Source organism: Urocitellus parryii, chromosome 2 (genome assembly GCF_045843805.1).
Source record: "Urocitellus parryii isolate mUroPar1 chromosome 2, mUroPar1.hap1, whole genome shotgun sequence".
In the NCBI taxonomy this organism is placed as follows: domain Eukaryota; kingdom Metazoa; phylum Chordata; class Mammalia; order Rodentia; family Sciuridae; genus Urocitellus; species Urocitellus parryii.
Genome location: NC_135532.1, coordinates 77,944,489 through 78,088,667, shown reverse-complemented (window position 1 = coordinate 78,088,667; position 144,179 = coordinate 77,944,489). Strand labels below are relative to the sequence as shown.

Below are 144,179 nucleotides of genomic sequence, written 5' to 3'. Positions count from 1 at the left end.
GCCAATGCTGTGCAAATAGCCAAATGAGAACATATTTGACTCCAGATTCCCTCTTGGAGGTTCTCAGGGTGCACAGACAATGCTCTGAGAACCACTGTGTTACTCTATAATATAAAAAATATGAATGGACACTCAGCTTCAGAACATCAGACCTTGAAGCAAGGAGAGAACAAAGGAGGATGTACTGTTTCAAATACAAAATTTCATCCTAGAACTTAAAAATCACACACACCTTGTATTTCCCCCACAACTTTATTTATAAAATAAATAAATGTGCTAACTAGTAAAAGCACATTGCTGTATGTATTAAGGAAAACTATAACAAATAACCACTTCTGTGGCTTACAAAAGAAATTTATTCTTTCACAGTTCTAGATGCTGGAAGTCCAAAAATCAGCAGGGCCAAGGAGCCTCTGAAGGTTCTCAGGAAGAATCCTCCCTTCCTTCTTCCTTGATGCTGGTGGCTCCCAGCAACTCTTGGTGTTCTTTGACTTGAGCAGCTTCTCTCTATCCTCTGCCTCCTTCCACATACAGCATTTTTCTCTGTGTTTGTCTGTGCACCGTCTCCTCTTCTTCTAAGACACGAGTCATTGAATTTGGGACCTCCCAATCCAAAAGATTGCAAAGTCCTTATTTCTCAAAAATACCACAGTCATAGGTTTCTGTATTAGGACTTGAACATATCTTTTTGGGGTACACAAAATGAGAGGCAGGAATTGCTGTCATCATAATTATGTAGTTCAATAAGTTTAATTGTGTTCCTTAAAGCCACTGTATTACATAATAGTAATGGATTAAGGTCATTTCTATTCCTTATTTTCTTTTGCTCTTCAAAAAGTTAGAAATATTGAGTAAGAAATTTTATTTTAAAACAACTTGAAGTATAATCAGTACGCAATAAACTACACATATTCACAGTATACAATATGGTAAGTTGTGATATATGTATATACCTATAAAATCATCACCACAATCAAGAATATAAACATAACCATCAATCCCAAAGGTTTCCATGTGCTTCTTGGTAACCCTTCCTTCTGGTTTTTCTGTACCTGCACCCCATGTGCCTGGCAACCACTGAGCTGCTTTCTGTCATTGAGATTCATTTGCATTTTATAAAGTTTCATATAATGAAATCATACAGTATGCACCCTTTTTTCTCTGTTATCTTTCACTCAGTATAATTATTTCACAATTTATCCATGTGGTCATATGTGTATCAATAATTCCTTCTAAATGCTACATAATATTCCATTTTATGGATATATAATGATTTGTTTATCTATTTACCTGCTGGTAGAAATTGGGGTTGTTTCATGATTTGTCTATTACAAATAAAACTGAGCAATAAATCTTTCAAATGCCAGGAATTTGCTTCTGCAATCTGCCATGTATTTTAGTTTTTTATGAACCTATTAAAGTATTTGTTGCTGTAAGTCCTTATGGTTTCTAAGAAGGTCAAGTTCCTCTGGTACAACTTGTGGAAAGCTTTTTGGAAAGAAAGATGAATGATAAATCAAGAGCCAAAAAAATTGACAATTTTCTACTCAGTAATCCCACTGTTAGGAATTTTGCCTAAAGGATTAATTTTTTAAAAATAGAAAAGAAAAAGTAAGCTGGTAAAGATATTTTCTACAGAGCTTTGTAGAACAATAAAACATTAGAAGTAACCTAGATATAAAATGTTGAAATATTTAAATGGCATGAGAGTGTTTGACATATAATATTTAATTCAAAAAAGCACACTATAAAATTATGTCTATACTATGATTGCAGCCATATACAATTCAGATACGTTTGCAGATGAGGAGTCTAAAAATTATTAGTGCATTACAGTAATAGAATTGGGAATGACATTTTTGCTTTATTTTGTCATAAATTTATGCAATAATAAGCATCAACAGGAAATATTTGACTACTCTGAAGACACTAAACCCCTAGTTTTCTCCTTAATGTTCATTTGATTTATTTCCTATCATTGGTTGAATAAATTAGGATGTTATCAGAGGTCCAACTTAGTTTACCCCTATGTATTATTACACTTCAGACAGACCTTAAAGGCTGATATTAGCAAGTATTCTATATTCTGGAAGTCCTTTTCAACTCAAAAGTATATAAATTTACCTGAAAAAAAAGGAAAAATCTCAATAGTTACTGAGGATGTGTTTCATCCAAATACACACACTGCTGGTGGGAATTTGATTTGGTACAATCACTTTAGAAAACTATTGGTGTTATCTAATAAATCAGGATATGTTACATTCACTATAACCATAAATTCCCCTGTTTGGTGTATGCCCAATAGAAATGCATATACATGTTCAGCAAAGACAAGCACTAGAATATCAATAGCAGCATTATTTGTAATAGACACAAGCTGGAAAATATTCAACAGAATGTTGGAAATATTCAATGAAGAATGGATAAATACATCATGGTGGGGAAACATGATAGAATATTATACAACAATTAGAATGAATAATCCATATATAAACACATATTCATGTGGCTGAACATCACAAATATTGAGTGAATCCACATTCAAAAGAATACATAGTATATACTTCCATTTATGTCAGTACAAAACCAGACAAAATTAATCTGTACTTTTAAGGATCAGAAGGACAGATACTTACATAAAGGAGCATAAAGAGACTTTGGGGTGGGCTGGAGTTATAGCTTGGGGGTAGAGCACTTGCTTACCACGTGTGAGGCACTGGGTTTGATCCTCAGCACCATATAAAAATAAATAAATAAAATAAAGGTAGATAAAGGTATTGTGCCCAACTACAACTAATATATATATATATATATATATATATATATATATATATATATATTAAAGAAAAGAGAGATTAAAATAGGGCATGTATTTTGGAATATATCTTAAAATTCATTTTTTATTTCTTTTATGTTATAATTAAAAATGAAGTTTAGAAGTTAATAAAAGAAATCACCATGCCTGTCAATTTAGAAGCTCTTTCACCTCTCTACCAAAATGCTGTGTTTTCAGATATTAAAAATGGCTAAAATTAAAAAAAAATAAGAAAAAGAAAAAAGGCTTTTGGGGTATTTATAATGTGCTATTTATTGACATAAGTACAAGTCATATGAATGTGTTCAGTTTGTGGAAATTCATCAAGATGTATATTTATGTGTACTTTTCTGTAATGTATATTATACTCCAACAAAAGTTTTTTTTTTCTTCAAGTCTACAAGCATTATTAAAAGTGTTAGCAGGAGCTTTCTTTTTTATGTGGAAACCAAAAAGAGGGACAGTTGGCAGAGTTAGTATAGTGCTGTGAATTTACAATGAACTAGAAAAATCAGGGTTATATAGCAGGATGCATCTGGGGAACTTTGTAACCAGCCAGGAATTGTTATTGCTATTTACAGAACTGAAAGCTCTCAATAAATTTTGTTTCTTCCATTGCACACTGTCCGATGATTGGCAAAGAAATAAAATATAGAATCAAGAAGGCCAGAATGCCCTCTGTGAGAATAAAATGTACTGCCAACATGGCACACAGCTGCACTTCCATCCAGAGTTGTATGGAGCTTATGAGAGGTCCAAGCTGCTGTATGACTTGGAGAGCTAGCATGCTTCCTGTGCCAGAAGCACAGTTAGAAACAGGAAACAGAAAATATGTTTCTACTATAATTCCCAAGGAAAAGAAAGAAAACTCTTCTCCAACCAAGACAGGAAAGGAGGGGAGGGCATCAGCTCTCATCTTATTAAAGCTAAGCTCCAAGAAGCAAAGGAGAAATTCTCTACCCAGCTGAAGAATTATTTTCCTGAAATCTTCATGTGTTGCTCAAAAACTGTTTGGTTATCAGAATCTTTATTAAGAATTTCAAACATCCACATGTTAAGAGCCACAGCAAGTTTCTTGGACAATGTATTTGAACCTTCTATGTGACTTTGCAATTGAAAGACAGGATCTAAAAAGAACTGGAGGCAAACTGGATACAAGCAATGGGGATGGTTCAATAGCTCATGGTATACTGGGGTACAATAAAGTCATTAAAATATAATGAGTTCTAGAACCAAGATTATTATGACTCAAAATGGGGTGGGGAGAGAGAGCAAGGGAAGCAGATTACTTCTAGATAGGGAATAGGGGTGGGAGGGAAAGAGAGGGAGAAGGGGAATAGCATGGATGGTGAAAGGAGACCCTCATCACTATACAAAATACATGTATAAAGATGTGAATTTGGTGTCAACATACCTTATATATAATCAGAGATATGATAAATTATGATATAATGGTGTATTAAAAATTGTAATGCAAAAATAAATAAATAAATATTACCAAAAAAAAGATTATGTTCTCTAAATACCATTTTCCACTAAATGGAACCAGTTCTCCTTGGAGAAGTAACTCAATCCATGTCTAGAGTAGAAAGTGCACTGTGTATTCTAGGGTACCTTATTGTGCCAGAAAGTAGGGAAACCATAAAAACTATCAGAGTCTTGACAAATAAGATGGAAGAAACAATTCTAAGAGGTTTCTACTGGCTGAGGATAGGACTACTTGAGCATCAAATAGAATAATAGTTTCAATAAACTAAAAGACATCAAAAATATATTTAAAAAATTTAACAGTGCAAAAAAAAATGTTATTGATCACCACTGGAGTTTGCCAAAGCACTCACTCACTATTCAAAAAAAATTGACAAATAAAAGGAACCAATCCTTTATTCTGCCTTTCCTATACAAACTTCTCTTTTGATTACTGGCAATTGAACAGGGAGAATTCGTCATAGAAGCATATCATCTAAGAAATGTAGAAAGATTAATAGGTTTAGAAAAATCATTTTTCAATTCTGAGTGAAATAACATTAGTAGGTAATGTTCATGACTGAATAGTACAACCAGCAGGTCAAGGTGGATGGGGAGCTTATACTGGTGAGATGAAGCTAACCACACCTGACTCAGAGGCCAATATCAGCATTACTGAAAGTGGGCTGGCCAACACTTTAACATCCTAGTGTGATACAGCAGGAAGTGCCCAACATCAGATGTTAAGTGTGATACAGCAGGAAGTGCCCAGCATCCGCTGTTAAGTATTCAAGTTAAAAGAACTGTACCTGAATCTAGTCAATCCTCTATAGTCAACAAATCATTTAAAAGAAGCACAGAATAGAAGAATGTATTAAATGACACCATGAGGATATTATAAGCCAAATCTTGAAGATGGGGGAATTCTAGAAGAAAAATAATTTGACTTCTTCAACAAATAAAAGTATTAAACAAGGAGAGGGAGTAAAAACTTTTATAAATTTCAAAGATAATTAGAACTTATATTAGGTAAATGAAAAGTTTGGCATTTGAATCTTTAAACAAACCAACTATAAAAAGATATTTCTGGGGCAGGGGTTATAGCTCAGTGGAAGAGTGCTTGCCTGGCATGTGTGAGACACTGGGTTTGATTCTCAACACCACATATAAATAAATACAGTCCATCACAACTAAAAAAATATTTTTTTTTAAAAAAAGACAAATATTATTTTGTCCACAGCCAGAGGATCTTTTTTTGTTCTTCTAAAAATCCAGGGAACTCCTTTTCCATGAGTACTCTCAGGTCCTCGTTGGTTTAAGGAGCCTTTATCCCTGACAAATTTGTGAAATGTAAACATCATAGTTTCCATGGCAGGTTCCATTTGAGATGGCATTTTGATGAAGTCTGTTGAAAACTTGCAAGGGAGGTGCAACACTGACTTTGGGCTAGCTGGGATGGCAGGGCGGCTAGCAGAACACAGCAGGCCGTGGGACTGTGACTGTGTGCCTTTGTGACTGAATAAAATACTATTGATAAAATGTCAACCATTGTTGAGACTTGGTGATAGCCAATGTGGATTCACATACTGTTTTCTTCATCTTTGTGTGTATCTTAAATTTTCCCTTTTATAAGCAAAAATAAATAAATAGAGTTCTATCGATTGACCTGGGAAAACATCTATAATGTCTTGGTGAGTGAATAAAGCAAGCAAGATGAAATATAAATAACTATAATATGAACTCATCTTAAGAATAATACCCTGACTTTGTAAAATACACCACAAATATATTTTAATTTTATACACACACACACACACACATAAACATGTATATTTGCATTGATTTTATGATCACTGAGAATTATTTGGAAGGGCACACTGTACATAGTAAACGTGGACTAGCTGGAGAGAGAAGAGAGAGGCTGATATTGATGGAGAAAGAATAGGTAAAAGAAAATGAAAACAAGACACAATGTATGGATTTATAAGAAATTATACAACTACATACATATTTCTATATACAAAAAGAAAATTGCTTTTAATTTAAAAAATAAGTGAAATCAGTCCATATTTCTGAACTTGTCTGGTTTCTAAGCCCTGACATCTGGTAGCTGCCAGTCTGCAGCAGAGCAAGAACAAACCAGGAGCTCTCCAGGAGCTGCATTCTCTGAGCTGAAGTGAGGCAAATAGAATCAGGTGCAGCTAGGGTATTTGCGATGAAGGAGACAGAAAATCAATACCTCAAAATGCACCAAAACTCTCACCACTGTGGTATGGAGTGCAATCAGCAAGGAAACAAAATGAAATGTCAGATGAGCATACCACAGAGAATGAATATCTCTTTCAGAGCTCAAGTATCCAAAGAAGGCTCGCCAGCATCAGGCAACCATGGGGCTAAGGACAAACACAGACCAAGGATTCAGAGGTCTGAACATGTGCCTCAGCTCAGCCCAGCCACATACTAAATGTATGACCTGGAAAAGAAGCTTGACCTTAATTTCTATACAAGCAAAATGGGAATGCAAACACCTGACTTGTGATGATCAAGTAAGATAACATATATCTACTTTACAAAGAAGTTAACTAAAAACTAAAGTTAAATAACTAACATATATGGGGTATGAAATATTACTGCCCTGTCTCACATGCATGCAACTCACACCACTCACCATGCACATGCATGCTCACAAATGGAAATATACACCATTCACATATAAAATAGTTTATACTTGATATCAGCAGTCAACCAACAATAGATTGAAATATTTGAAAAAATGTTTGTCTTTACTGAAGATACATAGTTTTTTACTTCCTATTATTATTCACTAAACAAAATAGTATGATGCATATTTACATAGCATTTACATTGCATTAGGTATTATAAGTAATCTAGAGATGATTTAAAGTATTTGAGAGGATATACATCATTTTTATATAGGGACTTGAGCATCCATGGATTTTGGTATCTGATAGGGGTCCTAGACCCAATGCCCCTGGTGAATACCAAGGGACATCTGTATATGCCTACGTACAGCAACAATATAAGTGTTCCCCCAAATTTCAGATGAGGAAACCAAAGCCTAAAGACCTTAAAAAACCCAAAGGTCACATAGAAATCTAGGTATAATAATGTTGGAATTTGGCAGAGGTGTAAGCTTTGAAAATACTTTCATTTGTAGCTATTAAATACTATTTCTGAACTTAGTTGAGTCTGTAATACTTGGCCAAAAAACATACAAAGTCAGTTGTTATGGATTGGATTATGTCCATCAAACTCATAAGTTATAGTCCTAGCCTTAAGTGATGGTCTTTGGTGGTGGGGTCTTTGGACAGAGTTAGATAAATTCATGAAGTGGGATTCTTATGATGGCATTAGTGCTTTTTTGAGAAGAGACACCAGGAGTATCTCTCTTGATTCTGTGTGTGTGTGTGTGTGTGTGTGTGTGTGTGTGTGCGTTCACTCTCCTTCACCCCACCTTGACACACAGTGTCAGCATATAGTAAAAAGGCAGCTGTCAATAAGCCAGAAACCCAACCTGGATGAACATTGTTTTTGGATTTTCCAACCTCCAGAACTGTTAGAAAATGAATGTTTGTTCTTGAAGCCACCTGGTCTATGGTGTTTTGTTATGGCAGCTGAGGTTCTTTGAATCAGATAAAGAGTCTCTCATATTTACTCAATATCCTGAACTTTCCATTTCTCATAGAGTATTTATTACCTTGTGTTGTTAGGACCATTTCCTAGCAGTATGACCTTGGGTAAACCATTTAAAATTTTCTTCTGCATCTGCTTCCCTCTCCCTAAAAGGGGGGAAATAGTGGAAACTATCTCATAAGATCTTCTCATATCTTAATGTAATGATTAAGTGTATATAAATGTATGTATATATATATATATATATATATATATATATATATATATATATCATTATAATGAAGTGAGCTCACCTAGAACAGTAACTGATAAAAAGTAAAGACATAATAAGGAGGAGAAGCTCGGGTCACTGTTATTTTGTTGTTATCTACATACATGGCTAAAATATAAACTCTATAGGGATCAAGAGACTTGGATCATCTTTCTTACAGTTGTACCCTGAGAATAAACAGAGTAACAAGGCACATACATTTTTGGTAAGTGAATAACTACGTGAAAAGAAAGAAAAGAATGATTCAGTGAGAGGGAAAACATTTTCAGGAAGCACATACTGTACCTATAAATAAAAATGAAAACTATTTTCTGAGAGATTTTGGGCAGAAATTTATAAGTTGCAATTTAATTGATTTAACACAGCCAGAAAAATGAGGAAAGAATAGTAGAGCATAATATTCTTTGAACAGCTGTCCCATGAATAGTAAACTATCCATTTAAGAATTGTCAGGGGTGTACTCTATCCTAAAGCCCATTAAAGCTGCTTGAACAACCATTGCACAGGTTTTGGTTTTTCATTTAATTTTAATAAAATATTTTACTGGAGGAAAGTTTGGGGTGTAATAGCAATGAAGTGTGTCTACTGCTTTAGATGACATTTCATTTCATTTCTGGGCACCTGTGGAGATGAATATACTAATCCTAATGCCTGGGAATTTTGGTGGCTGGTTATCCAAAAATGAAATGTCATGTACCAAAACTTATTCTTTATTTCCAACTGTCTATTCAGAGAATCAGAATGACAAAAACAACAGCTATTTCAGGATGGGGGACCACATGTATTATAGAAAATGCATCTCATTTGGAACTTCAATCCTGTTCATGAGGAAAGATCAATGAAAATGTGAATTTTAAAAGATTCCTCATTGCTTCCTGAACAAGGGTGATTATCATTATTATTATTATTTTGTTTTGACTGAAATCATAAAGGAATGGCCTGGCTATTGTCCCAGTTGCAGCCACACAGTCTGCATAAACAATCTACAGTTCTAGACAAACATTTATAGCCTGAATAAGTCTGTCAGACAATGAAAGCAGTAAGTAAGTTAGATTTATTTATTTATTTATTTATTTATTTATTTATTTTAGAAAATAACTGATTTTATTTTTATTGGTTGTTCACAATATTACAAAGCTCTTGACATATCATATTTCATACATTAGATTGAAGTGGGTTATGAACTCCCAATTTTACCCCAAATGCAGATTGCAGAATCACATCGGTTATACATCCACAATTTTACATAATGCCCAATTAGTAATTGTTGTATTCTGCTACCTTTCCTATCCCCTACTATCCCCCCCCCCCCATGATCTGTGGCTCACGGAAGCTGGCGCAGACAGAGAGCCTGTTCATTCTATTACTCAGAACACATGACTATTCTTCAACCTTATCACATATCTCAAAATATCACAGCATAATTTCCACATTGGCCTAAATCATTCCAGAAAATTTAGCAATGTTGCTCTGCTCCTTCGAACTGTAAATGAGTAGTCTGATTCTATCCCCAAAACAAAGAAGGAAGAAAATTCTCTTTTGGTCCATTCTCAGGAGCCCCAAAGGCTACTTCTCAGAGATTTAAGTCATAGCTGTTTTTACTGGGAGATACCCTTGTGTTACCTATGTCAGGTCCCACCACACCCACTCCTGTAGAATAGGAGGAAAGAATCAATATTTAAGAAAGTATGTTGTACATTTGTTTGGAGAGGACAAGTCACGTTAGAGGAAAAGCCAAGCAAGTTTATTTATCCTCCTCTGACAACCCAGGGCAGCCATCCATCACTAAAGTCACCATGTCCCAAACCTCTGAATGGCAGGAACAAGAGTTAATTAAATTATTTTTTGATAATGCTGCTTAGTTTCTTCATGAAAAGCCCTTCCCTCATTGTGCATGAATTCATTCAGGGGCATTAACTTGTACCTCTAATTGTTGTAGGGACAGACAAGACAAGGCATTAAAGACAGCAGGAAACAGTTTTATTTAGCTGTGGCCAGGTTCAGAGGGCACAGCTTTTGCTGTAATCAATCAATCCCCTGAACCCCGAGTTCAGGTAGTTTCAGAGTTTTATACCCAGCATGTAAGGGGAGTGGCTCAGAAGTTCACAGTCTACAGAAGTTTACATAAAAGCAGCTTTTTCCTTCACTGTTTTGGGCAAGTTAACCCTTCAAGGACAACACCTGAGAAGGGGAGAGCTTCTTCTCCCCTTTCTTTCCTCCCCCTGCCAGCTGTTACCATGGAGCCCAATTGGTAACTTATCTTAAAAATGTAGACATCTCTGTGAAGCCCATCTCAAGGCCAGAGGCTTTGTTTGCACATTTCTACAAACTACTATACTGGATAAATGTTGTGAAAAAGTAGTAAGGGGGTGTCCAGCAACTAGAGTGCCAATTTCTTCCTGGCCAGTGGCCAAGTTAAGATAGGGCAACACGAAAATAGGAAGTATATCTACATTGAACTCTTTTGTAGAGATCTTTTGCTGACAGTCCTAAAATCAGCCATGGGAAAGATTTCTGGAGAAGCCTAGTTAAGACTTTTCTGTGGAGAATGAAGGTGCTACTTCATGATCACACCACATTGGTAATTTTTTCACGAGTTGTATTACCTTCTCTTTTCTAACAGCACTTTGTTCCTCCTTTGGGTGCTACCATCTGGTTGTATGACTTTAAATATTATCCATATGCAGATGACACTCAGGCTTATATCTTCATCCCTGGCAACTACTTGATTTCCAAACTTTTTATCCAACTTCCCACTTGACCTATCCATTGGGGTGAAGAATAGAAATCTCAAACATAAAGATTTGAAACAGGAATTCCTGATTAAGCCCCACAACTTGGGTTCATCCTTGATTATTTCTTTCCTTTCCACCAGTAATCCCCATCAGCTTGACCTCCACAATAAACAAGTAAAAACATAAATTAGCAGTATTAATTAACATAATGATGAATGTCATGTAGACTATGAAACAGGATGTTATGGAAAAAAGGACTCAGGTCCTGCTCTGGACAGAATGATAAGGACAGTCTTTTTAGAAAGTTGACAATTTCATCATCTGGATTAGGATGGAGGTCACCATGAAAAGCTGAAGGGACCTGTCACTTCAGGCAAAAGAGTAACCCTAAGGCAAGAAAGGCTGGTTTGAATAAAGGGGAAATAGCATGAGTTTTGCTTGACAGGAAAATAGGAGTCAATTCTTAGGACAATTTAAACCAAAATAAGGAATTTGAAGTTTATTTCTCTAAGCACAATAGTATATCAATACCAGTCTTAACTGGGGGAGTGACATGATCCATTTCATTTTTCAAAGATCACTCAGGGTCCTTGGACAAAGTAAACAAGTTTGATTTGCACCCCATGTCCCACAATTACCACAATACCCAAACACTGGGGGTCCAATTGGACACACACAAGAGTACCAAGTAAAACTGTGGAGCAATAATGTGGATTCAGATTCTACACTCAAAAGAAGGAATGGAGAGAAGGGAACACACACACACAGAGAGAGAGAGAGAGAGAGAGAGAGAGAGAGAGAGAGAGAGAGACAGAAACAGAGAAAGCAAGGAAAGGAGCAACCAGAATTTAAAAAAATAATAATAACTCAAAACCAGACTGGTACCCAACAACCAATAAGAGAAGAGCCCAAAAAGCATAGATAAGATATCAACCTTGGATGCCAAGGGCAAGGGCTTTATCTTGCCCATTGGAAAAAAGACACAGCCCTCAGGCAGTGTAAAGGCAGGAAGCCAGAAACAAGACTCCCTTATCCCACACAGGCATTCCAAAGGCCCTGTCTGGATCAAGGGAACTAGAAGAACTCCACCTACCAACTCTAGAGTGGGGGGAAAAAGGAGGCTTGGAATTGTGGGAAATCTGAGTACAAAACAGACAAAAAAAATGTTATGAGAGAGAAACCCCACACCGGATATAGTAGTGGAAGTTACAATGTCCAGACAGTACCACTAGCTCAAACTAAAAGACTATTAGAAAACTGTTGTAGCACAGTGAAGCCTGGAAGTCCAACCAAAAGTAAATGCAAAATGGAGCCAAGGAGGAATTCGTGAGCTGCACAGGAAAAAAAAAAATCAACCCCAGTGCAGCAGGAGTTTATAGTAGAACATTACAACCCACACCAGAAATGAAGCCACCTGATAGGAGTTAGCAGACATAATGATCAGGAGATGTCACAGCACCAATTCTAGAGTGGCTGGTAAAACAATCTGAAAGAGATCATAAAATAAGATAGAAATGAAAATGAAAGCCCCAGGCATCATGAAAACAGGAGAGTCAAATTGAAGACAAAACCAAAGTACCTATTTATTTTAAATATTAAAACTTAATCATTAAAACTTGAAAACCCAATGAGTAGGTTAAGTAGCAAATGAGAACCGGCTCAAGAGAAAATGAGTGAAATCTAATATATATTTGAGGACGTGAAAAAATGAAGCACAATGATATATAAAGAAATAGGAAATACACAGAGTGTTTAAGAAACATGAAGAACAGCTGGGCACCATGATATATATCTATAACAGCAGCAACTTGGGAGATTGGGGCATGAGGATCGCAAGTTCGAGATCAGCATCAGCAACTTATTAAGATTCTTTCACACAATAAAATTCTCTTATAGAGGGCTCCGTGATAGAGGACCCTGAGTTAAATCCCCAGTACTACCACCAAAAGAAAAAAAAAAGACATATGGGAGAGAGCATTCAATGTTTATCTAGTAGAATAGCAAGATACAGAGAACAACAGAAAAGTAATGCTTAAGTCTAAGTAATCATAGTACTTTAGTCTCCTAGACATAATTTTTGGTTTAAGGGCAAACGCATGTCCAAATAAGTCCAAATAGAATCCTCCCTTAAGGTAGATATGTGATATGAAAGGCTCAAGATCTTCTCAAGAGGTTGATAGAGTGGCCTGCAAGGTATGAAGTCAGGAAAAAGGCCTGTGCACTGGGTTTGGGTTAGTGGTGGAGCATACACAGCTCGGAATAAACTTGCATAGCTCCTTTGCTCTTTCCCATGCCCATTCTCTTGGTTCCTTATACAAGCTATATCCAGAAAGGAAAAACAAATCCTTTTCTGCATGCCTCTCTCAACTGTCCTCTCCCAGGAAGTGAGCATGAGATAATGATTTGATTTGATCCCCAGAGAACCAGAGTATCAGTGGCTGAGAGGGGCCGGAGCCCAGGGCTCCTGATGTCTAGTTCCTGGATCCTCCTGCTGTGTCTTCCTCCTTCCCAATTGTCCAGCACTGTGTTCCAGGCATGAGGATGATTGAAAGCTAAATAAAGGTATTTGAACCTTCTCTCAACCCCGGTTGGAGTTCATAATGAAACACACTCACATCCCTCCTGTAGCCAGAATCTTTCACCGTGTGGTTTTGGCAGTAGCATCTCATTTGGAACAGCTTGGACTCCCCGGGCTCTTTGTGAAGATTGGTGGGGATGAGTTTTTTTATGTTTTACAATTGCTGTGAAAAATCCTCTGCTCACAGCCTAAGGGAGAGTGAGCCCAGATAATCACACACAGGGCATGCCAGGACTTGTAGTCAGACAGCCCTGGGTGGCATGGGGTCTTTTGAGTGTCCAGGACAGGGCAGCAGACATACTTCTGGAGGGGCTACTGGAAATGAAAGAAAACACTGAAAAATACAAAAGCGCTGTATTCTACACTAAAGACAAAATGGATTAAATAATCTCCTTAAATCCTTTTGCATTTGAGTGAACCCCAAGTGAACCAAGTAAATCAGCTCAAAAGATTCTGGAACAGCATCTTACCTTCAAGGCTGTTAAAAGCAAGTTATTCTTTCTCCCTAGAAATCATGCCTTCACGTTCGTTATAGATAGGGTGACATCTTCCTGATTTACTCAGGGACTGTCCAGATTTCTACACAGTCAGTAAATATCTTCTCTTTCAATATTTGTCCAGGATGACAATAAACAAAGTATCATCAATGAAGAAAGTAATATTAATAGTTGCATTGAAGTTAGGAAGGGCCAAGCATGGTGGCACACTTCTGTAATCCCAGTGATTCAGAAGACTGAGGGCTGGGGAATAACAAGTTCAAAGTCAGACTCAGCAATTTAGTGAGGCCCTCAGCAACCCTGTCTCAAACTAAAAAATACAAAGGAATGTGCCTATGGCTCAGTGGTTAAGTGGTCCTGGGTTCAATCCCTAGGAAAGAAAGGAAGGGAGGGAGGGAGGGAAGGAAGAGGGAGAAAATAAATTAATTAGGATGGGTTTAAAAGACTTCAGGAGTGGATTCTGTGATGTGCCTCCCAGGGCCCTCTTCAGGACTGAAGCTCCCTGAATGCCAAGTGGGCTGGCAGAAATCCACAGCTGTTAGCCCCCATCAGAATTGCTTTGGATGACGATGTCATCTCAACTATAGCTACAGCGTTTCCCCATGGCATTCACATCCAAAGCCTAGTTAACATGCGGTATGAAGGTTGCCCAACTTCCTGGCTCACCAGGGGCTTGACCTTTACAGATGCTGAATCACAGGCCAGCTTCTCCTTCTTGCACCTTTCTTTCCAGGGGTGGTGATCCCAAGAGTGCTCCTTAATGAACCTCCTGCATACCAATCTCCATCTCAGAATTAACTTCCTGAGTGGGCCACAGCCTGTAACAATCACCACTCAAGGCTTTCGCTTTCTACTATGAGCTTGTCTAGTAATATATGAGACATGTACAGTTGCAAATCATCACTCTGGTTAGATCAGAGGATGTCCAGAGATAACCTATCCCATCTTTCCCAATCCCATCTGAATACAAATTGTGGGAGATAAAGATGTGATGTGCAGATGACTCTCCAAAAAAGGTCTTGTGCCCATCTGTGAGAGATTCAGTAAACAGCCAGTCCCTAGCTGCCAGCCTCTTTAGGGTCTTCCTCAGCTGCAGAGTGGTCCCACTGAAGGACTTGGCCCTTCCAGAATAGTCTGCAGCTGGTCACTAGGTGCCACAGGTGTAAAGGTCGGCTACTTCAACCCAATGTGAGCACTTCTGATGAGCCATGCTGCTCCAGAGATTCCTGCCAGCTTAGCCAAGATTTTGTCTAACTTGTATCCCAGAGGCACATCTTCCTCTTCCTAATTCTAATTTTGCCTTTTCTTTCTTCCAAAGTTGTTGGTTCCAAATAAACATCTTGGACTCCAAACTTCCTCAGCATCCACATCTGGATAATGCAATCTGTAATACTATATAACTAACACCTCCCTTTTCCAAAACAGCTTGAATGCCAAAAATATAAATAAACAGAAGAAGTGTACTAGGGCATTGGTTGGTAGGAACAACTAGCTCTTTGTATCTACACTAATGGTAAGAAAAGATTTGGTGCCGCTGCCCCTGCTGCCTCTTGACATAGTAGCCAATGTGCCGTGACCCTGGCCTTGGTTTGAGAACTGTCTGAAGTCAGCAAGCCAGGATACAATGGAGTCAGTGGAAAACTTGGGACATTTTAGTCAAGGTGTATGTGAAATATTTATGGAAAGTAGGAGCTGAGCCCTATCTAATTGCTCTTGCTAGAGACTTAACTATGAATGTGGCTTTAACATTGATAACATACTACATGAATCTACAACTGCTAAAGTATGTTATTATCTGATAACACTTTTTAAATTTGTAATAAATACTTTGGCATTAATGTTCTTCAAAAAAATTAAAATAAATATTTAATGAAAAATCTAATAGTTTGTCCATGAGAAAGTTTGTGACAAATCTACAAATTCCAAAATGTTGTATTAACACATACCATGTTCCAAGGGGATTAGACAACATTACTGACTCCATGAAAATCAGAAGACAAAAATCTGCTAAAGTTCTCTTACCTATTTCCAAAGATTGTGCACGAATGCAGACAACTGTGGAAAGTACAAAGCATGGCTTTTCATTTCAGTCAAATAACTGCCCCCTCTAAATTAATTTTATTTCTATCTGTTGTGTACATACAAAAAATGAAATTAATGGGGCTTAAGATACACTACTCCAGAATATGGCACTTTGACATATTGAGCATTTTAAGCCGAAGCAATTTGAGAAAAACAGCAGAAGCAGGAAGGTCATTCTAGTTTTTTCCCACCTTCTCAACTAAAGCAGGCTATAAAGCCTAGCAAGGTTTTCTGATCTCCTCTTAAAGCAGGTCCTAAAACTTTCCTGAGAGGTACTCTCATTAAACCTGGTAGAAGGAACGTCCTTTGAAGATGAAGAGTCACAGAGGAGAATCTGAACAAACAGACCTTGCCAAATTCCCTGTAGTTTATTACATTAGATTGCACTGTTATATTTCACAACTGTCCACTCTTCATCAAACTGAGCATAAAAATACATAGATTAACTATTTATGCAGGTCTTCATTTCCTTATGAAGGCTCTCATGTCACATAAAACTTACATTAAATAAATATGTATGTTTTTCTCTTCTTCACCTGTCTTTTGTTAGAAGGGCCCCAACCATGAACCTGAGATGGAGAAAGGAAAAGTCAGTCTCCCTACAAAATGATGTGCTGGATTCATTGGCAGAAATACCTTATAAACATTAAATGAGGCCACTTTAAAAAAAGTATTCAAATGCTTCAAATTGGAAATAATTATTTTCAATAACAATTCAATTGTTTGTCATCCAATTCATGGTATCAAAGAAAGCACTTGAAATTTCATTTGGTTGAAGGTAAAATATCTGATATTACTACAGCAAAATGTCATTATAAAATTCAATTGAATGAATCTGTGCAAATGTAAATATCATTGTTAAAAATTTTAAACTAAAGATAAATTTATCTTTGAGTAATAATTCAATACAAGTTTGGATAGCATAGTATCATGGTAAAATCATATTCTTTCTGAAAAAAAACATATGGAGTGGAAATGTACTTGGAATTTGGTGTGGATAAACATAACTCACAGTTGTAATCAAACAAGTTGTGATGGTCTACCAATCAAAATAGTAGCAATCACTATTAAGAATTTGTAAATATCATGTTATATACACAGTTTAACTGAACTACATATTTTTTGTGACAATCTGATTTCAATACATGGTAGTAGCATGTGTTTTCTCTGCTGTCTGCCATAAGTAAGATTTTTGGAACTATTTGAGCTTTTGAACAAATAACTTTCAAATCAGCCTAAGTGTCCTCTAATGGTACTAAATTCCTTTTATTAATCAGCCATCTAAGATTGGGTCATATTTATCTAAACTAGAAATGTTTCATCAATGTTTTCAATGAATGAAAGTCCCCAAAATTTCAACTTTCTAAATGTTTAGATGATTAGGATTATTAGTAACAAGATTTAAAAACCACAGGACACTAAAATGTATCCCTACTGACAAAGACAAAATTACAACAAATTTAAGTAATAGATCTAATAGGCTCTTGTTTGTAACCCATAAATCAGGGCTGCCTCCATTCTGCAAAACTGAATGAGATCTCTGACCAGGCAATAGCAGAATGGAGGGGGTTTTTAAAGTGTGCACAAGGAAACAGAACAATAGATAAAAAAATTACTGTTTAATATCAGGTTAATTTTCTTACAGGGTTAAAGCAGAGCCCAATTATGTTGACTTAGGATGAGTCTGTTTTGAGGTCTGGTGGGTCTTGGAGTCTGTTTCCTTAAAATTTCAGTCTGATTATGATGCACTTGGCCTCATAATGAGTGACCTCATTTTAGTTTGGTCTCTAGTTTTCTGGGACTAGCATAAGCAGCTTAGTCCAAAACAATGGCCTCCCACAATTTTAACAATACAAAAGCAAGAAAGGAACTTAACATATTAAATGTTGACACTGCGAATGATGTAGAAGGCTTACTTTTAAAATTCTATAATTGAACTTTGGAGTATCTCAATTTGTAGACAGAATTTTTGTATGAAGTTATGTTAAATTATATGAGATTGGGGTGAAATAAAGAATAACTAAATTTTGTAAAACATAACTTAGGCAAAAGAATAATAAATAGACTAAATTAATTTAGCTAGCCTTGCATTGTAAAACACTTTTTGAAGAAAGATATTTAAAGTGGAGGCCAAAAGACAGAACCCTTGAAAATTAGAATTTTAACACCCAATGTCAAGTAATATAATTGACACAGCTATTAAGAGCCATCCAAAAAAGAAAGCCCAGATGGAATCACTGTCGAGTTCTACCAGAACTTTAAAGAATAATTATTGCTAATCCCTCCTCAAATTATTCTGTGAAACAGAAAATGAGGAAACAATTCCAAATTTTTTCTATGAGGCTTGTACCCCTGATGCCAAAGACACATCAAAGGAAAGAAATTCAGACCAATATCCTTGATGAAATAGATGAAAAAATAAAATATTGGCAAACCACATCCAAAAACACAAATTAAGAAGATAGTGTACCATGATCAAGTGGTTTTCACCCCAAAGATGCAAGGTTGGTTCAATATACAAAAATCAATAAATGTAATTCATTACATGAATAGAGTTTAGGACAAGAATCATAGGATTGCATCAATAGACGGAGAAAATGCATTTGACAAAACCCAGCACCCATTCATTTTTATAACACTAGAGAAACTAGGGGCAGAAGGAACTTACCTCAACCTCATAGAGGGTATAGATAATAAAACAAAGGCCAACATCATATTGAATGGAGAGAACCTGAAAGCATTTCCTCTAAAAGCAGGAGCAAGAGAAGCATGTCCACTCTCACCACTCCTATTCAACACTGACCTTTAAACTCTAGAAAAGCAATCAGGAAAGAGAAGGGAATTAAAGAGTACAAAGAGGAAAAAGAGAAGTCAAATTATCTGTTTGCTGGTGATACAATCCTCTATTTAGAAGACCCCCAAAACTTCATCAGACGACGTCTAGAGCTGATTTAAAAAATAGCAAAATAGAAGGATACAAGATCAATACATATAAGTCAATCAGTTTCCGTTACTCCAATAATTAATCTGTTGAACACTCAAAAACCCTAGGGAAATATACAAGGAGGTAAAAGACCTCTACAGTGAAAGCTATAAAACACTGACCTACATTTTTTACAAAGGTATCCATTTCTGACCACCAAAGGAGAAGAACAGGAAGTTGCTGTCAGAGCAGCTCCAGGTGCTAGCCCTGGGGAAATATCAGAGATGGAAGGTGCCCAAAGCCAGCCCCTTTGACTAACCTGACCATTTCTTACTTTTCATTTGGGTGCACTTTGCTATACAAACTGTGTTAATAGAACCCAAAGATAAGAGCAATTCCACATTGGTGCACTTTAATGTAAAATGCATCCATAAGATGGATTGACATCTCCACACCTGCACACAGTACCTTCCCTGCACACAGTACCATAAAGAGAATGTCATAGAACATGATGGTCTCCCATGCTTTCTCAGTTGTGATTTCTCCAACAGTTGCCACCCCCACCTCCATCCACACACCATAGAAAGAGATTCCTGCCAAAGGTCACCAGTTAAAGATAAGTCATGTCTACACTGGCTCTAGGACAGTCTCCATCCACACCAGGTCAAGGGTAATGAGTCTGTCTGCACTAGGCCAAATCAAGTGAATGCTCTACACCGGCTCAAGGCAATTTAGTCACCATCTATTCTGGCTAATGTACTGGAAAGGAAGGAACAGTGGTCCAGTACGTGGAGAGGATGGCTGGTGGGCTCCTGCCTTCAACCTGAGGCCCCCCTCCTATTTTTAATCAGCCTATTTTTAATCTTTGGAACAATAATTTTCTTAATATATAAGAAAAATCTCAGAAGAATGGGAAAAAGGGCAAAGAAACAGGACAAGGGGGCAGTGTCCCAGGGAAAACAGTCTCTGAGGTCTTTCACAGGTGGGGGCAGAGGAGATCCAGAAGGGCTCTCAGCTGGAACCCATGCAGAGAAACCTGAGGTAGTTTGAACATCTTCGGAGTCTCCATCACAATGTCTGCACCAAGATGTCAGGATCCACAGCACACAGGGTTCTCAGAAATCTGGCAGATTTCTTCCCTCTCACATTGGAGCCACTTTATTGCTGTCATGTGGCAAGCAACGGCACAGTTGTCTACACAGGCAGCAATCCTAGTAACCCCTTTCCGGAGCATTCTTCTGTCATGGGGTTGCCCAGAGTTAGGCTGGGAGGCTATATCAGTGCAGGGGTCCCCACAGGCAGGAAGTAGAGGGGAATGGCAGGTAGGCTGGGCCTTCTGAGGCCCTTCTTCCCTGACTCTGGTTTCTTCAAGCAGCTAAGGCTTACAGGGTGAGGGGAAGGTGCAAAGGGCAGACTCCCTTGCATTTCTCTTTGGGAGGACAGGGAAATGGGAAAGATCCCTGGGCGTGGGTAAGGCACAACCCCTGGAGGCAAAGGCTTCCCCTGGAACACATGGCCTGCACCCTGGCTTTTCTGGTGCTGGATTATTAGGTATGTAGCCGTGGCCATATTGAATTCTCTCTTGGCCAGAGACTCCCAGGTCTTGTATGGATCACAACCCATATCCCACAGGAATGTCATTATTTGAGGGTCTGGGTGTTTGGGGAGTGCCTCAATATAATGATGGGGTAAACACTGCTCACCCTGCCTCAGCCATTGGTGCTGAAGGATTTGCTTGGCTGTAGGCTGCTTCCTGGGATTCACAGTATTTTGTATTCAGTATTTTGCAGATCAGCCTTTGTGCTTTAACAGGAACATGGTGAGGGATGTGGTACCTTACTCCCACGATGTGCTTTTGTATATCCTGAGCAGTGCACTCCATAAATGGGCAGCTTCCTGTCAACATAAAATAAAGGAAAATACCCAGGCTCCAGATGTCCACTGGGGGGCCCTCAGATGCTTGCCTCAGGATAATTTCTGGGGCAAGGTATGGGAGAGTACCCCTGAACCTGTCAGTTTCTATCCAGCCGTGAACTTAGTGCTGAGGCCAAAGTCCATCAGTTTGATGCTGCCTGTGTCATTTATCATGATGTTCTCTGCCTTCAGGTCTCCATGCATGATGCCCTTGTCATGGCAACAGCCCACGGCATTCACTATGTCTGAAAAGTCTCAGGGCCTCTTCCTCCTCTATGCTATTCAGCAGGATGTGGTGATATAGCTGTCCCCCACCTGTGTGCTCCATCATGATGTAGGTATTTCTGGGGGTTTCAATAATCTGAAATAACTGAATCACATTGGGATGCTCCAGGCTCCTCATGATATCTGGTTCCAATAGGTTCTGCTCTGTCTTCCGCAGAACTTTCACTGCCACCTCTGCCCCACTGAGGTGATGACAGGCCAGTATCACTTGGCTGAACATGCTTTGCCCAATGTCCCTCAGGATTTCATAATGGTCCCTGAAGACCAGTTCATTGCAGGAGCTGGGCTCCTGCAACACTACACTAGTCTCACTACTCTGGCTATGCATCCTAAGCCAGAACACCAACGAAGGATGCTAGCTAAATAAATAAATAAATAACAGACTAAAACAAAAATCAAAATCAAAAACCAAAACAAGACAAAACAAAAACCCCCAATCAAAGAACCAATATCCAAAGACCACCCCCACCAACAGCCAACCACCAACCACCAAACACGATAACTATCTGGGAGTTCAATAGGTCACTACCAAGAGCTTCCTGTACTAATGGACAAAAATTCAGGCGCAGCCACTCTCTTATATACCCACACCTTGAAACTTGTGACATCAGAGCAGGTAATTGCCCTGTCATGCTTGGATGTGATCCCCAGTGGTCACCTCCCTTTTGGGTCTCCAGAATTTTTTCCATTTTCATAATAGTAGTAAGAAAGGACTACAGTGCTTCAGTGGTTATGAAGACTAGTACTTATTTACTTTTTTAAAAATTAAAATTTGTACAGTAATTGAATGGTCTTGTCATTTCAAGTCTAAAAACTTCTTAATAACTTTGGGCTTTGGAAGACTTCATCACATCTACACTCAGGTATTTAATTCCTTTTTCTTCCAAATAATTACTGTCAAAGGTATGGTAGCATGTCATTCACATCACTATATACCAAAATGTTCTGTTCCGTAAGACACTGTAGAGCACAGCCATAATACCTATGGCACTGTGAAGAAAGAAGTGTTCATCATAATTTCTTCATAAGGTTCTCATCAGATTTCTCATTAGAACCCCTGAAATGCTAAAGACAGCAAGCTGATATACTCAAAGTGACAAAAGACAAAATGTGGAAGCCAAGAATCCTAAAACCAGCCAAAGTGTCCTTCTTAAAGTGGGGAGAAATGGAGGCATTCCCAGATGATTGGGTCCCTTCATGCTTCTTTAACAAAAAGCTTAGACTGGATTATTTATTAGCAGGACTTAACTTCTCCAAGATCTGTAGACTGGCATTTTGTTGCTGCATTCTCACATGATTGTGGAACTCATTCTCTTGAGAGCCCTTCCTCCCTACCCTCCAAGATACTACTGATTGAACCCAGGTCCTTGCCCAATTTAGGCAAATGTTCTACCACTGAGGTACTTCCCCGGCCTTTTTAAGATGAGGTCTTTCTAAGTTGCTCAGGCTAGGCATGAATGTGTGATCCTGTGCCTCAGTGTTCTGAGTAGACAGGCTTGCAGCCTGTTATGGTTTGGATATAAGGTGACCCCCAAAAGCTCCTGTATTAATACAGGAATAATCAAAGTTAAATGATCAGACTGTGAGAGCTATAACCTAATCAGACCCTCCTAGCTGCAATGGGATAAGTGGGTGGTAAGTGGATGTAGGTTGAAGATGTGGATTGGAAGACGTGGGTCACTTGGGTCACCCACTGGAAGTGGCAGGGTGCTTCTTCCCCTCTCTCTGCTTCTCAGCTGCCATGGAGGGAGCATCTTTCCTCTGCTGGGCCCTTGTTACATGATATGCTGCCTCACTTTGGGCCCAGAAAAATGGAGTTGGTCATTTATGCACTGAGACCTCTGAAATCATGAACCCTGGATAAACGTCTCATCCTCTAAGTTGTTCTTGTGTGGGGGAGGATGTTAATTACAGCACCCAAAAAGGTAATAGAAACAGAAATTGGTACCAAGAACTTGATTATATTTTGCCTATGTCCAAAGACTCTGTGTGAGGCTGAATTTAAAAGCAATGGACTACTTAATCTAGTGGAGGAAAATTTCAAGATGGCACAGCAGTCACTGGCATAGATATTGGTGAAAACCTTTAGCTTGGTTTACTATAGGAATGGGGGGGGGCAGAATTCAGAGCAAATGCATTTCAAAAACCTGAAGTTGGGCCGGAAGAGTGGATGTAAGGCTGAGGCTAAGGAAGATGTACTTGTTAGACAGATTACAGCCTCTAAAGAGATGCTAAGTAGTTTGCACAAACATAAGAAAGAAGCCTTGAATGTATCTCAAGAATTTGCAAGAACATACCCACTAAGGGCTCCAGGGCACAGAAGAGAAAATTAGTTTAAAAAGAGATCATAGGACATTCTGCTGGCACAGGTATGCTTCAAAAATTGTTTCACCATGTTGAGGTACACAGGCCTTCAGAGGCTACTTCAGTCTTGATTCCACACACAAGGCATACACACGTTACCTTATGACATCAGTAATGAGGGGACTTGGGGTCGAGTTGGACAGGAGCAGCATTTTGGTATGTTACTGAAGTGTCACTGCTAGGTATATATCAGAGTGGTTTCTCTTTCTCCTGTTAAATAGAACACCCATGGGAACCTGTAACACACACTCAAAGTTAAAGGGATGGGAATTCTTGTATTGCCTTTGAAAAATCAACAAGATAGAAGAAAATCATATAAGGAAGTAAAGCACATTGAATCAAGAGCTTACCTTGCTCTCCTTATAAGAAAGCAAGTCCCACTGAACCAGCAGCCCCTCCCAGCTCCTTGCTCTCCCTATAAGGAGAAAAGTCCCTCTGAACCAGAAGCTCCTCCCCCCAATCCCTAGCTCTCCTTATAAGTAAAAAAAAAAAAAAAAAAAAATCCCACTGAACAGCGGCCCCTCCCCTAAACCCCTTGTTCTCCTTATTAAGAAGCAAGTCACACAGAACTAACAGTACCCTACTCCCTTATGAGCCCATCTGAGGTAATTTTATTCTCATGAAACTATTTCTTACAAAAAGGCCGAAGTGTGTAGTTAGAACCTAAATATATGCTTTAGGGGATACAAACTTAACCTGTAACACTGTGTATTCCTATTTTTTTCAATTTGGTTTTGTTATCCACAGGCCTTGAATTTTGTCCTAAGAAATTTTACATCAAGCCATACAATCATATGATTTCTTGGGATTGTAAATAATGTATATTATTTCAGAACTTTCACTTTTATTTAGGAATACATGTCTGAGTTCATGATAGACTTTGGCCTGTCGATTTTGGGATTCCTTCATTGTTTTATTTTGACACCATCTTTTCCATGTTAATGATCTGTTAATATCTGCTTGATAAAATAAACTGCAAATTGTTACCTGTTCTACTTCCTGGAAATAACTGTATTGAGGTAGTATTAATTCTTCTTTAAATGTGTGGTAGAATTCTCCATGATATTTAAGACAATTTTGGTGATTTTCAAATTAGGAACTTAATTTCCTTAATGGTCATTCTATCATCCAATATTCTTCTTGTTGTGGTGTTTATGCTTTTCCACAAATTGAACTATTTCATCTCAATTTAGTTTGTGTTTTCAATTATTTGGATGTACTAATGCATTTTCTGTTATTTTCATGAATTATCTAAGAATAGACGCTGTGTAAAGAAAAGTTTATTTATCGCTCAGTGGTAGACACTGAAAGTCCTAGACCCAGCATTCCCATTTGTTTGCTCTCTGGTGAGGACCAAATAGCCGGTGGCGTTGCAATGGAGGAAGAATTTCCAACACACACAAGGGAGAGATTACACAGTAAGATAGAAAGACAGACAGAAAGCAGGAGCAAGGCTCATTCTTTTATATCAATTAACTATTCAGGAATTAGCTTGTCCCACCCACCCACCCCAAAATCCTAATCTCCTTCCAAAGATGATGCCCATGACCCAGTAATTTGTCCCCACTATCTACCAACATCACCACACTGAGGACCAAGCTTCTTACACATGAACCCAAAGCATACCAATGCAAAACAGTATTACCTTGTTACACTTGATGTCTTCAGGATCTACAATAATTAACATCCCACTTAATACTTGATATTGAAAATTTGTCTATGCTTTCCTTTATCAGTGTTATTACAAATTTGTGAATTCTATTAACTATTTCAAACAACTAGGTCTCTGTCTCATTGATTTCTTCCATTTTAAAATTTATTTTATTAAGCTCTGGTCTTATCTTTATTAGATCCTTTCTTCTGCTTCCTTTTCATTTATTTTGCTCTCTAAGCCCCCATCCCCAACACACACACATACACACTGCCCAAGATTCCTCAGGCAGTAACAACATTTATTGATTTGAGCTTCTTCCTCATTTTAATGTATTTTTAATGCTATCAATTTACCTCTATGCACTGCTTTAGCTGTACCTCACAAAGTTTTTGAAGGTTTTATTTTCACTGTTTAGTGTCTCTTTTATTTTTCTTCAGACTTTCTTGACCCGTAGATTAATAAGAAGTGTGATTATTTTCCAAGTTTTTATAGATTTTCTTTTATCTTACTATCTTCTTGAGTTGAGTCTGTGGTGAAAGAATACAGCTAGTATGATTTCAATTGTTTTAAACTTGATAAGTTTTCTTTCTGGCATGGGAGATTAGTTTATACTGATTTATGTAGTTTGGGCATATTATAAGAATCAGTATTCTGTAACTGGATTCAGAGTTCTATAAGTATCTATTTCATTTTCTTAGAAGGTGTTGAGTACTTTTATGTCTCTACTGATTTTCTGCCTATTTGTACTATCAATTGTTGACAGACTTGTTGATTCTCAAAATCTAATGCTTTAATCCCTCTCTTCCTCCCTCTCATCTAATCCAACAAAAATAAATAAATAAATACACAACAATGACAAAGTTATACATACCCAAGAGAAGTATTGAGATGTAATATTAGCCTCTTCTACAATGTTCTGTTGCACCTCTTTGGATTGTCAGACTCTTGGAAGAACTGGATATCTGTGTTGCTTTTTGCTTTAAATGATTTACTAGGATAGATTCTGGCTTCTTACTAGAACTTCTAGTATTCACTTGTTCCTCAGTCTGGCCTAATATTAGAGGATGTCATTTATACATATATACACACACATACACATACACACACACACACACACACACACACACACACTATATGCCTCCTGCCCTGCTCTTACATTATAGTGTCTAAGTAGGTATTGTACATTCTTCTTCAATTTGTTTGGATTATTGTATTTAGCTTCTTATGATAAACTTACAGTTCCTAACAAAAATATTTTTAATTTCACAAAAGAATAAGCTCACATGAATGCATAGGGAAACACAAACCCTAAAAAACAGCATAAGGAGCTTCCTAAAAGGAAGGAAAAAATCACTGAACATATGTGACTAACAAAATTTCATATTTTAAACTTAACTTTAACATGACATAGTATCCAGATCTAATCAACATTCTTCTGTCAGAGTAATATATCATCCATGCTGAATGTAATTATTAGTTATTTTAAGTTTTCATTTTTACCTACCCTTCACAAGGTGACTACAACCTTAAAATTAAGTTTTAAGGGGAAATACAAAGCAATTAGCATGCCCTGTAGGACAAAACCAACATATACCCACATCACATTCATGGGTCCATCCACAAAAATTACCCTAAATTACAGAGCCAGTCTTGAGAAATCAGAAACTAAATAATGATCTGGTTGTAAAAAACCTACCAAATATTTAAATAAGATCTTTAATGTTTATTTTCTGGGAACTGACTTTTTGAAGAAATTAGATATTTAAAAGTAGCCATTTTTCTGTAGTCTAACACTAGATGAGATGAATCATGCTGATCCCACACAGAGCCATCCAGACCACCAGAAACCCACAATGCATGGGCCACATAGCAGACTGCATGTTGCTGAATGGAGCATCAGTGAACTGGAAGATAATCCTGAGGAAATTGTTCAGGAAGCACAACGGAGAATCAAGAAGATAAAAAAGTGTAAGACGGGCTCTGAAATTCAAGAATGACCCAGAAACCAATCCGAATCCTGGGTGGAGAGAAGGAAGCAATTCCTGCTCTAGACAACATGGCTTCTTCAAGCTTGGCATCCAGGGAGCTGAGTGTTCAGAGACTTGTGGGAAAGAAAAAAGGAAAACTGAAGGAAGTGGATGTTAAATGAATGCAACTGCCCATCACATACCATCCCATCCTCTGCCTCACTTCATTGGTCCATTAAACTCAAGGCTGAAATCTTTGATCCCAATTTGTCAAGGAGGAAAAAAATTGACTTGAGAATATCATTCACTTAACAAAATTGGTTCTGATCCTATTAAGTATGCTAGTGAGAACTGGTCTACAGAGGTCAACTGAAGGTTCCCTCAGATTTATTAGCCATAAAATGCAACTTTGAAGAAAATTCAGATAATTTGGTTTAAAGATTTGACATAGCAAGACCACATCCAGGGGAAAACACATTCTTTAGAAAAATACAGTGACATGGTATTTTTGAGACAATTTTTTTTAAATTAACTGATTTAAGGTGGTAATTGTTTTGATCTTATGTTCTAATTTCTACTTTTCAATATGCAGACATTTTTAAAAGTTTATTTTGATGTACACAGATATGTTATCCCACTTTTTTAGAAAAATAATTTAAATTTTGAATTAGTGCTTGAATATAACCCTTCTATGAGTCCATTAATGTAAGGAAACTAATCTGTCCGTTAATAAATAAATATTTCAAAAACTAGTTATTTTTAGTACCTCCTTTCACTCTCAAAAGTGTCCTGGTTTGAAAGATAAATTCTTTTGTCATTCTAATTATAGGGGCATCAGATGCCCATACATGAAAGAAAATGACTGCTTCTAGTTCTTCTTTCTAGGATGTTATAGGATCAGGGGCTTCCAGCCTTGGTAAGGCTCTCAAAGAAAATGTGCATTAATCCTCCCTAAAGTTTTTAAATTTCAATGTATATGATGTTTTCTTGGGAGTTTATTATAATATAAATTCCTGGTCCTTGTAGGAGAGAAAAAAGGAAAACAGAAGGAAGTGGATGTTAAATGTCCATCACATACCATCCCATCCTCTGCCTCACTTCATTGGTCCATTGGGCTCAAGGCTGAAATCTTTGAATTTGTGGTACAAATTTGATTTTGATATAAATTTGATTTTAGATTTGTGATATAAATCCAGGGTGGGGTCCAGAGGTATGTATATTTATCAAGACCTCCCCCTCTCTCCAAGAGATTCATTTGAGAAATATACCTGGTCAGTACTCAAATAACTTCTAAAAGCTTTTCCTGGAACAGAAGTCTCCTGAAGTACCATATACCAGTATTAAGAGTCACATACACAATAGATTTCTTTTCCCCTGTGATGAACTTCTAAATAGGGGGAGACAACTATCATCTGATTCCAAAGTTTCTTCTTTCAATTCTTCTTCAAAACACAATACAACACACACATGCACAGACTCATATAATGATGAGATTTAACAGTATTATGGCTTAAATGTGAGGTGCCTCCCCAACACTCATGTAAGAAACAATGCAAAAAAGTTTAAGAGGTAAAATGATGGGGTTATGAGAGCCTTCGATGCATTAATTCCCTGATAGGAATTAACTGGGTGAAAATTGTAGGTAGGTGGGGTGTGGCTGGAGGAAGGTGGGTCCCTGAGGGCATGCCTTTGAGGTTTATATTTTGTCTGTGGTGAGGAAAGCTCCCTCTCTGATTCCTAGTGGCCTTGTCCTGAGCTGCTTTCTTCCACCAACTCTTCTGCCATGATGTTCTGCCTCACCTTGAGCCCAGAACAATGGAGCCTAGGTCTATGGACAGTCTCACTCCATAGTTCAGTCTATGGATTGAGACCTCTGAAACCATGAGCTCCGAATAAACTTTTCTTCCTCTAAAATTTTTCTTGTCAGCTCTTTTGGTTACAGCAGCAAACAAACAAACAAACAAACAAAAAACTGACTAAAACAGTATTCCAACAAATAAGGTGCATTATCTCTCTGTTGCCATGACAAAATATCAGAGATAAATTAACTTAAAGGAGGAAAGGTATATTTCGGCTCACAGTTTCAGAGATTTCAATCTATGGTCAGATGACTCCATATGCATCTGTGGAGAGGCATAAAGACAAGGTGAGATGCACAAAGTAGTACAAAGCTGCTCACCTCACATCAGCCAGGAAGGGAGGGAGAGAGTGGGATAAAGAGATATATCCTTCAAGGGCATGCCCCCAGTGACCTACTTCCTCCAGTTAGGCCCCACCTTGTAAGCTGTACCATGTCCCAGTAGCCCATGAATCCATAAATCTATAAATGGATTAATTCATTGAAGAGGTCGGAGCCCTTAGGCCCCACATCTGAACACTGTTGCATCAAAGACCAAGTCCTCAACATATGAGTTGGGCAGGGGGAAGATATTTCAGATCCAAACCATAACATAAAAAAAAATAGAGTGAAAAAGTTCGAGAGCATTGTGTGTAGGAAAGCTTCAAGATTTTAGCTGATGGTAAGCTCAATGAACCAACAGTATCACTCACGAAGAGTAGAGAAAAGGATAAGAGGAAAGAAAGGAGAGGAAAAGAAAGGACAAGAAAACATAAAAATCCCTATCGCTATCTATTGGCAGTTATCAAATGACATGATGTCAAATACACAGATTTCCCCTAATGTACCCTGCTGCCATTTCCACTCCTTTGATCAAATATCTTGTGTATCCCAGTTTACCAGCCCCATTCCTCCCCAAAGCAACCATTCTCAAGACCATTTATCTTTTAGGATTTATCTCAAGCATCCAGTCCTCAAGTGCCCTGGAAGATTTACCCCTCTCTCCTTTGGGCATCCAAAAAGCTTACATATTTTATACATAATTGTTTATACATGCATTTCTCATTCTAACTTGCTGTGTTATTTTCTTAGGTTGTATTATTGTTAGGTGTCTATGTTCCTAGAACATAAACTTCATAAGGACAGGATTTCAGTTTTATGTAATGCCTATCCCCAGGGTATGGAAGAGTACCTAGCACATAACAGTTATTGTTGGAGAAATATTGTTTAAAACAAAATCTTCCAACTCAGAAAACCTTTCCACAAAGGAAGAAGAGAAAGAAAACAATTTGATTATTGAATAATAATTAAACCATAAAGTGATACACATCACCGACAATCTGCTGAAGAGATTGTAAAAATAGACTGCTTGCTTTCTTTATTTCTTTTTTTAAATAGATACAGCCTGTTATGTTGGGTAAATTTAATGATCTGGATGCTGGTGACAGCTGAAGTCAGTTCTCTCCTCTCTTAGGAATTAGGAAATGGGAGTTAGAGCCTTATCTTCCATAATAGCCACATTTCAAGAGATGATTCTCAGGCCTAGGAGCAAACACTCCAGGCCAGAAACTTATTTCACCACTAAAAAGATTTACATACACAGAGAAGGACAGAGAAAAGAATTCTGAAGAGAGAAGGTGAAGTGTCTTCCTTTATTTTCAATAGGGAGAATTAAGACTTTCAATTCTATTTTAAGTTTGTATTTGCCCTTTCTTCACTTAATATTTGTTGAGTAAACAACTAAATTCCGATGTTTTCCCTGTAATTGTAAGCACCCAAGGGCAAGAAATATGTCGTATTTATTTTCCTACACAACACTGGCATAGTATGCACTCAACAAATATTTGGGAAAAGAAAAGAGGAAAAAAGGAATGAATAATTTTGTCAGTTATAAAACAATCTCCACGTTAAAGACTCAGCATTAAGGAAGAGAATAAAATACTAACAGAGAATGCTGAGCCTGTCATATGAGTATTCTTGAATATCCATAAAAAACACCTTTACATGTATATTTAATTATGCACCAGGTAAGGGTTGAACTAGATACCCAGGATCTTTTCCAAATATGGCACCTACAATTTCAGGGTCAGGGCATTTGCTTATCTCCCCTCCTCCATCATCAGGTCTCTCCGCTTAGATGAGTAAACCCATTCATACCTCTTTTAAAGAGCCCTTCTCTGTAATTCATTCTGAGCCAGAAACTTCGGCTCATTTACAGGGGATGCATGCTCTCGCATAATCTCTTCACCCATCTTGGGCTTCAATTTTCTCTTAACAATGTTCACTGTACCCTATTCAGCCCAGAGATCACTCTCCTTGACAGAGAAGACAGGAGCAAATGGGAGGAAAGGAGTTCTGCTTTCTTCTTGCTATCCATCAACATCACACAGTTGGCCTCAAGCAGCAGGCCTCTTCCTTGTTCCTGCTCTACACTTAAAAGCCCTCTTATCTTAGCCTTTTCTTCCTCATAAGCCTTGGTTCACTCTGCCCTTGGGTCCTCCTGATCTGTTCCTGGTCCTTGCTCTCACATACCTTGCCAACAGCCTCTCTTTCTACTTTTTGGCAGGTGTCCCTTCTGAGTGCCTTGGTGGGGATGCACGGCTATATGGACTCTTGATGTTGTCTTCTTGTCTTCGGCATGAACAACATCAGTGATGGCAAAGACAGAACTGTAGTTTTGAAAGCTCAACAGATTCCTCTGAGTCTCCTGATCAGGAGTAGAACTGAATCTTGAATTACTTAATATTGCTTTTCCAAGGGTGGAGCACCTATCTTAGCCTTCCAAGCCTTCTCTCTGCCGGGGCTGGCACAAATCCTAAAGTTAGTTACCTCCATCATACCATAGAAGTGAGGTCCAAGAGGCAGGAACACCAGGGAGTTTTTTCTGTCTTTAAAATATCCCAAGGCATGACATAAGGGTATAGCTGCTATAAATATTGTAGAAGAGGAATGCCTGCTAATCAACAAAGCAAGGATGAGAAAGAAAGAAGACTGATGGCTAGGTGATCTCAGAACCAGTGGCAGGGGAAGGGGGAAGAATTTTTAAATAGTAAAGAGCATCGGTAGAGAAAGCATACTTTCATTTATTGTTAATTTAGCATTTCCCTGGCTGTTTTTCTACTTCTGATTTGTCTTTTAAGATCATTTACATCATTCAGTTTGTCACAAAAACCTCTTCTGTGAAGTATATATAGAAGTATGAGAGATTTGTTCAAGGTTTCAACACTAATGGACGACAGGGCAAGACCCTCAGACCTCCCAGCACCCCAGTGGTTCCTCTTTCTCTTCCAGGCTGTTACTAAGTATGGCTTTGCTAACCATCCACAGGAATTAGAGGATAGGCATTGCCAACACTATTTTTATATCACAAGTGGGCAAAGCTAGTCTTTGTTCTATGCTAGCTATACTATGTGTCTTGCATCTTAAACTGTAGGGTATATTTCTTGGGGTAGTCATTGGTGCTATTTACAAATTTTCTAGATTTCTTTCTGAGAACATTGTAGAATTTTATTTCCAAATCCCTTGAAAGTTAGAGATGGCCACATGATTTGTTCTGGTCAATGAAATTGCCTGTGTCACTCCCTGGAGCAAGCACTTAATTCCCCTTTGTGAGATGCTCCTGTTATCTCCTCTTCTTTTTATAGGGGAAGTTCGAGAGGAGGAAAGAGTCTTCATCCTTGAGAGACTAAGGTAAGCAGAGCTTCTGGCTGTGCCTCAAGTGTCTCATGGGCAAGAAACAAATTACTAAAGCATGGAGATGTGGGCATCATTAATTGTGCTCACATGAGGTAGCCAGTGGCTGCCTTCCCTGAGCACATGCTGTATTCCCTTATCCTTCTGTCTCTGTAGTGCTATATTCAAAATGGACTGGAATAGAAATAATGTATTTTAGTGTTGATTTCTGATTTTTTTCTTAATTCACAACGTCCAATTTCAAATGTCCCTGGCCTAGCTGCTTTTGCTCTCAGTACTAGAACACAATTTCTGCTTGTTTTAGTCCAACTATGGTATCTAAAATATAAAAATTAAAATTTTTTACCAAATCATAATGTGGTGTTGATTACACGAGTGACAATTTGTGCAGAATGAAATGTCATCTTCTGATGACTGACTTAACAATCCCTACAGCTCAGCTGTTGCTGGTGCTCTTTGGGGACGGAGGAAAGGGGGGCACTGGCACATGCCCTGCAGCTGAGCTGCAAAGCTAAGGGGCTGTAATAAATTAGCTGACTAGGGGATGTGCGTGCTGCAGTATAAGTCTCTCTGTCTCCTCTGTCCCAGCAGATGGCACAATAACATGTCAATAAATGTAATGAAAGTGTCTCTCCATTTGTCTTTATATGCCTTGAAATATCCCTCACTTTGGAGCATATAATTCTATGAGCAAAAAAAAAAAAAAAATCCTCTGTGATCCTTTTTAAACTCCATTGTAAAACAATGGAGTATTCAAAAAAGAAAAGAATCTCAAAAGCAGTGACTGTTTCTTAAAGATACACTATTTATTCTCTGCCATCCTTACGGTTACTCAAAAGGCCTGATTTTAATTTTCATACAAATTTATCATACATCTCTCCAATCTTACTTCATGCACATCAACACAGAGCTAGTTACTTTATGCACTAGTTCATTAGCCTTCTGTTTTCTTCCACCTATTAACAGTTCTAATAATTCCTGTCACCTCCTCTGGCAGCTGCATTTCCAGACATGCCTTTTCACAGTAATAGGTCCAGCTAATTATGACCCATCTGCTTAATATCTGGAAACTGAAAATTAAGCAGGCAGGTATTGTTTCTATGATTATATGTTTTCCAAAATCGATTATAATGTTTAGCCCAAGTTATCACCAAACTTTGAATTTTGACTTGAAGTTTTCATATTTATAAAGGTCAAGTGTTTTGTTTTTGGGGAAAATGCATCTATTTACTATAACTACAATGTAATTTCCTAAACTAACTTTCTGAAAGACAACAAACTCCCCAACGTAAATATAAGCTTGTAGGCTTCTTACAATGTTTAACAAAAGCAATCTGAAGGAAAAAATCCAATGCTTTCTTTTAACCTACACAGAGTATTTAGGGACCACAGGAGTAAAAACATAAGAGTGTTCTGGCCTCTGCTATGAAAGGAATGAGCTCTCCTATTCTTTGTTGCCCATAACTAAGCCCAAAGGTAGGGGAAGTTCTTTGTTTTGTGACTACGGGTCACCAGCCAGATTCATGTGTTGTACATTTTAAGATCTTACAACATAATATTAAGAAAAAACCACAAAGGAAAAGAGATTTATAAATCCAATACACAAATATTTATGACTTCAATTCAAATTAACACTTAAAGATATATAAAAATTAGAATACCTTTATACATAGAGAGCTCTTTCATAAATTTGCCACACACACACACACACACACACACACACACACACACACACACACAGCCTTTCCCTTGCAAAAGAGATGAAAGATAATAATGACCAGTGAACATATGGAAAAAAGAAGGGTTGACCTCTCCAATGACATGTGTAAGTCAGCATATGGGCAAAGATTTAAAAATCAGAAACAGTCACATGTAATCCTTTAATGTTAATTTTAAGAATGCTTTAAAGGAGAATTCTCTTGTTTGCTAGTTGCTGCCCCCCACTCATGTTAATTTATTAAATTTCGATGTGAAAACACTTTGATTTTCCAAGAGGAAGCTACCTTGTTCTTAAGCTCCACAATGGAGACAGAGCTGCACTATGTCAAACTGAGAGCAGCTTTTCTTCCTCTCTGCTCATTTTGGGTTAACATGTTTAAGTAACTAGTGATGGCCCTTTGAGGTGTTTCAGGCTCTGTTTCATACCTGCTCTTGAAGGTCACAGGACTGAATTACTCCAAATTCAGTTATGACCACATCATCATATCCTAGTTGTATTTACAGAATCAAAAAATAATGACTGTCATACAACCATTTTTAATCTTGGTGAAGGAGATTGAACCTGCACAGGTACTATTTTATGGGATAAAGTCATCTTGATGAGAAAGAATTTAAACAATAGTTTATTTTGTTACCTACTAGAACAACTCTTATCTTGAATTTGTTTCTTTTGACAGTTCTACACAAAATTGTTTAATGTGTAATAAATGTCTGCTTTGCTAAAAAAAATCAGGAATAATATTAGGTAGGGCATAGATAGGGACAAAAGCACTATTGTATTCTTTTGGTGGTCATAAATATTGGTGCTGTCCTTTGAGAATGTAATCTAACCAGATCTATCAAAACTCTATGCTATAGTCTGCATGTTTTTGTCCCCCTCCCCCAAATTCATCTGCTGAAATCCTCACTCCAAGATGAGGGCATTAGGAGATGGGGGACTTTGAGAGGTGATTAGATCATAAGGGTGGACCCTCAGCAAGGGATTACTGCCCTCATAAAAGAGACGCAAGAGAAACCCTTTGCTTCTTCCACCATGTGAGGACACAGTAAAAAGGTACTATCAGCCTGAAAGTGGGCTCTCGCCAGATAATGGAATCTGTAGACATCTTGATCTTGGGCTTCCAGCCTCCATAACTGTAGAAATAAGTTTATTGTTTACAGGCTACCCAGTCTGAGGCATTTTGTTACAGCAGCCTGAATGGACTAAGATACCCAATTGGTTTGTGTCCCCTCTAACCACCAATTCTAATTCTAGGTGTTTGTCCTCATCCAATCATTAGACAAGTGTCTATAAAGATTTTGACACACATGAATAGAAAAGAATCTGGAAGGATATGCACAAAAATATGATTATCTATGAATTAAACTTGAAAGATTTCTAGTTTGTTCATTACTTATCTGTATAGTCTAATGTTTCTATAACACATTAGTTTAAAAATTATTCTTCTTGTTTTTATTTTCTTTTTCAGAAAAAGAAAGCACTGTAAAAGCATAGAAATGGTGCCTGGAACTTTGGGATTTCCTATCCAGAGTTACCTTCATGTCAAATTTTATTCTAGTTGCTTCAAGAGGGCTGATTAAATGTGAAAAACATAGTAGTAAGCTCCTAAGGGTAACAACTCTTTGTTTCTTTCCTCTTTACTCCCGCCCACATAGAAATGGCTTAAGAAAGACATACAGCCTATAGCATATTCAGCTAGGAAGTCACAATTTTCCATAGCTACACAATGTTTTTTCAGTGGAACTAGATTCCTGAGCAAAATCTTTTTGTGGGAGCACAAGATACACCAAGCGGTAGAAGAGAAATTGATGATGACTTCCCTGAGAAGCCTCCAAAGTGAAAAAGCATCCCTTTCTCCTACTCCTGGTTACACAGTGGGAAATGCAGCAAGAGAGGAACACCAATCCTTGACACAAAAAACGAAACGTGACTTTAAGGTAGCCAGGCGGGCAGGTGTGGGGTTGAAATGGCTGCTTGCCACAGCAGTAAAAGGCCTGCGACAGCTGCACATTTACAATCCGTTTGGCGGTGTTTCCAACATAGGCTGAGGGATTTCATTTTTCCCATATAAGGCAACAACAAGGATTTCAAATGGACCAAACATTTTATATTAGTGTCAACAGCCCTAACACAGCTTCAGCTGGCAGAGAACAGGGAAACCAAGAATATCTGCATTTTTTATTCCAGAGAAACTGCCTGAACACCATCTGTTCTCAGCCACCCTTATTCCACCCAACGTGACCCTTTCTGCAGGATACCCTTGCCCCAGTCATGTGTCCTGACCCAAGAATTTTAAATCACAATGCTCCCCTGAATACAGAGATTTGGAAAGTTAATTTCAACACAACAATTACTGCAATAAATTTAAAAATAAATAAAAATAAAGACTTGCTCCTCCAACCTTTATTCTGAGAATACATGCCATGCTTTGCTTATAAATCATGGGGGTGGTGGCAGGATGGGGCTCAGGTTACATAGCATGGAAAAATCAATACTCTTTTACTCTAGGATCTATGAACAGGCTCAAGGTCACAGAAATTGAATAGGAAAGCCCACTGAATTAGCAACAGGAAATACATTGCATAGAACAAAGACAAAACAAGTTTCTAACATTCCTTCAAAACACTATGATGTCTATATTTGTTGTTAGTTGACTTTAATGAAAAATGGCCATTTACAAAATTAACTGTCTCACTCTGAAAATAAGGGGGAACCATTATTTAAATAAATATGGAACAAAGTAAGGCACAAATAGTGATTTCATTAATATATTTGATCTTATGAACTCTAAAAAGGAATAAGATGATACCCTCTCAGAAGAGAAAAAGCCAAGAGCTTGTCATTAAAAATAAAAACAATCTACTGATATAGAAATAGAGCTTTATTTATAAATTTGTTAAAAGAATACAAAAAAATTGTTTCCTTCGTTCATATTGGTATTCTAGATTAAGAAACTGAATTGATTAAGATCTTAAAAGACCCCAAAGCTTCCCCAAACCTGTAATTTAGTTAAGAATTAGTCAGTTACAGAGACACAAGCCTGAAGCACCCATAGCTCTTGCTAACATGAAAAAAGTGATTCCCTCTTTTTCTGTCTTACTAACATTGCTCTAATTATTCTTCTAATAAGAGGCAAAACCAATTAGAAAAATAAAGTAACATTTTGCTGGCAGTAGAGATAAAATATGAGTTCAGTAATCAGCTCCTGCAAACATGCATAACTAATGACTGGAGAAATCGGCCATCCCTAACCACTCTGTTGAGTACATCGGCAGTTGAAGTTAAGGTAAAAAATAGTGAGGCTGAGCAAAACTACATGAAGAAGTAGTGGGGTTTTTTCAAGGTCAGTTGATGAGAGCCAGATGGAAATAAGTATTTCTCATATATCCTGGAAGGAAAAGAAAACAAAAATTACCAAAAGGAGCAAAATACAATTCAAAACCTTTGTAGTCCAAAATAAAATTCCTTCAAAGAATACTTTTACTGCATCAGGTAAGAAAGACCAGATTTTAATGATGAAAAGTACCAGTGAAATGGTTTAATTTTCAAGTCACACTGTATTTAGCTTACAACAGTCTCTGTCAAGAATGGAACAGCTTATCCAAGGACAGCTTGTTGGTTGTGTTCTTAGAGAGAGGCTAACACAGGCCCCAAATAATAGAGTTCACAAATGTTGTCACCCTCCTCCAAGGTTACAGCAAGGACAGAAGGAACCCAATATGGAGCAATTTAAATGAAAATGTATCAAGAGGAGGTATACTGCTCTATGCAGCAGGAAGATGACTTCCAAAGGGACTGGGAGGTAGGGAGATAAACTAATAAGTCCCCACCCCCACTGTGTGCAAGGAGTCAAGGAAATCTCCATCAAGACTTCCACAGTGCTAGGCCCCTTAGAATATTGACAATTGCTGTTTTTTCTAACACTTTGGGAAACTAATCTCAGGTGACTCATAGGTCATGGTAAGTGTTTAATTGTCCTTGGAGACATAGGATTTAGAGTTTCCACAGCATCCCTGAAGGTACTCCCTACTATTAACCAGAGAAAATATTTAAAGTGATAAAGTGCCCCACCCTAAATAAACCTAATGGGGACTCTTGAAAAACCAAAATGCATTTATTAAAATATAAAGTCAATTTTAAAATTATTGAAAACTAAATGTATATATTAAGCAATATGAGAAGACTGGAATTTAATTTTTAAACAACTTAAAAAATGAAGACCAATCCAGTTTGTCTACACAACATATTCTTATTGGGGTCCTGCTGCTTAAGTGTCTACAAGACACTATTAAAAACAACTTCCGGGATTTTCATCGTAGTTGTATGTTTTATGTCTTTCTCCTTCCCATCTCTATCTTTGGCTTTCTACTGGTTTCAGTGTTTTCTCCAAGCCCCATCTGTGGTTTGGAACATAGCTCTCCTCCCACATTCCTTGGGTAAGAGAGAAGCCCAGTCTTCATCGATCAACTTCTAGATAAATGACACACAAGCAATATACTCTAAATACCAGTCTATCCATTTGCTCTGTATAAAATAGATCCTGAATAAAAATATACTCTGTGGCTTCTCTTCTGACTTTTGCATGGTGTCCTTTGATGAGCAGATGTTTTAAATTTAAATGTAGATATTTTTATCATTTCTTTTTGGTTTATACTTTGAGTTTATACTGACCCAAGAATTTTAAATCACAATGCATCCCTGAATACAGAGATTTGGAAAGTTAATTTCAACACAAAAATTGCTGTGTTGAAATCCTTCCCTAGCTCCAATTTATTAGTTTGAATACTTATTTATTTATTTTTTGTATCGGGCCCTTAATTACTGAGCTACATCTCCAGAGGCCCTTTCTTATTTTTTTATTTTGAGACAGGGTCATGTTTAATTACTTAGGGCCTTGATAAGTTGCTGAGGCTAGCCTTGAACTTGTAATTCTCCTGCCTTAGCCTCTGGAGCCACTGGGATTACAGGTATGCACCACCTTGCCTGACTTCTAGCTCCATTTCTAAAATTTAAACAAGTCTTCCTCTCTATTTGTAAGTTTTAATCTACCTGGAGCTTTCATGAATGGTTATTAGAAAGCACCTAATTTAAGGTGTGTTCAACAGCACATGTTGAAAAATCTATTTTTTCCCAGGGATGTGTTTTGCCTCTCTATTATAGATCAAAATCCCAGAAATAGTCTGTTGGTGACAAATGCATACATATTAACTATGTAATTAATATCTCATATATATTTCTTTATCTTTAGAAGTGAGTTAGCTATTCCTGATTCTTTGCTTTGATTACAATTTAATTAAATCAATATATTACTTAGGAGCTCAGTCCTATCTATTAACAAGGTATAGTTCTCCATGTATTTACTCCCCAGTATCTTCAAAACTTGTATATACTTTTTAAAAAGTTTCTGATATCTTTGGTTGGACCTTTTTATTAGGTTTCTTATTTATTCCCAATGTACATAAATGAAGTTAGTTTTTATATATTGATCCTATATCCATCAACATTGCCAAGTCCCTACTTATTCTAATAATCTAATTATAACTTTTCTTGGATTTTTTATGAAGATAATTGTATCATCTGTGATAATAATAAATACTTTTTTTCTTTTCAATCTTTAAATCTGATTTAAATGTTTTTGATGTATTTTTATTATAGAGTTATGATCCCATTTTAGATAAATTTCCTTTCTATTCATAGCTTGTTAGAATTTTTTATTTTTTAGTACACATGAGTTTTAAAATTTATCAAGTTAATTCCCTGTATCTATTGAGATGGTCATATGGAGGTTCTCCTATAATGTACTAGGCAACTTAGTAGTATTTTATGTTTTGTTCATGATAAGCCAAGTTTGTGTTTCTGGGATTAATCCAATTTTATCAGGATATATTATGCCTTTCCAAATATTTGCTATTGACTTCATCAAAATTTCATGTTTTTTTTAAATCTATGTTTATGGGTGAATCTTTTTTTTAATTTTCTGTATAGTGGTTGATTTTATTTCAAAGTTACATTCATGTAATCATTTTAGAAAATATGCCCTTCTTTTTCATTTTTCAGAAAAGCTTTTTTTTTTCAGAGTAGAAATTAGAAGTTTATTAAAGGACAGCAGAAAAGACTTCTCCCGGAGGAAGAAGGGGACCCAAGAGGTGGAATCCCTTTCAGAAAAGCTTTACAGACACTTGAAGTAGTCATCCCTTGAAAAGTTTAATAAAATGTGAATAAAATGTGAAAGTTTAATAAAACTGTAACATGTCTAAGTCTGGTTTATATTTTATGGGAATATATTAACAAATGGATCTTGAAAATGTATACATCACTTTTCATTTCTAGCAATAATGTATAAAGTACCTGTTGCCTTATGGCTTTGCAAACAGAGTAAATTATTTATCATTTGAGGGTTTTTTTTAAAAACAAGTAATAAATAAAAAACAGTATTTCTTAATTTCTTTTATTATGGTAAATTCATTGAGTTTCTTAATTTCAAATATTATGTAATTTATTTCCAGAAGCTCTATTTTATTCTTTTAAAAGTTTTAGTTGTGTCTTTTTTTTTTTTTTTACTTAATGGTGACTTTGCATTTATTAAGTGGAATTATTCTATTAGAAGAAACTGTCTTTTCCCTTTACCTCATTTATTTATTTAAATTAGCATGAACTAATGGATATTTATTTTAATTTGCAGGTTATTATACAATACTATCATCATTTTTTTGTGTGGCTTCAAATGTTCCTTATCTGGCCACCGGGAGCTCCTGCAGGTTGGATCCTATGTCCTTTCACTTGGGCCCATCCTATTTTGAGTACTTCTTTTTTTTTTAATTTTATTTTTTTTATTGGTTGTTCACAACATTACAAAGCTATTGACATATCATATTTCATACATTAGATTGAAGTGGGTTATGAACTCCCAATTTTACCCCAAATGCAGATTGCAGAATCACTTCGGTTACACATCCACAATTTTACATAATGCCCAATTAGTAATTGTTGTATTCTGCTACCTTTCCTATCCCCTACTATCCCCCCTCCTCTCCCCTCCCATCTTCTCTCTCTACCCCATCTTCTGTAATTCATTTCTCTCCTTGTTTATTTTCCCATTCCCCTCACAACCTCTTATATGTAATTTTGTATAGCAATGAGGGTCTCCCTTCATTTCCATGCAATTTCCCTTTTCTCTCCCTTTCCCTCCCATCTCATGTCTCTGTTTAATGTTAATCTTTTCTTCCTGCTCTTCCTCCCTGCTCTGTTCATAGTTGCTCTCATTATATCAAAGAAGACATTTGGTATTTGTTTTTTAGGGATTGACTAGCTTCACTAAGCATAATCTGCTCTAGTGCCATCCATTTCCCTGCAAATTCTATGATTTTGTCATTTTTTATTGCTGCATAGTACTCCATTGTGTATAGATGCCACATTTTTTTTATCCATTCATCTATTGAAGGGCATCTGGGTTGGTTCCACAGTCTAGCTATTGTGAATTGTGCTGCTATGAACATCTATGTGGCAGCATCCCTGTAGCATGCTCTTTTAAGGTCTTCAGGGAATAGTCCGAGAAAGGCAATAGCAGGGTCAAATGGTGGTTCCATTCCCAGCTTTCCCAGGAATCTCCAAACTGCTTTCCAAATTGGCCGCACCAATTTGCAGTCCTACCAGCAATGTATAAGGGTACCCTTTTCTCCACATCCTCACCAGCACTTGTTGTTGTTTGACTTCATAGTGGCTGCCAATCTTACTGGAGTGAGATGGTATCTTAGGGTGGTTTTGATTTGCATTTCTCTGACTGCTAGAGATGGTGAGCATTTTTTCATGTACTTGTTGATTGATTGTATGTCCTCCTCTGAGAAGTGTCTGTTCAGGTCTTTGGCCCATTTGTTGATTGGGTTATTTGTTATCTTATTGTCTAATTTTTTGAGTTCTTTGTATACTCTGGATATTAGGGCTCTATCTGAAGTGTGAGGAGTAAAAATTTGTTCCCAGGATGTAGGCTCCCTATTTACCTCTCTTATCGTTTCTCTTGCTGAGAAAAAACTTTTTAGTTTAAGTAAGTCCCATTTGTTGATTCTTGTTATTAACTCTTGTGCTATGGGTGTCCTATTAAGGAATTTGGAGCCCGACCCCACAATATGTAGATCAGAGCCAACTTTTTCTTCTATCAGACGCAGAGTCTCTGATTTGATATCAAGCTCCTTGATCCATTTTGTGTTAACTTTTGTGCATGGCAAGAGAAAGGGATTCAGTTTCATTTTGTTGCATATGGATTTCCAGTTTTCCCAGCACCATTTGTTGAAGATGCTATCCTTCCTCCATTGCATGCTTTTAGCCCCTTTATCAAATATAAGATAGTTGTAACTTTGTGGATTAGTCTCTGTGTCCTCTATTCTATACCATTGGTCCACCCGCCTGTTTTGGTACCAGTACCGTGCTGTTTTTGTTACTATTGCTCTGTAATATAGTTTGAAATCTGGTATCGCTATACCGCCTGATTCACACTTCCTGCTTAGAATTGCTTTTGCTATTCTGGGTCTTTTATTTTTCCATATGAATTTCATGATTGCTTTATCTATTTCTACAAGAAATGCCATTGGGATTTTGATTGGCATTGCATTAAACCTATAGAGAACTTTTGGTAATATCGCCATTTTGATAATGTTAGTTCTGCCTATCCATGAACAGGGTATATTTTTCCATCTTCTAAGATCTTCTTCTACTTCTCTCTTTAGGGTTCTGTAGTTTTCATTGTATAAATCTTTCACCTCTTTTGTTAGGTTGATTCCCAAGTATTTTATTTTTTTTGAGGATATTGTGAATGGAGTGTTTTTCCTCATTTCCGTTTCAGAAGTTTTGTAGCTGATATACAGAAATGCCTTTGATTTATGCGTGTTGATTTTATATCCTGCCACTTTGCTGAATTCATTTATTAGTTCTAGTAGTTTCTTTGTAGACCCTTTTGGGTCTTCTAGGTATAGAATCATGTCATCTGCAAATAGTGATAATTTAAGTTCTCCTTTTCCTATTTTTATGCCTTTAATTTCTTTTGTCTGTCTAATTGCTCTGGCCAGTGTTTAGAGAACTATATTGAATAGAAGTGGTGATAGAGGGCATCCCTGTCTTGTTCCAGATTTTAGAGGGAATGCCTTTAACTTTTGTCCATTCAGAATGATGCTAGCCAGAGGGTTAGCATAGATAGCTTTTACAATGTCAAGGTAAGTTCCTGTTATCCCTAGTTTTTCTAATGTTTTGAACATAAAGGGATGCTGTACTTTGTCGAATGCTTTCTCTGCATCTATCGAGATGATCATATGGTTCTTATCTTTAAGTCTATTGATGTGGTGAATAACATTTATTGATTTCCGTATATTGAACCATCCTTGCATCCCAGGGATGAATCCTACCTGATCATGGTGCACAATTTTTTTGATGTGTTTTTGTATTCGATTCACCAGAATTTTATTGAGGATTTTTGCATCTAGGTTCATTAGAGATATTGGTCTGTAGTTTTCTTTCTTTGATGTGTCTTTGTCTGGTTTCGGAATCAGGGTGATGTTGGCCTCATAGAATGAATTTGGAAGAGCTCCCTCTTTTTCTATTTCCTGAAATAACTTGAAAAGTATTGGTATTAATTCTTCTTTAAAGGTTTTGTAAAACTCTGCTGTATACCCATCCGGTCCTGGGCTTTTCTTGGTTGGTAGTCTTTTGATGGCTTCTTCAATTTCATCCATTGATATTGGTCTGTTTAAGTTGTGGGTATCCTCCTGACTCAGTCTGGGAAAATCATATGATTTAAGAAATTTATCGATGTCTTCAGTATCTTCTATTTTATTGGAATATAGGTTTTCAAAATAATTTCTAATTGTCTTCTGTATTTCTGTAGCATCTGTTGTGATATTGCCTTTTTCATCCCGTATGTTAGTAATTTGAGTTCTCTCTCTTCTTCTCTTCGTTAGCATGGCTAAAGGTCTGTCGATCTTATTTATTTTTTTGAAGAACCAACTTTTAGTTTTGTTAATTTTTTCAATAGTTTCTTTTGTTTCAATTTCATTGATTTCTGCTCTGATTTTAATTATTTCTTGCCTTCTGCTACATTTGCTGTTGTTTTGCTCTTCCTTTTCTAGGGCTTTGAGATGAAGTGTGAGTTCATTTATTTGTTGGTTTTTTCTTTTTTTGAGGAATGACCACCAGGTGATGAATTTTCTTCTTAAAACTGCTTTCATTGTGTCCCATAGATTCCAATATGTTGTGTCTGTATTTTCTTTTTTTTTATTTTATTATTGGTCATTCAAAACATTACATAGTTCTTAATACATCATATTACACGGTTTGATTCAAGTGGGTTATGAACTCCCACTTTTACCCCGTATACAGATTGCTGTATTTTCATTTATCTCTAAGAATTTTTTGATTTCCTCCTTTATGTCTTCTGTAACCCATTGATCATTCAGTAACATATTGTTCATTTTCCATGTGATGAAGGATTTTTCCTTCCTTCTTTTATCATTGATTTCCAGTTTCATTCCATTATGATCAGATAAAATGCATGGTATTATATCCACCCCTTTATATTTACTGAGGGTTGTCCTATGGCATAATATATGGTCTATTTTTGAGAAGGATCCATGTGCTTCTGAGAAAAAAGTATATCCATTTGATGATGGTTGATATATTCTATATATGTCAGTTAAGTCTAGGTTATTGACTGTGGTATTGAGTTCTATAGTTTCTTTATTCAACTTTTGTTTGGAGGATCTGTCCAATGGTGAGAGAGGTGTGTTGAAGTCACCCATAATTATTGTGTTGTGATCTATTTGATTCTTGAACTTGAGGAGAATTTGTTTTATGAATGTCACAGCACCATTATTTGGTGCATAAATATTGATAATTGTTATGTCTTGTTGGTGAATGGTTCCTTTTAACAGTATATAATGTCCTTCTTTATCCCTTTTGATTAACTTAGTCTTGAAGTCGATTTTATTCGATATGAGGATGGCCACCCCTGCTTGCTTACGAGGACCGTGTACGTGGTATATTTTTTCCCATCCTTTCACCTTCAGCCTGTGTATGTCTTTTCCAATCAGATGTGTCTCCTGGAGGCAGCATATTGTTGGATTTGTTTTTTTAATCCATGATACCAGCCTATGTCGCTTTATTGGAGAGTTTAAGCCATTAACATTCAGAGTTACTATTGATATATGGTTTGTACTTCCATCCGTGTTTGATTATTTATCCTTTTTTTTAGTTGTGTCTTTAACTGTCTGTTGGTTTTTTCCTCATTATTCCAAATCAAATTTTTATTTCTTCAAATGTTTTATGCATAATTGTTTTAAATTCAAGTATCAAATCATTTTAGTTTATCAAATAATTTGACTAAATCTCTTTGTTCTGTTTGTGATGTTCAATCACAAGTTTCCTTGTGTATACATGAATTTCCAATTATTGCTTTATGCTTGGGATACACTGTTAAACAAAACGATTAAAGGAACCCATCCTTAAGAATATACATTTCCACATGGAAAAACTAAGAATTAGTAGCCAATAAAACATACAAATAAGTTGTGCTAGAAAATATATTAGACGTTGAAGAGCACTATGGGAAAAGAAAGTGGAGTCATGGAAAGGGGGATTGCAGGAGCCAGGAGAAGGCACAGGTGGCAGTCTTAAAATAGGATAGCCAAGATATCCCCACTGAGATGATGGGATTAAGAAAGTACTTAAAAGGGAACAAACCATTTGGATATTCTGAAGAAGAGTACAAAAGGAGCAGCAGATACAAGGGCCCTGCTTGTAGGTGAGGACAACCAGTGTCGAAACCATTCCAAGAAGTGCAAGAATGCTAGCTAAGATGAAAAGGGAAAGCAGAAGTAGGAGACAGCCAGAGGGGAGTTGAGGTCCACATCGTGCAGCACCTTGGGAAGCCACCCTCAGGACTTTGGCTTTTACTCCAAGTGACTTGGAAATTATAAGACTCATGTAGGGTTTTAAACAGAGAAGTGACAGGAGTCAGATTCTCTCCTACTAAGAACAGATTCCAGATGGGTAAGTGTGGAAGCAAGAAAGTGACCTAGGAGACTACTACCAAGACCTGGATGAGCAGTGATAGAGGGCAGAAGCAAGGTGATGGTAGTGAAGGAGGTGAGATGCTGTTGGATTGGATCTGTTTGGAAGGAAGACTTGAGAGTATTTGCTGATGGATCTGCTGTAATTGATGCAAGAAACAGGTTGTACCATGATGGAATCAGGGAAAACTGCGGTAGAGCACTAGGATGGGAGAAATCAAAAGTTAAATTTTAGGTATGTTAAGGTTGGAAAGTCCGTTACACATCTAATTAGAGATGCTAAGTGAACAACTAGATGTGCTTGGGCTCTCTCTTCTCCAGCGAGGAGGTCCAGAGCAGGATAGAGGAAGTGTGGCTACAGAGTCACTAATCTGGACCTCCTGAGACTAAGCAGGAAGCAGGTCTGATTTTATTGTGCAGTTACCATGTATATATACTCATGCAGTAGCTAAGCAGATTACAGATGGCCATCAATACAATGTCTTGCTAACTATCCTTGCAGCGACCAACCAAGTTATGATGGGGTCATGGACAAGCACAGTGACCACAACATGTGGCCTTGCTTCCAAGGCTGTGCCTATGGGGTAAGCAGTTTGCTGCTCGTGTACCTAGCACGAGGGGAGTGGCCTGCCACTCAGACGCCCTTAAGTATGCCTTGTATGCAGTACTCCATGCACTTGTCCCCACATAGATGGGCAAATATGGAGTCTGTAGGAAGAACACAAACAGAAATTTGGGAATAATAAACATGAAGAAAGTATTTAATTTCATTAGAATGCATGAAAACACCAAGGTATTAGTAAAACAAAGCTTAAAACATGGATCCCTGGGGGCAGTTCAGTGTCAAAGAGGACAGGCAGGTGCAGAGGATTCAGCAAAGCAGGATGGAAAGAAATGACCACTGAGACATGTGGAGATGTCCCAGAAGTCAAATAAAGGAAGAGAATGATTCACCATGACAAATGATGCTGATAGTCAAAGGCAAAGACTGAAAAATAACCATTGGATTTTGCAAAGTGATGTTGCCAGTGACCATTAAAAAAAGAGCATTTATTTATTTATTTATACTTTTAAGACTGGTAGAGTCTAAACCCTGATTTGAGTAAGTATAAGAAAAAAAAGGGATAAAAGAAACTAGAGGTGAAAGGATGGTCACACTTCTTGCAGTTGTGCTCTAAAGAGGAACAAAGAAACAGGGGTGAAGTGAGAGGAAAGTGGGGTATCAACAGAATTTATATTCATTTATATTTTATGTTGATGGAATTTTCTATTTGAGATGAAGCATCTGGTGATTCAGGAGAGGAGAGAGAGCATGATTAGAACAAAGTGTCTCCACAGGCTGAAGTGATAGAACCTGGCCCATAAGGAAAAGCAAGCATGGAAGTCCAGCCATCTGTGGGTAAGAGGAGGTAGAGGTAGGAGCATGAGGAAGTTCTTATCTTTCTGTCACTGCTTCTTACAAGTATGGGAAGAGCCAACAACCACTTTGGACTTGGATATGCCTGTCATACTTAAAAAAAAATAAATAAACCCAACCAATAATCCTCACCATTACATCATAAGAAAATGGCAATACTCTGTCATCCGTTATGGAGTCTAGTAGAGATTTGTAACTCACTCTCTAAGGCCTACTAATAGTCACCATTGAGCCAGGTAGCCAAATCCTCATTTCCTTAGCTGACTCCCATAGTGTATGCATTTATAATCTTCATCATCATCTTCTCAAACCCAGGTATAACTCCATGTTGTTAAATAGTGAAGAAGTGACAAATCAAGTTCTGACCAAAATCTGAATTTCCATCACATTTCACAACCAAGTTATATGAACTAGGATAAAGCCTTCAATTCACAATGCCCCACTTTCCATAAGACTCCTACTCACATATTCTCATGAATAAGTCAATATTGTGTATATCATATTAAACAGCACAAAGACACTATGTTTTGATTATTTTCTCTCTCTCTTCCATGTTGTCCTTATTCTGAATGCCACAGCAAAGCAAATAAACATACATTATGGATAAAACAGACACATCCAAAATGCATTCTCTGCAAATTTTCCTTATGTTCAATTATCTTAGTATGTACCCTTATAAAATTCATCTATCAGTTTTAACGTCTTGATGCCTTCCCAGGAAACATGCATAGAAGATTTCTAATAGACTGATTTCTCAAAAATGATACAAAAACTTATTAAAGAGTAATATGTAGCTTCCATTAACGCTTGATTATTTTGTTGAATTTTAATAGTTTAAAAATGCCTATCTGATATCTCTCTTGTGCGTGTGCATCTCTTTATAAATACATGCATATTTATATGCATATATCTATATGTATTTTTAGTACGTACCTGTGCATTTTGGCTTTAATCAATCTGTAAAACTTACTGTAGTTAGTTCTGATTCTATCCACAATACAATCTTCACAATCAGATACATGTCAGAGTTTGATGCTAGTTCAATAATATATTGTGCACAAAAAATACATTAAACACATATTACAATACAATTGCAAGGTTTCCGTCACAGAAATATGTAAGGGCATTTCATTTTCAAAGAGTGCCTTTTGCTGTAGGGTTTTTTTAAAAACCATTTTGTGGTGAAAAATTAAATACTAGTTTCTTTGATGTGCTAGTTTCACTGAAAAGAATATATTGCTAGAGAAAAGTGCTTACTATTTTTATAACCATATTTCACTTAGGATTTTCTCAGGGAAAAAAATGTTCATTTGTTTTTGTAGTGGGTCTGAGAAAGGGGTGATAAAAAGCCTTATAGTCCAGGCAATCAAGCTGAGAACAAAGGGCAGGTGTCATTTTTTATTGTGATTGGTCAGAGCAAAAATCAGGACACTCTCTCCATCTCCCTCTTCCTCTCACCAGAAGCTACTGTGGAATTTACAGTAATAACCCTGGCTGACTACCCAACACACAGCTGAACAGCACACCAAAAAAATAATATCTGTGGAGAGGGCCACAACATATTTTTAAAATTTTCATTGTTTTTATCCTTCAACTTGGAAAGATGATTTTTTTAAGAGGAAAGAAAATACTCACCCAGCTGTTGCTGCAATTCGTATTCCAATAGCCTCCAGACTGCCCGAGGCCACCTGGTTGGCTTTTGCCTTGGAGTCGGTCCAGAAAACATTATTTACCCTTTAAAACAATGAAAAATTTGTGTAAGTAGAAAGCTTGCTTCAGGGCTAAGAGATTTCTGAGAACCTAATGTGCTGTATGAACTGACTGTGGGGATTGCTTGCTCCCTTCAGCTTAGCAGAAATCTACAGAAACCACTTTTCACAGTCACCACATAGCATGCTGGTCACAGTCCTTTTCTGGAGCTGGTGCCAGTCTCGGCTCAAGCCAAAGGGGGCACGGATACTTAAACTTGAGAATTTTATTCACCCATCTTGCACTAGTTCATCAAGAGTCTTGGCTATTCAAGCAACTGCAGTCCTCAGGGTTAAAAAACCCAGAGGCTAAGGGAAAATGGAAATTTCATCAGGAGGCAAAGCAAAGAATTAAAAAAAATGGCTCTCCAGAGTACTCATGTTGCTCCACAGATGTGTACCCCATTGCCAGTCTTGCTAAATAACGAGTGAAAAGTAGGAAAAAAATGGGAAGAAAGTAGAGGAAAAGGGAAATATCAGAGGAGAGAGAAGCTCAAGCTTTAGAAAAAAGGAATGGGTCTATCTTTTTCTGATATTCTGTCATACTTGAAATGGCCCTTTCAGAAATTAAATCCTGAATAAGAAAATTATTATCATCAAGGCCAAGATAAAGGCGACCTGTACAGAGATGTTCATAGAGTCATCCCTCAAAATCCACAGGAGACTAGGTCCAGGATTCCCAGGGATACCCAAATCCACTCCGGCCCAAGTCCCTTATGTAAAATGACATAGTTATTTGCATATATCTGATGTACATCCTTCCATACACTTTATCATCTCTGATTTTATACAATACTTAATATAAGATCTATATCAAGGGTTGTTTTAGAGAATGACAAGAAAAAAGGGTCTGTAGATATTTCAGTAAAGGCACAATGCTTTTTCTAAATATTTTCAACACATATCTGGTTGAATCCATGGATATGAAACCTATAGATATGGAGAGCTGACTGTATTCTATTTCTGAAACTGGATATGTGGGGGTTCACTTTACAATCATCATTGTGTATTTTTATAGACTGTTCTGTTTCATATTATAATTTTTAAAATTAAAAAATACATCATCATCAGCCTATGCATGGCTGAGTACGGTTAGGGTCTTGGAAGCTAGAGAAATAGCAATGGATGACTTAGGAACTGTGCAAATAAGACTAGAAGCTTCTAGGGAGCAGAAAAAGAACCTAGTGCACTACAACCACATGTATATGTAAAGAAGACAGGAAGCAGATATGGTAGACTCCTTTCCAGTCATAAGGACTGGTCATAGTGAGTGTCTGCAAGTCCTTTACTGTGGGAGGTTTGGGCATTTTGAGGAAAATAATGGTTGAGTAGCAAAGTCAAAAGCTGGAGATTGTTTGTCTCCATGCTTGCTCAGTGCTAGCCAAGATGCCAATGGTGTTTTGACTCATTTTGACCTCTGAGTTATTGAGTTGCTGTTTCTGCACAACTCTGTCACATGGAGGTTCCATCTCAGCTGTGCTACAGCTTTTTCCCCTCCTGCCATGAAATCTACCCAAGTGCCAAACCCTGGTCAGCCTGGCTCACTGCAGGACTCAATGTGTAAGTCACCTTTTCTCAATCTCTCAGCAGACAGGTTGAACAGTATCTTACTGAGCTGAAGACTTGAAATATGAAGGAAGAGGAAACTGACCCAGACTCCCCTTAAGCAACACAACGAATGGAATTCTGGACTGCCTATAAGTCTGGGGCAGTTTAGATCTAGTTCTTTTGTTAGACAAAGGGATTTGCTCTCATTATCCCCCACCCATCTCACCCTACATCCAAACCAATAGAGGTCTTGTGTGCTCTCCCTACTGAATACACCCTGAATTCACTTGCTTCTTTCCATGGACTCCATTCTGGTTCTAATCTACATCACCTCTCCTGGATACTGCCCCACTCACATCCTTTGGAATGCACTCTCCACACAACCACCTCCCTAAGTTATAAGGCTTGCTTCTACTTTAACCCTCCCATGACTTCCCACTGGCCCCTTAGGCCATCTTGTATTGCCTTACTCCTGCCTACTTTTTCTACCTCAATACAATAATCCAACCATTTGGGATTCAAAGTCCATTCCCATGTTAGAGCCTTGCAATTGCTCCTCTCATTATCAAAAGGCACCATACAAGTACATGTTTCTGCCTGAATCTGTGTGTCTCTGACTGTCCCTTGTACTTGGAGGCCAGCTCTTCAATGAGGCCTTCTTCAGTCTATCACCTCTGATGGCTCATCACCTGTGATATCGTCCTCACAGTACTTATTTTTCCCCTTCTAAAATAATCCTGCAATTAATTGTTGCCTTCTCTTTCTCTCTTCCGGATTGCAGTGTCCAGGTGGTGTGACATCATTTATGCCTTATTTACTCCATTTTTTTGGGGGGGACAGGGGTTACTGGGAATTTAACTCAGGGGCACTCGACCACTGAGCCACATCCCTAGTCCTATTTTGCATTTTATTTAGAGACAGAGTCTCACTGAGTTACTTAGTGCCTCACTTTTGCTGAGGCTGGCTTTGAACTTGCTATCCTCCTGCCTCAGGCTCCCGAGCTGCTGGGATTACAGAAATATGCCTCTGTGCCCAGCTTACCCCATTCTTGAACTTGAACAAAGCCTTGGCAGAGTGAGCCATGATAATGTAATTATTGAATAAATGAATTTTCTTGCAACTTCTCTGTTTCTGTGAAAACAGCTGCACTGTGAAAACCCCACTACTAGAAAGGACAACATGCAACACAGCTCACTGTGCACCATTCTCACTGCCTCATCAGGAAGCAAGGTACTATGTTCACTCCTGAGCATCAGTAACTAAGAGGGTCCTGGTGGTTGAGCTCTCCTTAATGCTTAGGAGTGTCTTCAATTGGGCTATCCACTGAAGAATGGGTCAACCAGAGATGGTGGGTGGTAAAGAGATTTTTTCTCTCTCAAACTCTTATAAAGAATACAAACAGGATACACACCTGTAATCCCAATGGCTCAGGAGGCTGAGGCAGGAGGATCATGAGTTCAAAGCCAGCCTCAGCTACTTTAGTGAATCCCTAAGCAACTAAGTGAGACCCTTGTCTCTAAATAAAATATTTTAAAAGGGCTGAGGATGTGACTCAGTGCTTAAGCACCCCTGGGTTCAATCCCAGGTACAAGAAAAAAAAAATTACAAGTAGGGTGGGGAGGAAGGAGAGAAGTAGTGTTAGGGAGTGATATTGGCCAAACAATATTGTACAAGTATATAACAACAAATCCCTCATTATTTACAACTATAATACAACAATTTTTTTAAATGTGGGAAAAAATACTAATAGGAGCCAGGCTTCAAGGCACGTCCTATAATTCCTGCAACTCTGGAGGTTGAAGCAGAAGGACTGCAAGTTTGAGGCCAGCCTAGGCAACTTAATGACTGTCTCAAAATAAAAAGGGCTGTAGCTATAGCTCACTGGTAGAGTATCTCTGGGTTCAATTCCCAGTGTTGCAAAAACAAAACTAAAGAATACAAATGAGGGGAAGTTCCACTTTATATTTTTGTTATCTAGTTTGTTAACTTTAGATTACATATATTAACATGTGTATTATAATATAAATATATGTTATTGTTGCCAAACTTGCCCTCTAGGTTTTCTTCTGAGGGTTAATATGGATATTAATAAGAGATGGTTCAAATTTCAACAAATCAATTTGATTCACTCTGGCATTCAACTTGTGGCCCAGATCCTTTCAAGGCTTTGACCACCACTTCCCCCCAAATCCCGGCCCCATCTGTTCTCTCTGGTGTCCCTGCCTGTCTTCTCTTGCTCAAATAGTTATACTGGGTCAGGTTCAAGGGCAGGGGCAAGCTCAAGCTCATTATAGGATTCATTGAAGAGCTCATGAGGAATCCCACCAACTTTCTGTTATAAAACTCAGGATGAAGTTTTATGCTATGTGAACTTCTAAACAGGAGAAAGCATGTTGCCTTTCCAACTCAAAATTATGCTCTTGGAGAACACTAATCTAGGTCCCCTACACACATACTATATAGCTTTTGATATACTATTTGTTCATTAAGAGGATATTGAGTATTGAGTCTTCTCTTATGATACCATAGGGAAGCTCTCTACAAACTCTAGGGACAATCCAAAAGTAAGCTCTTTTCAAAAATTGATTAAGAACATAAAAATTTGTGTTTAATATTTCAAAACTGATTTCTGAGTTTATTACCCAGAAACACTTCCTCCTGGAATAAATTTTGATTTACTTTCATTAGAACCAATAAAAGAGAAAATAAGGTATCAAAAATAAACAGCCCCACCAATATTTAGGTATTCAGTGGTGTGGAAATTAAATCTACAGAATGAAGGCCAAGATTCTATAACAAAAATGTAATCCTTTCCACCTCTAATCAAATAACTTGTCTTTTATTGGGTGCTATGAAAGATAAGGTTTTTTTAATTTTTTTTTTTAGCAATGGGGCCTGTTAAAGTGACACATCACTATTTTAAAAATGCTTAAAGCTTCCCAATCTAATCATTCCTCAGAAATCCAGAGAAATAATTGGCAAGTACTAGCAAATCAGTGTTACATAAACATAATACCATTTTTTAACAGAAGTTCTTGTAAACAGTAAATGAGCAAAACCAATAAAAAGGACTAAATTTATGGCCTATTTTATAATAAACAGATAACCATAAGGATCTCCTCCCTGCATCAGCTTACTCAACAAACAGCTAATATCTCAAAGTTTTCAGGTTTTCCTTAAGACCAGAGAAACACATAAATTCACATTTGACATTTTAAAACTATTTTGATTGGATGATGGAGGCAGCATATCCATATTGCACTTAGCTAGTGTAATATTTCACTTTTGAAACTTTTACTTAAGTACTATTTGGATGTGAAATTATTTTCCTATATAAGTAGGTAGAAAAAATAATTGTGGCTTAGTCAAACAGAATAGCTCCATGAGTGAAAAACTGTCAGATTAAAAAGCCAATGTGCATGGTGGTCAAGAAATTAGACCAAGAGGTACAAGATACAGAGAGGAGAGCATGAGAGCCCTACCCATCATAAGTGGCACCATCAGAACAGGGAGTTTTTCTGGATACATTTTATGGTCTCTTATTTATAAAATGAAATCAACACAACTCAAAAATACACCTTAGTGGTAGTAGAAAGGTTAAATACAAAAGAAAAGCTATAACTTTCAAAAGAAGAATTTGCTGCTTTAAATCATGAAAGCCTTTACGTTAAATTCTTCCCCTAACACACACAAGCACCCTCCAGTGAATTCAAATAGCCTAAGCACCTCTGGGGAAAATCCTAGCACAGCAATGACAGACAATATGGCGGCCATTAGCACTGTCACACCATGCACATGATTTTACTGGGTATTCTCAAGTGCTTATACCAGGTATTACAAACAACAGAGAGTACTTATACTTCTAAAATTCACTTACTGGTTCTATCTTCAGGCATTTGCCCCCTATTTTCCATATAAAATAGCTTTGACAAGCTTTAGTACTCAGGTATTACTTATTCTGAAGTAGCCTAGAAATGGTATAGCATCATTGCAAAGGATTATTATGATGTTCTATTCAAGGAAGGCAAATTAAAAGTAACCTAATGTAAATAAATAAATAAGAAAAAAAAAGTAACCCAATGTGTTTATAATGCCATCTATCCAGGAAAATGGGATGTTGTATGTTAGAGTCTGTAAACAAGTCTGGATGGCGCCTGGTATTTTGCCAGAGGGAGTGGTTTGTGAAGTAACACCATCGAGCCATTAAGTGTGGAGATTCCTTATTGGTTGACTGCTGTATCTAGTTTATGTTAATTAAGATAAGCTGTGTGAATGTGTATATACCACTCCTGTCCTACAATAAAAGGCTCCAACTCCTGCTATATCAATGTACACAAGTTGTTCATCACCCCTGGGTTATTTTGCTGCAGCTGGACTGCGGCAGTTGTGTGTCATGTATTTTTATTTGCACACATGTGCATACAGATATGTCACAGTTGACATATCTCATACATACACCATAACTCAATGACAAAGAGTTAAAGGCAATGAGTATCCCTAAACCACATTTAATATTATTACTGTAGTGTTTTCCTAAAGCACTGCAAAACTTAAAAGTAGTTGATTTTACCAAGGATGCTTATTTTATTAGCCAGTTATACCTCCTGTGCTCGGCTTGAAGGATTCTGGCTCTTTCCTCTTCTTGCTGCTGTCGTTTAGGTTCCAGTAATTTATTCTAGGAACAATAAAAGTTTTAAAATATGGTTTTCAATTAACATGATTGTACAGAAGACACCCAAATCAATTTCATATTTAACCTTAGCTGGTGCAATATTTCACTTTTGAAACTTTTACTTAAGTACTATTTGGATGTGAAATTATTTTCCTATATAAGTAGGTAGCAAAAATAATTGTGGCTTAGTCAAACAGAATAGCTCCATGAGTGCAAAATTGTCAGATTAAATAGCCAATGTGCATGGTCAAGAAATTAGACCAGGAGGTAACAAGATACAGAGAGGAAAATATAATGTGACGCAAACTCATCTGTGTCTTACAAAAAAAAATCAAATTATTTCCTTTCAGAGTATCACACAATGCTATTTCTTGTTATTTCTATGGCACTTCTTTCCTAATAAATTCAAAGCAACTTACAAATAAATATTGGGCTCAATTGATGCAATTCTATTGGTGAAGCATTTTCCTTCCTGGATAACAAGCACTTGTCTGTTATTGGTTAGATACTAGCAGAATTTTGAGTTCCCTCAAAGGAATACTTTGCTTCAAATAGATCACATTACTATAACTAAATCTCTAGCTTTCAACATCCTGATTATCTCTTGAAAGAGGCAACTTCTTCCAGACTCAGTTACCACGTTTATAGTCTCATACCAAAGAACTAGGTGCCATGAGTTCTCTAGCCTTCAAACTTCCTGGAGAAAAGTCTAAAATAAACTTAAAATTCAGATTGACATTTATAAAACTTTATTCAAAGGCCATCTATATCCATAGTTCCCAAAATAATAACACCTGTTACTTACACTGTGATTTTTTTCAAATACATTGCTCATCCCATCAGTCCCTGACAAATAATAAATAATCCTAATTCTTACATAGCTCCAGAGCAAGGGAAAATTAGAACATTTTCAAAATAATTGAATAATACTTATTCATTCTTAATAAGCCTTAAGAACCTAGATGCCAAACCTTGAGCTAGGGTCTCACTCTTCCATAATGGCTGGAAGTGTTCCGTTTAACTTTTATCACTTTAACATATGATATACCTTTAAAAGCCCACCAACTAGCAATACAATTTATTAATACTACCAAGACTTATACTAAAATAAAACCAAATCCTGTGCTCTCCTATCCCTCTACAACCACCTTCAACTCCTGTGTATGGTTTTATCTGTTAAAATTATCTCCTCAATAGCATGTAGATTCTTCTATTTATTCATTTTTAATGGCATTTTTTTTTACTTCCTACTGTAGAAAAAGATTTCTCTATTTCTACCTCTACCCCAACCCCAACTTCCCCTCCTGGTGTACCTCATTCTCAGCCTTACAACGTTTTTAACGTTCACTGTGGTGGTGAGGGGGGGGTCTATAGCTCCTGGCTTTAGGCTTCTAATTTATCCTTCTGTTTTCAGGTGCAGCTTGCAGAGGTGCTGGGTACCTCCAACACCTGAACTTTAATCAACTTGTGTTTTACTGCTCCTTGCAAAAGATTTCTGGTTTTTCCTGTTTCACTAATTATCTACTTCCACCTGTTACACTGAACATCTACTTTCCCACATCAAAAATTTGGCTGTTTTGTTTCTTTTTTCTGTAGTTTGTCTGTTCTTTTGTTCTTATAAGTTTATGCCTTTAAAAAAATTCCTGTATTGTTTTTTTTCTTGGTGGAACATGTGGAGAGGAGGACTGGATATAAGGAAATAACGTATTTTTAAAGTATGATATTTAACTAGAAGATGTTATCATTTTCAAATAATTTTTTATCCAAAATTCTGTTACTGGACCCTCACAAGAATTCTCAAAGGTAGGCAGGTAAACAAGTATTATTTGATAAGTGAAAAAGCAATATTAGGCTTGTATTCCAGATGAGAAAACAGGATTGAAGATACAGTTTAGGTTGTCAAAAGATAAACAGCTCACTAGTAGCAAAATAAAACTGGGGCTTAGGTTTTCTTGTATCTAATCATTTTCTGCAAGATGCATCCAAAATAAGCAATCAGGAATAAGGATAACTTCATAGCAGTTTATGGTACTCAAGTATGAACATCCATGTCCAGGATTTGGGGATCCATTCACATTTAAATGTATTAGCAGAACATATCTAACAGTGTCTAAGTCAAAATCCTTCTTGTCAAAAGATGTTAATTATTTTATATCCATTACCCCATTTTTTACAAGAAAAACTTTAATAGCCAGTCCATTCTACATTTAATACCATGAAGACTGAACAAACTAAGCCCTGGAATGTGACACAAAGAACAATAAGTCACTTATTATGTGTTTATATATGCCAATATGCACACATATGTATGCATATAGTTACATTTTACTTTAAAATAATTTAAGATAATCTATCACACTTGGTAAAAGGATTGCATAATCTATCTGGAAAAACAAAAACAACTATGCAATTATAGCCTGTAAAAAGAAAATAAATGAGAAAGAACAGTTTTTTTGTAAAAGAAAATAAATGAGAAAGAACAGTTCCAGCAAATACTAAAACATCATGAAAGTTAGTAATTAAAACAGTTTGAGTCTAAAAATAGAACTAACACATGGAAATATAGCTTCTCCTTAAGTAGTTGTGTTGAACGAATGCAAAGAGGGATAGTCTGTAAACGATGGTAGATTAAGCAGCTACTGAAAGAAAATCGAAATTAGATCCTTCATTTGATGTATAAAAAAGAATTATAAAGGTCTAATATTTGGACCTAAAAGACTGAGCCATACATGTTTTCAAAGGATACACAGGTATATACTTATAAATTTAGAGTGATGAAGGTCCAGAAATCATAAATGAGAAAAGAATGATAAATCTGAATAAGAAAACCCAGCCAGGCATAATGGTGCACACTTTTAATCTCGGCTGCTCAGGAGGCTGAGATAGGAGGATCACAAGTTTCAAAGCCAGCCTTGGCAACTTAATAAGACTCTGTCCAAAAACTTTTTAAAAAGGGCTGGGTGTATATCTCAGTGGTAGAGTATTTGCCTAGCATCATGAGGCCCTGGGTTCAATCCCCAGCAGCAGCAGCAGCAGCAGCAGCAGCACTACCACCACCACCACCACCACCACCACCACACACACACACACACACACACACACACACACACTCACAAATCATCATCATCATCATCATCATCATCCTTAGTTTTCATTTGGATAAAATAGCATAAACAAAATAAAAACATTAACTGTTAAGAAATATTTATTCATTTTTCTTTCATTCATTTGCTGAACAAATAGGAGACAGGCTTAGATCAATGGAATCGGGCTACAATGGTGAACAAGATAGATGAGATCCTTGCTTTGTTTATATTATAAAGAAAAGAAATCCATAAACAAGTGAGAAAAACATCCTATCATAAAGCTGGCAGGGCATTTAGGCACACTGATATGAGACTAGTGGCTCAGTGAGTATTTTAGGTTGAGGACCAAAGAAGAAGCTAAGACCTCATACAAACAATAAGGAAATGACCAACCAAGCAGAACAAGGGTCAAAAATAGGAACAGGCAGCTCTTGAATAAAAGGCAGATTACCATTCAAATCATCATCATTTTTACTCAAAAAATTGAGTGATGAGATAAAAATTTTTCTATCATATTAGAAAAAAATCAGAAAACTTTGACAGAAAATCAGATACATTCAAGTGTACCTAGATAAGTGAAAAAGATAAGCAAAAACTAATTCTGTTTGTGGAGGAAAAATTAGCAGTAACCATCAAGATTTAAAATGTGCACATTTTTTGCATAAGTGTTTTTAAAGTACATATATATGATATAGTATATGGATATTTACCATTGTCATTGAAACAGTAAATGTTCAGGGAAAAATCTTAATGTCCACAAATAAGGACAACTTAGACCATCCACACAATGGAATACTATGAAACTGTTACAAAGAATAAGAGAGGTCTGGTTTGGGGGGTGGGCAGAGAGGGCCTATGAAGAAATCTCTAAATTATATTAAGCCATCAAAGGTAAATCCAGAGCATTTTCTTGTGATCCCTCCATATAAACAGAAAATATATGCATACATCCATTTCAACTTTTATACGTTGCCATACATCTTATTTAAAATGTTTTATGGGAAAATACATAAGAAAATGTTAGCTATAATTACCACTGAGTAGAGGAACTTGGAGGGCAGGGGAAGAAAGCTTTAATATCAGATATAGTTTTTGTTTGTTAATGTTACAACTTATTACTTCTTCATTCCATCACTAAAGATTTACTGCCCAGATACTGGCCAAATTATGTTGTTAAATTATGTGCATCTATGAATATGTAACAACACATCCCATCATTATGTACAGCTACAATGCACCAATTAAAACAATGTGAAAGAAAAAAAGAATGTCCTGCCCACGTGGAAGGCCATTTGTTTCTTTCTGCTCTCTTTTATTTAAAAATTCCAATATATCTTAATATTTAGAGATGTAAAAGAGGAAGACTATTGTTATAAAGCTAAGAACTGGTAGGAAGGAAGAAAAGAGGAAAGGAAGAGAAGAACAGACATCATCCCATTATGAGGCAGGGATGGGGGACAGCAGATAAAATACCTGGTGGGAAAGGGGACAGGGTGCTGATGAGGCATCACCATGCAAGAACATTGCTCTAGATGGCAGAAGGGAGGTGCTGGCATAGCTGCACTCAGGATTATTATAGCTAGCAAGGCGTATTTACTAGGAAAAGGACAGTTTTTTGTACCAAAAAGGTTACTTTCAAAGATAATTTGTTCCGCTGAACTGACAGCCACCAAGGATGTATCTGCACGCCTTATAAGCATATTCTTGGTTCATTTACTGGGTTCTCACATGGAAATGCAATATCTAGTTGGACAAATGCAAAATAAGTTGCTCTTGTTTCAAGGACTGAGCTGGAAACATTAAGAGAATCAAAACACTGTAGGCAGTGGGGAGATGACGTACAACATCGGAGACAGTGTTCCACTCACCACAAATTTGCTAAGCACCAACCACCTTCCAAACACCTAGATTCGTGCTGAAGGCATGGATACAAATGAGACAGACCTCTCCACAAAAGAAATCACAGTATAATGAGGGAGGCAGACCCTGAGACCACTGTGATATGAAGCAAAAACAAATGCATGCTGAGCATGAGTTCAAACAATGATGTGGAAATACAAAGATGCAAACAAGAGAAATGGGTGTTCAACATTTTATTTATATCCACCAACGCTCTCCAAGGAGAGGAAGCATGGCTTATCACTGTGCTACACAGCTCCCTACATTCAGGCAGAGCTCTAAACAAAGAAGGCACTTCAGTGAAACACCACCTTGGAGATGCCAAGAACAGAACTTCCTGTAAATGTTGTCCAGGTGATCTATGGTAAATGAGGACAACACTGCACACAGTGCCACTGCCTGCGCATGCCAGGGGAGGTGTGGGATAGCACCCAGGGTCTGTGCTTAGAGCCCAAGCTACCAGCAAGAAGTAGAGGGGTTGCCATCTTCCCATAGAGGTTGTGAGAATCAATGCTCTGGGCTCCAATTTGCTAGTAGTACCCTGCTCTATCCAAGGGTCAGCTACACAACAGACAGGTGAGTGCAAGTCTGATGGCTTGAGAAACCTGATGAGGCTGGAGTGAAAATCTTGCTCGAAAGCAACACTCTAGTATAGCAATTGAAGACGAAGATAGAGCCATTTTAAAATCATGTCTGAATCCCACTGGGGCATGTTCTGACATGGTTCAGCCTGACTGCTTCAAGTAAACATTAAAGTGCCATCGCCTGGCAGGACAAACTTCTCCCAGGAGAGGATGCTCTCTCAACTCAACAAGAGGAAAAGGATGGTGAAAGCAGTTTAAAAAGGAAAGGTCAAGAAGTTTTTTTTTTTTTTTTAAAAAAACTACTGCCTTTGAATGTTAAATCCAGGAGAACTTTTAGGGGAGGGAGAAACCTTAAAGAAACCCTGTTCTGAGGATCTTCACAGTGACACTCCCCTACCCCAAAGATGATCTTGGCTAGCAATAATGAGAAGAAAACAGGGAAACACACTCAAAATTAAGAGAAGACAAGCCAAATCAAAGGAAATAGATACTAATGGGTGAAGTAGGAAAATTTTTTTTAAAAAATAGCACAAATATGTCATTTTAATGTAAATATAAATAAATGCACTCCAGCTACAATAATCACATGTGTAGTTTTGTATCTCCCACCTAGAAATAATACTTATCAACTTTCTCCTATTTAAAAAAAAAAACACTTTTCTTTCATTAAAGTCATTGATTTAGTGTGAAAAGTGTAGATACTACAGAAACTATCAAGAAAAACAAAATAGCTGGTACAGTGGTGCACCCCTGTAATCCTAGCCTCTTGGGAGGCTGAGGCAAGAGGATCATGCGTTCAAAGCCAGCCTCAGCAATTTAGCAAGGCCCTAAGCAACACAACAAGACCCTGTCTCTAAATAAAATACAAAAAAGGGGGGGGGGGCTGAGGATGTGGCTCAGTGGTTAAGTATTAGGTTGAATCCCCAGTACCAAAGGGAAAAAAAAAGAAAAGAAAAAAGAAAAACAAAACAATCACTCATAAAATTCCCCACACAGAGATAAGCTCCTTTAACATGTCAATATATTTTCTTCTTGATTTACACACATAGATTATAACTTCTTATCACCTTGGGTCACATTTTCAGGCTTACCACGTGTTAGGCATTAGGATAAATTCTACATGCTTTCTCTCATTTGATCCTAGAAACAAAGTCATGAGGCAAATAACATCACTATCAGCTCTAACAGATGAGGCTTAGAGAAATGAAGTAATTTGCACAAAATGCAATAAGAAAAGGAGGTAGGTTTTAACATTTGTCTGCACTCTGTTTTATAATCTATTTTCCATGTACGTGAGCATATTTCCATGTCATTAAAATATAGTAGTAACTGCTGCAAAGATTTCTCAACTCTTAAAAACTTCAAATCCTCTATCACTGAAAAAATTGCTTCAAAGTTTCCATTAATCTCATTTTTAAAATGATCAAACTTGTACATCCATCTTGTATACATCTTTGCTTATTTCCTAAGAACTAATGTATACCTTTTAGAACTAACACTTTAACTTTGAGGAAACTTCAGAATTTGATATTGCCAAAGAGATTTCCAGTTTATTTTGTCCCTTGAGTTATTACTGGATGAGTTTGCAATAGTCTACATTAATAGCTACTAGTGTAAGTCCTTGCCCCAAAAAATGCACAAATGATTCATATTTTTTTCTAGAGTTTCTTATTTAATTTCATAATTATTCTCCAGGTTAAAATTTAAAAATAGTTTTTCAAACTAACTCAAGGTCCACTGAAAATTTTATTAGAATTGCATTAAATTCACCCTTAATTTGGACAGAACTATAATTACTGCAATATTGAGTTTTACCACTCAGGAGCATTAGCCATTTCTGCTGTATTCAAATTGATTTTTATGCATTATAGGAAAGCTTTTGTTTTTCAGCTATTGAGCAATTTTTTACATAGTTGGTCTTTGATGGGATCTTTTTTATTCCATTATATTTTTCTAATTAATTTTGCTGGTATTCAAGAAAGCTGATTCGTATGTATGTGTGTGTGTGTGTGTGTGTGTGTGTGTGTTACACATTTTGTAACCAAGTCTCCTTTATTGAAATCATTTCCTTCTACCATGTCTCAGCTAATTCTCCTGGTTTACAGGCAAATTGCTCTTGTTCATAAATATAAATATAATTACAATTGAAAAACTGATTTTGAATTTTTGTTTCTTATCAAGCTGGCTAAAATAATTTCAAACTTTGTTCCAGGCAATATTAATAGTCTTCCTCCAAATAACTTTGCATTAGGGGTTTCCCATCAAATACCTTTGAGAAGCACTAAGTTAGAATTTCCAGGATACTGATTCATATAGGGATTGCAAACAACCTTATGTTTTTCACTGTTATAGAACCTCTAAAGATAATGTTGGTTATTGCTTTGGAAAATAGTTCACTGAAGTGTTATGGGTGTTTTTTTGTGTTGTTGTTTTTTTTTTTTTGACAAAAGTTAAAATTTATCAATGCATTTTTTTTTTTTACTAAAGAGATGGCCAAACATTTTTTTCTCTCATTTTTTTTCCTATTGCAGTGATAAGATATAATAAGTTATAGATGGCTAATTATCTTTGTATTCCTAGAATAAACTCCACTTTGCCTTGGTAAATTATTATTTCAGAGAAAAATTCCAGTAGTTGAATTTTCCTTTTCTTTTTTTTTGCGCGGCGGGGGGGGGGCAGGTTACTGGGGATTGAACTCAGGGGTGCTCAACCACTGAACCACATCCCCAGCCTTATTTTGTATTTTATTTGGAGACAGGGTCTCACTGTGTTGCTTAGGGTCTCACTAGTTGCTGAAGCTGGCTTTAAACTCACGATCCTCCTGCCTCAGCCTCCAGAGCCACTGGGATTACAGGCATGCGCCACTATGCCCAGCTGAATTCTCTTTCAGACCTCAATCTCTGTCCTTATAAGACCATGTATCTACAAGGGGTGTGATGGGGGGCACACACATGTACATGTGCTTCGTTTATCAGAGTATAACATCATGGGGATGACAGTTAAATAAAATACTAAAGTGTTTCATCTTTTCCTTAGTCTGAAACATTTATAAAGCACACATGGAAAAAAAAAAGTCTGTTCTTGAACAATTGAAAGAACTTGCTTTTAAAATTATCCAAGTTCAGTCCACTGGGGAAAGTAATTCTCAGAAAACTTTCCAAATCGTATATTTTCATTAGCCTTTGCGGATTTTAATTCTTTAAGTCATTTTATAGTTATATTTTCCTGGAAAAAATTTCACATAATCCAGATTTTCAATATATTTTCAATATATTAGCACAGTATTACCTGTAGTAATTTATATGTAATCTTTTCCAAATCTATGGTTCCAGTTCTTTACTTATAATGTTGTGTATTTGCTAATCTCTTCTCGATTAGACTTCCTGCAGATTTATTTTGACTTTATCAAAAAGTAAGTGGCTGGATTTTTACAACAGCTATTTCTTCAAGTTTTATTATTAATTTCTGTTCTTATCATAATTACTTCCTTCAGTATCATTTAATATTCTTGCTCTAAATTCTTGGATTGGATGCTTAATTCATTTCTTTCCTTTTTTAGTACTGAATGGATTGAAGTTTTAGTTTTCTTTCTCTGAGCACAGCTTTGATGCATTCCCCATAAAATGTTTTTACTAAAATTTTTTATGGGTTCCTCAAAAATTTTGTCACCCAAAATATTTTCTGATTTTTTTTTGGTGTTTTGCTTTCTAAACAACTATAAAATTAATAACCATGCAAAAATCAATAAGTGCAATCAGCCTATCGGAGATTTTAAGAAATTCCTGAAAGGTAAAGGGAAGATAGAATAAGTTACCTGGGAAAGCACATGCGTAGGGTCAACTGGAGCTGAGTTGGCAGTGCTTCTGAAGGAGCTCTCAGAGGGAATGCTGGGGTGATCAACTGGAGATCTGTATTGAGAGCAGCCTGGTGGTGGGCTCTGTCCCCTCCCACTCTTCTGCTGCATAGCAGGAAGCACCGACACAACTCTCTGGGTAAGCAGGAAAAGGGTCAGGAGAGATGGTCTCAGAGGAAAAGGGTAAGGTCCCTAGAACCCACTGGCCACAGGAAAAAAGAGGAGCTACCACACCCAGAAGACAAGCTCCTCATTCACCACACTTAGCAACATGTCCAAATAAACATGAGAAGAATCACCAAACGTTTGAGGCACAAAATCACGGGCAATAAAAAATTTAAAAGGAAAGACAAAAAAATATACAGCTAGTGTATTAAATATAAAACTTTAATGTTTTTATAGTTACCATCAATGGCGAAATGAGAAAGAATATTGTAATCTGAAAGCAGAACCCTGCTATGAAAAAGTAAATCAGTTATCTTGGTGAGTAAACAGATTTTTCAATACAGGTGCCAAATAAGTATGGCAGAGTTTTGAAATAATCTACTGAGTAGGATGACCTAGCTAAGGACTTCTACCAGAATAAAAGGAAAAAAAGGGAAGAGAGGAAATATAAGAAACAATGAAGAAATATGGAGAAGAGATCTGGAATGTCTGAAATCTATTTGATAGATGTCCCGAGAATGGTGAGCAGAGACAGTGCAGTGGAATAAACATAAAAGGGAAAAGGAAAACTGAAGAGATACACATATGTTCCGATTAAGAGAGACAACCAAAGGCTAGGCAAGATTAAAAACAAAAACACACACTGTAAAATTTCTTGTCACAGAGGAAGGGAGGGAGAAAAACTGAAAGAGAGGCAATAAATAAATGGAACCAGAGAAAATGCAACCAGAGAGTCTGAAAAATAAAATATCATTAATGAAAAGTAAATTATGAGACAAGAACACAAACGTGAAATTACACTAGCAACCATAATAAATAAGAACAAATCAAATCTACCTTTACTATAAAACTGAATAAAAGGAAAACAATCCATTTTGGTCACTAGAAATCTATTTTAAACCAGGTGACACAGGTTAAAATTAAATGAGAAAAGAAAATGCCACATAAATGATAACAACAAGAACAAAAAACAGGTACAGGAAATATCAGAATGAGAAAATAAACCAAAAAAAAAAAAAAGGAATCAAGCTGAAAAATCATTAAATGGAAAGAACAGAATACTTCAAATCAATAAAAAATCTATTCTGAAAGACTTTTGCTTTAGTCTCAATACAGTTCATGTCCATAGGAGAACCCATCACAATCTAGGAGAAAGGAACTCCTGCGAACCACTTGGGACTGAATCCTAGGGCTGGGATGGAGTCCCCTTTCTCTCACACACAGACTGTGCAAAGTGGGATAGATGCCTGAAAAAAATCAGGGTTGTAGGAGAGAAAGAGGCACTTAACATTATTATAGCTCTCTGAAGTCATCACTACCCATAATTCATTTCCTTACAACATTAATTACTATACAGAGGTGAATCACTATAAAACAAAATGTACAATGTTTTCTTTCTTTGCCTCATTTTAATTGCTATCTCCTCCATTAAAATGTAAATTTCAGGAGGTCCAGGACCTTGTCTATATTGTTCTTTTTTAAATTATTATTTTAGTTTATCGATGATCTTTATTAAGTGGAGAAGGCTTCTATTTCTTTTATTAAATCAATTTTAACTGACACAAAAGAACATAAAAATTGTGCACATTAACAAGGCATCATGTGACATTTTAATGAATGTGTACATTATATAACGTTTAAAGCAAGCTAAACACATCTATCTCCTCAAACACTTTATGGTTAAAGTGTTTCTTTATGGTTAAAGTGTTTACATTTCTTTATGGTTGAAACTTCAGTCCTTTTCCTCTATGTTTCTGAAATTCAGAGTACACTACTGGTGTGTATAGTCAACATCCTGTTCAGAACCAGGTGACACAGGTTAAAATAAACTAACTATAACTTAGTATCTGATGATCAACATTTCCCCCTCCCGCCACCCCCAGCTTATTCTGTTTTTAATTGTAGCTTCAGCATCTTGTGCAAAGTTCGACACATAATAGGAATTCGAGTTGACAGAATGAATGAATGAACAAATACTGAGATAGATTACTCTGAGGTAGATCAACCAGAAGAGCACAGTTTTGTTTTGTTTTGTTTTTTAAGTCAGAAAAAGAAACCTTTAAAGGTTATCACACAGTGTCACAGAGTTATAGAGAGTTAGGTATTGCAAAAAAGACCACTGAATTGTATATTCAGAAGCTACTTTACCTTTAGAGAGCAATTTCAGTAAAAGCATTTGTGAACATGAACCAGATCATAAGGAATTAAGAATGAAATGCATAATAAACAAGTGGTTGCAGTAAGATTTTTGTCTTTCTTCTCCCTTGTAAAAACAGAAGAAGGGGTTACTCTGAGGATAGCAGAATCAAGGAAGGAGTGAGTTGGTTGGTTTATTTTAGAATGGTAGGAGTGAGCATACTCACTGATAAGAAAAAAAACAGTGAAGAAGAATATATAGAAGGGATAGGAAAAAAGAAAATTCTAAATAAGTATCTAGAACAGGGAACTGAATCAAATTAAAATACTAAGAGGTTAACCTTAAGGATAAACCTATTGTCCTCAGAGGCCAAGAACATGAAAGTCAGAGATGCCTAGAGCTAAATAAATGTATTGAGACTTAATTTAATTTAAATTATCTCTCTCTGAATTATTCCATAGCATGCATTCAATGCATGTTTGTTGAATGAAAGTAATGAATAAACAGGAATAGTTGCAATGACACAAATGTATTGTTTTCTCTCTCTCCTTACCATAAACATGATATTATTGCTTTCTTAGGGTAAATCACCGAGTGATAAGAAAGGAGAGAGTCTACCCATTGGGAAATGCCTTCAGTGGATACTTCCCAATGACAGATTGAGCAAGGAGGGAGGAGAAGCAAAAATAAAGTAGAACAGATGGGTAAATATCCTTATATATTTTACTCTTATGAGTCCCTAAAGAAGGAATTATCTAGGTACTAAATTTATTCATTTCACTGACAGCCATATCCAATAATCTAGATAAAAGGAGAGGTAATAAAAATGTGTTCAATCAATAACCAGAAAACACATATGCCCCAAAATTTGTCTAAATCTAGACTAAAAACAAGATTAAGAAATAAAATGTTTAATTTTCAGTGTTCAACAGCTCAATCTGAAAACGAAATCTGATTTTCTAAAGTCTTTAGTATTCACCTTGTGAAATATTCTACTTTTAGTAGTTTTCATGTCCCAAATATATAACCAAACTTTATAAAACACTACTTAAAATCCACAAGAAGTTCCTTTAGAGGAAATCATGCCTACAACTGACTACAGTCTCCTTAGTAACTAAGTACCTCAGAACATGATATTAAGTTGGAAGCTCACATTGAGAGTCAAACAATTTCACATCATTTGTCAGACATTATTGAAAATACTTCTACTTAACAATTATTAGAATCTTGCTGTAATGCTGTTTATTTAACTGGGGATTGTAACATGAAGAGATTGTCAAAACAAAAAGATAGTCACTTACTAAAAAATACTAAGAGGTAAAAATGTTTCATTGTTCTTTATTGCTTACATAGTAGCTTAATCACTAAATTTTCAACTCAATGTTATTTTTCTCAATGGTTTAATGACCACCCACAAGGTACAATATGATCACTAAAGTCATTTATACTGCCTGCTTCATGAAACATGAGTGAGGAAGGGGTTGACCACTATTAGGACGACTGTGGCACTTAAAAGGATCAAATTACTTCACAATGTGATTTTTACATCTAATGGCTATAATAAATATCCTTGTGAAGCAAAAGACATAACTAAAAATAAATTCAACCAAGGAAATCAGAATGGGAGTTAGAATTCTAGTTAATTGTATAATTGGAAAAAAAAAACAAGTTTGAGAGATGTTCTAGAAGAAGGTTTTTATCAACCACCAATATAGCAAGAAGAATATTAGGACAGGAGAATACGATATTCATCTGATGGCTGGTCTTCCTCAGCATTCTCATCTCATGCTAAAGAGCTTCTGACCCTCTGAACCTATTCATCAAAGGTGAGAGCCACCATCATTTCCATTCGGGAAATTTCATTTGGTTGATGTGAATGGGCCCTTCAGCACTTGGAGATATCTAATTTATTTCACTTATTTTTATTGCTTAAACTATTTGTAAAGCCTCACATTATTTGTGTACATATGTAGTATATCTTTATGTATTGTTTTAGGTGAATACTGAAGCCAGTTTCATAACTCTGTATGCCTACTTTGCTATGTATCATAGTATTCTTTGGCTACCATCTATAACTTCACATAAAATGTCAGTGATGTTGGCTATGTTTTATTTTGCAGATCAGAAGTCCACATTTGCTCCATGGTCTTTTCCATGAATTGCCATCACCAGCTGTGTAGCACACCGCAGCCTGCATTGGAGGCTAGGTATGCCAATGATGTTGACCAGAAGGATCCATCCCTATAAAAATATGCCTAGAATTCACCTCTTATTGATGCTTGTGTTATTTTTTCAAAATTTTCATGTATCTAAATATTTCTGCTCAGAAGCCCTTAAAAAAATACCCACTACTTCAAGCAAACAATTAGCAATAACTAGTAGGGTCTCGTAAATACCGTCTGCTTTTGTTCATCTTTTATCTTTTGCAATCGTTGGTTTTCCTTCTCTCTTAGAGAATCTTTATAAGCTCGGTTACCAGCCTGTAAAGATACAGTGGGGAAAAGTCCATAGGAAAAACATCACCACAGTACATCAATCTGCTCACGATGGAGTGGTGCTAATAATTCAACCTCTGTACTGAGCAAACACTAAGCTCTCCACATACACTGGCTTATTGAGTGATTTATGCATGCATCTGAAGACATCCCTTGGGATATATAAAAAGAAGGCTAGTATAAGCACAATCATCCAGCACATTTTAAAGGATGATTTAACTGTTTGTTTAATTAAGCTTTAAAATTTTCCCCTCAGAGATAACCAACATAATTTATTCCTTCTGATAGAAGTTGAAGATATTTTCAAGAATATCCAACTAGCTGATGAGTCCCTATCAGAGACAGGCAATAGTGGCATTGACATTAGAAGCACTGACATGTCCACTGCTCATTAATGATCTCCTATTAAATTTGTCAGCTGGCAATTGATACCATATAATTCCAACGATGCTTTTTTTTTCTGAATTTTTGCAACCCTAATCTGTACCTGAAGCACATTTCTAGTTCTGAGAGGGAAAGCAAAGCCTGTTCTGGAGCACAGGAGCCTCAGGAGAGCCAGGACCTGCTGTAGGATATTCTTCTGTCATTCTGACCCACCAACCACATCAGGGTTCCACACATCTAGTGACCATATATTCTGAAATGTATGAGATTTCAATTACAGAGGGTCCCTGATTTACAATGGTTCGACCTGTGATTTTTCAAGTCCATAATGGTGCGAAAGCGGTACACATTCTAGAGAAATTGTATTTCAAAGTTTGATCTTTTCCCAGGCTATCAATATGCAGTAAAATACTCTCTCTACATGCTTAGCAGGGGCAGTGAGCTGCAGCTCCCGTCAGACCCATGATCACAAGGATAAACCACTGGCACTCTACACTGTGTGTGTTGCTAAGCTAGGCTGTTCAATGGAACAGAAGTATTAAATGCATTTTCAATCTTGTGATATTTTCAACTTAGGGTGGGTTTATTGGGATATAACCCCATCAAGAACATCTGTATTCTGTTCATTTGTCATGTACTTCTTCTCCCTCACATTGACTTGTAGGCCCAGCTCCTGAAAGGCAGAGAGGCCAGCCTAAAATCCAATCCTTAGGAAATTCCACTCTTCTCATAAAACTCCCAGCAGCACCATGGCATCAAGCTACATATTTCAGGCCTCGTTCTCTGAACTAATAATCCATAAAGTTCATGTAGGCTGTTTCCCCCTTTTTCCTTACTGTAATTTTTCTCAAGCACTTCTTAGTTCATTCTCCAATTCCTGTCACTATAAAAACCCATATATCATCAAACAGTAAGAACCACTTTCCAGTGAGAGAGAGAAGCTTTTGGAATTGTACCATCTCTAGGAATACCAATGAGAATAGAGGAGCTCCATGTGTTCAGAAATCCCTCATATCTCCAAAGTCTACTACATCAGACAGGTAAAACTACAAACTATGATTGTCTTTTATCTATATGCAAACACAAGGGGACTGTGAAAAGCTACTGCAGGTAGGGAGTGGCTCTCTGATGACCCCTTCTTTTTTATATTACAGAAGGTGAGTCTTCATCGCAAATATTTTACATAAGACCCAGCAAGCAGGCAAGAAAGGAAACTGAGGGAAGAAGACAGTTTCTGTTTAGGAAATTCAAAAGCAGGGTATTATATATCATTAAAGTAAATATTATGACTTAAGCAAAGAATTGAAATTCTATTTGAATACCTTCCTTTTAAACTTACTGCTTTGTTCTTATATCAGAATATGGGTCCTAGTTTTCGATTGAGAAATATAATGGTTATTAGACATAAAAGGTGTCATTTAAAAGGCCACAGAAACTAGGAAGTCACATGGTGCCTTTAGATATGGAGTGTTTAGAGTCACTTGCAGTCTTAATGCATGCTTACCCAGCTGTAATTTGTAGTCAGGGCAGGAAGTTTCTGTTCAAAAATAATAAGAGGGGGGAGAAAAAAACTTTTGATCTCTATTTTTCTTAGTTCTTAATACCAGAAATGTCTAAGTTACTGTATCAACAAAATTTTTCTAGCATTAAATATTCATTTAATATAATATTTATGCTCAACTTTTGTCATTCAACAAAGTACATTTTGCTCATCTTCCCCCAAAGCTATGCTGATGATACATTTATTCAATAAACAATATTTAAGTGTCTCATCTGCAAGCACTGTATCAAGACACAATCCTGGGGCCTCAAGCAGTTAGAGCTCCATGTGGAAGTCAGACAAAGAGAGCAAGCATTTCAGTACTGTAATACTATACTGTCACAATACAGGAAAACATTTAATTAAACTAGATCAAGGACATCTTCTCCAAGTGGGTGAAACTAAGCTGTGTTTAAAAAAATAAGTAGGAATCAGACTAAGAATGGAAAATACCACCAAAGCAATAAATGGAAATTAGCACTGTAAGAGTTTGCTAGGGAAAGAGAGAGCCAGCAAGAGAGCATGCGAGAGAGTTTGCTAGGGCTTCCAGAACAAAGTGCCACAGACTTGTATCTTAAAGATCAAAAATTTACTATCTCATGACTCTAGAGGATAGAAATAAAAAATCGAGGTCTCTTCAGGTTGATTGCTTCTGTGAGGGGAGGATCTATCTGTTCCAGGCCTTTCTCCTTGACTTGTAGATGGCCATCTTTACCCTGTCTCTCCACATCATGTTCTTTTTATGCCTGTCTCTAGGTCCAACTAGCTCCTTTTATAAGGATCCCTTTCATCCTCATTAGAATCTACTCTAATGGACTCATTTTAATTTAATTACCTCTATGAAGACCCGATCTCCAAATAAGGTCACATTCTGAGATGCTGGGGGTTAGCCCTCAAACATATAAACTGAGATGGGGGCACAAGGCAGCCCATGATAACTGTTACATTCTCAAGACGGAGTAAGCAGGGTTTTGTTCTTTTCTTCTCCCAGAAATTACCCTGAAGAGAGGAGAAAACGAACACAAACTCTATCTTCAAAACCCAAGAGACATCTGTATTCACAGGTGAAAATCTGTGAAGACTCAGAAGATGAAGAGATAGTATAAAATCCAGGTGGCCTGGGATTTGAATTATCGGAATTCCATAAAGAGAAAATAAAGGTTAATAAATTGAAGAAAAAACACAAATCATCTAGAACTACTGATTAATTTCTAGATTGAAAATGAATTTTTAAAGACCCCCCAGACTAAGCTACATCATTACAGAATATCAGAAAAATAAATGGAGATATTAACATATTTTCAGGAGAAGCAGAGAGAAACCCTCATATAAGAACTAAAATTCAGCTGAACTTGGAGTTCTCATGAACCAACCTTTCCTTCTCCAAAACTAGAAGAGTAATGTCTTCAAAATTCTGAGGGAAAATTATTTCCAAATTGGAAGAGTTACCAGTTAAATTTCAAGCAAAATATAAGGGCTCAATAAAGATAATTTCAGATATGGAAGGACCTGAACATGTTTGCCTTCCATACCTCTTCTCTGGGGAAGCTACTAAATAATATGTTCCACCAAAACAAAGAAATAAAGCAGGAAAATAAAAGAAATGAGGTCCAGAAATTGGAAGATTCAAGATAAGAAAGCAATAAAAGAAATTCCCACGATGGCTTCAAGGTAGTGATTCTCAACCTTGGCTGCACTTTAGAACCACCTGGGGAGCTTTTCAAAATCCTGAGACCTAGACCACAATATGGCAGGATCCCTGGGGGTGAGACCCAGGCAGCGGCAATTTTTAAAGCTCCCCAGGTTAGTCCACTGTGCAGAGGAGACTGAGGACCATTATGTTCAGGGAAAGTCCCAGAATAATATCTGTGTAGCAGCACTATAGAAAAACCAATGCAGTTTAGAGGGAGTGGTAAGAGGAACCCAACTGGGAGGGGAGGGCAGAATTGACAAGCTATCTGGCATAAAATGAAAAATCGTACAGAAATTTCAATCGATTGAATAGTCACAAAAGCCAAAGACAGATATGCAAAGGAAACTAAGAAAATGTAAAAAATAAAGGAAAACGCTTAAAAAGTTAAAAAGAAAGAAAATGTAACCAGAATATACTAACTGGCCAGGTAGCAAGAAAAGGGAAATCATGAAATACTGAAAAATTACACTGGGAGAATGAGAAGAAAAAAATGAGTTAATAAGGTTTAAAATGGATCAGAGATAGCAATTTACATGTTCATAGACACTGAGCACCAAATAACAAAAGAAACAACTAGGAGAGTGAGGTGGGATAAATAATGCTACCTCCCAAAGATGTTCCCAGGCAAAAGGGATTCTGTAGAAATTAAAGATCTTGGGATGGGGAGATGGGCTTGGATTGTCCTGATGGACCCAGTGTAATCAATATGATCCTTATAACAGGACGACAAAAGGTCAAAGAATAGAGAGAAATGACATGAAGCAGAAGCAGAGATTAGAGCATTGAAGCCATGGGACAAGAAGCCAAGGAATGCCTGACACCAAGAGAAGCAAGGAACAGATGCCCCAGAAGAAGCCACCAGCAGGTACTCTGCTAACCACTTGATTTTAGTTAGCACCCTAAGACTCATTCCAAATTTCTGGACCCCAGAAATTAAAGTGAATAAATTTATGTTGAATTAAATCACTAAGTTTGTGATAATTAGTTACACAGCAATAGGAAATACAAAGAGTCTGAAGTATTGGAGGAGAAGTAGAATCAAAGGGATGCAAGAGGGACATAGATATTTGAGTGTCATTTGCAATCTTGAAAGAAAGAATCATGACACATGAATTAAAATAACCAAATTGCATAGAGTGTGCAGGGCAGTATGAGAGCATGAGTACAGGACAGTCTCTGAAACACTAATGTGCACCCAGATCACCCATGGATGGTGTTAAAAATGCAGGTTCTGACTCAGGGGTCTAGAGTGGGGCCTATGACTTGTTTGTATTTCCATAAGTTCTCAGGTGATGGCCATGTGACTGGTCTAAGGACCACATTTAGAGGAGCAAAGATCTAGACTAGAGGCCAGTCCTCCAGGCCCTAGAAGACTGAGGAGAAGCAGGCGGTGGCGGAGGGGGGAGATAGGGAGGGAGGGAATGAGAATATTTCAAGAAGCAGGTAGGTAATGAAGGAGGGAGAAAAGGAGAGGCAAGACAGGGACAAGAGGAGGGACAGAGAGTAGAAAGCAGATATATAAGCTAAGGCATTTTGATCTTATCCTTGAAGATATAGGGAGCCACTCAATGATCTGGGGAAGTGGAACAAGAAGAAACAGTTTTTTAAAAAAAGAAATGGCTATTCTTTGTAGAAGAAAAAGAAGATACAACCCAAGAATTGGAAACCATTTACTATGCAACTGGAAATATTCAGTGATGATGACTGAGGAAGGTATGACCTTCTGCCCCTCATACACACACAATACAGAGAACTCCATCAATACACATGTAAGTGAGCTCTGTAAATACCTGTGGTCTGAAGTCCTAAACTTGAAGGACTTTTTCATCAACATAACAATATAGTATTAATTAAACTCCCATCTGCCAATGTCAGATCCACATTTAAATAAAAAAAACAAGAATTTTTTTTTATTTTATTAATTTTTTAAAATATATGATAGCAGAATGCATTATAATTCATACTATGCATATAGAGCACAATTTTTTATATCTCTGGTTGTATACAAAGTGTTTTCACACCAATTCATGTCTTAAGAAGAAAAATTTTCTCAGAAAAATTGTGTTAGGTAGTATAATTAAAATTAGCAAAAAGAAAAGCAAATCCTCCCAGCTACTCATATCCCATAGAGACGGGAATCACACATTTCCCACACTATACATTAACCACAGCTAAGGCAAACCCCAAGTGCCCTCTTTTAACAGAGAAGAAATGCTCTTCACAGAAGTGTAATGTACATATTTGATTTTCCTAAAGCATTAGAAATGGTTCCACAAAGCATTCTCAGAAGAATTCTATGCATATGGATTAGACAGAATGAGAAGAGTAAAATATGGGTAAAAAGTCAGCTAAATATATTGAACACCAAAAACTTATTAATAGTTTGGTGTCAAAATGAGAGCAGCTATTGCAAGCAGTTCATAAGGAACCATCCTGGGGCCAATCCTGCTCTATATTTTCTATTGATAGCTCTGAGGATTGTGTGACAAATGCACTAATCAATCCACAGAATATGCAGCTCTGGGAGCACTGCTAATGCTTTGGACGATAATATTAAAATTCAGGATGATCTTGTTAAATTGAAGAAATAAACCAAGATCAATAGAGCAAGCTCACGAAGTTCTGCCAGGTGTTGCAAATCACAGGATTCAGAAGCTCTCAAACAGAAAGCAAGACCACCCTGGCAAACAAAACCCCAGCTGGTAGAGCCACCCAACTCCTGTCACCCTCCACTCCCTTTTAGCCACAAGGATATCCAGACAGATGATGAGGAGTGTCATCTTACACATGATTTAACCCCATTACCTACAGCTTCTCAATTCTTTCCCCAGATCCTGTAATGAGGGGACAGAAATGAGGGATTTCAATTGATATGACTCATGGAAGACCCACACTGGCAAATTTAGACTTTGAAACACCACATCAGAGGCAGTGGCAGGAGGAGGGGACATATAAAGCTTTGTAGGAAGGAGTACCATGAACTTTTTCTAAGAGTGTCATAATGTCTTCCTAACATTCTAAAACATGGTTCCTAATGAGAATGGGATGGGGATGGGGGAAGATGAAGATCAAGTTTCTCTAACGACATAAGTTTTCCAGGTTTGGGGCAAGTCAAAGACTTTTTAAAACATATCCATCTTTTCTTTTCCAGGGACATCCTTAGTGACATTTATTTTATTATCCCTGATTAACTAGTCAATAACCAAGCCCTCGCTGCTTTCATCTTCTAAGCTCTCTTTCCTTTCATTTGCATCCCTTCACCTGCTGTCCTAGTTGACATCTTCATCACTCCTCACCCAGACTGGGGCAGAAGCCTTAGTGACTTCCTTCTCTCTCTATTCCTTTAGATCCATCCTCAAAACAGTTATCAGCGTGATGCAGTCAAAACTCTTAAATCTGACCTTGAGCCCTCCTGGTTTACAACATTTCTGTACTCGCAGAATGAGGTGCAAGTCCTCTAACGTGGCATACAAACATCTTCAGGGGGTTTTCTACCAGGAACTCCATCAGCTTCTTGTGTGGGGATTTCTAAATGCCTCAATGTCTGGGTGGGGGTATTAATATTTTGTGCCCATGGGCCACGGATGCCTTTGAAAATCCATAGGATAAATTCTCCCACCCAAACTGCCACTGATACCCTAATTGAGCAAAGCCTCTTATGGCTCCTGCTTCCTTCTGCAGCCTTCTAGTCCCCTTCTCCTCTGCAGCTCCGCCTCTTCTTCCCCAACATGAGACATGCTTTTTTTTCTTGCCTTCATACCAGTTTTTGCTTCTGTGTCTTAATTAACTCTGACACCTGGAGTGATTCTTGGCTTTACTAACTCTCCTTTAAAACATCAGCTCAGATGTCCCTTTACTAGGAAGTGTCCCTACACACACAGTCTGACACAAATGCTTCTTCCTGATCAAGCAATGGTGCTTTCTGAATATTTTTCTCCTTCATTCTATTAGAGTGCTCTGAGCACACAGTAGACTTTATGTTGACATAAGAGTTTGAGGGAAGGATGGGTGATGACTGGGCGAGGACAATGACTTTACAGATGACCATTGTGTAGGTAATAAATATCCGCATGATTTTGTAGCTCATTGAGCAGCTGAGGTCAAAGTTTCAGATCAGGCCATCTGCCTTTACTTCCAGAGTTCTATGCTGTCCCCGTCACTCAATGACCTTAACCACAGTCTCTATACAGTTCTTTGGAAGATGCCAAACAGCACTCCACCTGATGTTCTACTTACCTGTGTAGAGAACTGAAAGTCACGAGGAACAGTTTGGCAGGCACTTCTGTTTGGTAACTCTGCGTCCAGTTTGCTCAAGAATGCAGCAGTTGTGCTACCAGAAACACAAACAGGTGTTAGTGCCTTCATAAAAATAGAGATCCTGATGTTTATTGTGGCTTTGGATACTAACCTAGACTTTTATTGGGAGATGACTGAAAGTATCCCAGGGAGAACAAAAGGTTAGGTGGAGAGCAAGTTACAGTCTCAAATTAAAACAAGAGTGCATTATTGAAGAACATTAGTTTGAAAATAGAAAACTAGGTTTGTGAAATGCGAACCGATGATTTCATTTTTCCCACTCTGTGTTACTGACATGGAGATGACACTCTCTCAGACTCCACAGTACAGGGCCTAATTTCCTATGTGAATGTTCTAAGTCAAACACCAGACTCCAGTATGGCACTGTGTAACATGAATCCCCTACAACTCCTCATTTCACACCAGTCTTACATTAAGCCCTTCACCCACCAGGAGTCTTTCTCCAGTCCCCATCTTCCTCATGGCTTTGACTACCTACAGGATAGATGTACGCTCTAATCCAGCAGCTTTTTCCCATCTATTGAGATTCTAAAAGCAGAAATGAACCCTTTGTCTCCAGACACACACTCAGATGTGCATTTAAGTCAAGGCATGCAGAGAACTTCCATCCACAGAGGTTAAAAAGTGATGCTGATTCTGGTCTGCATTTCTGACATTTCCTTAGAGCTCTGAAAGGTTGACCTAGAAATTTCTTTAATGAGAAATTTCTTCTTCTTAATGAGAAGTTCTTTGTTTTTCCTTTAATCCAAGGCACCACCCCAATTTCTCCTCTCACCTAATGTCAGTCACAGACCATTGAAATTAGTTCCCATTCCTTTCTGTAATGACTGCTCCATTCTGTTTGGGTTATTTTCTACTCCCTTGTCCTTTTCCCAGGTAATTTATGGGATTTTTTAAACCTCTTATTCCACATTTATAACCAAACACCTCACTGAGGCCTGATTTATATTATGGCAGACTCTTGCAGCCTGCTCCCATCTCCTTCCTGATGTCCTGCTGTTTCTGTACTGCTAAGATCAGAGTCACCAAGTACTTAGGAAGTGGGCATGAAACACAAGGGATTCAGTAAGAACCAATATCATCCAGTGCGAGGTGGGGGAATCAACAAGAGGAATTAGAAATTTTTTAAAAAGAGAGATACCAATACCCCCATTGAACAATTCCTTAGGTAGAACCTGGCATTTAAATCAGCTTAGCGGGTTGCTGGAAAGAAGGATCTAAACGTGAAACAAAACACAAACCCTGAGAAGTGTAAGACTTCCGCAGTTGAGACACATAGGCATTTATCTAGGATTACTTATCTCACCCAGATTAAGACAAGGAGACTAATGAAGTCACACAGCCTGGAAGCCACCCCACTGTCTGGAGTTTTAGGAAGTCATCAGTCAAAAGTGTAAAAAGAAGAGTTGCCAGAAGTTTGGATGAGATTTTTGAATATTGTTAGTGGAGTGCAGACAGGGGAAAAAGTAGGGACAAAGAAACTCAGTGCTATGGAAGGAACTGCAGACCTCGTTGACTGACAGGGGCTCACTGTGCGCTGCCCACTGCTTCTTTCCTGCTAATGCCAAGCACAAATTGGGTGGGTGCAGGGCCACCAGCCACACTGTCCCACCCAGACTGCGAGAGTAAAGCATGGTGACAGACCTGGGACTGACATAGAAATATAAATAGGGGACTAAGGAGGATGTGGATTATTTCCAAGCAATGAACAATACAAACAAGGAAAGCCTTGAGTTACTAAGCTAAGTGGTGTTTTTCTACTATTGGCACAGTGCCTGGTAGATAATAGAATTCCCATATACTAAACTGAATTGGGATCCCTGTAGGTAACTGTGGTCATCAGCTCTAAAAATAAAATAACCTTATTGAAGAACAAACACACAACAGTTACTAATAGGGCATTATGTAAAAAGGTGAATGTGTAACTGATGTGATTCTGCAATCTGTATTTGGGGTAAAAATGGGAGTTCATAACTCACTTGAAACTAATGTCTGAAATATGATATGTCAAGAGCCTTGTAAGGTTTTGAACAACCAATAAAAAAAAAAAAGAACAAACACAGGAAAATGGCCTTGATGGAAGTCCAACTAGACTAAGAATCTAAACTCTGGGCACCCTGAGCCAGCTTTCCCTTGGTGTTCCTGCTATCTATTGCAGGTGGGTGGTCTTCTCATACTTTATCACTCTGACCCACGCATGAAAAAAGGGCTTCTTTTACTCCACAGAGCAACTGGTTAGACTGGTTTTGGAGATTTAGTTTACAGGTCCAACTTTGATCTTCAAGGATCCTTCCTGCTTGTTCTTGGGATGATTCCTATGGCTTATTCCTAAAGTTTCATCAGGATTGCTTCTCCTCAATATCTCACAGCTGCAGCAGGGATGCTAAACATTCACCAAAACTTATGTTCTCCTCTTATCCTGGTCATACTCTGTTACAGTATTTCCTAGCCTCCCTGACAGCAAAGATTGGCAATATACTTGAATCTTGTCCAATGAATGTGAGATGAGATAATGCATGCCATTTCCAGGACTGAAGTTTATTTTAAATTTCCCAGGTACATGCCTCCATACATTTTGGCCAAATGCTTATATGAAAAAGGGTTAATTTATAGATGAACTTTGGAGATTATATAGTGAAGTTGGTAGAGTTTCTGTCCATTTTTGTACCTAAGTACCTGATGGGAGGGAGCCTAATCTCAAACCTGTTTACTCATATCTTAAATGAGCAAGATAAAAACCACAGATAACACTCAAACACTACATATTTTGGGGCCTGTTTAAGACAGCAATTAGCCTATCCTGAAAATACAACATAAATAAATATGTAAAGAGAATAATTTCTCACTTCCAAAAGTACATAAGAAGACAAGAAGAGCTGAAGAAGAATAGGAAAAAGAATTTTCAAGGATTCCATTTGGCTTCTCAGTCATTTCAGAACTTTAGGATGAAAAGGGAATGCTGGGAAAGGGGGGGAGATTTCTCATCCTTGAGATGTTTGTGTTTCATATCTAGGAACTACCTAGACCCAGAGTATAAAAATTAGCATTAATTTATCCTAAAATCACTAAAACTTTGTCTAGATTGAAGAAGATAGGTAGGGATTTGAGGAAATTCACTTTGAAAAAATTAGGGAAGGACAAGAAAATGGCTTGTTATATTGTAGTATGATGGAATATTTAAAATCTGTCAATGAAGAGTAATCAGTAACAAAATTTGACCCCCATAAAATGACAAAAAAAAAAAAAAACTAGGAAAGGCCACAGAGAGTGAAGTTTACCTTTGAGGACTCCTTTGAATAGCCCAGAATTGCAAAAGACAATTTCTGTAAAGTTATTTGATTTGAGAATTAGAAAACTGGGATTTTCAATAGTCAAAAAAAAAATGTTGGACCTAGAGTTGTAGTTCAGTGATAGAACGCTCACCTAGGACATGTGAGGCACTGGGTTCAATCCTTAGCACCACATAAAAATAAATAACTAAAGGCATTGTGTCCATATACAATTAAAAAATAATATGCTAAAAAAAGAACAAAAATTAACATGGACACGTAGAAGTTGGTGAGTCAAGAGACTAATATCAGCCCTACAAGGTATTAAGCAACTTTCCCTACCTAGTTGCCCATATCTGCCAACTACAAATTATGACAGGATATATAAGGATATTCTCATCAAAATGTTAAATTACAATTATAAACAGTCGTAATGGGGAAGGTACTCCTGTTGAAAAATAACTAACAAACGTCTCTCCTGGTACTTTTTATGTTGCTGGGGAGTAAATGGAGCAGTGCTACTTTCCCTCACCTTCTGTTAGCTTCCACACAAACTCAAATGACTACAGGGCTCAGACAAATGAGTGAGGGAAACAGGAGCTCAGACCTGGTGATAAATGACAATTGCCACTGAGGTCAATGATAGAGGCCAGAGAGTGTGTCGGGGATTTTGACAAACTAGAGAGTGAGCTTCCACATAAAGGGATCAGCTACTTCTTAGCTCCATGGGAGCCCAGGCCAGCATGCCAGATGTTTCAGTTTTCACTGTCATAACAAAATGCTGAAATTTTTAATGTGAAATTATTTGGCAACTAATTAAAAAAAAATTGGAACACTGAGGGCCAATGCTGTGTGATCAAATACAAACACACCAAAGAAAACATCTACTTGCTGGGTGCAGTGGCACACATCTGTAATCCCAGCCACTCAGGAGGCTGAGGCAGGAGGATCAAGAATTCAAAGCCAGCCTCAGCAACAGTAAGACTCTAAGCAACTCAGTGAGACTCTGTCTCTAAATAAAATATAAAATAGGGCTGGGGATATGGCTCAGTAGCCGAGTGCCCCCAAGTTCAATTCCCGGTACTAAAAAAAAGAAGAAAAAGAAAACATCTACTTGTCAGATGTGCCCCCAAAGTCCTCCTAATTCTGACAGGCTGATTTTGTTTCTACCTGTTTGGGTTGGTGTCGCGACCCCTTGCCCGCAAGGAAGACGCAACTCAGGAATCTTCTTTCAGCAGTTTATTCAGGTCCTTGATACTTTTTCTTCTTTCAGCTGTTTATTCAGGCCTTTGTATTGACATGTCTTTTAGCTTCTACTGCTACTCCTACTACTACTTCTACTGCTACTACTACTGCCACTACTCCTACTGCTACTCCTACTGCCACTACTACTACTGCTACGTGCCCCAGCCCTAATAAAGCAGATAAAGCCCCAATGCACAACTGCCACGTGGATCTTTCTCATAGGGTGTTTTACAGCTACGTGCCAACTCTCCCAAAATAAGGAGTTGTTTATCACAGGCCACGGCGCTTATCAGCGCCATCTTGTAATGGCGGCCACAATACACAGAAACGGCTCACTACAGGTTGGCACTGTTGACAATGCATTTTTAGCTATATATGCTTTATGTTTATTTAAAAAGAAAGAATAAGCAAGGCTGAATTCTATTATTAAAGAAAGGGCAGAGAAATAGTGGCTTTGCAGTTTTATGTCCATTATCTAACAGTTGGAGAGAGAAGGGTATCAGACAATATTTCATATTTATGCCTCATACTAAGGTATAGCATTTCATTTACAGTTTATAACTCTACATCTTTCTGTTAATATAAGAAAAGCAAGTACTACACATAAGATGAAAAAAATGAACCATGAAAAATATTTATAGCCAAGGAAAAAATAATAAAAAGAGTAAATGTGCAAAATATATAAAGAATGCTAACAAATCAAATTACACAAAGACAAACAGCCCAATAGAAAATTGGGCAAAAAATAGAAACACATACTTCATATAGGAAAAATGATTAACAACAACAATTAGAAGAGCAACAGCTCAGGGCACATATAGTATTTATTATGTATCGGGCCACACTAAAAAACTTTATATACATTCCTTCTATGACAACCTTGCAAGAATTCCATTGTCATCTCCAGTTCCTAGAAGTAACTTGCTCAAGGTCATACAGCTAGTAACTGTCAAAACCTGGGATCAGACACAGGCAGCCTGGCTCCAGAGGCCATACGTGCAGCCACTGTGCCTGACTGCTTCTCATGAGCAATACCCATGAGAAAAGATGGTCAATCTCACTAATAATTGGGAATATAGAAATTAAAACAAGACACCATTACATATCTGCCAAATTGGCAAGAAAAAAATTAAAAAGTATGAAAACCTTGCCTCATACTACAGAGGGTGTTTGGCAGAACTGGTCCTCTTAGGAATTGCTGATAGAAGAGCAAATTGGTCTCACTGCTGTGGAGAACAACTTGACAATACCTGGTGGAGCTGAGTATGTGCACAAAGTCTAAATGTTTACACTAGAGAAACTCTGGCACAGGTAGATAAGGAGAATCGAGAAAGGACACGTAATGCAGCACTCTTTGTAAGAGCCTCGGGGGAGAGAGAGAGAAAGAAGAAGATGGAGGTAAAAAAGTGGGAGGAAGAAAAGGGAGGGAAGAAGGGAATGGGTTAATTTATATCATGAATCAATGCAGTTGTGTCTCAAAACAATTCTGTAAAGAAATAAAAACAATTGTGAAAATCATGATACAGTAATATTATAAAAACCCAGCAGTTGTGAATTCATACACAGATAGTAAAATTAGAAAAATTTGAATCATGAGAATGAAGAAGAAGAGCTTTTGACATCCAGGAATTGATCTAGAGTTCAGTGTTATTACTGAACCCTACAAAGTTAAGACTTGTTCTACTGTTGGACATAAATTCACACAAGGTCATCATGCAATCCACATATTACAAACATCCATCCCTCTAACAGGGCGAATAATGCTACTTCTTACAACTTTACAACTTACAACTTTACCCTCATTCTAGTCTGTTCTATCAATGAAATTTATCAAGATACCTAATCATAAAATTGTCTCCATTGTCTGATAGCATTCAATCCAATCCAAGGCAACCCCTGTTTCCCTAGGCCCTTTGCAAAATTACCCAACCCAAGCCCAAATCCTATAATAGGTTCTAACACTTTCTTACTGAGATAACCCACTGTTCTCTATGGTATGCATTTACTTTGCTGTGACAATAAACCCAACTCGTTCAATTACAGGTGTGTCCCTGGTGTTTTTGGCTGAAGGCCACTGACAATTCCAGGATAGTGGTTACTGCTATGGAAAACAGGAGGAAGAAAGGGTAAGGGGTAAGGATAAAACTTAACAGTCTCTAATGTTCAATTTCTTTTTAAAAATTAAGCAAATAAAAGTAGAATCTTAATAATGTGCCCTTGGTGGTTGATACATATTTCCTGTATATTTGAAATATTTCTCAAAGAGAAAAAGCACACACACTTGGGTGGTGTTTACTAGGGCAAGACTTGGCAGATGCCATAATAAGTTTCCAAAATGCCAGTGAGAAGACCTGTGTGGTGCTGGCTACAGGGGCCTCGTTGATGGTGCTTCTGAGAAATTACTGGACTCAAGTCTTTGACTTTGTAGCCTGTCTAGAGTGGAATCTGGGAATCTGTTTTTTAAAAGCACCCCTGGTGATCTTAAGAACTACTATAGTAATACAGATGGATATTTAATATGCATAATTATCTTAGGTCCACATGATTCAGACCTATGAATAATTCATGTTATATAACACATTTGGAAACAAAATCTCAGTGTGTCTTAGGAACTGTCTATGCAAGCGCTATCTAGCCCTGCATTCCACCCACACTTTGCAATAGCTTCACAAACTTGAACTTTGCCACCACGAGGTTTAGGAGAGTTAGCAGTCACTCTTATATTCCCACATGTATGTATTCAACACAGACAACAGGTATTTCCCAAGCCTCTGCTATGGTATTAGTAGTATGGGTTATAAGGCAATCTGAAGAGGTATTATTTTGCCTGAGTCAGTTTCGTATAACTGAGTGTGAACACAAGACATTCACATACTTATAAGCACACATGGAGCCTAGGGAAGTAAGAGGGTGGGAGAAAATCTACTGGCAAATGCACACTTCTCTACTTAAGAGATCACAAAAATAAGACATATAAAACAAAACATAAATGTGAGTAGTAACTCTGGGAGAACTAGAATTTGCACTTACTCATAGTAACCAAACTATCTCATATACTTTAAACAATACTTTCTCCTGGTTTAACTGGTCTTTAAAGCTTTAAATCATTAACCACAAAAGTGATATGTGAATATTATATGAAAATAGGATGTTATGGGTCAGGCTATATGGGCAATGACCAAATCGACTCCATTTAACCCTGAGACTCTACGAGTAAGAAATACTTCTCCCATGGGAAAGCCCTGCCTCTGTACTCATCAGTAGTTGCTTAGCATTGCATGTTTGGCAACACAAAATGGCAATTCTTATCAATGTAAAAGTATTCTCCTTTTGGTTCCCATTTTTCTTGGACAATGCACCCTGTCAGAGATTGATTGTGTAGATGTTAGTCACCATTCTTTAACTTGTACTCAACTAGGGACATTTTGGCCTACTCCCTGCTCATGATTTTAGATCTCATGACATTTGTTTATGGTTTTGAATCATAACAACAGCCACTTACAATTTTGGACTACAATATGTATGTTTTTGGACAATATGGTTTTGGACTATAATAGATGTACTCAAACCCTAGGAGGGGGTTGAAGGATATACACTTGCAGCCTACCCCTTGGCCCTCCAGCTGGCAAATTCAGAATGCTGGTTGGTGATGAAGTTTCCATCTCCTGCTTTAAGATCAACTTGGTGATTTATTGCAATCTCACCTTAACAAGGAAAAGTTTAAATAACAAAAAACAAAAGTCCTGCTTAATACTCCTCTCAACCTTACCCTTTTCCCCAAAATTCAACATCATGAGTTGTCTCATATGAATCCTTCTGGACTATTTTCCATTTAGTGGTAAATATCTGCTTAGGATGATAACTGATGAATAGAAGTATACTTCACAGAGGGTAATTAGGATAAACAGACCACCAGCTCTTCTCTAAATGTGTTTTTCTGCTTCTTGGACACAGAGTTAGACTATATTTCCCAGCTCCCATGCAATTAGATGTGGCTGTATATCTGAGTTCTGAACAATGAAATGTAAGCAAGGTCCAGTCCTGAAGTGACACACATCAATAATTTCCCACCTGACTCAGTACTCTTTCCTTCTCCTATTTGATGGTAGCACTCCAAAAGAGCTTGGAAGGCCCCTGACTTCATGCTGGAGACTGAGTGTCCTAATGCCAAGTGACAAAACCTGCTGACTCCTACACTGGCCCAGACACTCAACAAGAAAGACACATACATTCTCATCCTTTGAAATTTGTGTGTCCATTTTTCGTCCCATAGATTTTCCTATCCTAAATAGATTTTTCCCTCTTAAGAGGGACACTATAAAATTTTGTTTTAAATATTGACTTATTTTCATTTAACATTCTTCAAATTTCTTTCCATATTAATGATGATATGCCTAACTTCACTCTTTTGGTCTCTGAGTAGCATGCTACAATATAGACATTACATAATGCATTTAGCAGTCTTACTGATAGATATTTATGTTGTTCCACTGAATATCCTGCTATATCTGTCTTGTACATATAAATATTTTTTTCTAGAATATTTACGTAGAAATAGAATTAATTTATAGTATAAATTTCTATAAATGAATATGTGTGCTTGAAACTTAATTTTTCCAAACTGCTCTATGCAAATTTACAGTCTGAACAAAAATTAATTGCATGAAAGTGGCAATGTAGAATCATGGCTTACCGCTCCTAAGTACTAATTCCATTCTGTCTCACACATTCTATTTATCTCAGTCACCTCCAAGCGCTTCATTCCTTAATCATTGCTATAGTTTGTACATTAAATGTTCTGCAAGATCCATGTGTTAAAGGATCGGTACACAGGGTGACACGATTGGGAGGTGGTGATATGATACTTCAAGAGGTGGTGATACGATACTTCAAGACTACTATGAGATCATTGGCGGTTTTCTCTTAAAGGAGATCGTGGGATCCCAGTCTTTTCCCTTTCCTCTTTTGCCTCCTGGCTATAAGGTGAGCAGTTTTGTACTGTCACACACTCCTGCAGTGATGTGCTAATTTGCCATGAGCCCAAAGCAATGGACACATTAATCATGGACTGGAACCTCTAAAACTATGAGCTAAAATAAACCTTTTATCTTTATAAGATGATCATCTCAGGTATTTTGTTATAATGATGGAAGATGACTAATACACCCATCATCCATCATTAATCAATCCCATTCTGCCCAACATACCTACCATTTAAGCCCCCACCCCTCCATTTAGCCTCCCTAGCTTTTTGATATGCAATAAATTTTTTATCTTTAACCAAGAACCAACCCTTTATATCTTTAATCTCATGTCAAAAAGTCTCCCTCTAATACAATATCACTATTAGGCACACATCAAGGTAAGATCCACTTACGGATGATGAAATCAGTGCACAAAAGTTGGGGGATAACAGAATATTAGCATAATTTTAAAATATCTTTCCCAAGAGATATACCAGTTATAAAGGGGGAAAATAGCCCCTTTACCAAATGACCACAATAACCAAATGCTCACGGGTGATGTCATGTACCCTCTTATATGATTCACTGAGAATATATGGCATCATTTCTGTAGTATTTTTATTAAAAGAACCTCAATCTAATCATGAGAAAATATTAGGCAAATAAAAATTGGGGGATATTGTAAGTGACTACCAGTACCCATTGAAAGTGTTAAGTTTATGAAAAGAAAAAGAAAAAATGAGGTACTAACAGATAGGAGGGAATTAAGGAATCATGATGAGTAGATGTTTTATGTGGTCTTAAATTGGATCCTGAAATTGAAAGAGGGCACTGGAGGGAAACTGATGAAATGTCAATAATGTCTACAAGTTTAGTTAATAGTATTGTACCAATGTTAATTTCCTGGTTTTGATAATTGTACTATGATTGCATGAGAGACTAACAATAGCTAGATGAAGGTTTTACTGAAAAGTATACTATTTTTGTATCTTTTCTCTAAATTCACATTACTTAATTTTTTCTAAATCTGCATAAAACTTTTCTGTATTACCTAAAACCTATCTCTTGAGAAAGAACTTCTTTCTGAGCCACCTAAATGAGGCATTTTATTTCTCATGTGCATATTCCTCAGTGCCTGAAAGATGGAGCAGGCATCTTCTTTACTTCCTACACTACTTACAGAGCATTACTTCTCCACCATTTGCAAAAATTCCATTTCTGTAGAGCTCTTGATATCAGATTACATCATCCTCTTTCCATTGTCACCATTCAGCCTTCTGGTCAACCAGCTCTCATTTGTTCAAGACTTTGGACTTCCATCCTATGTTGACTATTTTCATCAACAGTGGTGTCCTGTATACTTTCCCCACCTCTCATCATCACTGGACCTATTTTTTGACTTCTCATCTCAGTAGCTTTTTACCATTTGACTCCAGCTACACTCCTAGGGTCATACCCTAGACATCACTGCCATTGATAAATGCACACTCTCTAAACTACCAGATGAAAGATCACACTCTTGTATACAACTATCACTCCATGTTCTTTCAAACGCTTTCATACAACAATTTTCCAATTTCTTTGGAATTTCCAAACCCTTGCTTTCACCTCTTTCTCATCATTAGCTCTTTACTTCCTGTATAGCTTAGATACTATAGTCCATTAAAAAAAAAAATCTTCGCTTACAAATACCTTTAACTTTCTTCCTTCTCTCTCTTTCCTTCATGTTTGTCTGAAAAAAGATAGATTCAGATAAAATCTGCCTTTTCTGGTCTATACTAGAGCAGGTGAATCAAACTTGGGAAAATATTACAGGTGTTTTGGAGATAGAAAGCATGAAGTAGGACAGAGTGATGGTGTAGACTAGCTTCACAGGAAATTCATGAATTTTAGCTTTATTCAATTTCATTCATTAATCTTCTTCCACATTTTATCTGTTTTCCCTCACACATTGCTCTCACATGAAAAATCTCTTCATACTTTTTTTAAGAACAGAAAAACTCCTTCATTGTTTCAGTCAGATATTTTGCCTCTGTGAATAAAAGATCCAACCAGAACAATTTTAGGGAAGGAAAAGTTTATTAGAGGGCTCACAATTTCAGAAGTCCCAGTCCATAGAAGCACGGCTCCATTCCTCAAGGCTCAAGGTGAGGCAGGACATCATGGCAGAAGAGTGTGGCAAAGAGAAATAGCTCCCATAATGATGAGAAGCAGAGAAAGATTCCACTATCCCCATACAAAATATATACCCCATGGCCAAACCCCCAATTAACCACTTCCTCCAGCCACACCCCACCTGCCTCCAGCCACCACTCAGATAATCCAATCAAGGATTGATTCACTGATTAGGTTAAGGCTATGACCCAATAATTTCTCCTCCAAACCTTCTTGCATTGTCTCACATGTGAGTTTGGGGGGACACCACATCTAAACCATAACATTCAACTTCCCCAACACCAAATCTTCAATTCCATATATCTGCATCTTTTCTCCTTTAAACAAATCATTTTAGGCTGGAGAAGTATATTAGTGGTAGACCCACTTGCTCTGAATGAAGCCCTGGGTTCAATCCCCAGAACAGGAAGAAAAAAATTTTAAGTACTTCCTCAATTATACTAGAAATAATCTTTTTAATCATTGATTAATCCACTGGTTATACATGTTGAGGAACCTATCCATATATGCCTTCTCAAGGACTTTATTTCTTCTGTCATACCCTTTTCATCCAGTCTCTCCTCTGCTGTACTGGATTTTTTTCTGTCTTTACACAAACATGACTCTCCCTTGATCCCTCAACTTTATCCTGTTATGTCTCATTTCATTGCTCTCCTTCTCAAATAACTCAAGAGCTGATAAATGCCATCACTATTTCCAAATCTCTATTTATTCTCAAGTCCAATCCAATCAGGCTGCATCCCCCCCATCATAACCAAATCAATCCTGTCAGGATCACAGATGACTTCCTTTAGCCATCTCCACTGGGCTTCTTCTCATTCAACCTTTCTGTCTTGATTTCTGGGACATCACACTTGTTGACTTACCCTGCCTCTCAATGTTCTTTCACATCCACTTAAATTCTAAAAGATAGAATTCCTCCATATTTAATCCTGGGCTACTCCTCAAATCTATAATTTAAATGATTTTATCTATTTACATGCTAATAATTTTAAAATTTTTATCTCACACACATACTTGCTTGCAAAGACCAAATTTTTATGTACAATTTCCCATTTGTTATCTCTCAGATATCTCCAATTTATCACATTTAAAGTTAAACTTTTGAGAAAAAAATAATTTAACAAATTAATAAATAAAAAATTAAATTAAACTTTTGATACTTTTCTACCCAAACTTTGGTCCTCTCCTAACAGTTCCCTTCTTGGTGCTTGGCATCACTATACATTCAGTAGATCAAGTCAGCTGGGAACCATCCTTATTTCTTCCTCCTTCCTCATCCCTCAAACCAACATGTTCTATTGATTTTCCCATACAATATGTATATTTTTTTCTCTGACTTGACATCACCCAAATCAACCTTTAACTGGACCATGTCAGTAACATCTTCAATAGTCTTTCCATTTCTACTCTTGCTTCCTCAAATCTACTCTCAACACAGCAATAAGAGTAGTCACTTCCTCAAAATGAAAAAAATATATAAGAAGCTTCTTATGCTTCTCCTCTGTGACTGGAATAAAATCCAGATTCTATGCAACAGCCTGCGTGATCCGCCTTTTCTGTCTGGCTGCTGTCCCTCTTGTCAACCTCATGATTTCTTCTCCTTTATTTACATTAACCCAAATACACCAGCATCCTTTCAGATTATTGAAATACTACATGCTGATCCTTGTCAAGAACTTTCTTCCTTGGCTCTCAGCATAGCTGGGTTCTTCTTTTCATTTTAATTCAATGCAATTTTATCTATAAATCAGGTATTTCCTCTCATACTAAAGATACTTTCCCTTCACAATCTATTCATTCTTAATCTTTTATAATCCTACCTTTACCACTATGTTCCTGTCAGAATTATTAGAGTCTGTTGTCCAACATAGTTCTTTGTCACCTTAACATCTGAATTTCCATATTTGGTCCTGGAGCCACATTTGCTCTATTCATATTATATACTCAGAACCTACATAGTGCCTGAGACACACTGAGTGCTCATTATTCAATTAATAAATAAAAGCACCTTTCCTCATGCTAGGTAGTCTCAATACATTGATTTCTTGCCTGTGTAATAAATTGCATTTATGTTCCTCTGAACATTTTCATCGATTCATATTTGTGCCGTTTTAACTTCTTGTTCTAGTATTTTGCCAATTTTTCTAGATTTGTCTTTTTCTTATTATTTGGTAAAGAGTTATTTGTGAAATTGAGTCATTATTCATTATGTCTGAGGCAAATATTTTCTCTTGGATTATCACTTATTGGTAAATTTCTTTTCTCTTTGTATTCCATCATAAATCTAAAAATATTTCATGTACTTAAGTCCATTTTCTGAGATTTGTGTATTGCTTACAAAGGAGTTGCTATCCTAAAATTATAAGATCATTCATCATCACATTCTAATTATGTTGATTCAATACAATTTGCCAAATTGTCCATCCTGTTAACATTGAGTTGAAAAGTCCTAAGTGCTAAGTTCCCAAATAATAATGGATCTACTTATAGACTGTAACATTCATTGAACCTATTTAAATATTGGTTATAATGGCAAAAATGCTTTGTTAGACCTACCACAGCTTTAAAGGTTTTATTCTTTTATATCAAAGAAATTTAAATTTTGGTTTCAAATTTTTTCCTGCTAGTCTTTTAAATGGGTATCTAAATTGTTTAAGTGGATAGACTTTAAAATGTCTTATTGCTTAATTTCTAATTTTATTTCATTTTTCTCAGGGACTGTGACTTTCTAGAATTCAGGGGGATTTAGGGGAATTTACTGACAGTATTTGAGGCTTTGTCATGGCCACTGTTGTGGTAATTAAGTTGGTATGAAGTATATTTTTTTCATACACTGGGTACAATATTTCATAACTATGTCTATATAATCATGCATAGTCATTATTTTTCAGTTCCTTTAATCCTTATGTCATTTTTTGTTTCACTTGATCTGTTCATTTCTTTTTTTTTTATTTTTTTTATTGGTTGTTCACAACATTCATAACCCACTTCAATCTAATGTATGAAATATGATATGTCATGAGCTTTGTAATGTTGTTCATTTCTATTGAGAATTAACTAAATAAAAGAAAAAAATTGGCAAATGCATAGTGTACACTGGAGACTTGACAGTTTTTGTCTAATTTTTGTCCTATATATTTCAAATCTATGTTGGTAAAGACTTATGATTCATATTGTCTTTTGAATTATGCATTTTATCTTAATAAAATATACTTTATCTTTTTGAATGCTTTTCACCTTGAATTAAATTTACCTTGTATTAATATTGCTACATCTGCTCTATTTTATTAGAATTTACATATATATTTTTCCAATGCCTTTGTTTTTAATTCTCATTTTATAAATATGTTTTGTGATACCATACATATTTGCTTGTTTTTAATACAGTGTAAGAGCTTGTCTTTTAGTAAGGAAACCTAGCTTACATACCTTAATTGTAAGTGTTAATTTGTTGAATTTAATGTTTTGTTTTCTTCTTATATTTTATTATAAAAATTTCACTTTGGGGTGGGGATGTGGTTCAAGCGGAAGCACGCTTGCCTGGCATGCACAGGGCACTGGGTTCGATCCTCAGCACCACATAAAAATAAAATAAAGATGTTGTGTCCACCAAAAACTAAAAAATAAAAAAATATTTAAAAATTCTCTCTCTCTCAAAAAATTTCACTTCATGTCTTTTGTTATAATGATCAAATTTGCATGTTATTTATTTCTCATGTTTTATGTAATATATCCTATTATTACATATAGTTAACATATAATTAAACATATTACAATATAATTATTTTTCTATTAATATTTAGAATTTACAAGCCTTCTTCATGCAGCAAAGGAAGAATACTATTGAGAATTAGCTAATGAATGTAGTTCATAACCTTCTCTCTTCTTTGTGGCTCTTCTAGTTTCAACATCCTCCATGATATTAACATGACCCTGTTGATTCTTATTTTAAAGAAGGAAAACTAATCACATTTTTTAAATAAATATCACTATCTTTTTTGTTCAAAATAGTTCTGGCATCTCATGTCTTCCTAAATCTTGGGTTATCTGTTAGGCTACAGTTTGTTCTCTGTTAACTTTTTCTTTTTTCAATAAGGCTTATAGGAGCAATAAAGTTGGCTGTGCGGGTGGCGTAACTCTGAGATGGGACCACACACTCACCCAGGTGTGACAGTTTACCAGGAGCACTTTCTGGCCCCAGGGCTGCCTTAGTGAATCTCATGTCTCAAAAAGAGATTCTCACAGTATATGCTTTGGGGCAAAGGCCAAAGTCACCTCTTCTCTTTACTTCTTCCTTTGCTGTCCTGGGAGTTTACTAGGTTCAGCATCTCTCTCTGAGTGCTATGCTCAGTCTCTTATGTGAACTGTATCAGTCAGTCTTAGGAATTAGCAGCTACTACTCCCCACATCATGCTACACATGAGGAAAAAGGCTCCAAGAGGTTTTAAAAAGTTCTTCAACTAATAAGGAAAAAAGTGTTTGAACCCAGACAGTCTAGCCCCAGATCCCCTGCCCTTCCAAGAGGAAACTTTCAATGGTACTAAGTTCCTGTGACAAGATAATTAGAACAAAATATTGTACAAATAAGATACTGGTCAACTTTCATCTCTTATTAGTTATAATTACATGCTGAGAAAGATGAGAACTGATCTGGCACTCATGGCTCTTATTAAAAGTGAGCAATGACACATGACATCAACCTTAGAAGAGGTCACTATGTGACTGATGAATTATGACAAAAGAAAGACCACTCTATAACATGTCTGAATGTGGAAAAGCAAACGAACCTTCTGCAAACCACAATGGTGACCAAATAGCCCCAAATGCTGGCTACTGGGAGTGACTACTGCTGCTTTATCAATGACAGCAGAAGTCTCACTTCAGTATTCCCCCCCTTTTAAATAAAGATTGATTTTAAGATACATAGCCATATAATGATCCCTATTTGCAGATAGGGATCAAGGGCAAAGCTCTGCTTCCTTAAACCCTCCCCCAAGCCACCTGACCCAGATCCATAGCTTTAAATCCCCTCTGACCTCTTCCTAAGGTGCTCCATGTTTCCCCAAAGTGTGGCCCAGGAATTTGGAATTTATTTAAGAGGCAACAGGAATAGTAAATAATCAAGTATTTTGGAACAAGGGAATGACATGACCAAACTGTGTTTTAGAGTATTAGACCTGAATAAAAACATGAGGTGATGAAGAGAAGAGACTGATGACAAAGATAGCAACCATTTCAGTAGTCTAGGGGTTTGACCAGGAAACACAGAGACACAGACCACAATTCCAAGTGGCATGTGACAAATGCCAACACAAGGGTGGTGCCAGAGGGAATGAAATGAGTTAACATTAACATTAGAATATCTGCAAGAAGAATTGATAGTGAGTGGAAATTTTGATATGATCTTAACAGGCAACCTTATTTAACATTCAATAGTTAGGGATTTCCTTGGACCAAATTTCTCATAAGCTGTTCAGCCTCATTCTGAACAAAATAGATATGGGATTTTTATATCTATAAGTTTGCTTCATTAGCATAAGCTACGAAGTTATGAATAGGATGACTTTCTGTTCACCTTGCTTAAATTATGAAAGTCAAGGTTGGATTTAAGCTTACCATATGGATAAGGGAGCCATTTAGCTCTCGAGTGTCTTCCAGAAGTTCCCACGAAGGGCATTAGAAGTTTTGTGAGCATATTAGAAAGCAAACTTGGGGCCAAAGTGTGCATATTCAGCAGACCTGTTTGGATTCTCCGCTCTAAGAAACTAAAATAGATGAAGATGTGCCTCTGAGGAACTAAGCACACAATTATTCAAGTGAAAGTAAAAGAGATAGATGGTTCTGATGGCAGAAAACGTCCCAACATTACATTCCATGGGCTGAGCTGGAGGGGGCGGGGTGGGGGGGTGGGGGTGGGGTTGGCAGTTCAGAAATATGAAGTTCCTGTTTAGGAATGGGCTTGATTCCAAGAGTTTTTCCCAACTAAGGTTTTAAGAACTGAGTCCCTTATCTCCCAGAAACAATGCTGGAAACTGTACTCGGGAGAAGAGTATACCCAAGAGAAGTTATGAAAGCCCATCCATCCTCCAGGAAGATTAATAGTGATACTAACCCAGGGTTGAGACTGGGCAGAGGACCACATTTCTATGTGATGAATGAAGAGGAAATAGACTTATTTCCTCAGCCTCTCTTTTTGCTTAATGTACACAAAATTTAGATTTTGGTGGGGAAAAACAGAAGTCAACTTTGCCAATCTTTCTCTCTGAGTTGACCCACCCTCTCCAGTAGTTCTCACCACAGGTACCCCTGTTGACAGTGCTCCTCACCCCCAACTTATGCTTGGTTACTGACCTTCAAAATATAACACACCCCTAAATTATCTATTTTCCCCAATTCCCCAAATCTCAGGACCTGATTTGACTGCATCACTTACTATCTCTGACTTTGGAAATATCTGATTACCCAAACCTCCCCCTGTAACATAGGGATGATACATGTCTAATGGGGTTGATCTGAAAATTAAAGGAAAAAAAAGTCTACATGATTACTGCTGAGCTTGACATTCTGCATGTTCTCAGTTATATAGCAGCTTTTTTATTACTTGGATTTAAAAGAGCCAAATACTTTGTACTTTTAACTTAGATAAATGTAGAATCTATTATGTTAAATGGTTATTAGATATGAACTACAATTTTAAATGCTTAAAACAGTCAAACCTGATTCCTCCAGAAAATTCTTAAAAGAATACCATTTTCCCTAACACTTGTATGTAAATTGCATCTGTACAATCTTACATCCTACCGGAGCCCCATCACTCAAAATCCAAACACATCTAACATGAATCCAAAAGCACACAATCAGAAAGATGACCACACCCCTACAAACAAATTGCCATTTAAAAATTTAAATGCTGGGATTTATTTTACCCAATATTTTAAATAACCTGGGTCACATCTTCTCTTTGATTTAAATAAAGAAGAAGTTTATCAACTGTTACCTCAGATTTTTTGCATCTACCAATAATATTGACTAATAGGGAACACCATCCTGAAAAAACATCACATTTGAATTTTTCTAAGTGGTAAATAGGTACAGAGATGAAAAATCATGGTGAAAACTGTACCAAGGTTAAATGCCCCTTCCTACCCTCTGCTTTCAGGCTCAAGAATCCTAGAACTAATTCTGAATTGTGATATCGAATCTGTCCCCAGTCGGAATGGCAGACTTAATGCATCATTAATCTGGTCCGCTCTCAGCCGCCAATTGAAATAGTCACAGTCATTCGATTTTTAAGGAAAAGACAGTGCTGCAGAAGTACATTCCAGAGGTCTTTTCATAAAAACCATCCTGTGTGCTCCATCTGCATGTGCAATCTGCTTGTGTATTTTCAGCCAACTTGCATGGGCAGATTAATGTGTACAATTAGAAAGCAACCTCACAGGCATTCAATAAACTGCCTTCATTATTACACTCAGGAGAGTCCCTTTGGATGTCAAAAAAGCCTAGTTTTCTCCCTGTTAGCTAAATAATTGACAACGCTAAAAATAATCAGAAGCAAATGAACGGAGTCAGGAACAAGGTGTGAAGAAAGGGCACATTAAGATTCTCCTGGTGGTGCCCCAGGTGGCCATCATGTGCTTTTTCTCCAGCAACTTGGATTTACAGTCTACTCAAGTCCATGGTTGCCTTCTCTACAGGAAAAACACACCGTTCCTGGTCTGCTGTTTGAACCACACATCACAGCATGCTGAAACTAGCAGGGTATTGACTCATTTGAAAGAATTTCTTATTTGGGTTTCTATTTTGTGTTCTTTCATTTGACAGCTTCAGGAGAATCTAACTTGGGGGTGGAGGGCAGATAGTCTAGTTGGTCTTGTAAAATCTTTGTGCTGTTAAAATTCTAACAGCTTTCCTAGATTTTTTTTCCCCACCATGAACTGGTTCTAAGAAATTGTGATAAAGACTTGTTACAGGGAGGCTCCACCTATTCTAAGAAGTCCCTTTCATATTGGTAGCTATGTAATGGTCATTCATTTCATGAGCTATTGGCCTTTTAATTTCAAAAGTAATTCAAAACACAATGCTCTTAAAAGAAAAAAAAAACTCACACATATATTCCTCTTCTTGTGTTTCTCAATAGCCTTTAAAAATCAATTTGAGATACTTCTCATTTTTAGCCAGCTTCTCTTCTTCCTGGTTAACTGGAGCTTTCACGATAAGCAGAAGAAAGAGCAAGAGTGAAATGTGCGTGTAATTGAATTCGACTCCACTGATAGTGTGGGAGGTGGCTGAGGGCAAAACTTTTTTTCTTCTTTACAGAAAAAGGGCGACTGATCTTTAGTGTTTAGTGAAACACAAACTCCAAAAGCTAGAAGATCATGAAAGAAAGGAGGCTGGACACACAACCCCCAATATTTGAAAATTCCAAGAATCTTTCATCCTTCACCTTGCCCTGATTCAAATTCTCCAGACAGAGGATTCATTCAACTTCCCAGTCCTCTACTTAAGACCCCTCACTGGTAAGCAGGTCATCCGTTTTCCAGTGAAAACTAGTTTGGTATAATAGAAAATTATTTTGATGTATGACCACCAATTGGGAGTTTTGACAATAATTGCTAAATGACTGCAGTTTCTGAGTAGACAGCATGCAATAGTATAATAAGCCTCAGTCCACTGGATAAATCCCTAGTTAGTTTAGATTCTACTTCAGCATTTCATTTCAAACAGCTCCGTCCCTGTATCAATACATTGGAAGTCAATATAATTAGAAGCACGCTAGATCACCAAAGAAACAGACCTTCCAAGACACTTTTAGTGGTGAATTTTTCAAATTTGGTAGTATTAATGCTAAGTGACTCCTAGAACACACTCTGATGAATATAGATGTCTCCAATCTTAGATCATCACATGATGACAGAGTTCAATTACATAATATTAGCAGCCATTAATCCAATGCCAGGTGTTTGCAAAGTTACCAACACCTAGAACTTAAAAGCTAAATGAATGAATGATATGCCTATAAATGTACAAAGTTCTGAAAACATAAACTTACTATTGGTGATGTTCTCTGAATGCTTCTCTTCTGAGTTTTTCTTGAACTTGCTTTTTCTCCTCTAGCTTATTGCTCTGAAATTGCAAAGATCAAAATGTAATCTATTAAGGAAGATGTAGGTAGAATATAATGTTGAAATTATCCAAGGTCCAAAATCCTTAGGTCCCAGTGACCCAACAGTCCAATGTGGTCTAATATGGTTCCCTTCCAGAAGCTCCAAAATTATCCCCTCCCAGAACCCACAGCCACTTCACAGAAAGCCAGGAGCCCTAAGTTCTTCCCCTCTCCCAACTATATGATCACAGAATCATCATTGCACATTTTTATTTTAGTTCAAATGATAGCAACATTTTAAAGCAGTGTTTTCAAAATATTCTAATGAAAACATAAAATTTCCATACCAACTATGTTTACTTAAGATTATAATAAATGGTTAAATAGTTCATTCAAAATTTATGCGTACACCCACTTTCTACTAACGCATTCAGGAAAAGATTTTCAATAAGCCAACTCAACTCCCTTCTGACTTAGAATCAAACACTTAAAGCTGTTGAGAGACTGAACAGAACCTGTCCTTAAAAAGCCATCCACTTGCATAAAAAGAGTTCTTTTATTTTTTTAATTAGCTGTTTAGAGAGCCTAGAGAGAAAAGAACTTCATATTTGATATTACTGCTACCATGGCTCTGGCACATTTTAATCCAATTTAAATAACCCAGAACATTTGCTTTTTGTTCACCATGACACAGCTGTCATTTTTTTTTAACCTTGCCTAAGAAAAATAAGTAAAATTCTTAGACAACAAATTTAATAGGGAGTTGAAACAAGTTTACAACACAGGAGAAATGTGAAATTTTATATGAATCCAAGAGAGCAAGCAGCTGGTTTTAATTTTTTAAAAAATGGATTTGCCCAGAGGAAGACCCTTAAAAAGACAATAATGGAAATCATCACTCTTAAACTCTAAGTTTGGCTCCATCTTTCAAAGAGAGGGAAAACTGTTCATATTGTTCATTTCCATGAAGGTCTTTATTCACACAGAACTTTGCCATTTTGACAGGCAAAATGAAAACCGCTTTAGTTTTAGGAAATAACTGTAGGAAATTTACTAGAGTTAAAGGGAAGCAATTATAATGGAAGCAATTGGATTGTTAAAGAAACAATTCTAGGAAAATAACTAATGGAAAATTATAAAACCAAGTAAACATGATTTCAGTCTGGATAAAGTCCTCGATCATGAGAACAAAGGTGGTCACTTAATGACAAGATCCCTGCATCCCCTACAGGAAAATAATTGAAAGTGTGAAGGACAGCAAGCAAGCAGTAGGTGCTGATGAAACCAATGTTAGGCACACTCCTTTGAGAACAATGAGAAAGTCACACAAGTGTCTAGAGACAAAGGCTGGGTCCTTCAGCAAGGTCAGGAATTGAGAAAACTGTTTTTATTCTCTTCACCAGTAGATTCCAACTCACAAAACTGTTGGACGGTAGCTAAATTTTATCCAAGGAAAGTCTGTCTATCCCTCATCAGAAGAGAAAGATTTTGCAAAACCCTGGAGTATTTGAGAATCTGTATTCAGTACCTACCAACCTAGGCACTGATTTTACTGTACTAATCCAAATACTTAGATTTAGTCAGATTGTTTATTGCTTTCCATTTAAGTCCTCATCCAAACATACTTATGCACATATACAAATGCAAAATAACCCATTTGAGAGCAAGAGATCCAAATGAAGAAAAGATGGAATCATGTTTTCTCCAGTTCACCATCACTGAGTGAACTTAAGCAAATCATTTAATGTCACTGAATCTCATTTATTCAACAAACATTTATTTAATGCCTATTATATGCTTTGTGCTGTTAGATGCTAGTAATGCAGCTATGAAAAAGCTGTGACTACCCTGGAAATTTCAAAGTCTAGCTCAGGATATGGACAAGAAAGCAACGAAGGAAGTATGTTAAGTATATTAGGGAAAGCAGTTTGCAAGTGAAGTAATATGAACACACGGAAAAAATACAAAAGCAGATGGTCAGGAAATACTCACTGTTTCCATGTTCACTCTGAGCCTACTAAGTGGCAGGTTCCATCCCAGACACAAGAGCCAAGAACAACATTCAGAATGTGGCTTCTAAGCTCAGGTTCATGACTGAACTTCACCTAGGAGAATGTCTTTTTTATGGAGACTGTACTTAGAACTTTCTTTAGATTTTCTAAGGTGCTGATGGCAAAATCAAAGGACAAAACCCTTAGGTATAAGGAGAAATAAAAAATCATAGGTAGAGACCAATCTTAAAACAAGCAACAGTTTTCCAAGCGTGAGAAGAAGATGGTGCAAACCTTCACTTCATTGCACACCTGTTGCCCACTACTCAAGAGGGTTCCAGCAGAGGGGCCAGAAAGCCAAAAAGAAAGCTAGCATTTAGCTCATCAGGACTTGCTCCCCAGAAAGGGCCTGCTTGAACACTAAGGATGTGTCTTTCTTTGTCTCATAAAGTTGCCATTTATCACCAGTCTGAGCACCCACAAAATGGACCACCTGGATTGAAGAACCAGGTTTTTTGTTGTTGTTGTTGTTTGTTTTTTTTGTTTTTTTTTTTTTTTTTTTGTACAAAGGCAATGATAGGCCAACAATGTCTCTGGATAAGAAAAGCACAATCCCAGAATTTACAGTGTCTTCAAGACATCAGAGAATATGCCAGTTCAGGGAATTCCAAGAAGTTCAAGGATAAATTGAAAGGTGTGTGTGAAGAGACGGGTGGAAGATATGGTTGGGAAAGTAAGAAGATGCAAATGATGAAGGAATTTATATGTTCAACAAAGGAGTCTGGACTTCACCAAAGGCAGTGGTAAGCCATTAAATTATTGTAAGCAGCACAGTAAGCCACTCACTCAGGTAGCAACCCGGAAGATAAGCTGCAGAAAGGACTACCAATGTGAGAGGACACAAGTGGTTCTCACCACAATCCAAGTCAGAAATTATGAGAGACCTCAATTGGGGCAGCAGGGATGGAAAGGGAAAAAACAGTAGAGAAAAATGGAAGGGACAGAAGTAACAGGTACAGTTGTAGATGGGATGAGTAAGAAAACGGGAAGACAATCACATAGAGAGTCAACACGAAGGCATGAGTTCAATTTGAATCCAAAGGCTCTGAGGCACAGGTGTGAACATCTAGGCAGAAATCCCAAATATGTACTATGATATATGGTTCTGAGATTCAGATATATGTTCTGGCCTGAAGACATGAACCTCAGAAACCATCAGCATGAGCAATGGCTAAAGCCTTAAACTTAGCTTTCACCTAAGGATAAGAGGTGTAAGCACAAAGATATCAGAGACCAATGGAGATATCAGAGACCAAAAATGGACCTCTTGAAATATCCATAGAGGGAAAACAAATGGATAAAAGGATCCAGAGAAAATAGAGAGGGATAGATTAAAGGACAGAATATTTAATAATTAATAGCTACAAACTGTTAAGTATCTCCATTGGATTTTTCAATTAAGAACATCATGGTGATTTTGGTTAGATCTATATTAGATATAGAAGCCAAATTCATCCCACTAAGGAACTAAAGAAGTCAGAGAAGTTGAGTTCATAAGCCAGCTAAGGACAACATCAACCTAGGGAATACTATCCTAAAACAGATTCCTTGGTTCCAGTGACTGAAAAAGAGTGAGTCTACAAACTGACATTTGGAAACAAAATTTGGTGGTAGAGAAGTCTTTTAAGACATTGACCCATGGCGTTTGGGGCATAGAAGTTGAAAGTGGATTAGAATAGAGAGATGCTATTTGTTAAGGTTCACCCAAGTATGAATATATACTGAGAGGAAAAAAAAAACAAGAAAGAAAAAGGGCTTAATTAAGAGATGCATGGTCCCTGGGGAGATGGGAGGAAAGAGGAGATGGTGAACAAAAGGTGGAAGAATCCATCTTTTCCTTCCTTTAAGAAGGAAAGGCACCTTCTTAAAATGGGAATGGGGATAGAAGCAGCAAAGAGTAAGAAAACAAGCCATGTATGGTGGCACACGTCTGTAATGCCAGAGCCTCGGGAGGCTGAGGCAGGAGGATCGCGAGTTCAAAGCCAGCATCAGCAAAAGTAAAAGCTAAGCAACTCAGTGAGACCCTGTCTCTAACTAAAATACAAAATAGGGCTGGGGATGTGGCTCAGTGCCCCTGAGTTAAATATCTGGTACCAAAACAAAACAAACGAACAAAAAGGAATAAGGGAACAGAAAGAAAAGAAAAGATATTAAAGGCTAATGGGCCTTTCTTTCCTATGAAGTGGTCAATGAAGCCATGTGCTGAAAATAAAGGAGAGAAAACAAAGAAGGTAAAGTGAGCAAAGATCTTGGTAACTAAGGCTGGGCCTAGAATACAAAGGAAAAATGCTAGACTTTGGACATTGTTAAACACCTAGCTGAGATGGAAGCCCAGAAACCCAGAGTGGCCAAAAAAGGCTGTGTGGATTTTTTCCCAGCAACCCCATTCATGTGGATTTAACAGAAATGAAGAAATTGAGCCAGGCTTGGTGACACACCCCTGTAATGCCAGTTACTGGGGGGCTAGGGCAGGAGGATCATAAATTTGAGGCCACCCTTGGCAACTTAAACCCAATCTCAAAGTAAAATAAAATTTTTGAAGGGCTGTTGATTTAACTTACAGGAAGAGTGCTTACCTACCATGCATGAGGCCTTGGGTCCAATCCCCAGTACTGTAAACAAATAAATAACTGAACCCATCCAATTCAAGTATTAAATAAGAATTATCTTCTTCACTCCTTCCTTCCAAGAGGTCAATATACTAGATTGAAATGAGATAGTGTTAAAGCACTTCTTCACTTTTATAATTAGGTTAGAACACATTATTAAGTGCTCACTAAGTACTCGGCATTGTATTAAGAGCTTTGTATATTTTGCAACCTTTAATTCTATTGCTATACTCATTTTAAAAAAGAAGAAAGTAAAGAACAGAGAAGCTAGCAACCTATATTCTTGGTACCACATCTGCATTTGAGAGTTCCCATTCCATCCTCATGGATTTAATGAAATCTTACTGTATTTCAACAACCAAAGGCTTAATGCCTCCACCAATTCACCCACCAAAAATCCCCATAGAATGAAGGAAACATATTTCTTGAAAACACTGGTGTTCCTTGAATTTTCAGAAATGAAAACATTTCCCAGGTTATACAAACAATATTGAAATGATTTCCTCAATGTTGAGTTTACCCCTAGAGTTGTTCTTAAACCATTCGCCCTTGCTACTACTTGCTTCCTAGAAATAAAAAAGCAACATGTATGATGAATATGAATTGCTAATATTCTGCTCATTAGTTTCAATGCTATACAATAAGGTAGAAACTAGCAATGTTTCTCAGTGTCTATGTAAAGCACAATGACTTCCAGGGCTCCCAAAGACTTGGGCAGCCGTAGCTCTCAGGAAGAACAAGAGGCTTTGGAAGCTACTCAAATCTCTTGCTGGTTTCTTATACTTTCTGAGGTTATGATATCCCAAGAGGTTGACAGAATCAACTAGGAGTATTTGGAAATGACATAGAACCGTATTATATAATTTTAAACATAAGGAGATGGGAGCAGAATAATGTAAATCCAGGAGGTAGGGAAGGTCTTTGACATGGACAAGGAGGTTTTCATTTTTTAGGTTTGTGATATTATGAAAGCCTAGAAAAATCAAATTATTACTTCATTCATTAATGTGATTATTAGGGGAAGCTATGGTGGAGGTTTACTCCCAAAGCACTAAATTTGGATGAAATCTTGCTGTGAGAATTTGCAAAAACCTGTCTACTTATGGGCAAGATCCACTGGCAAAGAAAGTACCTGCTTCTGGTACATTGTCTTCATTTTTAATGACTTTCTTTTACTCTGCCCTAATATTTTAGAAACATTGTCTCTGCTTTATAGATTTAAGGGAAAAGACATTTATACATAATTATAAAACCACGAGTTGTAGTAGTTTCCGATGTTTGTTATATCAAAAAAAATTTTAACACAATCTTAACTGTTTAAACAACACAGATGCATTATCTTACATTTCTAGAGGTCAGCCACCCAAAATGAGTCTTGCCAGACTAAAATTAAGGTGCTTTCCTTCTAGGCACTCCAGGGGAAAATCAGTTTCCTTGCTTTTCTCCTCCTCTAGAGGCCTCCCACAGTCCTTTGCCAATGAACCCTTCCACTTTCAAAAGCCAGAAAGACTGACTCTTTCTCAGTCTGTCATCTCTCCTTTCTCCTCTACCTGCCTCATTCAATTTCAAGGACTCTTGTGACCATATTGGTCCTGCCTAAAGGTTGCAGGAAAGTCTCCCAATGTAAGGTCAGTTGATTAACAACCTTAATTCCATCTGTGAACTTAATTCCTCTTTGCCATGTAATATAACATATTCCTATGTTCTAGGGATTAGAATTTTTAAAATTTTTTATTTAATTTGTTATATATGGCAGCAGAATGTATTACAATTCATATTACACATATAGAGCACAATTTTTCTTATCTCTGGTGTATACAAAGTATATTCATACCATTCCTGTCTTCATACATGTACTTATGGTACATTTTACCCCCTTGCCCCTCCCTTCCCCTCCCTCCCCTTTGTCCTACCTAGAGTTCATCTAATCTTAAATGTTAAACATCTCTAGCAATTAGATAAATGCAAATCAAAACTACTCTAAGATTTCAATTCACTCCAGTCAGAATGGCAGCTATTATGCAACAACAATAAGTGTAGGCAAGGATGTGGGGGAAAAGGCACACTCATACATTGCTGGTGGGACCACAAAATGGTGCAGCCAATACGGAAAGCAGAATGGAGATTCCTTGGAAAACTGGGAATGGAACCACCTTTTGGCCCAGCTATCCCACTCCTTGGTCTATACCCCAAGGACTTAAAAACAGCCACATCAATGTTAATAGCAGCACAATTCACAATAGCTAAATTGTGGAACCAACCTAGATGCCCTTCAGTAGATTAATAGATAAAGAAAATGTGGTATATATACACAATGGAATATTACTCAGCAATAAAAGAGAATAAAATCAGGTCATTTGCAGGTAAATGGATGGAGTTGAAGAATATAATGCTAAGTGAAGTTAGCCAAACCCAGAAAACCAAATGCCCAATGTTTTCTCTGATAAGAGGAGGCTGATTCATAGTGGGATTGGTAGGGATTATAATTTGAAGGAGGGATAAGGGGGCATTACTCTGCCTGCCACATGAATTATAATCTATTTGTAAATCAATAAATATCAGGCACAATATGCCAGGTACTTCATAAAAGCATTGCCCTCCCTTGCTCTCTGAGGCTTTGGAACATGCAAGGAGATGGGAGGATAAGAGAACATTGCTTTCCTTCAGTGTGATGCATTGCATGCTGATCAACCCTTCAAAACCAGCTCTAGCAGAAACAAAAAGAGCAGGTTGATTTGTAGCATTTGCTTATTTCTGTAGTGTAAATATTCCCACCATAGTCAGTTTCAAGCTACCATGAAGACAACTAACTCATAAAAATCTTGAAAATGTAACAATCCATTCTCATGAACCAGTCTGAGTTGGCTCTAACACACTACCAAAAGTATATAACACCATATCCTCTGGTTTAGGGAATACATATTTAAGCAAAGCATCCCAGTGTCCATTCCAAATGTTTCCCTCACCCATAGAATTAGCTCTCCCTTCATTAAGGATCAAAGGACAGCCACAAATACAATGATCCAGTTCACTCTCACCTCTATTACACACACAGATAGTGACCCATCAGAAGGAGATCCAGTGTCCCCTGTGACCCTTCCTGAGAGAGAGGGAAAATTGAAGGGCAAGATGGTAGGGAGGTTAAAATCAGAGGCCAGGCTAGAGGCTCTTGGGTGGTGATAGCTGCCTGGCTCCTTGCCTTAGGCTTCCCAGGAGCTGTCATTCTGCCTGGGGAGGAGGACAGTAGACTGCAGCCTGGAATCCATGTACATATCTGTTGTGCATTTTAAAGAATGAGTGCTCCATAAGCACAGTCATTACCATCTCCTTTGGCTATTTTCACACTGGCAATGTGAAATATGCCACTTCTGGGTAGCTAATGTCTACTTTTCTACCTAACACCAGCTACTAAAATAGGTTTATGTTTCATATGAAAAGCCACAGATTTATATACAACAGAAAGGGCTCGGTCACTGTGGCAGTGCAGGCCCATCAGCCACAGAGATTAAGTCCACAGAAGGACAAGGGCAGGTGGTTTCTTATTTTGTAAGGTCATTTAAATTAATGTTCCCTATACTTGCATATGCACAAAGAATCACTCAGAGAGCTTGTTAAAATGCAGATTCTGATGTGGTAGACCTGAGGTGGGCTTGAGAGTCTGAACCTCAGCAAACTCCAGGGATGCTGATGCTGCCCATCACATGAAGAGTCTAGTATAGGCCTCTCTCTTCCTCCATCTCTTTCCAGCAAATTTATGCCAGTAATCAGTATAGTTGGTCATTTCAGAAAAGCCAATCCAATTGAGATCACTATATTTAATGACTGCTATAGGTCAGTGTTAAGGTATAACTTGGAAAGGGGGAAATACTGCTTTGACTCAGTGTTGAAGAAGAGAGTCTCAGCCATTAACACTTGTTATCTGGGGCTGGGATTGTGGCTCAATGGTAGAGTGCTTGACTAGCATTTGTGATGCACTGGGTTTGCTTCTCAGCATCACATATAAGTAAATAAAATACAGATCCATTGACAACTAAAAAAAATTTTTTTAAAGAGTATATTATCAATCCTGTGAAGAATTGAGCCATAAACAACCCACAAGATGGCCAATTATGGGTGTTAAAAATGACCTTTAAGATAAAAACCTACAACATAATAATTATTTTTTTTAAAGAGAGAGAGAGATAGAGAGAGAGAGAGAGAATTTTTTAATATTTATTGTTTAGTTTTTGGCGGACACAACATCTTTATTTGTATGTGGTGCTGAGGATCGAACCCAGCGCCAGGCGAGCGTGCTACCGCTTGAGCCACATCCCCAGCCCAACATAATAATTCTTTAAAGTCTGCAAGCCTCTTAATTCAGTTCCTGATCATTATTTTATCAGTTTTGCCTGAAATGCAGGCAGATTATATAAAGGGGACAAGATTCCATTCACAATCACAAACCAAACAATGGGAGGGGAAAAGATGGATAAAGAACAGAAGAGTGGGGAATAGAGACACATAGAGAAAGAAGTCAATAAAATTAAGTTATGGCAAAAAAAATCTTGTCAACAAAGATGACTTGGAAATGGATTGCTGAATAAAATTTAAAAACAAAGTTCCTACATTCGTCTTCTTATACTTTCAGCATTTTATTATAGTTCCTGATGTGCAAGACCAGTCTTATCTCCCCCTACAGAGCCCACATGTCTACAGCAATGGGATGCTCTTGAACTTAAGAGAAGAGGTAGTGCTTACAGACTCATTTTATTGGCAGAGTTCAGAGAAGGTTGGGGGCCTGCCCCAGGTCAAACAGCACAGCAGACAACTTCCAAGGAAGACCAGTTTACTCCCAACCAAGAAGAGAATTCCTCAGGGGAGGGGAAGACTCTTTCTCTCCTGTATTCCATCAGCCATCAGCTTTTAGCTTCATTAACTGTAACTGGTTAAAACATCTGTGGCTTGATAATCAGGTTTAAATTTTGACCAATACTCAAACCTTAAAAGAAAAAAAGACAAAGAGGGAAGGAAAGAAAGACAGGTGGACATCAGGAAAAGTTTGTGTTTCCTTAACATATACCTACAAAAGGTGTCACATATGGTTGGCATCATGTGTCACTCCCCTGCCCGAAAAACTCCAATGCTTAGCTTAAAACCTATTGCAACTCAAGACCGAGAGAAGAATGGGAGCAGGTAGAAGAGGTAGAGATGGAAGAATGCTACATTCTTCATTTTTCTCTAGCAGATGATCTCTTCTTCTTCTTCTTCTTCTTCTTCTTCTTCTTCTTCTTCTTCTTCTTCTTCTTCTTCTTTCTTTCTTTCTTTCTTTCTTTCTTTCTTTTTTTTTTGTGGTGCTAGGAACCAGTTTATAGTATAGCTGCATGCATTAGGCAAGTACTCTCCTAAACTACATGCCACCACCCCATCCCAGATAAACATTTTTAAGAGATTTTCCCAAACCACAAAAATTATAACTACTATAACATCACTTTGAGATTTAGAACAGATCATATAACTAATACTGAAATATAAATGACTCCTTCCCGCTACTCTGACAGTACTGGGATTGACTCTAGGACCTTGCACTTACTAGGTAAGCACTCTGTCACTGAGCTATATCCCCAGCCCTTTTTTTTTATTTTATTTTGAGACAGGGTCTTTCTAAGTGGCCCAGGCTGGACTTGAACTTGTGAACCTCCTGCCTCAGTAGCTGGATTATAGGTGTGCATCACCACAACCAGCCAATGTGCTTTTCTTTCTTTTTTTTTTTTTTAATCAGTAAGACAGACACGCCAGCCTATATCACATTCACATGGAAAAATCAGTAAAACTCAGCATTTGAATACAACTATGAGAGTGTACCATTGATTGCTACTATTACTAGTTGCTTCACCTTCTGGATAAATATACAATTAATAGCTTGGTCACTCACCTAAGAGGTGAGACAGTGTGGTGATTCAGAATCCGAGCTCTGGGGCCAGTCTGCCAGGATATGGATCCCAGTTCTTCTAATTACTGACTCTGGCCCATGGGCAAGTTATCTTCCCTCTCTTTGTCAGTTCCTCATTTGCAAAATTGTATAATATCTATCTCATCCGATTACTGTAAGGATTAAATGAGTTAATATAGGGACAGCGTCTAGAAGAGAACCTGGCCCAAAGCCCTCAGTGAATGCTAGCAAATCATCCTCTCCACCTTCTTACCTTCTCTCTTTGAATTGCCTTCATTTTTTTGGAGCTCAGCTTCTTCAGCTTCCTTCCTGATTCTTACAGATTCTTGTCTTTTTAGCTAAATTATGTTGCGATTACGGAGGAAAAAAAAAAGAAAAACAGTTAGCCATTTTTCATTCTGAACTTCTGGAACTCAAAATTATGATGAAAGGCAAATTATAGTATTGTTTTGCTCTACCTCACCATGATTATAGGTTGTTTCTTCAAGCTACTTAGATCACAGAGAATGGCCAGGCTACATCTGCCTGAGAAATTGGTGTGTTTCTTCATTGGGATGTGTGTATGTGTGTCCATCTATCTTTATCTTCCTTTCCCTTGCTGTGTGTGTGTGGAGGGGCAAGGGCAGATAATGTCTCCTGATGATAAAACACGTAGTGTTCATTGTAGAATAACTGGGTATCTTAAATCTTTCTTTGTACCATTTCCATAATAGACTTTGGAACTAAAACATTGTAGACTTAAACTATAGTGAACACATAAATTTAACTAGGAAAAAATCCCCTTAATTAAAGGTCATGCTAATACATATATGGCTTAGATAAGAATTCTAGATATTTTTCTTTAGTTCTCATTTCTTGGCCTCTTTGAATTTTGAGAGTTGCCTTTTGCAATTGGCTTAAAAGTTTTATGCTTTAGTAAAGTTACTGTGTTATTTCATGAAAGTGCTAGTACTTGAAATTACTTGAAAGTGCTAGTACTCAAATTCCTTGCCAAAATTAAACAAAAAGAGATGGATTCTGACCTTTTGCTGGTATTTACTTTGCTTCGGTTGGAGTTGTTGTTTCTGCCTGACTTCAGTCTCCGACTGGCTTCCCCCTAACAGAGGGGGAAAAGCCATGAAGGTAAAACATGAATATTAAGCTGAAATGTCAGCCACCAAGGACTAATTAATACAGGAGCACTCTACAACATAAGTTGCTTTAGTATTTTTCATTCCCCCCAGAAATAGAAACATTACCAGTTATCCTAATAAGACCTTAAAAAATGGTAATTACTTAGAAGAAAAGCAGCTTGACAGAAAGATGAGGCCATATTTCAACTGGACCATCCTACTAAAAATTTTAAATTAGCGGGTAAAGTTTTAACTCAGATTAAAATCATAACTGAAGGGCCATACTTAACAATAAGATATACTGCCTATTCTGGAAATTCTAGAACATTCTTCCTGATTGAGTGCAACCAATAAAAATAATGACCAATGATGTTTCAACTACTTTTGTTGTTTTACCTCTGTTGACCTAGTTCAAGTAGAGAAACTCAAGAACCCCTCAGGGCTTTGTCACTAGATAAGTGAGAGGTCTTTATAACTTACTCTTTCAAATTATAATGGAAATATCTCACTGGTAACTGATTCTCAATCCATGATATTTATTGTTCTTTCTTCAGATATTCAAGAAGGAAAAAAAAACATGGATATAAGATTATTGGCTTGCTCTCTCTAAGCCAAAAATGATCTGGGGCCAGAAATATTTACAGTTTTACATTATCTAAGAACTGTCATTTCTCCAGTGTTTAGGCAGACTAGATGTACATATCAGAAAGATTTCTTAGAAATAGTTCTCTGGTACTTTGGTCATTAAAAATGTCATTTCTATGATAGATTCACTATCCCAGAAAATACATTAAAATAATTTGCATTCATGATAGTTTTTATAATTGAACTGATAAAGATATCATAGAGATATCTTCTGATTTTCAAAAAATATACAAAGCCTATTTGACTTGGGCCCTTCAATCACTATTGAGAGCAATGGGAAAGAAACAGTGAGTAATATTGAAGCATTTTATCTATTGTTCCAAGAACTTTCAGTACCTCCTACAATTTCAATATTTTAAGTGGTAGAGAAATGGGGAAAGAATTGAGAATTAGAAAAAAAAAATGGAGAAAAATCAAATATCTAAGTACTTAGAGATTTTGTTCAAAACTCATCTTAAAATTTAAAACATTCTAGAATTTTCTTTTTTTTTTTGCCCCCAGTCATCCCCTACACACACCTATTTCTAGATACTTCATACAACAGAAAGTTAAAAATGAGAACCTTGCTCATTTTCATGCTAAGATGAAAGATACTAAGTACTAACTGCTTCAAATTCCAAAAGAAGGTGTCTGGCCCCCAAGGAAATATCTGCAAGGATGTTACTGAAAACCAGTTTGGAGAATCTTCAATGGCAACTACTTTCCGCCTATAAAAGAAGTTGAATTTGTGAAAGGAAGACAGAAATCTGAGGAACAATGTCTTTCTTAACCATGTCTTTCTTTCCTGTTTGTTATTGAGAAAGGAAAAATCTTCACATTAAGATGAGCAGAGATTTAATGAAAATCACTTAGAAGCTTCAATTTGCATCCCTAGGTGTAAGAAAAAATGCCTAGAAAAGTCAGGAACCTAAAGGCACAAGGCTTCTGTCTGCTGACTACTCACACGGGTCCTCAAGAACAGATAGTTAGAACATGAGTGGCCTGAATCTACAGAATATGGGGGAAGAAAGCATGAACAATGCGTCCCTTACTTCCGATGTGGGCTTCATGAGAGAAGAAGTCAATCCAAAGCCTTCTCAGAGGGACTTGCCTGTGAGCATCCCTTAGAGAACAATGGGCCCTACAAAGAGTTTACCAAACGCCAACAGTGAGGCCAAGCACTGCCAGTGGGAGACTATATGGTCTCTTGTCAGAAAAACCAGGTAAGAGGTGGGTGACTAGGAGGGAGGGATGCTGAACTCAAAAAGCAGGAGGGAGAATGAGCAGTCCTCATGCACCTGGGCTCTGTATACTTCCTCACCTCTTTCATCTTCCATTCCCCCTTTGGCCCTAGAGGAGTGAGAATCTGGGAACAGAGCATTCAATAGAGGAAAGTCCAACCACACCACCCCACTTCACTTGCTAGTTTCCTCCCTGGAATAGCCCTGGCCTGAGACAGCGGGAGCAGAGGATAGGGGGGTGTCCTCCATTAGTAAAAGAGTTTGGACTCTAGGACCAAGCACAGGACTGGAAGCTCAGTGATAAAGCACTCACCTGACAGGCATGAAGCCCTGGATTTGATTCCCAGTGCCAGAAAAAGAAAGGAGTAAGCATTAATTACTGAAAGGAGACTCATCCAGAACTAGCTTAATATCTCTTTAAGGAAGACCAAAAATACCCAATTTCTCACTCCATCCAAAGGACATGGGAAAGGCTAGGCTAGTCTCCCACATCTGGTTGGAGGGGACAGGTTAGAAAGAACTATTTTCTGATTATATCCCTCATGTCTTATTCAACATAAAGATGATACATGAACTTAACCCTTTTCATGAAAAACAGATGGATGTGGGATCACATCATCCAGTAATTTCCAAATTAGCCTGTTTTTACCTAGATCCAAGAAAACAAAAATATGTCTCTCAGACTATCCAACAGTAAGTGGCCCCTGACTCCAGACATGTTTGTTAACTATCTATGGAAACTGTATCCATCCCTTTAAGTTCTCAGCTGCTGGTGGTAGAGAAATGGGAAGAAAGGAAGTGAATGATTCACATTAGGTGGCATCCCCTCTGATGATCCAAACACCAGCAGAGGTAGACCAGACAATTCATCACCCTGGCAGTGTGGCTCCAGCAGCCCAAAGGTCTCTATCCATAGAATGAAAGCCCACGTGACATTTGTCTTTTCACCCACCACTGGGTTCCCAGCTCTCTTTCATCTTGCCTTTGAAACTGACTCCTCCCTTATTTTCTTCACATTAGCATTTAGCTGCCATGATTAATATGCTGTGATAGCTTTTCCTCTTATCCTGACTAGTGCTATGACAGGGCATATGCAGCGCCCCAGGTAAGCTTTCTTCAGAACTGAGCATCTAAGAGAGCTCTAAATTATTTTTCAATTAAGCCATCACTTTATTCCCACAGAGCTGGGGCATCACACATTTTCTACTTGCAGAAAGACAGAAACAACCATATATACTTAATTTGTTCCATCATTAAACGCACTCCATCCCAAGCGACACGGCCACCAATCTCTATTGCAGAAAGAGGCATACATAGGTGCTTGTAGGACCCATGGGTGGCCCTGCCTCCCACTTTAGACAACTGGTTTGCTCGCTTACCCAGCAGTGTTGGCACCACATACACTGGTTTAGCTCTATTCTGCTCCTTTCACTTCTCCAGGTTGGACAGTTCTTGTGCAGCAACTAAGCCAGGTGAAAAATAACAGATCGTCAGTTTTTAAGATTTGAAAACTGATCACTTCAAAGTATAAGAAGCAACCATCAGATGACAATCAATCACATGCTATCATGAGTGGACAAGATGCCCCCCCCAAAAAAAAACCATATCCTATCCTAACCCCTTGTGGCTCACTCTGGGGACACTTTCTCTCCAAGTACCTGCACAGAGAAACAAAACAAAGGAGCATAGTGCATAGTTTTTCCTTCCATTCTGGCTTTTTTTTTTTCAGTGCTGGGGATTTAACATAGAGCTGTGCACACAGAAGGCAAGTGCTCTACCACTGAGCTATAGTCCCAGCCCTTCTTATTTTAAGACAGAGTCTCTATTACCCAGGCTAGTCTCAAACTTGTGATACTCCTGTCTGAACCTTCCTAGTAGCTGGAATTACAGGCATGTGCAACCACACCCAGATCCATTCCAGCATTCTTAAAATGTCCAATTAATTTTAAAGATTTCTTATAGAAAATGTTTATAAAACTAGAATCCATGTCAATAAAAATGGTTCACACACAGGTAAACATATTCCCAGAGAATTCTGATGCCCATATTCACTTTATTTTAAATGTTCCCCAAGTTCATTGCAACTCAGGGCAGTGAGGATCCTGCAACTGTAGCTGGGAACCCCTGCTCTGGTTGCTGGTATTAGGGACCAGCTGCCTGGGGAGCAGGGCTCATTACCCAAATATTCATTCTTTGTGACAGCAGGGGGCACCAGGAGATACCAGTTCTACTGCTCCAGTACATGCCCTGGTCTCCAGGTTAGACCCAATTAGTTGCAAATGTCAATTTATACAAATTTTCAATAGAAAATAAGAAAAAAAGAAAAATTCTGAAACATTTCAAAATCCAGACGACACTGACATTTAAATTCCTGTTTAGTATTTAAATAAAAAGCTTGCAAGATGCTGGAACTTTGGAGGTTCTGTTGGTCAACTGCCTGCAGTTTCCATAGTCACTGCAAAGCTGTGATTATCATATGGTATTCTGTATTGACCCATTATTGTTCCACACAGGGGGCTATTTCTCTGGTGGGGTCAGGTGCTTTCTTGTCATGTCCTTAAGCCTATAGTTATTCACAAAATTAAATAACCTACTAATGATCTAAAAAAGGAGAGCATAGCATTTCAATATTAGCACCACAGCCTGACTTTGAGCATGTCTCAGAACTTCATTGTGAACTGGAAAAACTTGAGCTCCCCTTGCAACTACTAAGATACCTTTAAATGGCCCCATTTATATTTACTAAATGTCAGTTAAACATGTTATAAACACGCTTAGTACAAGGAGCACAAAAATGAGTAATGTAGTCTCTTCCCTCAAGGAGAAGAATCTGGAGAAGAAAACCAAATTGCACAAATAAAAACAGCCAAGGGTAGGCTGGACATCTACAAAATTATGGAGCACAGAAGCTAAAGCAAAATTCCATTGAGGAGGATGGGATAAAACAAGAATAATAAAGATTGTTTCATGATCTATTTAGTATGTAGTTTGTCAATTTCAAAAGTGTTTGTGGTACCATTAAAATATTAGCTGCCAACTCAACTATTTAGGAACAAGACTGGTCTATTGGTAATAGATGACACTGTTTAAGCCCCACAGAAATCCAAGGTTTACAATCATGTCATGAGGTTTTTTTTTTTTTTTTTTTTTTTTTTTTTTTTTTTTTTTTTTTTTTTACTAATGAAGAGAAACAAATTTAGAAGTGTTAACAAATACAATAATTTTAAAGGTATAATTAAAACTGCTAAAATTCAAAAAGAAAATCCTTCTTGAGATCCAGTGCAGCTAAACATATCAGAAAAGATAAATACTTCAGGCCAAAACAAACCAATTGTAAAGAAAATAAGAACCATTCTGACTGTTAAATAAATATACATACTCCTCTGTATCTGATGTCTCCGGCTTTCATTTGGTGCAATCATGGTATATGCACCAAATGAAGAGGAAAAAATGGTTAATGGCATGAGAAACTACTAAGCCATCATTATGTAATACACTAACATACTGTACTAGTTAGCGATCATCACCAACAGATGAGAATTATGGAAGATAAATTTCTTAAGATCCGGGTCTGTACTCCAGGGTCTTGAACTCTGGTTGTCAGAGTAAGATAAATATACGGAATCAAATATGGAAACATAAAACGGTGGATGAAGAGACAAGGTCTTGTTAGAACTGCTTCACCAATGGGTCTTGGTACTGATACTGTAGGGCTCTATTGTTCCTCTAGGTGGCGCTTGTGGGTAAATCCTTTTAAGATTGGCAGTCTCTTTAAGAAAGTTCTTTAGCAAAATAAGCCAAACTCAAAGGCCAAGGGTTGTATGTTTTCTTCCATATGTGGAAGCTGGAGAGAAAAAAAGAAAAAGGTTGGGGAGGAGGCGGATCTCATAAAAATCAAAGGGAGAACAATAGATCAGAAGAAAGGAATTGGAGGAGGGAAGAAAGGAGAGAAAAGGGAAATACTAGAGAATGATACTGGCCAAATCACATTGTTATACTGTGTGTATGTACAACTACATGGAAACAAATCCCACCTTTATATACAATAATATACCAATTAAGAAAAGGAAAAAATAAATAAAAAGGGGGAAAAATCCAGATTGATGTTCTCCTCCATGTGACCCACATTAAAAGAACAGGAAACAGTGTTGAGTTCTTTTTCCCATAAACTGAGAATACAGTCCATTTGCTATGCAGACAACTTCTCTGGATGACCCATCTGAGTAGCCAATTGACCATAGTCTTGTGCTTTTCACTTTGACCTTTATTAAGTCTGGGTCCACTGGGTTCCTCATTCTCCCAACAATATGAGTTGAGCATAATCAGAAATTCAGAGAAGCAAAGAAGGATGTCAAACAGAAGGATCAAGGAAGATTTCACTTAAGCAAATATATTCAACCATGAGTTACCAGAAAGCTGTTAAAATATTGTGAGCTTTGAGAAAGAAACTGGTTGATTGATGTGTGTTCCTGATCTGACACAGTGCCTGGCACAATGTAGCTGTGTGATAAATTGTGAGCTGAATTAAAATAAAATGATGGCTCAAATCCAGTCTGTGAGTCTATGCTTGGGTTGGCTCATTCTTGATCTGAGGCACATGGTCCCACAAGAGCATGAATACTTCATAAAGCAAAAATACAACACAGCAACAGACTGCAGTATAATTGTGGGTACAGTTTTAAAGGAAATACTATGGATAATCACAACCAGCTCATAACGGTAGTTTTTTTTTTTTTCCTAAAACCCTAGATACTCTTAGAATTCTCTCTCTTCAACCTGGAATATACAATTTCAAAGGGCAAATTAGCACAGACTGAACAGTAGAGGCCAAAAGTGCTGATTAACAGAAGCCATTTCTTCCTTATTTCATTATTTTCCTAGCTGTGAACCTTCAGCCAGCTTCAAACTGGGCTTTAATTTTAAACTTGTAAATGTGAGGTGTGCAACCACCTTTGCATGCAAATGGGGCTGCTGGATGCCCAATTAACTAATGTATATCAGCAGACTTTGCATGTGTAGCCTAGCATGCGTACAACGTTATGAATACAAAATTAGGATACTGCCACTGGAAATTAATCCCTTATCTGTTACATATTCTTTGTTCACCCTAAGAAAGATTTTTCACTCCTCAAATGGCAGTGCTTTATAGGAGCTTGGAAACTGCAATTCTGTGTGTAGTACCTGGAAACCTGAATATGGGGCAATATTGAGCCATTCCATGGAGTCTTAAAGCTGAAACACAAGAGAGAGTGGATTTAAATGCCAACCATGAAATTACTGCACAATCTTCAATGTCTGCTAAGACGGTGGTGTAGAGCTTCTCACTATACCAGGGATTTGCCTACACTGCAGATCAGCAGTCCTTAATCTTTATCATGCATCAGAATTACCCCGAGGGCTTGTTGGCAGGCTTGTTAAAGGGCAGAGTTTCTAATTCAGTAACTCTGGGGCGACTTTCAACAAGATTCATTTTTAACACATTCCCAGGTGATACTGATATTCTTGACCTGGGTACCCGTACTTGGAGAGTCACTCTATGGATCAATCAGGCTGTCTGCTATGGTTCAAAGATTTGTGCCCACCAAGACTCATGTTGACACTTGGTCCCCATTGTAATGGTGTTGAGAGGAGGTGGGACCTAAAGAGGCATTGTGGGTCATGGTAGCACCATCCTCAGAAGGGATTAATGTCCATATCACAGGAATGTGTTAGATCTCATAAGACTGGATTAGTTGAAAGTATTGTTATAAAGCAAAGTAATCCATGTGCTTGGTCTCTTACACATGCCCTCTTCCCCTTCTGCTTCTCTGCCATTTTATGATACAGCCAAGGGGCCCTTACAAGATGTTAAGTGTCAAGCTGTCTTGACTTTCTAGCCACCAGATTTGTGAGCTAAAAAAAAAAAAAAAAAAACTCTTTTTAAAATACATTACCAATCATCAGATATTCTGTTACAGCATCACAAAAGGACTAAGACACTGTCTTAGGATATTTTAGCTAAAAGAGAATTTGGGGACTAATAAACCTTTGATAAAGACAGAGAGGTTAAACCAGGTACTAAAGATCACAAGGTTAATTAAGCAATAGGGCTGAGACTCAAACCCAGAACTTTTGACATAGATCAGTTAACTATCTGCATCTAACTTTTCAATTCAATACAGAAAGCCTAAAATATGGGTTTCCTTGAACTTCAGCCACTTGATAGACTTTGGAATGATGCAAACACTTAACTGAGCACAAATTATGGATTTAATATGTTAGGGACTTATGGGGAGATACCAAAACCCTTATTCAGACCACTTTAACAGAACTAGTACTTCAGTTAAGAACAATTCAAGAAACCATAGGGCACTCCACAAAGATATCCAAATAAGTATTAAAGTGGGATAATATAGGTAGTCAAAAATCAAGACAAAGGAGATTCACAGAGACCACAGAGGAGTAAAAATTCTTTAGGGAAAAAGAATGGTTGGAAAATAGAAAGTTGAGCCTTCAAGGACAGGCTCTGAAATGGCACAAGGTTTCCTTGCCAGGAGTTTGCTAAGAATGAATTTTCCATGGAAATTTTGGAAAAGATTTGGAAACAAATATCAATATGTTTATCCAAGACTCTATTCTGCAATATCAAATCTAATTAAGTATACTACCTATGACACATTAATATCTTTAGTCTTAGGCTATAGCATACAATCTCTGTCCCTTGTGTGTAGGACACAGGCAGCCATACACAGTACAGGTACAGGAAAAAAGAGGGAAAAAATTTCCTAGCCCTGGATTTAAGAGTTTTTAATCAAAAGCAATCTCAGCATAACCCCAACAGTGCTCCTAGTAATGCACATTTTATGTTAAGAGAATTCTGGGTAACACTTGCAGCAATATTTTATTGACTGAACATGCCAAATCTAAAACATTTAAAGTATACACAAGAAAGCCATGCCAAGTAATTTAGCTTTTATTCCTCATTCTTGCAATAAGAAAAAGGAGCTTTAGACTAAGGATATGCTTTTTACTTTTTAATATCATGTGGAAGAGTGTAATGCTTGGTAGATAAAAATATTCATCCCTTCTCATAGCTTTTTTCTGGACATTAATATCAAGTATGATTTATTAATGTTTTCAACCAATTAGTTTCCACCCGCAGCAAAGGCCTTTGCTGTTTTCAACCTCAGTGGCATTTCTTTTCAACAGGCTAACTCCTGAGCTGTCAATCTGTACAAGACTAAGCTACCTAGATTTAGCATTCTGCTCATTTCCTGATTAAGCAACATTTAAGCCACTGAAACAAATATATATTTTTGAAAATGAGTTCCCTCAATTATCTCATTGAAATTTAATGAAATGTCTCAATTGGTGAGATTGCTTTCACTTCCCGACAGCACACATCTGTGAGACAGACTAAAGGGGGAACATCTGAAAGACTAGCCCAAGACAAAGAAAAATATCTTTCTGTGCCATAGAGGAAAAAAATAGGAGGAAAGACATTTTCCTTGTGAGGTCTCTCTGGGTTACACAACTGCATCTCACATGCACATTCTTGCACAATTTTTTTTAATAACATCTCATCAATAAGCACTCTATGAAAAAGAAGTTACATTGAATTTATGAAAAGTATCTTGGCTGACTAAGAGTATTACATAAATATATCCCCTGGTGTGTACAAACTGCACCAGATGTAATTTAAATTTGTAATTAGGAACAACAGTGGTTTGACTGAAAAAGTAATGTAGCCAAAAGTAAAAATTTAGAAAGAGGTAGATAACTAAGTTGCAGATAATTTCAAGAAGAATAGTAGACATATAAAGTCTACTATCCTACAAAAAAATTGGCTTGATCTTTTTTCATAGTTCATTAATATCTTATCCTTAGGTATGTATAAATTGAGAAAAAAATTGAGATATCAGGCATTGGATATTTTTCTACATATGGGATTCCATATTGATTTTTGTTACATGATTTTCAATGCAGGAATCTGAAATTTACAGTTTTTAACCAACATGAGCCAAAATTTTTAAGGCATTAGGTTTTCCTAAAGTTCTTTTTTGAACAGACTAAATATACCCACCCATACCCCAAAACAAATCAAATTAAGATCAGGCAGGGCAAATCATCCTTGAACCTAAGCCTGTTACACCACCCCAGTCCAGGATTCCACATCTTGCAGGTTAAGAGGGCTCATGAATCCTCTTTGGTCTCGGAAACTACAGAGCCTAAAAACATGATCTGCATCCCCAAGAACGTGATGTGAAGTTGCTTAGTTTTTCATCAGTATAACTAACAGCCTCTGTTAGAAGATCAAAATAGACACTCAGAAGGTAAGGATAAATAAGCAAGCAAGAGATCATCAGGGCTTTCGTTTTATAGGATGCCTTTATGGAAATAAAGAAAGAGGGACATAAGCATACACACAATCCAGGCATTCCCCATCTTAGTAAGATACCAAAAGTTTATGTGAATCAGAAATTTGTGCCCTTCTTTCAAGTGGAAGTAACCCCATAGCGGGGCACATAGCTTGGTATATATTTCAGTTATCAATTTTCACCTTAGCTGGGCAAGTCTGTGCAGTTATCAATCTGCGTAAGGGTACAATGTGGACCTGTGTTATTGTATTTCTTCACTTAAAAATACATCTACATAAATATAAATGAAAAAAAGTTAACAAGAAGGATTTGCACTAAACATACCAAAAAAAATATACATGATCCCAGCTGCTCAGGAGGCTGAGACAGGAGAATCACTAGTTCAAAGCCAGCCCCAGCAAAAGCAAGGTACTAAGCAACTCAATGAGAGCCTGTATCTAAATACTATAGAAAATGGGGCTGGGGATGTGGCTCAGTGGTCGAGTACCCCTGAATTGAATCCTCAGTACCAAAAAAAAAAAAAGTATATGAAATACAATACTGCAGACAACCACCATTTTTAAGAGGTCCCAAACCAAGGATAGTAGTAGAGATGGGGATCAGTTGGTAGCTATACTTGCAATATATCTAAAATAGCTTCCTCAATAAAAGTGTCTATACGGAAATCATATTTTCAGAACACAGAGGTGTCAGGTCTAGGATTTGATTTGATTTGACTTTCAAGTGAATAAATTAACCCATTACTGTTTCATGGATGCAGGCAGAAGACAAGAGACTCCTAGGTCAGAGATGAAGACTTGATCACTCACGGCACAACAAGCAATAAGACCATCAGTTTATTTACATCCGTTTTCTGTGGCCCAAGGTCTTATGGGGGCAACATAATGAATGCTACATACATGCTATTTGTACTAATAAATCTCAGTACTGAGATACATTAAGTTTGGGGAACCACCAATTTTATAGCAAGTAATAAGCAAGCCTGGTGTTTTGTCTTGGGGAGAGTAAACCTAATCTCTCAAGGTTGCCAGCTAGGTAAACAACCCTAAGGGATAACTAAGGTTAAAGAGTGGTAGGACATAACATATTCAGCAAAAGAATGTAAGAAGGACTGCCTTTTCAAAGAGGAGAATAGTAGAATCCAAGAAGGACTGCCTTTTCGAAGAGGAGAATAGTAAGGATTAACATTCCTTTTGGAATAGCTTAGAGGGGATGATAGAATGCTTGCCTACCAAGACCTAGTACTGGGGGGTCAGGGGAAGCATAGCTTAATGATAAGAAAATTGGTATTTGCATAAAAACCATCCATCAATGGGGCTATTGTATCCTCTTTTATAATTAATAACAAATTTTGAGGAAGGGTACTGGGGATTGAAACTATGAACTGTCTACCACTGAGCTACATCCCCTGTCCTTTTTATTTTTTATTTTGCCTTGAACTTGCTATCCTCCTGCCTCAGGCTCCTGAGTAGTTGGGATTACAGGTGTGTGCTACTGTAAGCTGATTCTGTCCATGTCTTAATCTATTGCTCCTCAAGTTATCTATGACTTAAGAGAAAACCAGAAATGCAAGATAGAGTGATATATATATATATATATATATATTCTTTTATAATTAAAATATATAAATAAATTATATACACACACATATATAGATATAGATATCAAACTGTGCATTTAAAAATGAATTTTTCATTTCAAATTTTGAAAGAAATATAGAAGAAAATGCAAAAACATTTTTTTGAACATTTAAGTCACTCATAATCTCATCTCATAAATTATGGTTTTATTTGGGCAAATTTCCAACCAATCGATGTTTCTACATAGTATATTAGTTTGCAATCATATTTTAAGTAAATTGTATATCTTGCTTCCATTTGTAAGTGGTTTCTCTAATTATACATATAACACGCTTAATACTAAATGGCTATATGGTGTTTCACAATATGTATGTACTATAATATAACCCATTTCAGTTGTTTCAAATATTCACTATTATTAATACACCTGCAGGATGTACAAAGCAAAAAGCTTTGCACAGACCATTATCCAGAAGAAAATTCTTATAGTTCTCTGAAGCTATTCAGGGAGTATGAACTGCATTTAAATTTTTCTTCCTTAGATATCCCATTTGCATTTCCAAAGTCCAAAAGATAGCTTGATCATATTATTTATTTCACTTATGCCTGACTCTCCTCAATTCTTAAACTAGAAGAGATGCTAATCCTTTCCAAAATTCCTTCTCACTTCCTCCTACTAACAGCACTCCTGTATTACTCAGGCTGATGATGTGCCCAATTAAAAGACTGTAACAGTCTTCAATCTTTATAGCTAGGTGTAAAAATGTGGTTAAGTGTAGGACACTAAGATGTAAGTGGAAGCCATTAAAAGAGATTTATTAAAAAGTCCCTTTAAATGAAGATAGATAAGAAAAGCTTTTTTGTTGCTTTCCCCCTTCTTGGAAAGCTAAAGTGGTAACTAAGTTCTCAAACAGCTATCTTGGTCAATGTGGCATCTTGAATATGGAAGTTATACATAAGGATTTCAGCAGAGAAAGAAGAAGTCTGGCCCTCTGTAAAATCACCTATTAATGCTAATCTATGTCACACTGCCTGGCTTCAAACCCTAATTCTCCTACTTCCTAACTACATAGTTTTGAACAAATTAATTTTTCTATTTTTCAACTGTAAGATGTGGATAACAACTATCTACTTAATAAGGTATGCATATAAAGTGCTTAGAACAATACTGTAAAATAACAAATGTTCTGTTATGATTGCCTATTATTTGTACTATATCACCCCTGTACTATCTAACTTCAGATTTATTTTATAAGGAGAACATAAAGCCTGCCTAAGATGACTACAGAGAACATCTACTTTATATGTAATGATGACACCTATTTTATTGTATATAATAGAATCATTAGTACATCTTTTCATGCTTGATTTAATCACTTTGCTTCATCTTTAATATATATAAATGTATACATGTATATGTGTACATGTGCATCTATATATGTGTATATTGTTTTTTAGTTTTTCCTTTTTTTAGAGACAGAAGGGGGAAGAGAGAGAGGGGGGGGAGAGAGAGAGAGAGAGAGAGAATCTTTTCCTTTTTTTTTTTTGTAGATGGACACAACACAATACCTTTATTTTTATGTGATGCTGAGAACCAAACACGGGTCCCACCCGTGCTAAGCGAGCGCTCTACCACTGAGCCACAATCCCAGCCCCATTTTTTTTACATATATCCATAGTTCTGACTCTTCCCTCTATCATCAAAATCCTGCTCTTCTCTAAATTCAGTATCCTGATTCCTAAGTCTTGCCCTATGTCACAGGAGTAATAAGACCTAGTCCATGAAACAAAATGATATTGATAAATATCTCTTTTAAAGAGCTATCCTTCCTTTTCAAATGGTAGCATAATTCTGAGTCCAGACTTTGTTCTTCAATATATTGAAATATACCTACAGTGAAGGAAGCATTCAGCTCCATGACAAAACTTGTTTTAAGTTTTCCAGTTTCCAAAAGAGAAAATGAGAAAAGCGGGCAGAGGCACAATGAGCTTCAGGATATTACCCAGAACTATTTTTTTCTCCAACTTTGTAATCTTAAATTTTAAGCCTAACAAGCAAAATTTAAATATTAGTAAACTGAATAGCCATTAACTAGTATTGACTTGTATTTACCAATTGTTAATGTCTTACACATTTTTTTCTCACCTAATTTTTTTTTCTGAACTATATGAAAGTAAGTTTAGGATCATAACATATTGTTCCCAAATACTTTGGCCTGTATTTCCAAGGAGCAAAGACATTCTCCTACTTATCCATAATAACATTATCACACCCAAAGAACTTAATATTAATACAGCATTACCTTCTTAAGATCAAATTTCCAAATCCTTTCAATTTCAATATTCCTCACTATGCCCACCTCATAATGGATCCCATTATGGGTTATGCATGGCTGTAGACTCATAATCTAAGACAATTTCTTTGATTTTTTTCTTCCTTTCATGACTGACATTTTGGAGGGTCCCGCTAAATCATCTTCTAGAATGCCTCACAATCTGGATTTAAAGAAATTATTTTTCCTCATGATTAGTTTAAACATTTTTAGAAGGATGACATAGGAGATATTATCCAAGATTCCACTGTAAGGACAAGGGTTGTTTCCTTGTACAACTAAGAAATAAAGCAATGTGAAAAACAGTTATCTGCCTATGTGGTAGATAGCAATAACATTTTAAAATAAAGATTAGAAAGAATGTCTTCTGCATATCACTTTCTCTTGGCTGTAGAAACCAAAGGACATAAGGGGTCTAAGATTTTCTACTTGGCTTAAGGAGTCAAAGAAAGCAACCTACACCTAAAAATAAAGATCTCTTTATACTAAAAAGGATTTAAACACTTCAAGTGTAAATAGCCTTTAAAATGTTTATTTCTAGTCAGAATTACAGGGAACTTTCACGTTCTATATTATTTTGGTCATGTTTGAGATTTTTAACAAGCAGGTATTTTACATTCAAATATGTTCTGTTATAATCAGGAAAAAGTAGCTCAAAGATTTTTAAATGGGGAAATATTTGAAGTAAGTATTTCTTAAGAAAGGGGCTCAGATATTCTTACAAGATTAGGTAGCATGATGTTTCTGCTCTCACTAATACCTTATTAAAACAAACACTGGACAGTACTAGCCCTTGAATTTTAATGATGGTAAATGTCTTCAGTTTTTCTACAGGACTTTAATGGATTGCCTTTTAAGTCTTCATATTTGGTGTGTGGATGTGTGGGGGGATTACAAACATTACAGAACAAAGAAAACATCATCAGCTGATGCTCTAATATAGAACAGACACTTCAAAGGCAGTCTTCTCCCTTTGATTATTTTTCTTTTCTCTTAAGCTTTTGTTTCAGATTCAAATATGTTCTGAGTAGATGCAATTAACCTTAACAATATGTATAACCTTACAGCACTCTGCTGACTTTGAAGTAAGTAACCTTACTGTGTAATTGAACTAAGTCTCATTTTTTCCCTCACTTCTTCCCTGCTTCTACTGATCATTATAGTTATTATGTATTTTCAAGCTTTCATCATCCTGTTGATTTATTGCTTCACTGTTTCAGCTGTCAAAGACTTTTTGAAAAATGTCCATTCATTTTTGATGATACTGTATTTGAACAAAAATGATTGCTCCCCAAGACTTGGCAGACTGCAAATGCATACCATACTGGGGAGCAGAAAAGTTGAAAATTCATTCTAAACAGGACCATAATTTCTACCCTCCTGCATAAACAGGAAGGTAAATTTGATTTAATCAAACTAAAATGTCTTTTCTCTCCATCCACTCAATCTCTTCTGCCATGTATAGAACTATGCTTTTCAAACTGTAGGTGGTAACCCACTAATGGGTTATGAAATCAATTCAATAGATTTATTTTTAATGAACAACAATAGAAAATGTCAGAGTGCATCACATGTACCAAGAGTGAGAATTGTTTTGTGAAATTTCTTTGCAGTTATATATACCCTCATATATACTCAAGCACATACTAGGTCATGATGTCAAATGAATTGCTCACAGTAGGCTATGGTCAGGAGTCTGAAAAATTACTGCAAGATACTATGTGGTTGAGGTTGCTCAGAAACAGTGACAGTGAAAGAACAGATCAAGCAGGAGCTCTCTGTTATTTGTGGGAAATAGCAGAAAAGAAGATCCCCACAGAAACTTAGCTCTTGCAAGCTACTTTTCTATTGAAATCATTTTAAAGCTGCATTGGCACCTTGGCATTTGAGCACACAGCAGAGACAGGAAGATCTCTCTGACCTTCCCCATCACTCATCCCTTGAAGGGGGCCAGAATGTCAGAATTCTCTGACATTTCTCTAAAGCTGGTCATTTCAGAGCTAGCCTCCCTATACCCAGAGGAAAAGAGGAAAGGAATGAAGGCAAAGAGACATAAAGAAGAATCTGACAAATAGGCTTGCTGAGATTCCCCAGTTTATTACCATTAAACAAAAGGAGGTTATTATTATACTCCCTTTGACCAATCATACCTCTACATGAGAGCCGACCTTTCATCAGTTCCAAGCATAAAAATAAGGTTTATATGTTTCTTTGGGTCTTCATTTCTGAAGGCTCCCAGCTCATACAAAATTTACATTAGGGGCTGGGGTGTGGCTCAGTGGTAGAGTGTTCGCCTAGCACGTGTGAGACGACACTGGGTTCAATCATCAACATCACATAAAAACAAATAAATAAAATAGTTATTGTATCTATCTACAATTTTAAAAAATTTAAAAATTGACATCAAATAAATGTGTCTGCTTTCCACTTGTTAATTTGTCTTTTGTTATAGGAGTCTCAAACGTGATGCCAGGGATGAATGAAGAAAGAGATCTTTTTTGCCCTACAGTCATTAATAAACTTCATATTACTGTTCCTATATTAACACTCTCTTTCTCTTTTTGATGTGAAAATAAAACAATAGGACATCAGCTAGCTACAGTATTACTCCTTCCTCCAGCTCTAACAGACATGAACAAGACTTTGGTAGACAGAGTTAGGTTTGAGTACTATGAATAAGAAAAGCAATGAGAACGATTTCTCTTCCACAACTCATGTGAAATGGCAAAGTGTTTACTGTAAAGATAAAATTCAATAATGTATGTAACATACTTATCCTAGGGTCTAGCACATAGTTAAACATTTGAGATACATGAAGTACTGATTGCTATTTTGTTTATTTTGGATTTTCAGAGATCCTCAGTTTAACTATTCTAAGCATAACTAATTTACTTTATGCTACCACAGTATTACAATGCTTTGTCACATTTATCATTTCAAAAACAAGTTAAATAGGCAGGGCACTACTAATTAGTTAGGTATTAGATTTGGTAATTGTTAAGACACCTACTCAGTTTATAGAACCATATCATTATATCATTAGGGGTTAAATACTATCTGTTGTTACTTCACAAAACTTCCTGAATGCTTATGAGCCTTGTCTAGGGATTGAGTTAAATAATTCCCCAGTGAAAAACCACCTACACTGAGCCATCAGGAAGATTACTCATTAGCATCAATCACAGATCTTCTCTTCCGATGTACTATTATTTCATAACACTGAAAGGAATGCCAGCATTATCCAGTTCTTCATCTCCAGGAAGGAGTAATAAGCCGATGCTTTCATGCCATTTAGCATCTATGGGCAAAAGCCCATTTCCTCATAATCATATGGAGAGAGGAAATTGAAATCTGGAGTGCTTCGGAGAGGAAGAAATAGTGAAAGCAGTTCTCATGGATACAAATAATTTTGCAAAAACTTGCACTTGATTTAACCCATTAAGTCCCAAGTTTTCAATTCTGTGACTATTTCAATGAAACTAACACAGGTGCATTAAAATGGGTTGGAAGTCATAATTTGTAGCTTATATATTAACCAATATTATTATACAGTTGTATATTATACACCATATTTAAGTTTTATAGGAGTTCCACATCTGGAGCCATGAGACAAAATGGGCTAAGATGATTTTCCATAACAAGTTCAGATTTAACAAGGTGAGTCAAGAATAATTTAAGTTCTGTCTTAGATGGAAAAAAACATACTTCAAAGTTTCAATATATAAAAAAATGAATATTAAAACTTAATGACTTCATTAACATATATCCCACCTTATATTTCATCTTACACAATGCAAAACAAACACAATGCTTTTTAAAGACAGAAAAAGAGAAATAAGGAATTGGCCATTCATAAGTGCTCTTACCAAGCTGTCCTTTAATCTCCTCATCATCTCCTTTGAAAGTTTGGGAATAAAGGGGAAGGAAAAGTTTCAGTTACATGGGTTATTTCCTTCCCTCCAAGCAGAGCTGGGGAGTATCCCCTAGTCCCCAAGGGAAGAAATGAAAAAAAAAGAGTGGGTTTCCTGAATATGCACAGACAGTGTGCCAACAATGGACATAGAGAGTCCACACTATTGTGATTTGGATATAGTGTATCCCAGAGACTGTGCCACTTTAAATCCTGTGAGGAGGTGACACCAAGATGGGGTTAGACAAGCAAGAGATGGACTAGAGGAGTTCCTGTGGAGGATAAAAGGGGAAGAAACAGGAGTAGGCAGGAAAGCCTGAGAACAAGAGAAGGGCCTAGAGGAAGGAAGAAAGGGTGAATAGAAAGAGCCTCAGAGTGCTACACAGTTCTCAGAAAGTCTTGGCTGGGTCAGGCATGGTGGTGCTCTCCTGTAATCCCAGCAGCTTGGTAGGCTGAGGCAGTAGGATCACAAGTTTGAAGCCAGCCTCAACAAAAGCAAGGTCCTGAGAAACTCAGTGAGACCTTGTCTCTAAATAAAATAGAAAATAGGGCTAGGGATGTGGCTCAGTGGTCAAGTGCCCTTGAGTTCAATCCCCAGTACCAAAAAGAAAGAAAGAAAGTGTTGGCTGGGTTAGTGGGGAGTCAGGCTGGCACTAGAACCTGTGATGCCCAGACCTGGCTGGGAAGATGGCAGCATAAGTAAGCACTGGAGCCAAGGGTGTGACAGAGGCAAAAGGGCAGCAGCTGGGGCTGTCAACTGACTCTATTCCCCACAGTTAAGTTCTCTTGAAGGAGAAAATCTGAATGACACGTTTCTCTGACTGCCACAGAGGCCATATAAACTCCTATTTTAAAAAATACATAATCATTGTCCCTGGGCCAGCATCAAGCTCCCTAAACCCTCAGAATTCTGAGTGACCATTAATTTTTGTATACTAATGAAAGGACTCATGGTGGGGATCCCTGGATATTTTGAGGATGGAGGCTGGTGGCCAGGAAAACCAACTATGTGATTAAACGGTTAAAACTTCCAGCCCCTAACCCAATCTCTGAGCAGGTAACAGGGGTAGAGATTGAGTTCAGCCACTAATGGCCAGTGATTTGGGTAATTACACCTATATAATGAAGATTCTACAATTCTTGGGAGCCCATGTTTGGGGAGCTCCCAGTTGGTAAATGCATCAAGGTGCTGGGAGGGTGGCCTACCCAGACTGGGCACAGTCACCATCTGCACAGCACCCTTCATCTTTGCCTCTGTACCTTGCCCTATCTATCTCTTCCACTTGGCCATTTCTCAGTTGGATCCTTTATAATGAAACTGTAATTCTAAGTCTAGTGGTTTCTGTGAGCTCTGATTCATTTTAGTGAATTATCAAACCTGGGGGAGGGGAAAGGTTATGGGAAATCCCCAAATTTGCATTCTATCGTGCTGACAACCGCATTTGCAGCTGGTGTCTGAAGTCTGAATTGGGGACAGTCTTGTGGGCTGAACCCTAAGTTTGTGGAAACTGCACTAACACTGGGCAGTTGAGGTCAGAATTGAATAGAACTATAGGACACACAGTGGTGCCAGAATTTAGCTGGTGTTGTAATGACATATTTGGTCACACATACACACACACACACACACACACTTTCTCATCCTGTAGGTTGCAGCTCAGGCATGACTTCTTAGGAAAGAATTTCCTGCTGCTAAGACTAGTTCAGACCCTGGCTTTCCTTTATACCACACAAAAAGATTATTCATGTAATTACCTTATAAATGTCTGCCCCATCAATTAGACAGCGAGTTTCATAAGGTCTTTTTTGTTGAATGGTTATTTATTCCTATGCTTAAAATTATCGAGAGCGAAAGATCCTCTTATTATAGGGCTGTTGTGAGGACTGAGTATGTGAAATGCATCATTACACAGTAAGCACTACATAAGGATTTGCTGCTATTATTGCTCATCTTTAAGTCTCTACAGTACTCCATATAAAGCCAGCCACAAATATGTTAAGGTAAACTAAATCTGTATATAAGTTATGTTAAAGGTAACTGCAGTAAAATTCTACATTATGGGTTCATTTTCAAAATACCTTTTTATTTCCTTCAGACAACATCAAGCTAAAGGACCACATCCTGCTATGATAATAGACAAGTATTGGAATGAAGTGAAACCTCTATTACTAGGACAGACAAGAGCCTATTGCCCAGAATGGGGTAAAAATCAAGTTAAAATCCCATGTCTCTGACTCTATCTAGATGTGATGAGTGAAAGATATATACAAGCAAGCAAAATATTAGAGGGGAAGATAAATGATCACTTTGAGTTAGAAGTTTATATAAGCTTCTTTTCTCTAAATCTGTGTGAATATAAAATTTAGGGACACAATTATCAGGTAAAAATAACTGGGAAAGACAATATGAATTAGTAAATATTTATAATTACTTAAATTCAAATATCATCAAGAACTCAAGCTTGCCTGATAGTCTATCAGAGGTCCTCAGGAATCATCAATTTTAATAGACTGCCATCAGTTTTTGTGTGTGTGTGTGTATATATATATATATATATATATATATATATATTTATATATATTCATATATATATATATTCTAAATGGGTGTTTTTTTTTTCAAAACACAATCATTCTATTTAAGGGTGACAGCATAGTATTTGGTCAAAAAACATTTGTTAAATAAAGTCAAGGCTATAAGCTCCTAATATTTACTGAACATTTTCTTGAAGGTTGGTGTTATTTCAAGTAATGAGAAAACTGAGGCATAAAGCATCTATTCATCTCAGAAAGCAAATAATGACAGAATCAGAACTTGAACCCAAAGTCACCTAGCATCAAAGCCCATGTTACTAATCCCAACATGGGGCTACTCAAATGAATGCATACAAGACTAAATTTCAACCCACTGTCATAAAAGTAAGTTCATACTGTGGATGAATTGAATTTCACTATTAAAGCACTTTATCCTCTCTAAATTGCTTCTGATTTCTCTCTTACCCCAAAATAAAACCCTAACTTTTTACTGTTGTTGATTTTACTGAGATGTTATTTGTCACTCAACTATTCTCCTTTATTTCCCACTTCCATTAAAGGAGTCAACTAAGAAAATAGATATAAGTAAGTAATGGAGACATAAGAAATATTCAGAGTGGCCCAAACAGGATTTTAGATACTAAGCACCTAAAAACGAATGTACCCTGTCATGCTGTGCTTACCTACTAAGTCACATGGAAAAAGAAAAAATTGAGAGATAATTGAAGTCTTCCAGGAATTTCTCTAATGGTCTATTTGCAAATCATCTTAGAAATAGTATGCAATGAAGTCTTCAGGGTACTGAATCCTGGATAACTAATCAGAAAATTGCCCCTTTCTGAGCAATTTGGTCCAGCAAGATTCTGAAGTAAATCAAATAAGAAAACAGCTACAACTGCTACTGCTTATAAGATGATACAAGCATACAAATGGTTGTATCTAAATAGATACTTTTTAATAGAAAAATATTATGTAAATTATTTTATCATTAACCATTCATGGACATGAGACCACGTATCCATGACCTCAACTGATATTAAATGTGGCAGCTCATAGTCAGTAGGTTACATGTAATTAATGAGCTTCTATTATAACAAGATGCCAATTATCCTGAGAAGAGAAATTCAGCAATCTCTAATTGATTTACAGATGATCCACCCCATCTTAGGGTAACCCTAAGCTGGATAATGCTAAAGCCCTGATACTTTCAGAATTCAAGGGATGAAAGTAATTCTACTATTTATTGGTCATAAGGTTATAACTACTCCTTAGCAACCAGTGTCTGTCTTTCATGTGACAAAGAAGTAACTGAAAAGGAAGAAACTGCACATGAGACTGAACAGTTACAATTCAGAGGCAGCACTTCAAAGATACGTGTATTTACAAACTGTAGGGTAGTGTGAAAGGAGCTCCCTCCATTGGGTGGAAGAAGAGGATAGATGACCCCCCAGCATACTAAACGTGTCCAGGATCCTGCAGGCCCTGAACCAAAGACTAAGAATAAATGTCACTTATCTGTTCCTGCTCAGGGCACATTTCACAATCCTCACTCTTAGCCCCACTCTTCTGGTCCCAGGAGGTTCCTCTATGTGGGCATCTGGTTGGAATGCAAGCTTGCTCCCCAGGGCAACATCTGGATCCTCTCTCTGCTCTATATCACAGACCTTCCTGGCCCTTACCATGACATCTGACTGGTGATTCCATTTACAGCACAATAGTTTTACACAATTAGGGGGAACTTATTTTCATACCTAGTTGGAGTATAAATACTTAAGACAATTGAAAAATTAATAAGAGATTTCTCCACACCCATCCCTTTCAACTCTGTAGCCAGTCACAAACAGTAAAATCGTGTCTATGTCTTTTTATTTTTGGTTTTGGTTTTTAGTAATGGGGATGGGGGGAGGGGAGGTGCGCTCTCCCACTGAGCTACATCCCCAGCCCATTTTATGTTATTTTAATTTATCATATACAGGGTTTCTGCTAGGTTGCTGAGGCTGGCCTAAAAGGATGTTCTTAAAAGAAGAGTGGGACGGGGATGGGATATTCAGTAAAGGACCACAAACTGGCTGATTGGAGTAGGATAAGGTAATTCCTGGATGTTTTCATTTATGCAAATTTTTTTCATTCTCTCAAAAACTCTGTTATTGGGCCCCTATGCTTTTCAGCTCCAAAGACTAAGACGGTGCCTGCTAGCACGCTTGCCGGGGTCCCACCCACCAACACAGGTGGTTAAATACTTACCTCCCCTGGCCCGCGTGGCCCAGGTTCTCCCGCCAAGGGGCCCCAGGGGCCGCCTCCACACCCTGTCTCTGGCTTTGCAAGGGACCCAGCTCCCCGCGCCCCCTACTGGGGTCCTGGGAGGCAGGGGTGGTGCCGAGCCTGGAGCCCACCACTTTACTGCGGGTGTACATGGTTCAGAGCCCGGGGTCCTGGTCCCCGGGCCCGCCGTCGCTGCGGGAGGGACGCAGGCTGGGACGCTGGGCGAGTCTCCAGAGGGGATTCCAAAGAGCAGAGGCAGCGGTTTTAACAGCTGAGTTTCGATTTCTCCCTACTAGCCACAGGTTGCGCCCGCCCCGGAGAATTTCCCCATTTATGCTCCTCCCAGGCGCCCTCTGACCTTAGTGCAGGTTTAACAGCTGGGCCGCGACCCCACCCCAACACGCCCTCAGGGATGTCGCACTGAGGTAACTGTCCCAGTTGCGGGTGAGTTGGCTTAAGGTCTCACAACCACCTGAGAGCTGAGAAGGATCCTTAGTGAGGAAGGAGCCTCAAAGCGACTGGGTACTTTAGGAAGGGTTTAACAGGTAACTCTAACTGAGGTCAATGTTAGGTGTTTGAGACTGTGAACAATATGACCTTGAGATTCCAGTTACAACTGCTGTTTGGTTGTTGCAAGGAATGTCCTTTCTAGTTAGAGGAAATGGAAAGTGAAATCAAAAGAAAACTGGTAATAAAACCCATGGAGCTCAAAAAGCAAGCTGAGGACTACATAGAGTTGATTCTCTAGATAACCTTGCTAAGTAAGTAATTGACCAGATGGTCAAAAAAATATTAATTAAATATTTGCTCTGTGCTGGACAGTATGCAATGATTTAACTATGGTGTGGCATTTAAAAAATATATGGATTTGTAAGACTGTTTTTGTAAGTCTGGGCCTACAAAACATTTTTAAAGATGCCCAGATGATTCCAATCTGTGCCAGGCTGATCACCATGGTCACAATGCTGGCTATATAAAGATGCTAGAAGGCTCTTCCTATATTCTAGGACACTGGTAAATAAATACTAATGCCACCGGGGAGTAAATGAATTGTGGGCAGAAGTGTTAAGCTAGACAGAGGAAAAAACTAATTTAAGAAAAGGGACAATTAAGAGTGAGCCACAAAAGGCATGGAAGTTCACAAGAGCTGCTATGGTAGGCACTTGTGGCTTAAAATGCCATGGTATGTAGTTAATTCTGCATGGTATGGTATGGTGGGAGTACCCTAGGCCTGGTCATCAAGCCCCTTAGGAGCTGGACTCTCTTGCTTCATTATTGATGCTTAGAACAGAAAGGCAAATAGATCTTTGATAGCTAATGAAAGAAAGAAGAAGAAAAGGTAGTGGTAAGGGACATGGTGGGAAGAGAATCAGGTTTTCTATTTCCTAAAGTGTTAGAGCTCTATCAGGGGGCCAGAGGTTCTCAAATTGCAGTGAGCCTCAGTGTGTTAAAACTGGTATCTGGGCACCAAACCTAGGAGTTTCTGACTCAATAGATCTGTAGTGAGGCCCAAGGACTGGCAATCCAGCAAATTTCCAGGTGAGACCAATGCTGCTCATCCCAGGAACTCCCTTTGGAACCCCTGCTATAGGTAATGTGGAAGGCAAAGGAGGATTTTCAAAAGAGCAGTTATATAATAATATCTACTTGAGAAAGTTAACTCCTAGCATTGTGAAAATAAAATTGAAAGATAAGACTGAAATCAGGGAGATAAACTAAGAGCCTCGTATCATTTAGATAAGTAATACATATCTGAGCATAGGCAGTTGCACAGGAAATAGAAAGCAGGGTGTTGTGCAGGGGCTCTGATTCAGGAAACGGATTTGGGTTTCAGCAGGTATAAGAAGATGCCAGATGCAGTTAGGATAGTAGACATGCTTTATTCAGTGGTGGCCACAGTCATTAGCCAGCCCTCAGCTTCAGCTTCAGCCTCCAGCCAGTTCCACCTTAGCCCACTTCCACAGGCCCTTTTTTATATGCATGTCAAACAAAGAAGGCACATTGCCAACAGGTTAGTTAAGGGATGGGAGCACAAGCTCACAAGTTAAGGTTTATGACCTTGAGTTCTATAGCTGAATCATAGTGTTTCCGGCCTTGACTAACCATAACATAGTCAGTTCCCCACCCAGGCTGCATATTAAAAATGTAACAGCTGGGGTTGTAGCTTGGTGGCAGAACGCTTGCCTCACACATGTGAAGCACTGGGTTGAATCCTCAGCACCACATAAAATAAATAAACAAACAAACAAAATAAAGATATTTTTAAAGAATGTAACAGCCTCCCAGAAGTCTCAGCCAGAAGTCTCAGCCAGAAGTCTCAGCCAGGAAGCCTAACTACAGTCATGTTGGGACCTTTCCAAATGAAAGATTCACACAGACAAAAAAAAAGAAAAGGAAAAACAAGATGCAAGGTATAATTGAGCATCAGAGGCAGCAGAGGAAATGGGATACACCTTTTCTAGTACTTTGAGACCAATTCTACCAGGTATGACTCTCTTATTTCTTCAGAAGTCCATCTGTACAATGTGACACAAAATTACAGTACTCTCACCTTATAGTATATATGAACAATAAAGAGATAATTCACATCAGTGGTTCTCAAAAGGAGTTGACTTTGCCACCAGCGACATTGAGCAATGCCTGGAGTCATTTTTTTATTGTAAAGCCTGCAAGGAGGTGGGTCTACTGGCATCTAGTGGGTAGGGGCCAGGAATGCTGCCAAACATCCTACAATGCACAGGACAGCCCCCCATAACAGATGTTATTCAGCCCCAAATATCAACACTGCTAAGGTTGAAAAATACTGACCTACATGGGTTTATCTTACAGTCCCAATAATTGAATGGTGGTGGTTTTTATGGTGACTTTATGGTTTTAATTTTGTGACAGCTCAGGTGGCCAGATCATTTAACCATTAACCCAAAAAAGGAGCAACTTGTAGGGAAGGTGAAAGAATTTGTTTAGGGACTGTTGGGCTTCAAGGTACCTGAGGAGAGAGAAGTACACATCTAAAGCCCAACAAAAGAGGACCAGTGAGGTCTTTATGGATGCCATCTTCTTCAAAATCATTTATGCTGTGAAAATACCACTGGGACATTTGTTTCAGAGGAGAAAAAAATATTTTGGTGGTTGAATTAAATTTGAATAAGGGAAAACCCAAGTTAGGGAAAAAACAGTTCTTCTAATGGATATAGTAGTAGCTGACCATGTTTATCATACAACACAACCATGTTCTACACTGAAGTTCCAAACGTGAGATGCAAGTAGAGGATAAGAGGCAAAATGTAAATTTCTAATTCTGTTCACTCCTTGTTTTATCACATTCTCAATGTGTTTAAAAACAAACAAACAAACAAAAACTACAGCCAGGCATGATGGTGCACGCCTGGAATCGCAGCAGCTTTTGAGACTGAGGCAAGAAGATCTCAAGTTTAAAACCATCCTCAGCAACTAGTGAGGCCCTAAGACCCTGTCTCTAGATAAAATACCAAAAAGGGCTGGGGATGTTGCTCAGTAGTTCAATCCCCAGTACCAAAAACAAAAACAAAACCCAGGTGCACGTGACACATTGTTGCAATAGAAATCTACAGGCTCCTTTAGGATACACAAGAATGGGCTATCTATTTGTGTAGTGCCCATTTTCTCACCTTACATGTGCGCATTTGTGTGAGAATATGGGCTGGATTCCTCTTTTTTTTTTGTACTTTTTTTTTTAACCACTAAACTACATGCCCAGTCTTTTTTTATTTTGAGACACAGTCTCACTAAGTTGCTGAGAGTGTCTCTAAGTTGCTGAAGCTGCCCTAGAACTTGCAATCTTGCTGCCTTAGCCTCCTGAGCTGCTGGGAATAGGGGTTTGTGCCACTACACCTGGCTTTGGCTGGCTTTTTACCAAGGCTGTTATAGGATGTGTACTACTGCAGAGGTGTCTGGTGGAGGGATGCAGGGGTGAGTGGGAAAGGTTTGGGTTTCCCATCCCTGCTTTAACCTAGCACTTTAACCTCTTATCTCTTCTTCTACATACTAATTTTCCTTTCCGTAGGAGTTCTGTGGCTTTTTAGTTTTGAAAAATCATGGTGCTAGACAGTTACCTAGGAATATGTTTTAAGAGACATGAAAAAGATCTGAAATCTAATGAGATTTCATTATATTGCCTGAAATTTGGCCAATTTGATATTTATTTCGGAAATGGTTTTCATTTAAAATTCAACTGCCTCAGGGAAATAATTGTTTATTCATTCCTTTAGGAAAATGAGCAAAAGATTTTTGGTTAGGAAAGAGAGAAGCTGTGTGAAAAGAAAAGAATGATTCAAAAAAAATCTGTGTAAACAAAAGTGTAAAATGAGGTATTTTGGGGGAGTGAAGAGTCAGGAATAAGATGAGCAATTTTAGCAGCTGGTGTGCTTTAAGAGATAAGATAAAAAAAAAAAACTTCCATCAGTTTAGCCTACTGCTAACATATCTTTACTTTGCAAGGACATAAATGGAAACAATATTTGATTTTAAATTAGTTACCTTAGATTGCTCCTTCATTAGCATGTATGAATAAAGAGATAGATAAAGATACATAATCTCTAAGCCTTTTCTTTTCAAAAAGTGTCTCAATGAAAAATCTGTTTCTGAAAATTCTAAGTCATTCTTCCCTAAATTTGATTATTCACTGGGAAGTTAGATGAATCCAATAAATGTAGGATAGCAATTATTCTAAAGTATTTTTTTCTATTCTACCAAAGGAATTATGTAAAACTCACCTAATACTGGGCAACTCTTCATTTTGTGTGTGTGTATGTGTGTGTGTTTGCTTGTGTGCACATTCACACACATACATGTTTATATTATGACAATTTCCGATTTTTTAGAATATTTTCAAACTTTTCTACCACAGAACTGTGGGATGCTGCAATGGTAAGTCACCATAAGTTCATGCAAGATATATTTATAGAATGATAAGCATATACCACTTACTGTGTGAGACTCTGAAGCTGTTATTAACAAGTAGAACTCTGCTATTCTAGCTTCATGTTTGAGATCATCTAACTACTTCATTTTAAACACAAGAAAAAAGGAACTAAGAGAAGGCGAGTGACTTTCCAGGCCATGTACAAATTCGTGGCTGAGCCACAGCTTGAATTTAGGCCTCCCAAATCTAGCATTTTTATATTTTGGAAGACAATTATGATAAAATATATTTTGGCAAAATTCAGAATTTGAAATATTTCCATTTACAATTTTCCCAGTGTGCAGCTGTGTATTATTTTCCAAAACAAAAATTTGTAAAAGTTCCTAAACCTATTACAATTGACACTAATAAAAACCTTAACATTCTCCTTGGTCAACCCTATAATCACATGATCAAATTATCTCTGCAATGATTGTATTTTATAAAACTTGTCCAAATTTCATGACTAGTATTAGATTTGAGTTAAACTGCCTATTTTCTGTTTTATTTTAGTTTGGGTTTTGGCTTTTTGTTTGTTTTGCAGTACTGGGGAATGGACCAAGGGAAACTATACCACTGTGCTTCATCCCACTCCCCCTGCCTCTTTTTCTGAGACAGGGTCTCACTGAATTGCCCAGCCTGGCCTTGAATTTGAGATCCTCCTGCTTCAGCCTCCCAGGTCACTGAAATCAGAGACATGTGCCACCACACATCACTTAAAATGTCTATTTACAGCTAAAATAGTTAGCTTCAGAGTATAGTACAGAGTATAGAGTTCTGCTTAAGAGTGGAAAGATACACATTTTTTTTTTCTGTTTTTCAGATGACGTTGAATACTGTCACTTGGGTAAAACGTGAAATGTAGAATGTGCATTAAATAATATTTCCTACCTTTTGGTGGAAACTTCCTTGCTTGTAGGGGGCTGAATTACCTCTGTAAATTTAGATCTGAGGAATAGATAGCAGCTGCCACCTCTGGGTTCCCACTCTGTGGCTGTATAGTAGCTGTCATGAGATCTCTGCTGGCTGCACCATGGAAGGAATTTCCCTTAACTTTGGGGAAATTTCAGTACACTCTGTCAGCAACATTAGCATGGAGATTCCCTGAAGGATTTATTTTACTGTGATAAATGAATCCAACAAAATTCCCCACAGGGCTGTCCATTTTTTACCCAACATGCGTGACTTTTCAAAAAAAAAAAAATTCCCCTCCTTAGGGAAGTCCTAATTTTTCTGATGTTTTAACTCCAAGCTAACAGTTTGGTGAGCTTCACCATCCCTTGAAAATATCACCAAGCATTTCATACAACATGTGGTACACGGAAAAGAGTAGTAGACACAGAGGCAGAAGACCTGAACTCGAAACCTGGCAAAGACATTTGACTTTGGGACCTCTGCACTTCAGTTGCTTCATTTGTAGGATGGGAATATTGATCATAATCACCCCACCTGTCTTATGTTTTAGGGGTTTTTAAAGGCCAAATGAGATAACATATGTGAAAATGGCTCATAAATTGCACTTTGATGCAGTACAAATGGATGTTATTATTTTAAAGCTGTCCAAGAGAGAGATTTGTATTGTTTTGCTAATACTTAAATTGTCCTCAAAAAGTTCTTAATTCAATTCCCAGGCCTTTTTGACTTTCAATTTCTAAAATATTACAACGCCCTATCAATAGTGTGTTTTATCTCAAAACCACTTTCAGAATACAAATAAAGCAGTACTTATAGATTTATCTACCAATGCCTGGCACAGTAGTAGTTTCCCACAAAGTCAAAAATCTTGTTATAACTGGAAGGCAGTGAGTCCTCCATAGACATTTGGTGACAGTGTTGAAGTCTAACAACTTCTGGACACTAATCATAGTTCCATTGCTGTGGATAATACCCAGGGTTCTGCTTAGCTTAATTTATAGTAGAAATCCCCAAGACCTTTGAATGCTTCTGTGTTTGTAATTTGGGGTTGGGATTCCCCCCAGGCATACCACATAGTTTAGAGTTCAAGACTCCTCTGAGTAGTTCACAGCAGCCCAACAACCATATGTCTCCTTTCTTTATATTTCCAGTAAGAATCCCTGGCAATAGAGGGTGGGGTGAGGGGATTTGATAAGAAATGGTTAGGAAAATGAAGTTAAATGCAGTCAAAAAAGCAAATGACTCCTAGCTTATCTACCAATGAGGGTCAGTTCTCTAGGTGGTCTTGCACCTAACCAGTTCTCCCTTTTTTCTTACATACAGTTTTCAAAAATAACTATAATATGCTGGAAATTAAATATCCCTAACCAGCCTAGGCCTTGTTCCTGTCCTTCTTAAGAAGGTAATACCTCAAATCAGGAAAGAACTGTGTAGGACAGCCCAGAACTTGTTCCTCTCTTCCCTGAAATTACAATGTCCTTCAAAGCTTTATCCAAGGAGTCATATGGATCAGAAACATATAACCCAGGACAGACTGTCTTTTGTGGTCCCTCAGCTATGGTGCAAATTAGGGCATACACAGTTAAGACACCATTCACCCTGGGCAGGTTTCTTGAGCTTTGAAGGACCAGTTGACAAGGGAGCTGAGATTTCTATCCTTTGCTACCTACACATCTGTAAGTATTAAGCCCACCTTGCTATATGGTAGTGTGTTCACCAGACTCAGGCAAATAGGGAACCAGTACATGGTGGACCTAAGCAATAACCAGGATACAATGGGTACAAGTATACAGTGGTTGACATAGTGATGATCTTTGCTAGACTCCACACAGTGGGAGGCCCCTTTGGAGATTAGTAATTAGAGATACTGATTCACAACCAAGACCTTCTCCCTCAAAATGCTGGCTTTGCCAGATTAGTCCTACATTTATATCTTGGCTTAACTACTTGCAAATGAGAGATTTGGGAAAATTACTGAACATCTCAGGTCATCAGTTTCTTCAACTATAAAATGAGAATATAGACAGCTCCCAACTTGCAATGGTTCAATTTATGAGTTTTCAACTTTATGATGGTACAAAAGCCATATACATCTGAAGAAATCAACTTCGAATGTTGATCTTTTCCCAGGCCATTCGTAATGCAGTATGATGATCTCTTTTGATGTTGGGCAGTAGCAGCAGTGAGCTGAGGGACAACAATTGTACTCTACAGTATACAATAACATTTGGTAGGTTAGGTATAACAAATGCATTTTCAACAGGATATTTTCAACTTATGATGGGTTTATTGGGGGTAACCCCATCCAAAGTTGAGAAGCATCTATAATGGTCACAAACTTTACTGAATAGTGTTGTTTGACATATTAGTAAGTACAAAGTGCTTCATATCATTTATCTGACAATGTATACTCAATGTATGTAATGATCATTATTATTGAAACTCGGTAAAATGAGCTGCCCAATATACTTGAGCTAAGCACTTTATACACACACACACACACAAAGATAAACAAATGGCTAGTAAATATATTTAAAATAACTCTATTTGTTATGGTGAAAATCAGATTAACATTATAATGAGGGATAGGGGTACAGCTTAGTGATAGAATACTTCTCTAGTATTCACAAATTGTTGCATGAGAAATTATGGTGGCTTAAGCCAGTATGATAGCAGTAGAAGTAGTGAAATGGGGCAAGATTCTGAATATCTTTTAAAAGTATAATGAACAGAATTTTGAAAGTGTGATGAACAGGATCAGATTGGATATGAGTTTTAAAGAGAGGAATTGAATTGAGGATGATATAAAAATGTTGAGCCTTAATAGCTAGGAGAATGGTCTTGCCATCAGCCACACTGAAGGAGGCTATGAAGGTTATTTCTGGTAACATTGATAAGAAGAGGTGCTCTTAAGAGCTCACTTTTGGATATGTTTCAAAAACCTGCTAAATAGACATTCAAATGCAAGAAGTTGATGAGGTACAAGCACCAGTACAGAGAAGATATCCAGATTGAAGATATAAATGTGGATCTCATCACAGAGTATATTTAAAGCCAGAGAATGGGATGAGATTACCTAGGTCGTAAGATTAGACTGAAAAGAAAGTTTGGGTGAACTTGTTCCTAATTTTAACTTGTAGAAGCAACTTTATCACCAAGAAGTAGAGAAGAATAGAGGCTGGAGGGTTAGCACTTGTAGCTGGTAGGGAACTTGACATGCACACATGATTTGAGCTGAAGGAGGAAGAGAAGGAGGAGGATTAAAATTAAAGATATCACAGATATAATCTAGTTTTAGAATTCTTACCCTGCTCTAGGCTGGTCAGTTGGTAAGAATCCATGGGTTTCCATTGGGGTAAGCATAAGGAACCAGGCCACATCCCGAAACTACACAGGTGGACATGCAAATCTCAGGTCTATCAAGAACATTGTCATAGCCAGAGAGGAGAAGCTGGAAAGCCAGCTTTTTTTTTGTTATAGTTCAGTGGTTATCATTCTTGATGAAGCTTTGGGATCATATGGGAGTGTTTTCAGCATCTTTGAGGCTTGAGTCTCACCCCAGGGTTTAGCTGGTCTGGGATGTAGCCCTGACTCTAGGAGTTTACAATATTCTCCTGAGGGATTCTATGTCAGTCAAGATTGAAAACCATCACTGTGCCTGAAGAACACTATAGTTAGTAAGTCATCACTATCAGTACTTTTAGAGTAACTCTGCTTTTTGTTCAGAAAGACAAAGTTATTAAACTGGAACAGAAGGACAACTTGGGAGACTGGGAAATAGACAAAGAATAGAAAGGAGGATTGAATGACTATTTTAAATTGATTTCTAGCAGATCATTGTTTGTCCCACCGAACCCAAGGCTGCAGTCACCCCCAAAGGAGCAACAGGGAATTTCCACAAGGGAGTACCCCAAACCATCTATATATGGAGCTAGTTTGGATTTCAAAGAAGCACTAAATACTACAATGACCAAGCATTTATTAGGGGAACTTATAGAATCCTACAGTATATCCTCTGGACAGACAATGAGAAAAGGGATGTGTATGGTGAAGGGATTAGGATATAGACTTTATCTGAGGGTTTAGCAAATCTGGTATATTTCTTTTAGTGTTTTAAACAACCACCTCAATACCTTTATCAGTGTCTGGAAATATTCAAGACCCTGGCTTAAGCTCAAGCCTTCAGGAAAACCCTGAATTGGCTGGGTGATAGCACAGTGAAGATACACTGATTTTCAGTCAGAATACAGAAAGAAAGCAGAGCTTATTGGGAGAACCCTGCTGTCACATCTCAAAACAGTAGACTAAAACCACAAAGATGTGTGCAGGCAGAACACCAAGTTGGATGTCTGTTGTAGTTTGTGTTAGTGTAGGTGGTGTACAATATCATCAGTGTCACCAGCTGGTCTACAAGGAAAGGATAATGAAATATGTGTGCAGAGTGTACTAAAATGTAGGCCTATAGGAGTGAATGCTTGACATTTTTCAAAAGAATGTGAAAAAGTAAAAACATAAAAATTATTTATTGATGTGAAAACTTTCTAGCTTTAGGCAGTGCTTTCATAACTCCTTCAACATATTTCTGGTATGTTTGTTTGCCAAGAGTATAGTTCCATTTGAATTCCATGCAGCTGACCCTCCAAAGTTCACATTATTCTTGTGGCCAGAGAACAAGGACATAGCATGGATGAAATGGGTTTTGTGGTGCAGTGTTGTGGAAAAATACAAGTATTTTGAAGAACAAATTCACATCGCCCTATAATGTAGGAAGTACAAGTAAAATGCTAGAAAAGTTGTACAGTTTGTATTGTGTCAGTCTTAACTAGTGGTTTTGGCTTTTAGTTTAGATTAAGACCATCCGGCAGACTTTGTCTCCAAAACCTCACATATTCATGAAGAATCTGGCCACAAAAATAGGGTCAAGACCCAAACAAAAACACAATGTTTTCTGTTTTCTAGTTGTGCTTGTCAGCAAT

General features: G+C 37.4%; 2 pseudogenes across 1 annotated transcript; both read right to left on the bottom strand.

Annotated features, from left to right (window-relative positions):
• Positions 1-5,490: 5,490 nt before the first annotated feature.
• LOC144253370 (protein S100-A10-like) lies at positions 5,491-5,676 on the bottom strand (annotated as a pseudogene).
• A 31,665-nt stretch (positions 5,677-37,341) lies between these two features.
• LOC113178067 (epithelial-stromal interaction protein 1-like) lies at positions 37,342-133,501 on the bottom strand (annotated as a pseudogene). The gene is made up of 11 exons (XR_013343281.1): positions 133,332-133,501; positions 114,005-114,030; positions 113,752-113,835; positions 110,418-110,491; positions 109,649-109,733; positions 98,753-98,826; positions 77,964-78,057; positions 65,275-65,448; positions 55,821-55,894; positions 49,559-49,657; positions 37,342-37,844 (listed from the first exon to the last, which is right to left on the bottom strand). The product of XR_013343281.1 is annotated as an epithelial-stromal interaction protein 1-like (transcript).
• Between the last annotated feature and the right edge of the window lie 10,678 nt (positions 133,502-144,179).